This window comes from Podarcis melisellensis, assembly GCF_964234715.1.
Source record: "Podarcis melisellensis genome assembly, chromosome: 3".
Classification (NCBI taxonomy): Eukaryota; Metazoa; Chordata; class Lepidosauria; order Squamata; family Lacertidae; genus Podarcis; species Podarcis melisellensis.
Window position 1 is genome coordinate 92481053 of NC_138530.1, and position 125495 is coordinate 92606547.

The window sequence follows — 125495 nt, forward strand, 5'->3', positions numbered from 1 at the left end:
CACCGGTAAGGAAGTCCTGTGTGGAAAATACCACACCGACTGGAAATGTGATACACCCATTGCAAGAGAACTGCGAGGTTTTAACATCAATAATGCACCACTTCAAGAGACTTGAAGAGCAGGCGAGGGACAACTGAAGGAAGAAAAAGAAGTCTACACATTCTTCTGGAAAGGTCTATCTGAACAAGAACATCAAATACATGGGGTAGGCTTCGCTATCGAAAACGACCTTGTGAAGCAAGAATTGGCCTCCACAGTCACTTACGGACTCACTGTTAAAACCGTGTTTATGGAAGACTATCTTACTCGGCTACGAGTGATTGCCAAAGAAGAAGACACCCATTGAGAGCAACTTACAGAAATTTGGTGGGGAAATCATCTCTGGGGAAAAATATTGGGGCATTTCAGCCCCTTCCAATCCAGGATGGAGCCTGAAGGCTCAAAGCCCTGTTCCATAACATTCTGAATCAAATCTAATTCTGATCCACATGCCCTTTTGAGGTTTCTAGACACAAGGTTACCTGTTGCTTGAGCTCTAGAATGATGCTGTACTTCATGATACAAGCAACGCACAGTAACAACAACAACAACAATAATAGTAATAATAATTTATTATTTATACCCCACCCAGCATTCAGTATAATTTCAGGACAGCTTGGGAGTCATATTTATTCTGTCCTTGTTTTCCCCCCTCATCAATTTTGCTATACGAGAGTCTTCTACCATCTGATGCATGCCACCTCCTTATAACATCAGAACAAAACAAAACAAAAAATCAGTTGACCACAATTTCCTACATCACGAGACAACAGTTCATCATATTGCAAGGCAGTTGCCATGGCAAAAGCTTTGTGCTATTGCGAACCCCCTGATGGTGATAATAGGAAATGATGTCAGCAACATACCTACCTAGAGCTCTTTATCAACAAGTATGTGCAGCTTGAGCTCCTTCAGGGCATCTTTCAAGCTTGCTTTAAAATGAAGAGAAAGAGCCTGCCTTACAACAGGACTACGCATGTGAAATGTAAAGTGCTGAATCAATCTTGACAAATAAAGGAGAGGGAAATGCAAAGCTATAGAAAGTAGCTTCAAACATAGCTCCTTAATAATCCCTGCTTATTAATCTTTGCAGAGGTGTGGGGGAGTTTTATAAAGTCCTCTGAACTACAATATTTTTTAATCAACTTTTTTTTAAAAAAACTTCCTACATTAGAAGACTTTAAAGGTAAAGGGACCCCTGACAATTAAGTCCAGTCGCGAACGACTCTGGGGTTGTGGCGCTCATCTCGCTTTAAAGGCCGAGGGAGCCAGCGTTTGTCCGCAGACAGTTTTTTTGGGGTCATGTGGCCAGCATGACTAAGCCGCTTCTAGCAAAACCAGAGCAGCACATGGAAATGCTGTTTACCTTCCCACCAGGTAGGTATTTATCTACTTGCACTGTGTGCTTTCGAACTGCTAGGTTGGCAGGAGCTGGGACCGAACAACGGGAGCTCACCCCGTTGCGAGGATTCGACCCACCGACCTTTTGATCGGCAAGCCCAAGTGGCACAGTGGCTTAACCCACAGCGCCACCCGCGTCCTAGAAGACTATAGAGATGCAAATATTCATTCGTAGTTGTTAATCACCCAAGATCAGCTACTGGGTTTTGCTTCAAGGTGTGCTGTGCAGCTACATGAGTAAATCACCAAATTAAGATGGGCAGGGAACCCTTGTATTCCCATCCACAAAACTTCCACTTGTTTAAAACAAGATGAGTAAATAAGATGGGTAATTAAATATATCTGTTCAAAGCAACTCCAATCCAGTTAGGGGTAGGGGAGTTCTCACTGTGAAAATGTTTTTTGAAAGACAAACAAGTGAACATCTACATCCATGTCCCCATGACGCTGCATAAAATGTTGCATGTCATACTTCATAAAGCTGTCTATTACCTTTCTCCTCCTCATCATCATACCAAGTCAAACCTGTGCATCTTTACTCAGAAGATACAGGACATTTCCAGGTGACCTATTTATTGAGTAGTCATCCTGTTTCGTATTCTCAAAGTCTGGAGAGAGGTGAGGCAACTGTTTATTGAGCATCCATTCTGAAGTGTTTGCAAAGAGGTGGTACTTGATATCCCAGGCTTTCTAGAGCATTTTATTGAGACTTTCCATATCACGAAACGTCTGATTTTGGGGAAAGGAGGTGTACCTTGTGCACCAAATCAACTTTGTGTGACCTTAATTTGCCAGTATGTGGCTGTGTGACAGCTTCAAAGCCCCATTTCCCCCTCTAAGAATTCTGGTCACTGTAGTTTGTTAGCAGTTTATGGGAATTAGAGTAGTAAAGTACAGTGCCCAGAATACTTTGGAGGTGAGAATGTGCTTTGAAATGTACTTTAAAGAGTGTGTATACAATCTGAAAACAGCAGCTCTCTGGAAGCGCCCATAGATACCTATATATTTTCCCCCATGGGTGAAAGAAAGCTGGGAGGCAATTGTGACTGGAAACACAGCAAAAGGGGAAAGGTGAAGCAGCTGGGTCCCTGCCCCCCCATCAATGAAAATTTCTGCTTCAGATTCAAATAACTCTCTGTTATTTGATCTCTTGCAGACTTCCAGTCACCCTCCGGCAGCTTTGACTTTCAGACACCAAAAATTGCATTTGTTTCAAAGGGAATGGAAAAAAACCCAACAACCAGGTTTCAAAACTTTATGGAAAGCACATGAGGTTAGTGGAATAAATATTTGTTTCTGGATGGGTCTGAGCACTTTAAAGCAGAAAGGGCAACCCCATACATGTTTAGTCAGAAGCAACTCCCATTATGTTTGATGGACACGCTTCTCATAGGGAATGTATTTAAAATGGCAGCTGCCTGACGTTCCTCACTGCAACATGCACAGAGCCAGGTATTTCCTTTTCGGAAAAAAAAGTAACTAAATAAATATCAAACAATGGCAATTTGTTTGAAGCTCTTCTCATACTTTGTCCCAGCAACAACAATCTTGTGGAGCAGATTGGAATTACTCACTTATTGCAGATATGAGGGAGAGAACTCAGGCTGAGAGATCTTACCTAAGGACATTTTTGGCATCCATCTGTCTTGAGGGACAATGGAGTGCTCCTCCAGGGGTGAAGTCAAACCACTGCATTAGCAGTGCTCTCTTCCACCATGTGAATCTGACCAGAGAAGACATCTGGGCTAATCACTCCAAGCCCAGACTGTGTATTTAGAAGCACGACTAACCTTTTTTGCCTGTGTTTTCTTGCTGCTATATGAAAAAGCACATGAATGTGACCTTTGAAAGGTTTGAAAGTAAACCTTTTTTTTTTTTACTTACCAAACTCTGTACAGTTTTTTCTATACTAAAGTTGCTTTGAAAGAGACTTTAAAGAAGGTGGCTCAGTTGGTTAGAGCGTGGTGCTGATAATGTCAATGTCATGGGTTTGATCCCCATATGGGTCAGCTGCATAATTCTGCATTACAGGGGGTTGGACTAGATGACCCTCAAGGTCCCTTCCCAGTCTACGATTCTATGATTCTAAAAACTGGGTATTTTAAAGGTATTTGTTGTTTAGTCATTTAGTCGTGTCCAACTCTTTGTGACCCCATGGACCAGAGCACGCCAGGCACTCCTGTCTTCCACTGCCTCCTGCAGTTTGGTCAAACTCATATATTTCCACACTTTACTTTGCTGCATGTTTTTGTGATTTTAAACCTCTGCTTGAGTCCTCTTATTGGAGAGTGCATGCCCCACGTCTGGATCCAGGGAATTCTTCTTCAAACCAATCATAACCAACAATAGCTGAGTGAGATTCGAAGCAGAGATATTCTTCATACTCCTAGTCCCTACACTACACCAACTCTGTACCTAACAGTTCCTGTGAGGTGCAGAGGTTAAAGCAAGAGTTAAGTTCAAGTTCACCACTCCCCCCCCAGCCATGACTGGGTAACCCTGGGCAAGCTGGTACAATTTCTCAGCCTAACCTACCACACAGAGTTGTGAGGATAAAGCAAGGCATCGGCAGTGGGTTGGGGAGAGAGGATCAGTGTATGCTGCTGTGAGATTCTCGGAAGATGGATGGGATCAGATAAAGATGGACAAAAGGAATAAATTGGTGAGAAAGTTCTTTCCAAAAGTGTTACGTGACACACTGAATTCCTGTGCGGACTGCTCCACATGAGGATGTTCGACACAACTTTTGCCAAAGGAACTGGGCCAGTAATATGTGTCTCACCTGCGTTGCCTCTCGTCTCGCCTAACAAAGAAGCAGCCTGTCCTCTGAAACTCCTCTGTAAAGAAGGGGAGGATCAGGTAGCACTGGAAATGCACACAAAGGGCAACTGATAACCAGGACTCCATGCAACCTGCACCACTCTCCTGCTCAGACCCCCATTTTAATTCTACTTCTGGGAAATCCAGTCACTACAAATGGTAAAACGGGAATTAAACACACCGGGCCGCATTTGTGCATTTCGTGTTACTTAGACTACTTCTAAGAGCCAATTTTACAGGAAAGATAACTTCATCAAATTTGGATCTCCGTGCCAATTTTCTCATTAGCTGGACTTGCTTCTTGCCTCAAAGAGGATGTTTTGGTTCCAATCACAGAGTTCAAAAGGCTTGATTCAGGCTGCAAGCGGGCAACCTCTGTGGTCAGGATTGTAAAGCAGAATGGGTAGAAGGCAGTTCAGTCCACACTCACCCACCCGCCTGGACTCATTTTCTAATCTTTTCCACCCATGCCAGGGGCAGTTATTTCTGATCACCCAGCCTCACGGGGAGAAAAATGGCTGGCAAACATTGTTTCATGGGGGGAGAGCTCCACAGTGGCTAGTGTCTTTGGGACTGGTAGGGCGGAAAGGCAGGTAGACCAACAGTAGGCATGGGCCAGAGTGAATGACAGGTAGAGCCAATTCATTCAAGTTTTGTCTCAATCCTACCGCTTGCTAAGTTCTACTAGGATAACACAAACTGAGCTCTACTAGGAGAACACAAACCCTAAGGACACTCGCCAGCTCATCGCAGTTCCTCTTGCTTCATGGGAATCACAGATAGATTAAATTGTGGCCTGCCATGGCACGTAAACCTAGATATATTTAAAGTAGGAAACGCTTGTAGATCCTCACGCTTATAATCGGATGCTTCAAATACATCATCTAGTCATCACTTACATCCATGCCCCCAGACTGCCTGGTAAAAATAAGAGGCCCACTGTACTGTGGGTGCGAAAGCCCACATCTGATGTGTTCTAAGATTAGAAACTTGATTTGTTTGGCTTGACTATAAAAACCATGAAGCTCTGCGCCTCGGGTCTTAATTTTTGATCCACCACAGTACCATGAAATACTGAATCTGATTTTCACGGTGAAATCGTCTCCATCTATGTTTTTGTACGGTAGAAGCATCATGAAATGTTGGCTCCATGCTTTTTTTTTGCCTTGAATTTCATGGGTATGCATGTGAGTCGTGGGTAGACAGCAGATCTGTATTGTCTGATCACATTGCCTCTGGGAAGTCGGTGGAGATACTGCAAGGCCCAATACCAAATTTCTGTCTAGTGCTTCAGATGCACTTTTATACAGTACTTTTTATTTAAAAAAAAGAAAAAAAGGTTGCTACTGTAGTTGTTACTGTAAGTGCCACACTTTTAGCATGGGGGGGGGGAGGTGCCAGTACTGCACATCGTTGAGTACCTCCAGAAAAAGTGCTGCTTTTGTAGAATCATTGAATTGTAGAACTGTAGAATTGGAAAGGACCCTGAGAAACATCTAGTCCAGCCCCCAGCAATGCAGGAATATGCAGCTGTCCCATACAGAGATCAAACCTGCAACCTTGGCGCTTAGACAAATAATATGTTAGCAGTCTTGTGAGCTTTCAAGTTACACAGAAGCCTTTTAAAATTTCCTGTCTGGAGAAATTATTATTTGTAACTCTGTGGAATGTGACACCAGTGTTTGCACAGAATGCTTTCTCTGGTACAATTTTTAAAAAATTATTCTTAAAAAAGAATTCTATGCAACTTGCATTCTTAGAAATCAACCAGCATCTGAGATGAGGACGATAAAACACAGTATATCGTCCACAATGATCTGGAGAATTTCTTGTTCAAAGCCTGACTTCAGGCCAAGGCTATATATACAGTAAGTCTAAAAAAAGACAGAGAGTCCAGATTCTTCAAAGTCCATCAACTCCTCCTCCTGCCAATTTTAGCTTGAAGTGGTTGGCTTTGATTTAGGCCCAAACCAATGGCCCTGTTTCCTGCGTTTGGAGCATGACTAACCTTGTAGCTGAGGAAGCTGAAAGGAGGCTGTTGCACAAACACATTCAAAACTGTGTTAAAATACTATATTCTTCTTGGATTGTAGAAATGTAAAAGTCATAGGAAGGGCAACAGCAGGGGTCGACTTGTGTAATCTTTCGTAATATGGAATCCTGTGCGAGGCCAAAATTTTGCACCCCCAAATGGATCTTCACAGTTATGGATCTTCTCAATTTTGCACCTGTCAACTTGGTGACCTGTACAGGGTTATGCCAACCTAGCAGTTCAAAATCATACCAGCACGAGCAGATGAGTAGGTACCATTGCGGTGGGAAGGTAAATGGCATTCCCATGCGCTCTGGCACTCGTCACGGTCCTCCTTGCGCCAGTAGCCATTTAGTCATGCTGGTCACATGACCCGGAAAGCTGTCTGTGGACAAGGGCTGGCTCCCTCGACCTGAAAGCAAGATGAGTGCCACACCCCATAGTTGCCTTTGACTGGACTTAACAGTCCAGGGGTCCTTTACCATTTTACCTGTGTGGGGAACTGCCACACCGCCCTAAATATGGTGCTGGCAGCAGCTTGAATTATTACTAAGGAGGAGAAAGACAGGTGGTAGAATTGAGTAGGGTGGCTCCAGAAGGCACCCAACCAATTCTTTTGTTATTTGCCCCACAAACAGGATCATATATTTCCCCCCACAAAAACTATATAGGCTTTAAATTGGGGGAAGGAGGCAGACTTCTGTGCTGTTGTAGGCTGTGTATTATGTTAGTCAGAAAATGCAACACATGCAGCCCAGCTACCAGTCAAATTTCTGCCTCTTCTGCCATTATCCAGCTAAGTCCCCTTTTCTAAAGGTAAAGGTAAAGGGATCCCTGACTACTAGGTCCAGTCATGACCAACTCTGGGGTTGCGGCACTCATCTCACTTTATTGGCCGAGGGAACCGGTGTGCAGCTTCCGGGTCATGTGGCCAGCATGACGAAGCCGCTTCTGGCGAACCAGAGCAGTGCACAGAAACGCCGTTTACCTTCCTGCCGGAGCGGTACCTATTTATCTACTTGCACTTTGACATGCTTTTGAAGTGCTAGGTTGGCAGGAGCAGGGACTGAGCAACAGGAGCTCACCCCGTTGCAGGGATTTGAACCGCCGACCTTCTGATCAGCAAGCCTTAGGCTCTGTGGTTTAACCCACAGCGCCACCCCCATTCTTTCTCCTTTGTACAGTGGTACCTCAGGTTACATATGCTTCAGGTTACATACGCTTCAGGTTACAGACTCCACTAACCCAGAAATAGTACCTCGGGTTAAGAACTTTACTTCAGGATGAGAACAGAAATCGTGCTCCAGCCGCGCGGTGGCAGCAGGAGGCCCCATTAGCTAAAGTGGTGCTTCAGGTTAAGAACAGTTTCAGGTTAAGAACGGACCTCTGGAACAAATTAAGTACTTAACCCAAGGTAACACTGTAACTGTCCCTCTTACAAATAGTAGAATCCCAAGTAAGAAGTGATGTGTTGTTTTAATCATGTTGCCAGCTGGACACTACTTATCCCATAGCTGCCAACTTTCAGATAAGGGATCAGCAGCCTCGAAAATAAGGGATCAGTAGCCTCACCTGTCCCGGAAACAGTCTATGGGATATCTAACAATCCGGGATAGCAGGAAACGGCGCTGGAATAAGGGAATTTCCCACAAAAAAAGGGAAGGTTGACAGCTATGACTTACCCTGGTTGAACTTAAGGGCCCAGGAAATGACTGTTTCAAAGCACTCAGTGCCTTTCCTTATTTTATTGACAGCACTGTATTTAAAAGATTTCGACTGCCCTCCTTTACACAGCTCCCAGGGGTCTGCTGGCAGTAACAAAAGTAGGCTATAAATGAAGCATAAAGTGTGTTTATGTGGAAAAATATTATTAGCATTTCATTAATACATTAATTTAAACGTCTACACTGCTCCTTATACTGTACATTGATCCTCCCACTACTCTTGCACCGCATATGAAGGATCAGAATGTGAACGTGGACGTGAAGCTTTCCTCCCCCGCCCCCGCCCCGCCCCGCCTCGCCTACACTTCCCCTCCCCTTTGAAGATGGGCGGGGATGACGGCCCCATGTCTCCTGGCATGCCACGCTCGCCTTCGCCACCTCTCGCCTGACGTCATAATAGCGGTTGGCGAATGCCTTTGGCCCGGTCGCAGCCGAACGCGGCTGGTTTGAGCTGGTGCGTCGTCATGGCGACACCGCCGGGCCTATAAATACAGGCTCTGCGGGGCTGGCGAGGCTTTGTCAGTGAGGCGGCCACAGAAGCAGCAGCAGCAGCCGCTATCCTGCGCGGCGGGCGAGCGGGCTCCGGCTCCTTCTCTCCTCCACAGCGGCCGGTTCTTCCCCCAAGTCCCGCAGGGTGCGACTGGGTAGACTCGACCCGCCCGTCGTCGTCCCCCCGCCACCGGCTGCCGCGCAGGGTAGGAGAGGCTGCTGCTGCTGAAGGACAAGAAACCGCCGCCGCCGCAGTCTGAGGTAAGGCCGGCCTAAGCAGGCAAGCCGGCCACGTGGATGGTGGGGTGGGCGGAAGAGCAGCCGCCGAGCAGGCCGGGCCGCCCTGTGGATGGCGGAGGAAGGGGGGTCCGCGTGGGGCCGAATCGAGGGGTGAATGTGGAGGATTTCGGCGAGCCCTGCCAAACAACGTGGCGTAGCCCACCGCGTTTCCATAAATAGGGGCTTGGGTGATTATTATTATTAGTAATTATTATTATTAGTAGTAGTAGTATTCGTTAATACTTTCCCGTACGCACATTTAATTAAGAACGATTGTTTATGGTTCCCCCAATTCCGGTACATAATGGCCTTCCCCTAATTAACTTTATTAGCAGATTCGTCCCGTTGAGATTCTAAGTTGGCCTTAAAAGTATTTCTTTTCTCTCCCACCCCATATTTTTTCTAACTTGCCCCCTCCCCCGGTGAGTAGTAATGTATTGGAAGTTCCACTTTACCCCCCCCCCACCTTTTTGCGCGTCTCTCTCCCCCCTCCCCCAATCTCCCTAATATCCAATATCCTTGATTGTCGTTGCGGTAAAGAGGATGACTTACTGTTCCTGGTAGGGTAACTACCATTCCGAGGTTGGCCTTGTGGGGGGGAGACGGTGTGTATACGGAACTGCGGGCTTTTATTCCTTATTTGTACCGGGTAGGGAGGGAGAGAGAGAGGAAATACTGCAGTGCTTTTTCCTCTTCGGTCTCACTGCAGTAGATAGTTCAGCACTGGTACGAGGGGGTAGTGGGGATAATGAGGGGGTGGGGTGGGAGAAACCTTTGGAAATGGAAATATTAATGGGGGTAGGTTCTAGCCTGAGCAGCTGCTGTTCAGGTGGGGTCTGGGATAGAGGTTGAGAAGCCGGTTTTTTTTCATGTTTCTGTCCAGAAAGCTAGCATTAATGATGGCATGGTTTCAAGAAGTCAGTTTGAACTGGGTTACAGAGCCCCAGACTTGGGCCAACCCATTCTCATTCTATTTCTCTCTCTCTCCCCACCCCCCTGCAATATAAAGGGCGACTGCAGATGCGGCTCTATTCTTCTTGATCTCTCTGCTCCACCCCCTTCACATGTTGGAGCTGGTGTGTGCTTCACCCTGCCACAGTTATCTTATCAGTTAGGGGAGGAGGAGAGAGGTAGCACTTAGTCATTCTTGGCGGCCACATGTACAAAAGACAAAGCCTGACCTCCTTCGACAGAATTTGCTAGGAGATCTGGCAAAGTGGTGACAGCTGGACATATGTTTAAGGCAAGAGGGAGGAGGAGCTGCTTGGGTTGTAGGAATTGTCTGCCGGGTATACAGCTGAAGTTGAGTGCTGGAAAGGAGATGGCTTGTTATGTCTAGTGCTTAAGAGTAAACAGCATTTTTCAAATGTGAGCCAGTAAAGCTTATGGGCTGGCATTCCTCCTCTGTTCCAAAGAAGGGACTCTTTGCCATCTTGATGGTGGTAAATAGTGACTGCTACAATCCTAGGAACAGTTAGCGTTTAAACTAAAATGTGTATGCTGTTACTTAAAGCTGTTGAACAAGTATAAATGATACTATTGTGTGTGGGTTACTTGGAAGAATTCTCCATAAAATGATGTATGGATTTATTTGGAAAGTTTTATGCACAGGGTTTGCTTCTGTGGAATTTGAAGTGGCATGTGAGCATGTACTCCTGAATTTCTGTTGATTTATATTTCTTAAGCAGGATCTATAGCAAAAAGATACGTTCAGTTTACTATGGGTTTGCCCACCATAAGAATTTAAGAGTTCAAATTCTATTGTTATACAATTGGAAGGCCATTGGTATTAGTGAAATAGATTCCATTTATGCGCAAGGTTCAATGTTATTAGTGGAGCATAAGCATAAGGCTATAAAAGATACTGTATAATTGATGAAAGGGCATAGAAAGATTGAGTCAGTAGGGACATACTAAAAAAAAAATTGCTTACCTTGCTCCTTCAGTGAAATTACTGCTTTTCAGCATACTTGGTTGGTTGCTAAGATACACTTTCAAAATATGGGTCAAACATTGGAAAAGCACAGTGTATTTTCGAATCTTGTGTTCTAAAATCATTTGTGCAGGCTGTAATGTACCACATTAGTGACATCTCAGACATTTTCTCATCTGTTCTTTCCCTCCCAATCTTTTAATGGTGATTTCAGACATGGAAAGTAGACTGAACTGAATGCAAATTAGGAATTCAAACACAATTAGTCATTTTAATAGCATCCATCTTGTTGTTCCTTGATAATAAATTGAAATTTGAGTTAAATTTCAGGCCTGTACATTTTGCTTTGTTTAAATTATTTTTATGCTGTTTTTCAGAATTGCAGATCCTCCCTAAGCATCTTATAATGAAAGAATAAAAGATTAATTACATAATTAAAATCAATGCATATCAAATGCTTATTAAATATAAAAATTGATATCACCTTTATTTATATTTGTTAAGTCTCTAAAACTTTTACATCACTTTTCTCTGTTTCCTGTGGCTGTTTACAAAAGGCATGGTGGAATGTGCCAGTGAATTCAAGCACAAATTGTTTCTTGTCTGTCTTTGAAGCAAGTTGGACTGCAGAACTGCAGAGATTGTGCTAGCACAACAGCAGATTGTTTCTATGTTGCATTAGCTGCCTTGTCCCCAATTATGCCATTCATTCCCCTAGGATCTCTACATCTGCCAATTGTTTTACTGTTAAGGGCCTGGAGGTGGCAGGAATGTTTTGACATTATGCCCTGCAGGCATTCATGCAGGAGTCTGTCATCAAGCCAAACCAGAGTGGGTCAAGCTGTTTAATGCCATAATTCAGCTTTTTATTGCTTTTTATCACCAAGTTGTGTGAAAATGTGTGCTGTTATTCACTAGGAGTGACAGCAGAATTGCAGTATAGGCAGCATGTTCCCACTGTCTTTAATGGAACTTACTCCAAGGATTTCAGCCTTAAATCTGTAGTGATATTAGAGCAAAGAAACAGGCTGTTTTCTCTAATGTTATACAGATTTTGTGTACACAGCTGCTGGTTCTTGACCCTTAATCTGTAGCTACCAGCTACTGCAGAGTGCCTTCTCTCCATTTTTCTGCCAACCAGTTTCCCCCCCCTTGTCTGGGCTCCTGCCAGGAGTATATTTAAACTCCTTCTGAGTGACCAGCAGTTGTATTTGCAATTCCTCACAAACACTTTTTCCGTACTCTGGGCTCCTCCTTTTAGTTGAGCCAAAGCAATACTGCATGAAATTCTCAAGTATGACAACTCACTTGGATTTTTGTAGTAGCTTAATTAAACTCCATGGAGAACTTGAGTTTTCGGAAAGCTGTGGAAGAAAATGGACACTTAAATTGTAGCAACTACATGCACCTGTAGACAGACTTCTTCTTTTATGAGTAAAACAGAAACAAACACAGGAAGCTCTGTCTTCCTATTGTTTGCCTCTGCTAATCTCAATGTTCACTGCAAGAAAGTTTGTTTGTCTTTTGGTACTGGTTTACTCTGGAAGCTCCTAGGTCCAATTTCTTTAAAAGACACATTTTGGCATAAATGTTGATGCCTAAAAGCCTTTTATAATCCAGAACAGTTCATGTAACTCTCATATGAAAATTGCTTAGGGAGCATAAAGGTTACTTTCCTGTTTCAGGATCTTCCTTTCCTGGAGAGACTTCCTTGGAGCACAACTAAAAGTAGTTGCCTTCAAAATTGCACCTTGAACTGTGAGAGATGGCTTTTTAAGTTGCTGTACAGTGGTACCTCGGGTTACAGATGCTTCAGGTTAAGACTCCGCTAACCCAGAAATAGTACCTCGGGTTAAGAACCTTGCTTCAGGATAAGAACAGAAATTGCACGGTGACAGCGGGGAGCCCCACTCGCTAAAGTGGTATCTCAGGTTAAGAACAGTTTCAGGTTAAGAACGGACCTCCAGAATGAATTAAGTTCTTAACCCAACGTACCACTGTATTTTCCATTCCCCTTGTCTCACTGTGACGGGTGGGAGAACTAATAAAACTCTTTCTTATGTCTTTGCAGTTTTTCACTGAAAATCACTTTGATATAACAACATCAAGCAAGATGAATGACTTCAGTGGTGAGGAATTCAATTTTTCTTTCCTTGACGAAGGCTTTACTGCAAAGGATATCCTAGACCAAAAAATAAATGAAGTTTCTTCCTCGGTGAGTAGATTGAATATTTTTTTTAAATGTTTTATACTAAACGTAGGGTTGATGCTATTGTAATATACACTAGTAGGCAACTGCATATTGACAGATGAATGTTTTCTTCATTTCCAGGATGATAAAGATGCATTCTATGTTGCTGACCTTGGGGATGTTCTCAAAAAACATTTGCGGTGGTACAAGGCCCTCCCTAGGGTATCTCCTTTCTATGCCGTCAAATGTAATGATAGCATAGCTCTAGTGAAAACTCTGGCTGCTCTTGGGGCAGGATTTGATTGTGCCAGTAAAGTAAGTGACTGCTTTTAAATATTTTGATTAAATACTGTGTATTAGAAATTAAAATATTTCTGCCTTTGATTTAAATTGTCTTATTTCCAGAGAAACCATTTCTAGTAACTAATGTGCAAACTAAAAAAATGGATTTTTTTCCCAGACTGAAATACAGCTGGTCCAGAGTGTTGGTGTGCCTCCAGAGCGTATAATATATGCAAATCCATGCAAGCAAGTCTCTCAAATTAAGCATGCTGCAAACAATGGTGTGCAGATGATGACATTTGATAGTGAAGTTGAGCTGATGAAAGTTGCCAGAGCCCATCCAAAAGCAAAGTAAGAAACATTTACAATTTATTTTAGTACAATCTATATGTTCTCTCGAAGTAAATGTGAGGTCCCAGATAACAGATGTTGACCATTTAGGCAGATCTGTGCAAAAAACAGGTGGCATTGCTGTTTTTGACAGAATAAAGGTCACCCCCCCCCCAACTATTAAGCTACTTTTTCTCAGAGCAACTACAAATCTGTGTTCTGAAATACATGTGCATGTGCTTATATGTTCTAAAATGTTTTCTAGGCTGGTCTTGCGCATTGCAACAGATGATTCAAAGGCTGTTTGTCGCCTAAGTGTTAAGTTTGGAGCTACACTAAAAACCAGCAGGTTGCTGCTTGAACGAGCAAAAGAACTTGATATCGACATAATTGGAGTGAGGTGAGCAGCAGGGTTGTGTGGAAGAAATTGCACACTTGCTACTTACAAATTCTGCTTTTGTTAAGAAGGATGGGCAAAACTCCCACTAACTTAACCCATCTTTTCTAGTTTCCATGTTGGAAGTGGCTGTACAGATCCTGAGACGTTTGTGCAAGCTATTTCTGATGCCCGTTGTGTCTTTGATATGGGAGTAAGTACATTTTAAGAACATTTCCTATAGCACTAACTAGTCGTAGTACTGTGAGATTGCCAGAATGTGTCTGAAATACAAAATATTTAAAGTAAACTTGGGAAACCTGCATTTTTGTGCTGTTGGTCTAAGATGCTAATTCAGATTAGTTAAAATTCTTGTTTGCTTCATTAGTTCAGATGGTGAAACTGATCAATACTATCAATAAAAGCATGATTTGAATCACATTTCAATATTTCTGCCTTTTAGGTTGAGCTTGGTTTCAACATGTACCTGCTTGATATTGGTGGTGGTTTTCCTGGCTCCGAAGATGTGAAACTTAAGTTTGAAGAGGTACATAACCTTAAGTGCTTTGTTTGTGAAGAGCATTCTTCAGATTTTGCTCCCCAGATCTTATTAAACAACTCCCAGCATCTGCTTCCAATTGACATGGAGGGGGTTTCACTATTATAGGCAAAATATGTTTGTATAAGTTTCTTGAAGTACCAACAAGCACATGAGTCTATGGCGGCTGCAGGTTTCCTTCTCCCACTGAAGCGAGACTTGAAAGAGGCCTTTTGTTGTAGCCAATAGAACAGGTTGTAGCATGTGTGGTGCCCATGACAGCTTCTCCAGTTTGCAAATGTGCCTGTGAGTCAAAAAAAGGTTTGTCAGCCTAAATGTAAGAGTATTGCTTAGAGTGAAGCCACCAGTTCAATTATTTCTAATATATATATTTACTTCATTACTTATACTGCTTAATAGATGTAGCTTATAGGCAGTTTACAAGTATAAAACAACTTGTACTAAGTAATAGCTTTACCTACATGAATAACTTTTACCTTGCCTCTGTGGAAGAGAAATCTGCATCGTGATTTTCAAGTTCAAATACTTAGCTATACAGCAACATCAATTTCTGGGCTACACCGTGATACATTTTACAGCATAGTAGAAATTTACTTGCTATGTTGCATAGCCCCCATACTGCTAAAGTGGCAATACAGCCTGTGTTAAGCTTGAAAAAAATGCTTACAGGAACTCTTCCATATATGGCTGTTTCAGTTCTGCTGCAAAACATTGAACCTTCAGTCTTAAATTAGACAGCTAGTATAAGTGAATACACTCTAGAATGAGTTAACAGTAGCTGAAGTGGGCAGGGTGAATGGAGGGATGGGATAACAATGGAAGGAGATAGCCGCTGCCGCATCTCTCAACTCCATTGTTCACACTGAAGCGAGGGGGAGGCAAATTGCTATGCTAGCCTGGAGCTGATGCAGACAGTGGGGCTGACTGCCTGTCCATGCCACCAAAACACCCGATACTGGGGCACAGTACAAACCACTGTGAAAATAATGTGATTCTGGTGTCGCTCTGGGTAGAGGGGACATCTCTGTCCCATTCTCACCCCCCAACAGTGCAAAGGGAGTTTGGATTGCAGCCAAAGTCACTCCTTCACATTCTAGTTCATTTGAGCAATCCAGTTGTGCATAGCTGAAAGTTCACAAAAGCTTTCTGTTGGCTTTAAATCGAGTTGAGATTGCTTGGGAAATCATGAACTGATTTTCCAAGTCATAACTTTTCTTAGAGCACTGTTGAGAATGATTTATCAAATTCAAAGCAACCTCCTCTCCCTAGTGTGGAAGTTCTATGTTTCTATTCTAAATCATATCCAACTTCTTAGTAGATTATTCAGCAAAGAGCCAATAGTTTGTTGCTGGATTCCAACCCATCAGTCTCTTGCATTGAGAATGTAGTGCAAGCTAATTGTTTATTGGATATCCATGTTGCTTAACAACTCTATTAAACCCATTTCTCTCTCTCTCTCTCTCTCTCTCAAAAGATAACTAACGTAATCAATCCTGCCTTGGACAAGTATTTTCCTTCTGATTCTGGAGTGAGAATTATTGCAGAGCCTGGCAGATACTATGTTGCATCAGCTTTTACACTTGCTGTTAATATCATTGCAAAGAAAGTAGTAATAAAAGAACACACTGGATCAGATGGTATGTAATACTTCAGTCACATCCTGGACCTTACATGTTAACTGGCCAAATACTCACAATTGATTTTTTTTTCTTTTAATGTATTGATCTTTACAATTTTATCATCACCACAATCATTATTTCAAAAACAAAATACATTATAAATCCTCTGCTTCCCCCTCCCCCGTGACTTCCCTCAGCTTCCTTTTTTGATTCTTTTGGCATATTATCTCATCCTGCTTATTGGTTTACTCTTAATTATTCTTCACTCACCATTTTAACATCTTGTTGCTAGTTCTACATTTATTTTGTAAATTGCAGGTGTTTAATCAAACCCTGCAAGTGAATCAATTTCTTTACATTGATTCTGTATATATAACATAAATGGTTCCCAGTCCTCCTTAAAATCTCTATTGTCTATCTCAGAGTCTTTCTGTTAGTTTTGCAAATACTCTTAATTGATGGTGGGAACAGAGGAGAGGTCCTTAGAGGGGGCTGGACCACCCAGTGTTGGAGTGAAAGTTGGTCAGTGTTTTGTTAAGAATTTCAAAAGCAGGGGCTAGGCGGGCAATTTTTCCTGATGACAGTAACCATGCACAGCACTATCCCAGGTTTCTGTTCCTTGGTAATGGCAAAGCATGACAAAGTTGGGAACTGTCTTTTCAATATCTAGCCAATTGCTCTAATATTCTTTTTCCCCCTCTCCCCCAAATAGATGAAGAAGAACCAAATGACAAAACTCTTATGTACTATGTAAATGATGGTGTTTATGGCTCTTTTAACTGCATCCTGTATGATCATGCACATGTCAAACCAGTTTTGCAAAAGGTACTATGTGTATATTTTATATTCTATTATATAGTGTATTTCTGTATAAAAGTATACTGTTAAACTTAAGCCCATTTGTGCTGTAGGTAACTGTTACTTGTCATTTATCTATGCCAGATACTTGAAACAGGAAAAACAAAAGGGCACCAGTTCTTGCAGGACTGGTATAATGTAGATCTAACTCAGGGACTTTGACTCTCCACATCCCCCAGGACCTTTTGAAAATTACTATGGGTCTTGGTGGATCTCAGTTGTTGTTCTGCTTGTTGTAACAGCTGCAATTCCATAGAATTCAAAATGTGATGCAATAAGATACAATATAAGAAATAAAAGCAATAAAATACAATTTAAACATCAGTATGACTATTCAATGTGATGGATGTGCCTCCTCCCATCTTCAGCTAAAAATTCACAGATGACACAAACCACAATTTATTCTAATTCGTCTCAGCATTATGTAGTAATGGAGCACATTCTAAATGCCATATTATTTGCGATTGTCCTATTGTTGACGCTGTGGCAGTAAGTATGCAATAACTAATTAAATTTTAAATTCTTTCCAGAGACCTAAGCCAGATGAGAGGTACTATTCCTGCAGCATATGGGGACCAACCTGTGATGGCTTAGATCGCATTGTTGAGCGCTGTGGCTTGCCAGAGTTGCAGGTTGGGGACTGGATGTTGTTTGAAAACATGGGTGCCTACACAGTGGCAGCTGCTTCTACTTTCAATGGATTCCAGAGGCCAACAATACACTATGTAATGTCAAGACCAGCATGGTTAGTAGTTCTGCTTTTAATGAAAGTGCACTATTAAGTTTGACTTAAGTGTGAGTAAACTTGTTTGAAAAAGGTTATGTAGATTATTTATATTCTATCCTATCATAATAATCTACATAACCTTTTTCAAACAAGTTTACTCACACTTAAGTCAAACTTAAGACTGGGGCTTAATAATCCCACTCTGAGTGCACAGAACACATTGAGATTCTTTGGTTGACTTACTTAATAGCCTGCCTCACTAGCTAGTTGCCTGGTTTGCATGCAGTTTTAATCCTTAGTTCATTTTAACAGTCGTGACTGGGGAAACCCAGCCAGATGGGCAAGGTATTAAATTTTTTATTCTTATTCTTATTCTCCCCCCTCCCCCACTCTTGACTGCCTTGGGGAGGGAACAAGCCAGTTTGGTTTGTTACGAGTTGTGACTGTGGGCTTGTGTCTTTCAAACAGCATGAGGGGTAAGCTAAGAACAAACCTTGATTCCTGTTTGTAGAAGAAAATTAAACACAAGACAGGGTTCATATCTCACAATAGACAAGACAGGTTTGTTTCCTCCCACACATGGCAGTCAGGAGCATGCATGTTATACCATAGTTCAACGTTGTGAGAGATCTGGACAGCCAAATTTGCTGTCATGTTTTCTCTAGTTCAGGGGGGGCTGCTGTTTGGAAGGCTTGCTTTATCATTATGGCTTCGTCACAGTTCTATGAAAGTGCAGAAACTCTCGTTGAGTGCAGAATTCACCTGTTTGAGAATCTCAGCATAATCTTAAAAAAAATCCTCAAGGGTGCGAGTGCAGTGCTTGGCTAAAACTCAGAAGGCAGAGCATTTTCAAAATAAGGTTTGTGGTGCATAGTTTTCACTTTCCCATAGCTAGGAAGAGCAGTGATTTGTACTGTTCACAATCCTTTTTGGTGCAGAATCTAGCAAGAGATTAGTAGAGGGTACACACAATGGTTATCTAGGCCGTCTAGGTTACTTACTCGTATTTCTTTCTCTCCCCCTTATTAGGCAATTGATGCAGCAGATAAAGGAGCAAGGTTTTCAAGCTGAAGTGGAAGAGCAAGATGTCACTTTGCCACTCTCATGTGCCTGGGAAAGTGGGATTGAACACTATCCAGCAGCTTGTGCTTCAGCTAGCATTAATGTATAGATACAGTTTTGGCTAACATGCAAGTTTAGGAATGGATTTTTAGGGCTTTTGGGACCATTAACTTAATTCTTGCTAGAATTTTAAAATGTTTTTGAATGGCTAGGGTGGCGTAAATGTAACTTGAATAGACAACTAGGAGACGGGGAGGTCACATTTATCTGTGTTCCTATGGAAACTATTTGAATATTGTTTTATATGGATTTTTATTCACTTCTCAAGTATACTACTAAAACTGATCCTTTCTGCCTGTCAAGCATTGTAGCTTGCATATCTGGCAGAATGGTCTGGACGTAGTATTGTGACCTGACTGTTTTACAATAAAGTCTATTGAAATAACTGGGTAGCTGTTCCTTGTCTATATATGAACAAAAATCTGGGCTGAATAGATTTTAAGATCTTGCATTGTCACCAGCTCTGGGCTTGAACATTATTTTGATATTTCTACATAATTAGGCCTTCCCAGAAGACAACTAGGTGGTTCCCCTCAAGCTAGCTTTCACTGTGTGCTGCTTTTTGTTTTCTGCCTTTGATTTTTTTTAAAATCATACTTGATAAGACACACACAAAATGAAGGGAAGGGACTCTTGAGATAAGGCTTGCATGTTGTAATTATGTATATACCTGTAACATCCCATTTAAAGTATATGAAGTATCTTTTAGTTCTTGGCTACCTAAATTTTAATCCAATACAAGCCTGCTTCTCTCAAGTTACAGAAATGCCAGTCAACTATACTTTGCATACAGAACTTTTGTAAATTGTCCAGGCACATAAGCTTGTATGGTTTCTTTGGTTTATTCTGTTGAACAATAAAGATGTTCTCTGCAAAGCATTTGTGTGGGAAAATGGCCCGTATGTAGCATTTAGCTAATGAAAACACTTTAAGAATCTGCTGAACTGCTTTTTCAAGGCAGGTTTTTTTTAAAAAAAAAAGTTTAGTATGAATTTTAGCTCAGAATTGAATTCCACTATAAAACATAGGCTTGAAAGTAAATGCATCTTGTTTCAGTGGGACTGATTTCAAAGTAAGACTTGGAAGCACAACAGCATGTTTGCAGTCCTCGTGAGAATGAGTTTTGGGTTTGACCACTTAAGTGTAAATGAAATGCTGGTTTTGCCTTTGCCACAGTTTCTGTGGCATCAGAATCTGGCTTTTCTTGTATGTCTCACCCTTTCATAGTGGTGTTAGCACCACAAAACTGGGGGGAGGGGAGCTTTGCACAAGCATCATCTTGATCAGCAGGAACTTACAAATTAATACTTGATTCAGATTCTATGATTCCTGGTGTTCTGAATGGTGTATAATAGCTATAAAACAAAATTACTAAAGCATGTTTTATAAAAACCAGGATGTGAATTATAGCATGTAAATCAAACATTTTGAAAAGCAAGCTATTTGCAACACAATTTTTCCTTAATTTCAGCTATGAATGATGGGTTAAAGCCCAAAAGCACTTAGAAAACATACTTAGGACAGCTATTAAGCTGGTAGAGAAGTAGCTTTACCTGTAGTCCTGAGGATGAGCAGGCAGTATTGAGGAGCTGAGTGTCCTGCAGGGAAAGAGCTCACTAGAGCTGGCACTAGTATTCAATTTCTGATTTTCCTTGGATCTCTAGGGCAATGGAGTTCTGCGATAGTTAGACATGCATAGCTTTGCTGGTCAATTGAGTATAAATTATACGAGAAGAGGTTATTTAAGTTTTAAAATACAACAGAACAGGAAAAGCAGACAGATAACCTAAAACGAGATATTAAGGGTCAAAGTCACTACACCTTGATTAGTACTTTGAGCATAATAGCATATTGTCCCACATGGTGCATTCTGTTCCTTGGACTTACAAAGTGAGCTATGATTATCCAAAAACTATATCAAGCTGCCAAAAGCAGTTGCTTCCTACTTTATGCAGCACTGCAGTTACCCAAACATTTGAAGTTCTGCATTGGACAAGGTTAATTAAAAATGCATTCCATCTTCCATAGGTGTTATCTGCTATAGATATGCAGACATTAAAAATATCAATGGGTGCTCTCTCCCTTGCTCTATCTGCTACATTTGCACAATTACTGTTGTGGATGGAATGGGGCTATTTCCATACTTATTAAGAAAACCCAACTTCCATGCCAATGTTTTTTCTAAACCAGACCACTGCTATCATTTAATATCACTTATACCCTAAGCTTATATTATTACTAAGTCTGGACAGTTTTGAAGAACTTTATTAAAACTCTGTTGCCAGACTTATCCCATCCCAGTTAAGCCTCGTCAACACTATAACTGAAGACTTGGGTTAAAATCTGTTACAACCCCTACTGACCTATTGAAGCATAGGTCTCCTGCTATAATATCCTGAAATCTTGTTCTGGCTCTCCTACTAGACACCAGAGTCTTGTCGGGTAAACAGCCTCAAAACAAGTATGCTTGACTCTTAATTAGTGCATGAAGGGGTTAAAACCATAGAGCAAGCTGCCCTGTGAGGCTTAGCCTATGTCACTTCCCCTCACCTTGGGAGGAAATAGGTAATCAAGCCTTTTTTTATCTCACTCCAACATGTGAGGAGGTCTGAGGCAGCCAGCCTTAATTATTTTTCAACCAGCTTCTTTTGTTTCAGACAAGAGTGGTGCTTGAAACTAGTTTTTTTCCTATACCAATAGTTTAGAAACTTATCTTTTGTAACAAAGCAACATATTGCAGCTGTATGGAAAAACACATGGATTTGACCTTGGAAGAGTTTTGTAAGTAAACCATTTTATGGCTTACCAAGTGGGCGGTCTACCTCAGTACCAGGGCACATTTTAAAGGTTTTGCAGCCTATATTTCCACACTTTGTTCTTTGCTGCATGTTTTGCAAAGTTAAATATCTGTTGTGGTTCTCTCACCAAAGAGTTCTTGCCTCAAGCTTGGCTTTCAGGATCCTAACAAGCCTAGCCTTCAGTGTTGGGAGGCTGGTTCTCCCATTACAGTGGTACCTTGCAAGACGAATGCCTCGTAAGACGAAAAACTCGCAAGATGAAAGAGTTTCGTTTTTTGAGTTGCTTCGCAAGACAAATTTCCCTATGGGCTTGCTTCGCAAGACGAAAACGTCTTGCAAGTTTGTTTCCTTTTCCTTTTCCTTTTTCAATGCATTCCTATGGGAATCCGTGCTTCGCAAGACGAAAAATTCGCAAGACGAAAAAACTCACAGAACGAATTAATTTCGTCTTGCGAGGTACCACTGTATTTCTGAGACAAGCGATTTGTCTACCTTTGCAAGTCTTTGGCCACCAAGCCACTCTTGCTCCCTTTCAGGTCTGCATCCTCATTCCCCTTCCTCTGCTGCCGTCTACTTTTGGCTGCCCACTACAAACATCAAGCACCAACCAACACAGGCTGACCCCGGACTGAGTTGCTCCCAGGCTTTTATTATCTTCTTCTGGTTCTCATTGTCTACCCTCAGCCAATCACGCTGCCAAACTGAAAATTCTAAACCTGCCGTTGACCAACCAGAATGTGTCTTGCCTTCTGACCTTTTGCATACGGAGAGTTCTATCTCCAACGCCGCCTCAGTTGTCAGTTGAGGTGCCTCAGCGGCAGTTAAATCGAATTTTACTCGGCTTTCCCCATCAAACACATGACAATACAAATGACAGAATACATGGCAATGTCCATTAACCGTTTCAGCTAAACAGGGTTTCTTCACAAATACCACTATGTATGAAAATTGGGATGGACTGTAGTTAAAGCTCAATGGGGATAAAGAAAAGCGAGTGAGGCAAACAAATTAAATTAATAAATAAAATAAACAAAGGCCTGAGGGAAAGAAGTGCAGGCTGAGACAGGGGAGACTAGGAAAGGTGGGAAGATGGAGGGAGGAGGACCTAGGAAAGGAAGGGGAAGCAGTGGCGTAGCGTGGGTTGTCAGCACCCGGGGCAAGGCAAGTAATTTGCGCCCCCTAACCCGTGGATTTGCGCCCCCTAACCCCCAGATGTTGCGCCTGGTGCGTCCGGGCCCCCCTGCACCCCCCACGCTACGCCACTGAGGGGAAGATGGGGCAGTGGAAAGGGGGCAGAGGAAGGTTTCTGTGAACCGTCCTGAGAGCTCTGGGTATAGGGCGGTATATAAATTCAATAAATAATAATAATAAAGTAGGCGCCTGAGAGGAAGGGTGCAATAAAGCCAGTGGAGGAGAGATGGCGGAAGCACACTAACGGAAAAAATTGAGAAAGGATACTGGAGTGCTAAAGTGGGGGAGGGGAGAGTGGAGCAATTGTTATCCTCAGCAATTGTTTTGTTGTTGCATTAGCTGTTTTGTAATATTTGTATTTATAACCTTTTCTTTTTCTTTTTGCCAAACCTGTCATAGGAATGGTAACTGGCCATTTAAAGACTGGGTATACATTTCAGAAACAAAACCATAAACAATATCAGGCTCCAACATTAAATCCTTAATTTCAACTGTGTTGGTTTTATTACATGGCCAGAAACTTTAGATATGCTCAAAAGTCACATCTGGGTCTGAGGGTGAACACCAGGAAGAGTAGACTTAACATACAAAATTGGTCAGGGCAGGAAAATATTTGAATTTAAAATAAAACAACTTTATTTTATGCAGTTTTGATGTCATTTGCCAGTAGGTGGCAGCAGTGCTACATGCATTACTTATTTCTGTCTGCTTCTTGCTTAGCTATGGGCTACATTTTTGGAATCACAAACATGTTTTCCCACGGTTCATATCTTGAGCCAGATAAGCTCACCAATGATGGGAGATGAGAAGGCAAGAGCTTTAACATAGCTGAAGAAGTTCAGTTTTGGGTGATTCCAGATGAGTGTTTTTATCATAGAATTGTAGGGTTGGATGGGACACTATGGGATGCAGGTGGTGCTGTGGTCTAAACCACTGGGCCTCTTGGGCTTGCCGATCAGAAGGTCAGTGGTTTGAACCCCCGCGACGGGGTGAGCTCCTGTTGTTCTGTCCCAGCTCCTGCCAACCTCGCAGTTCAAAAGCACGCCAGTTCGAGTAGATAAATAGGTACCCTGTGGCAGGAAGGTAAATGGTGTTTCCATGTGCTCTGGCTTCCATCACAGTGTCCTGTTGCGCCAGAAGTGGTTTAGTCATGCTGGACACATGACCTGGAAACCTGTCTGTGGACAAACACTGGCTCTCTCTGCCTGAAAAGTGAGATGTGCATTGCAACCCCATAGTCGCCTTTGACTGGATTTAACTGTCCAAGGGTCCTTTATCTTTTACCTGTGGGTCGTCTAATCTAACTCCCTGAAAAGTCAGATGGCTTTATCTTACACATACAATTTTTTTTTGCAGCATCTACATGACACTGTTGTGATTAAAGTGCCACTTTGTATTTTCTCCTATTTTCTCCTTTCAGGATGTAAATCAATAATGATGCCTCCAGGCAACCTGTTTATTGAGTATTCATTCTGATTGGTTTGCAGGGAGATAAACTGACATTTCATTTTATTTCATTTCACTTTTAAATTGTATACCGCCTTTCTACATTACCATATGCAAGGTGGTTTATAAGCTGAAGAAACAAGTTCACACACGTAATAACAATCTGATCCATTACAAAAAAAGTCACAATAGCTTTAAAATAAACAATTTATTTATATTATTTTGTTTACTGAATTTATATACTGCCCTATACCCGGGGGTCTCAGGGCAGTTCACAGAATAAAACCAAGATATAAAACCACAAAATACATAATAAAAATAAAAACAACAACCCAATAGCCACCCCCACGAAAACACATTTTAAAAGGGCATAGTTTTAAATTTATATCAAATAAAGCAACATTCAATAATACATTAGAATATAATAGTAAACAGTAAAATTAAATATCGGCAAATAATTAAACAGTTTACACTTATCAATGACAATAAAGAATTACTAAACTATAATCAATAAAAATAACAGCAAGTCACAGTGCATAAAATAACACAAAGCATACAAAACCATGTAAATGGATCAAATTCAGAAACAAGGGCACACAACTTACAAAATTTTTATTTTTTTTGTCCCTGCACTCCTCTCTTCCCAGCTGTTTCTGCTGTTCTCAAAGTAATGGCATGAGAAAGGTTCCTAGGCCTGGAGGGTGGGGCAAGGCAGGTGGAAAAAGCCATTGCCTAATGAGCAGCAGAAAGTCTCTCTCCCCTCACAGTTCTTCTTCTGGAGCAGCTCCTTCATGGCTGGAGGGCAAGTGTTAGCCTACACTTTCCAGTGATTTTGAGGGGATGGGGCTACAAAGGAGGAGGAGGAGGAGGAGGAAGTAAAGTCTGTTGTGTAAGTGGAATGGCAACATTGGCTCTATGTTGGAAGTTTCATTGTGAGGCATTATCAGTATGCTAATGACACCTGCTTCTTTTTCTCTTTTGCATTAAATACAGATGAAGCTGTGGAAATTCTGAATTGTCTGTGATCAGCATGAAGACCAGAAAACAGAAGCTCAATCCACACTAGATAAGGTAGAGGTTTTAATTAATTTTTATAATGAAATATTTTTAGAATGTGTGATTATTTGACTGTTTGATTATTTGATTGCTGTTAGCCGCCCTGAGCCCGGCTTTGGCTGGGGAGGGCGGGATATAAATAAAATTTATTATTATTATTCTGTGGGTTGGTGGTTTATCTAGTATTCAACCTGTTTTTGGATGACTTTGCACACCGCCTGTTACCTTCAGCCTTATCTACAGAAACTAGTGGGTTTTTCTGCAGCATAAAATATCTTTAAGAGATCTGCATAGAACAGGTCCTTTTAGATAGAGATAGCCTAGTCCCAGTTATCTATGCCGTGGTAAATCTTGTTCAGATTATTACAATGTGTTGCACTTGGGACAACATGCTGTACTTAGGACTGTTGCTAAGGACCTTTTATTAACTACAATTTGTGCAAAACACAGTAGCAAGTGTACAGGGCATATCTCACCTGTTCTCAGGTCAGGGAGCTGCACTGGTTTCTGGTCCACTATTCAATAAGCAAAGTAACCTTATACAAAAAACTGTTGCCAGGTTAGTCCCAGAAAACTGCGAAGAGATAAAATAGCTAAGGTGACACCTTTCAAGGGACCAATTTTCTGCATCTGTAATGGCATATAAATTGAACTAGCGTTACATCAGTGAAAGCTGACCCACTGAAAGAGATGTGTAGTATTATCTGAATTTCTAGCTTGGCTCATCACCTCTACAAACCAGAATGGGAAAATACTCTGATTCCAAACAAATAAAATGAACAGAAGCCTAGGAATCTGTCCAATACGAAGTCAGACCACTTTTCTATCTAGTTCAGTATTGTCTGAACTGACTAGCAGCAGCCTTCCTTTATTTTAGGCAAAAGCCTTTTCCAGCCCACTCTAGAGATGCTTGGGATTGAACCTGTGATCTCTGGCATATAAAGCACCCTACCAGTGAACTATAGCTGCTCCCTAAACCTCTGTGAGAAACAAGACTGTAAAATGCTACTGTACTTTCCAGCTGGCCTTTCAGACCTAAAGCAAACACAAAACAAGACTGTCTTACAAAATGTCCCATACACTTCAGCATTTCAGAATGCAGGGGGTAGATTCAGAGGACCGCTTGAACTCTCATAACTCAGAGCTGCATAGAGGGAGAAAGAATAAAATGTATTGGCTCTCATCCTTAGGGCACCAGCATGCCTGTTCATAGCAGCCGTGTGTCCGTGTGTGTCGGACTTTTAGAAAACAATGCAAGATTATCAAAATCCCCAGATAATCTGTAGAATGAATGTGGAGTCCACAGTAGGATTTCTAGATGCACAGCTGAATCCTAATATTAAAGCAGAAATCCTTTCAGTCCTGGGTAAGAGCACCAGCTCCTACTAGAGTTCATTGGAAGCTGCTGTTTCAAATGCTGCTCACATCAGTCCCAGGCAGCATGTCCAATGATGAGGTGAGTTGTAGTCAGAGCTGTAGGAGGTACCTGGTGGGGAAAATTTCTTGTCACCTCCCCCCTCCATATAGGTTTTTGTTTTTTTGCCTGCAAAAATGGTTTTATGTTATTTCATATTTTCTTACGAAGGAATGTGGATTCTGGGCCTCTGATAATAATTAGGCAACTGTGGACAGATACTTAAATCTACAGGATGGATTGTGTTTTGGCTTGTGTTATTTTATTTATATTTATTGTTTATTTATTTAATTTTTTTAAAAAATAACCCCCCCCCTGCAAAGTGGTTTACCAAAAGAAAAAAACACCACAGCAGTAAAATCAAGAAAAATCAGCTACGTGTAGGGGGTGGGGTGAAGGCAAGGCCTCATCTACTCGGCCTAGTCTCATTTTCTTCACATAGGCAGACTTTCCAGGAACTGGGAAGCCCAGTGGAGGGTAGGGCAATAGGGTGGTTCATAAAAAACTTTTTTTTAAAATAAAAAAAAGCCTGCTCCAAAGGTCTTATCTTACTAAACTAGGGATTATATAGCTATATCTGAAATTAGTTAATATCTTAACCCTGCTCCACTGAATTGAAATTTCAGCCTTCACGTCATAGGAAAACGGCCAAGTAAACAGCTATTTTCGTGGAGGAGGGTCAAGATATTAACTGATATGCATGAAATTTCATATATAGCTATATAATCCCTAGTGTAGTAAGATAAGACCTTCGGAGCAGGCATTTTTTTAAAAAAAAGTTTTTTATGAACTGCCCTAGTAGGGCAGTAATTGTTCCTTGATAATTTGTCACCCCCCTCCATGATGGCACCTGGGGCAGACCCCCCCCCTTTCCTACGCCCCTGGTTGTAGTTCAGCAACATCTGGAAGGCACCATGTCAGCCAACCCTGTTGTAAACAGTAGCATAAAGTGCACCCATGAGAGATGACAATTAGGCTCTTAATCTTTTAAGATTCCAGCCTAAACCTAAGGCATTGAAAGTATGTTCATTAAACATTTCAAGTGATTCATATGTTGTTTACCAACTGCTTGTCTGGAGACTGTTCCACCCATCTGTAAAAGTGCGATTCTGTGAGAAAGAAAGAAAATTGCATTCATGCAGAAACACACGGGATGCAACAATCCCATTAATATGCAATGTATATACCACTCTGTGTTTGGTAAAGGTGAAAGCTGTTTGCTGTGGGTTTTTTTGAGGGGGTGGTTGCATATAAAAAATGCAGAAGTCAAATTGCGTGCTCCATTGTTCCACAATCTCACATGGAAGCCTTAGCTTTGTCCTAAGCAAAATACTGGAGAGCACATTCCATAGCTCTGCATCAGAGCTAATGGATAATATTCAGACGTCTTACTTTTTTTATGTGTGTGTTACGTTTTTATTGTGGTCCCCTCCAGATGTTGTCATCCCTGATGATTGGCCATACTGGCTATGACTGAGGAAAACAAGAACATCTGGAAAGCACCCTATTGGTTACCCCAGTATTAGAAGGTTTAAAATGAGGCATCTCACTCATATACCTAAACCTCTTTCTTGCCCTTTCTTGATGTACTAACAATCTTGCTAATCTGTCCAAGTGTACACTAAGCCAGGCAGAAAAATCTGTTCTTTTGTGGGGCCTTTCCGTCTGCCTCACTAACTCCACACATAAAGGGACCCCTGACCATTAGGTCCAGTCGTGACCGACTCTGGGGTTGCGGCACTCATCTCGCTTTATTGGCTGAGGGAGCCAGCGTACAGCTTCCGGGTCATGTGGCCAGCATGACTAAGCTGCTTCTGGCAAAACAGAGCAGTGCACGTAAACGCTGTTTACCTTCCCGCCGGAGTAGTACCTATTTATCTACTTGCACTTTGACATGCTTTTGAACTGCTAGGTTGGCAGGAGCAGGGACCGAGCAACGGGAGCTCACCCCGTCGTGGGGATTCGAACTGCCGACCTTGTGATCGGCAAGTCCTAGGCTCTGTGGTTTAACCCACAGCGCCACCCGCGTCCCAACTCCACACATATGAAGCAGGAAAAAGAATTTTTCGTGGGTACATCAAGGTGTTCGTATTTAGTATGTCAAAAAGAAGGCCAGCATTTTACTCCCTGGAATTTTTGAGATGGGGTTACACACATCATATATAAAAATGTTTTTACAGGAGTGAGCATTCAATCATAGGACCTCCCACCTGTGCTCTGAATGGTTATCGCTACCTTTGACAACCTGGTGGTTTGGACTACAACTCTCATCAGCCACAGCCTACGCAGCTGGAGCTGATGGGAGCTGTAGTTCAAAAGAGCTGAAGGCCACCAGGTAAGCAAAGAGTGGTACAATACAATCAAGAACACCATGTGCTATTTGTTCACATATGCAAAAAACAAAAAAAGGCCACTTCTTACTGAAAGCACTGTGAAGAGGTGGTTAAAGTTAGTGGTTTACTAAAGTGAAAGAGCAACAAGAAGAGCAGAGACCCAGTTGCAATGTTTGAATTGTTTGGCAGGGCTAGAAATGGTGTACATGTGTGCGTGCATACACAGGCCCCGAGTAAACGTAAAGCTCTGAGCAAGCACTATACAACCCACTGACCAGTGAAATGCAATCAGCACTGGAGCAAAAAGCATTCATTATTTAACCATGTATAATGACACTATGCTGCTACATAGCAATGAATTAAGTATGTATTCTGGAGTATTTGGCTAGGGTACCTGGAACAAGAGTATTTAAATATATGCATTTCAACCAGATAATATATATCTTACTATTATAAAAGGATGCTAGCTGGCACTATGTTAAGATGTGTATTTCAGGTTGAATAGCAGTCTGGTTCCACAATTTGTTACGGACTAGAAGGACCTTTGGTCTAATCCGGCAAGTGTCTTCTGTGTTCTTAGAACATGTAAATCTCTCCATTCCAGACCTATATTGGAGCCAGGATTATATGTGTCCTTTTCACTTCTATCTGGCCACAAATGTTGCTCCGCAGAAGAAGACCTATTGTAGCATGATGAGCAAAGGTGGCTACTGAATGAGCTTTTGGTTGGAAGAGTTCAGGAAAAAAACATCTAAATGATACATTATGCACTGTGTATTTTATAGATGCTTACAATGAATATTTTAAAATCCATAGTATCCAGGCATTTGGGCATGGATGAACACACACAGGGCTCCTGTGCTGAATCATTCATGGAGCTTTTTGCATCGTTGACCCATAAGTTCCATAGAGTTGCACCCACTGCACTAAAGGCACTTGTGTTTCTGGTCTTGAGGGACCACTCACAGTCCTCTCCCTAATTCAGGGATTGATCTGGGGCATACGAGTAAGGTGTTCCTTAAGGTATCCAGGGCTTAAGATATTCTGGACTAGTACAAAAACTTTGAACCTAGTCTGGTAGCAGATGGGAAGGTCTTTTAACACGGATGTAATGTGTTGGAGGCAATCTGTTACCATCACCGGTCTAGTTGCAGTGTTCTGCACTAGCTAAAGCTCTGGACCAGACCCAAGGACAGCCCAACAAAGAACACATTGCAGTAATCCAGTTGAGGTTATTGATGCATGGACAATGGTCAGGTTGTCCTTGTGTCCTACTTTATAGGGGATACTTCTCTATTTGAAAAGCTCCTCTGCTTGAAGAGCTGTCCAGGCCAAGTCTTAAAGATAAGGAACTATAAAAACAGTGAGGAATAGGGGCCTAGAAGTTGCACATCAACAGTTAGCACCTAAAAAGTAGATTTACAGATCAGCTGATCACTCTCTTGCCCAGTATGCAGTGAATTATATTTCTGTTTAATTAGAGTATTTCTCCTTCAATTTGCTGCTATGCACAAACATCAGCATATGCAAATCTGAATCCACCTTTGCCCTACTTTTATTTTTATTTTGTATTGTATTTCCCTTTTTTGGGTGATGTGTTAATCGTCACACTATTTTGGGCTCCTGGACTTGGCGACCTCAACCAGTCATCTTATTCTTAGTAATATCATGTACAAAACAAATATTCTATTAGTGAACCATGCAGCATAGCATAGGACAGATCTGCAGAGAGAAACTTGCCTGGTGGTCTATGGCAAATAAGTATTGCTGAGCTTGGAAGATTTTGTTAATTAAAGAGACTTTTTTTAATGTAAGGCCACCAATGCAGGGGCATTTCAAATTTCAGCGGCACCCTGTGCAAGGCCAAAATTCAGGGCCCCCTGCCTCTCGCCTTCTGTTCTGCATGTGCACTATGTCATAGTTGTGATGCTCTGCAGCGTGTCCTTTGGATTGGTGCCCAGCATGGGGGGAACCTGTTGTGTTGCCCTAAATCTACCTATGACCAAAGTTCATATATGATTCTAGTAGGTCTCCATTGGCAGTAAAACTAGATAACCTTTTAGTAAGCTGGTAACTTTTATAGGCCTATTTGCAATGTTAGCATTGGTAGATTTTGTATGATATGCACTTAATTTAATGGATTTCACAATATTGGCTATAATTTGACACTAGTTGATGTTGCAGAAGGTATGGGGTTGACTCTCCTTATGTCATGGGGTGGTGCCCAAAGTCTGCAGCCTTTAAAGAGACTGTGGATCCAGAGGTGCATGACAACTACCACTAAGTTGCAAATAACCCCTTAGAATCATAGGTTTGTAGAGTTGGAAGGGACCCCAAGGGTCATCTTCTTCAACCCCCTGCAATTCAGGAATCTCAACTAAAGCATCCTTGACAGATGGCCATCCAACCTCTGCTTAAAACCTCCAAGGAAAGAGATTCCACAGCCTCCCAAAAGAGACCATTCCATTGTCAAACAGCTCTTACTGTTAGAAAGCCTTTCCTGCTGTTTTGTTGGAATCTCATTTCTTTTAACTTTGAGTCCTACCCTCCAGAACAGGGGAAAACAAACTTATTCCCTCTTCCATAGGACAGCCCTTGAGATATGTGAAGATGGCTATCATATCTCCTCTCAGTCTCCTCTTTTCCAGGTTAAACATATCAAGCTCCTTCAATCATTCCTCATAAAGCTTGGTTTCTTGGAGGAAATGGATTATCTAGTCTCATTCCATTCTGGTTTCAGGCTTGGGTTTGTGACAGAAACAGGTCCTAACTGAGGACCTGATGTGGAAGAAAGACTGTGACTCTATTGATTTTCCTAGTTCTCTCCAAAGATTTAGATATGGTTGACCATGGTATCTTACTGGACAGACTCTGCAGGATGGGAGTTGGGAGCACAGCCTACCACTAGGATCTGTTCTAGAAAATGGCACAGCAAGTGATTAAATGCTGAAGCAAATGCATTAAAAATATAGCATCAGACTGTGGGCTGGCTTTGTTGGATGAGGCCAGAGGAAGCTACAAGCTTTTGCTATTTTAACTGGCAAAGCTTTGCTGCTAATTGTGCTGCTCCTTCTGTAATCAAGACCCTGTATGCTAAAAAGAACCGGGGCATTTATGGGCTAGCCTTCTCTTTGGGCAGACAGTCCTAATTACTTAGTATGTTCTGGTTGTTCCCAAACATCCTGTGCCTTCTGGGCCGTTATATGGCAATATTATCTGTTTATCTATGACTGTAGGCTGGTTCACGCTTGGTGACTCAGGAATGATGAATGTGTGACCCAGCTCAGTTGTAAAACATTGTTGTTGTTGTTGTTTAGTCGTTTAGTCGTGTCCGACTCTTCGTGACCCCATGGACCAGAGAACGCCAGGCACCTCTGTCCTCCACTGCCTCCCGCAGTTTGGTCAAACTCATGCTGGTAACCTCGAAAACACTATCCAGCCATCTCGTCCTCTGTCGCCCCCTTCTCCTTGTGCCCTCCATCTTTCCCAACATCAGGGTCTTCTCCAGGGAGTCTTCTCTTCTCATGAGGTGGCCAAAGTACTGGAGCCTCAGCTTCACAATCTGTCCTTCCAGTGAGCACTCAGGGTTGATTTCCTTCAGTATGGAGAGGTTTGATCTTCTTGCAGTCCATGGGACTCTCAAGAGTCTCCTCCAGCACCATAATTCAAAAGCATCAATTCTTCGGCGATCAGCCTTCTTTATAGTCCAGCTCTCACTTCCATACATCACTGCTGGGAAAACCATAGCTTTAACTATACGAACCTTTGTTGGCAAGGTGATGTCTCTACTTCTCAAGATGCTGTCTAGGCCTGTCATTGCCCTTCTCCCAAGAAGCAGGCGTCTTTTAATTTCGTGGCTGCTGTCACCATCTGCAGTGATCATTGAGCCCAAGAAAGTGAAATCTCTCGCTACCTCCATTTCTTCCCCTTCTATTTGCCAGGAGGTGATGGGACCAGTGGCCATGATCTTCGTTTTTTTGATGTTGAGCTTCAGACCATATTTTGCGCTCTCCTCTTTCACCCTCATTAAAAGGTTCTTTAATTCCTCCTCACTTTCTGCCATCAAGGTTGTGTCATCTGCATATCTGAGGTTGTTGATATTTCTTCCGGCAATCTTAATTCCGGCTAGGGATTCATCCAGCCCAGCCTTTCGCATGATGAATTCTGCATATAAGTTAAATAAGCAGGGAGACAAAATACATCCTTGTCGTACTCCTTTCCCAATTTTGAACCAATCAGTTGTTCCATATCCAGTTCTAACTGTAGCTTCTTGTCCCACATAGAGATTTCTCAGGAGACAGATGAGGTGATCTGGCACTCCCATTTCTTTAAGAACTTGCCATAGGTTGCCATGGTCGACACAGTCAAAGGCTTTTGCATAGTCAATGAAGCAGAAGTAGATGTCTTTCTGGAACTCTCTAGCTTTCTCCATAATCCAGTGCATGTTTGCAATTTGGTCTCTGGTTTCTCTGCCTCTTCTAAATCCAGCTTGCACTTCTGGGAGTTCTCGGTCCATATACTGCTTGAGCCTTCCTTGTAGAATTTTAAGCATAACCTTGCTAGCGTGTGAAATGAGTGCAATTGTGCGGTAGTTGGAGCATTCTTTGGCACTGCCCTTCTTTGGGATTGGGATGTAGACTGATCTTCTCCAATCTTCTGGCCACTGCTGAGTTTTCCAAACTTGCTGGCATATTGAGTGTAGCACCTTAACAGCATCATCTTTTAAAATTTTAAATAGTTCAGCTGGAATACCATCACTTCCACTGGCCTTGTTATTTGCAGTGCTTTCTAAGGCCCATTTGACTTCACTTTCCAGGATGTCTGGCTCAAGGTCAGCAACCACACTACCTGGGGTATACGGGACATCCATTTCTTTCTGGTATAATTCCTCTGTGTATTCTTGCCACCTCTTCTTGATGTCTTCTGCTTCTGTTAGGTCCTTTCCACTTTTGTCCTTTATTATGGAAATCTTTGTACGAAATGTTCCTTTCATATCTCCAATTTTCTTGAACAGATCTCTGGTTCTTCCCATTCTATTGCTTTCCTCTATTTCTTTGCATTGCTCGTTTAAGAAGGTCTTGTCTCTCCTTGCTATTCTTTGGAAATCTGCATTCAATTTCCTGTATCTTTCACTATCTCCCTCGCATTTTGCTTGCCTTCTCTCCCCCGCTATTTGTAAGGCCTCGTTGGACAGCCACTTTGCTTTCTTGCATTTGCTTTTCATTGGGATGGTTTTAGTTGCTGCTTCCTGTATAATGTTGCGAGCCTCCATCCATAGTTCTTCAGGCACTCTGTCCAGCAAATCTAAATCCTTAAACCTGTTCCTCACTTCCACTGTGTATTCATAAGGGATTTGACTTAGATTGTATCTTACCGGCCCAGTGGTTTTTCCTACTTTCTTCAGTTTAAGCTTGAATTTTGCTATAAGAAGCTGATGATCTGAGCCACAGTCAGCTCCAGGTCTTGTTTTTGCTGACTGTATAGAGCTTCTCCATCTTTGGCTGCAGAGAATATAATCAATCTGATTTCGATGCTGCCCATCTGGTGATGTCCATGTGTAGAGTCGTCTCTTGTGTTGTTGGAAAAGCGTGTTTGTGATGACCAGCTTGTTCTCTTGACAGAACTCTATTAGCCTTTGCCCTGCTTCGTTTTGATCTCCAAGACCAAACTTGCCAGTTGTTCCTTTTATCTCTTGACTCCCTACTTTAGCATTCCAATCCCCTATGATGAGAAGAACATCCTTCTTTGGTGTCACTTCTATAAGGTGTTGTAAGTCTTCATAGAATTGGTCAATTTCAGTTTCTTCAGCACCAGTAGTTGGTGCATAAACTTGGATTACTGTGATGTTAAAAGGTCTGCCTTGGATTCGTATCGAGATCATTCTATCATTTTTGAGATTGCATCCCAGTACAGCCTTTGCCACTCTTTTGTTGACTATGAGGGCCACTCCATTTCTTTTACGGGTTTCTTGCCCACAGTAGTAGATATGATGGTCATCCGAACTGAATTCACCCATTCCCGTCCATTTTAGTTCACTGATGCCCAGGATGTCAATATTTATTCTTGCCATCTCATTTTTTACCACCTCCAACTTACCCAGGTTCATGGTTCTTACATTCCAGGTTCCTATGCAATATTTTTCTTTACAGCATTGGACTTTCCTTTCGCTTCCAGGCATATCCGCAACTGAGCGTCCTTTCGGCTTTGGCCCAGCTGCTTCATCAGCTCTGGATCTACTTGTACTTGCCCTCCGCTCTTCCCCAGTAGCATGTTGGACGCCTTCCGACCTGAGGGGCTCATCTTCCAGCGTCATAACTTTTATATGCCTGTTGTCTTTGTCCATGGAGTTTTCTTGGCAGGGATACTGGAGTGGCTTGCCGGTTCCTCCTCCAGGTGGATCACGTTTGGTCAAAACTCTCCACTATGACCTGTTCATCTTGGGTGCCCTGCTCGGCATAGTTCATAGCTTCTCTGAGTTCTTCAAGCCCCTTCGCCACGGCAAGGCAGTGATCCATGAAGGGGGTAAAACATTGTACTTGAGGCAAAATGAAGATTCTTTCTGTTGCTTTTGTTCTAAGATGGCTGATTCATTCATTCTCTCTTTCACACACAAACACACACACATCACACCACACAATACTGCAGCCATCTGGACATGAATGAGTAAATCAGACTCTAAAGACCTGATTTGTAGTAGTTTATTCAGTGGTGCCCACCATTTTCCTAAAACAAGCTTACTTTCCTACATAGCCCACTATTTGGGGGAAACAGCAGGCTAAAACAGCATTTCCCAAACTTGGGTCTCCACCTGTTTTTGGACTGCAGTTCCCATCAACCCTGACCACTGATCCTGCTAGCTAGAACAGGACCCTGTGCTGGAATGGATAGCTCACAATTTGATAAATGCCTGGTGCGACGCTAGTAAGAATAGTCCTAGTGAAAAACCCTAACCCTGAACAAACTGTATGTCCACACATCTCATTAGTTTTCCATGGTATATAATGTTGGGACCATGGCCTATTTATGCTTCCTGGCCGAGCCATTTATCCAATTGTGTACGCTCAGAGTACAGCCAAGTGAGCAGTTTCATATAAATATACAGTATGCTGCATCTCCCATGTATTTCCAACATCTTTTCTTATGAACAATAGCTTTTATATCAACCAAAAACATTTGCCCGCAGGTGGTCCTCCTGTTCAGTGCCAATATTTGCACAGGGAGCACTATGTCAATTGTTCCATCTGCACAAGTTTTCAGCTTGCCAGATGGAACGAGCCCTCCTCTTCCCCCTGTTCTGGGAAGTCTCCCTACCCCCTGAGGAAATTGGGGTCGGGTACCGAATGGGAAGTCCCATTGCCCCAGCATAAGTCTTTGTGTGGGCTTCCACTAGCAGGACTAGCTAGCTGATTCCTGCCCTCAGCATCACTCCCAAGAATGGAGAGAATAGGTTGACCTTGGAATATGAAGTATGGAGGAGAGTACTACGAAGTTACCTACAAAATATTTCATCTCTTCTGCCTGTGGGAAATTGCAATGATTTATGCAGAGATTTTATTGTGGTGAGTTTTGTTCATACAACTTCAGTGGTTGCATCTCTTGGATTTCCAACTGCACTGTGTGGGAGATGAGTCAAAACAACAAATACATCTTCCTAGTTCTTCATAGTTCACTGGCATTACTAGCAGCTTTGTTTTTCCTTTTAACCCCTTTGCTGTTATTTGCACATTTGCAGCAACTCAGAGGCATGTTGTTAGATTTTTTCAACTAGACATTAGTGCCTGTTTAAAAATGTGTACCCTTTTTGCTCAAGCGGTCTCCGAACAGCTTACAACAGATTATAAACAAATACAAGGCAAACAGTGTTCGAAACTCCCATTGTTCTAGACACATTTTGTGACAGGGAATTTCATTGGCACGAGCCGTTTCTGAGCAGTTTCTGACTGTGCCTGCACATGGAAGCTGCTATATAGGCAAACCAGTTGTCTGCACTAAATGTGTCTGACAGCAGCTGAGAATGTCATTGCTGTTTCCATCTTTTGCATAATGTATGTACAGAGTTTTGTGTCAGCATCGCGTGGATAGGTTCTCTATTTATTTATTTTTGTTGGCTCTGTGGGAAATTGGGGAGCCCAGAACATGGTTGGGTGCAGCGAATTTTGTTTATGTGTGTAAGGGGGTGGGAGTTGTTGAGTCAAATTAACCATATCAATCTGTATACTGCCGGGGGAGTTATGCTATTGTATTGCTGGGATATGTTGTATATGTAATAAAAGGAAGCCACACCAGGGTGAAGGCATCCTTTTGTCCCTGTGCTAATTTCAGTTGATTGGTTAGCTTTTCTAGTATGGCTGTTTCCCATATAGTTTGGTACTAGTGGTCTATGTTCAGTCTTGACAGGTCCCTCCAATGTCTAGTTAGGACACTTCTAGCAGCTGAGAGTAGGTGGCTCATGAGTTCTTTATAGTGTGTGTGTGCATTGTTGTCTTGAAACACTGGTTTAGGCCAGAGTTTAGACCATTGGGTTTGTGGGGTCTTGGAGTAGTATTTTGTATATTGTTGATGCTAACCCCTTACTATGTCCCTCTGTTGTGTCAGAAGTTTTTCTAAGGTGGTTAGGGGTCTGGTGGCTGCTTCTTTTATTGCTGGATTATTTAAGAAGGCATATAGTTAGTGATGTATCAGCCAGAATATTTAGATGCCCCCTAGTTTGTCTTGTATTTCTTGTGTTGGCAAGGGTTTGTCATTTTTGTAGAAGTCTGTTAGGCGGTGTAAGCCTTTGGCTTGCCATGTTTTTATTTGGAAGCTCAGGCTTCATGATGGAATAATGGGTGGTGGGCTGAGGGGATTAGTGGGAATGGGTTTGGGGACATTTTCTCTTTTTCCGTCCATGGACTGTGTGGACCTGTTTAATGTTGTAGGAATTTTCCTTAGTTTGTTTTGGAGGAATGGGTGCACTTAGCTGGCGATGTAGTATAGTTCTATACTGGGAATTCCCCATCCTCCTTCTAAGGGAGCTTATTCATAGCTTTTTGTGTGAGAAGATAAATGTTTTTCCTGCCACCTAGAGTTGGGTTGGGAGAATCCAGACTGGAAGGGTTTGTTATAAGCAGGTCACTTTTGAGAAAATTATCATTTTGATCACGACTATCTTGTCTGAGAGGTTGGTTTTGTTCCATTTATTTAAGTCTTTGTTGATTTCCTGCCCTAGGGAGTGGTATAGTTTGACGAGGTTTCTGGTTATTTGTACCCCAAGGTATTGAATTAGGAGCAGCACAGTTTATCTTTCTGGTGTCAGTGAATTCTTTTGGGATATGCGGGTGAAGGGTGTTGAAACACATAGCCTCAGATTTTGCAAAATTCACTTGTAGGCCCAACAATGTTGTGAAGATGTTGAGTTCTTTGGTTAAGGTGGTTGCTGTGTTTATGGGGTCTGGTGTTGTGACCATCAGGTTTTGTCTTTTGTTCCCACTCCCTTGATGTCAGGGGCTGCTCAGAGTCAGAATGCTAAGGGTTCAAGGGTTAGGATGAATAGAAAGGGAGATTGTGTACATTCCTGTTTTGTGCCTCTTTGGATTGCTATGGTATTGGAGTCCATTCTGTTAATCCTGATTTTTGCTGAAGCTTTAGAGTAAAATTGTTTAGGGATTTGTAAGTTGGGGCCAAATTTCATATTGGTTAATACCTCTAATAGGTATTTCCATTCCAAACAAGCAAAGGCTTTAAGGAAGCCCAGGGACATGATCATCAGTGGGGATTTGGTTGTTTTGCTGTGTTCAAGCAAATCTACTAATTTCCTAATTTGCAACTAGGGACAAAGCCAGGCTGCCCTGGGGTTATTAAGTTTGTGTAGGAAGCATTTTAAATGGTTGGCCAGAATTGATGTGAATATTTTATAGTCTTGATTTATCAGTGAGATTGGGTAGTATGATTCTACTTTGAGACTATCTTTGAATGGCTTTGGGATAGAGACTGTTTTGGAGGACATGCAAGTTTTAGGGATGGGGGCCCCTTTATGATGTAGTTAAACATGCGGATCATGTAGAGCATCAGGATTTCTTTGAATTTCTTGTAGAATTCTGTTGTAAAGCCATCTGTGCCTGGGGATTTGTGTGGCTTTAGGTTTTTGAGGACCGTCTCAATTTCCTCTGTGGTATTAGGACTGTCCAATCATTCTTGTTTCTCTGCAGTTAGGGTTAGGATGGTCAGTCCTGTTAGGAAATTTTTCATTTCCTGTTTGGTCAGGTTGTGGGAGGTATATAGGTTAGAGTAGAATCTAGCAAAACCTGCTATTATTTCTTGGAGGAGAATGTTACATTGCATCACCAAAAAGGATGGTAATGTATTCATGCTTGGAGTGATTTGCCCCCCTGTACCTGTTTGCTAATAGTCTGGAGTTTCCCCCTCCATATTCGTAAAAGGGTTGTTTCAAGTAGGATGTTGATCATTGTTTTATTAATTTCTAATGAGTCAAATCTCCCTTCTTTTTTGTTCTATGAGGTTGGGTTTTTCCTCCTCCTGTTTGTTTGTAGCATGTTGAGAGGGCCGTGATACCCTGTTCTAGCTTGCTAATTACTCAGGAGGTTTGTTTGTTTTTTAAGGGATGCCTTTTCTTTTATACAAGCTCCTCTGGCAACTGCTTTCATTGCATCCCAGAGGGGGGTTGTTATGTTAGCTACACCATTGTTTTGGAGGGTCTTTGAGGCTCTCTCTTGTTACTTGATTTGTGGGCAGTATGGGGTTAAAGAACCATGATGGGGTGGTTTGTATTTCCTCCCCTATTTTGAGGGTAGCTTCTACTGTGGCATGGTCTGTGATTTTAACCTTAGTGATGTTTGTTGCTTCAACCAGGGGGATCAGACCTGGTGTGAGCAAAATGCTATTCAGTCTGGACATTGTGCTATGGTGCCCAGAATGGAATGTGTGGCTGGTGTTGCCTGGGTTCTTTGATCTCATATATCATATAGGTCTTCTATTTTTAAAAGCATTTTTAGTAGTCTATAGGGTTTTTCGATTTGGGCAGGGTTCTCAGAGGAATGTTGCCCATGGGGATGTGTAGTGGATGTCTCTCAGGGAGAAGCCTCTCCCATCTATCTGTTTTGAGTTTGGGGCATATACGGAACCAATTGTCAGTTTGTTTTTTTCCATCTAGTGATTCCTTGGCAAAAATGAATCTGCCTTTTTTTGTCTTTTAATATTGTGGCTTTGAAATGTAGGTCTCTGCCGAGCACTATGGCTATCCCCCACACTTTTCCTAAACTGGGAGAACGATATTTTAAACCAAGCATTTAGCTCCTCACAACTGGCCCTTTTATTGCTTTTCAGAGAAGCCTTGCCATGCACAATCCTGAAACATTGAAGTATGACACAAAGAGACAAGAAAATCAAGTCTTTATTTCAATTAACATTTCTTGGCATTAGGCAGATATTAAATAACACTGGAATGCACAAGACTATTAACAGAGATGGACCGCAACAAGGTAGGACGGCCATAGCAAGTGTGTGTCAAATCACCTCACTTCACTCAAATGCCATTTTAAAAACGCTGCAGCCACAGTAAAGTGGCACTTCACTGATAAACACAGAAGGAAAAATATTCCTTTTAAATTTCATTAACACAGTAAAACGCTTGAACAATCAACAGTAAAAATGAACAAAGTGTTGCAATTGGTAATTAAACAGTGTTATTATCCACAAACAGCTAGTCATGCAGTGCCTTAATGGCAACCTTGCTATGCATAAATATCACTTTAAAAAAAAAGATTTGAATAATCACAGACAACTAGAAGAAATGAAGCATGGATTCTACTTGATATATTAAATATGACCTAAATATTAAAAAAATTACTTCACCATATATATATATATATATATATATATATATATATACACACACACACACACACACACACATACACAGTGGTGCCACACAAGACGAAATTAATTCGTTCCGCGAGTTGTGTCGTCTTGCGGAGCGCGGATTCGCTGGGTATTAACGGCTTTAAGAAAAAGGAAGCAAACTCGCAAGACGTTTTTGTCTTGCGAAGCAAGTCCATAGGGAAAATCGTCTTGCGAAGCAACGCAAAAAACGAAAAACCCTTTCGTCTTGCGCGTTTTTCGTCTTGCGAGGCATTCGTCTTGCGAGGTACCACTGTAGTATGTATGTGTGTGTGTGTGTGTGTGTGTGTGTATATATATATATATATATATATATATATATATATATATATATATATTTGCTTTCGTAGATTTTCACGGGTACAGGAATGCAGGTTTTGGTGTCCTCGGGTGTCTTCCCGTGTAAAAGTTGGGGTGTCTAGGCGACGTGTCGACCTCGTCGAAACGTCGCCTAGACACCCCAACTTTTACACGGGAAGACACCCGAGGACACCAAAACCTGCATATATATATATATATATATATATAATCAATGGAAAGACCATTAAGTAAGTGCAAGCAACTTTCCTCATAGCAGGAAACTGGTATCATGCTCTTTAAGAAAATTCTACTCAATTTATTCCACATTTTATATCCGTTTTCTGGGAAGCAAATTAAAATGCCTGCCATTTGTGTTGGTCAAAAGGAACACATGGCATCTCTTTCTTAGGAGCTAACTAGAAAGTCATCTGTTCATATTAACCAAGTGATGTGCAATAAACCCCTCTTTAACCTGCCATTGTAAACATACCCTTCAATTATGTTAGATGTGTAGAGTGAATCATAAGGGGAAGAAACAAAGGACGGGATAGTGGAAGGAGGAATTTGCATCAATGTTGGTGAGAGGAGTGAGGCTCTTTTTCACTTGGTTACACAGACAATCTGGCAGTGGAATCTCATCCACTAGCCACTGAGGAATGGTTGAGAAGGCATCCATTTACGAGTAAAGCTTGAACAAGCCAGTAATTTTCTTTGCAAACTGTCCAGAGTTTAATTAGAACTGACTTGCACTGCTTGGATCACATTGTAACAACCGCACGATAGAGGGATCACTCTTGGCACCTTTAATAAACTCTTCGAGAGATAGTTTACCTTGAAGGGAAACAAGAGAAAGATACAAAATCAAATAATTTGGCAGCCAAAAGTAACTTACAAAAATAAACTTAGCCTCTCAATTATTGGCTTTTAATATACCTAATTAGTTGCCAATGAGTTTAAAGATGAATGTATAATCTTGAAAAAATGAGCCACGCAATTATTACGACAGATCTAACATTTCCCAGTTCAGGGTGCATTTAGATAGGATTGTGAACTTTGCACTCCAAATGATGGTACTAACAATACTTCTACGTCCTCCTAATAATCCTTATTCCAAAGATCCTAGCAGGCTGTTCTTGGGATGGGCTGTGTAAGGAAATCTTGATATGATGTAGACAAAAGAACAATAATCAAGAGTGTGAACCAGATAAGACTTTCACATCCGTTTGCATATCCCAAACACTCAAGACAAATGCAGATATTTTTAATGGAACTGACATGAAAAGCATATTTAATCTCAGTAGTGATTCACTGCTTCCTTGAACTGACACCTTGTAGAGGTGTGAACCTGAATAAATCCAGACAGCAGCTGAACCTCACTCAGACATATATGTTTTTGAAACAAATGTAGAACACCTCCCTTGCTCTTGGACTATGGCATACAAACCAGTGATGTTGATCTATTTGTAACTAAGTAGACATAAAAACCAACTACTCTAGTTTAGCTTATTTGCATGCTTGGCTATCTGCATCAGTGGAAATATTTGTGCTTCAATAAATGGCTTACATTAATTCCAAATTAGAGCAGAACTACACATTATGAGAAACACAGGGCAACCTCTGAAAGTGACACCCTTGCTGGCAGTCCCAGATTATTTGAATTCACTATGACTCATTGCCGTACTTTGGATTGTCCTGAATACCACCATTTGGTAGCCAAGCCCCAAACCCAAAGTCCTGTGGATGCATTTTGGCTTGCCTGCTGATGAAATTGTGTGGTTATTGATAATATCGTCATTTATCTGTTTTAGACCCCTAAGCAGTAGCAGTTGCCAGGACATTAGCTTGTTCGCCTCTGCATAGTTCCATCCTTATTTCAGACATTATGGTAGATTACAAAACCAGGTATCACCTAACCCTCACATGCATTGTGGTTCACGATATATTGCTAGGTCAAATATTATGAAGCTTATCATGATGTGAACTTCAAACTGGTTTTGGCGATATATCAATATATCTCACAGCCCTAGAAGTGATACAGTTATTTCTAGGATGATTTGGTTGAACACAGATATAACCTCCACAGACATCACATACTGTGGAGGCATCTGTGCTTGATCAAATCATCCTAGAATCCCAGGGATACAGCAGGACAGAAGTTACACAATCGAAGCATGCATCTATTTCTCTCTCTTTTATAGCCTTTCAGAAAATCACAATTAAAAGTAGCAGGATCTCTGCCTTAAAATTGTTATACTTGCCCTTCAATTAATTTCTCCCACAACTTGATACTACTAGAGAGAGACAGATGCATTGTGCTTACTCCAAAATGCACTGGTGCCTGAAGTGTTAATGAAATGCTTGTAAAACCTTGGGGAAGCTCTCCGAGCATTCAAAGAGTACAAATACATCCAACAACTGTTACCCCACCTCTCCTAGGATAAATGTTCTTCTAAGAGTACCAGCCAGCAGAGGACTTCAGTGAAAACTGGGGAGTCAGCAAATGAAAGGTATAGCATAACTGCCAGCCAGGAAATCATAGAGCTTGTAATTCCTCCCATGATTTCCTAGCAGGGAAAAGAAATGACATTCTAGGCATAATTACTACTCTCCTGATTTTGGTGAAGTCCTCCAATAACTGCTACCGTATTCTCCCCTTCCAATTGAAGTTGGGGGGGGGGTTGTCATTGGGGAACAGGGTAGGAGCTGAGAGGATTGGGATGAAGCAGAAAAGTTGGGGACACTGCTTGAGATAGGTTGTATCTGGTTTTAATTCTGCTCACAGTGATTTGAGCAGGGGTGGTCTCATAGTTGAGCGCTTCAGTTTAATATTCTCACCCTTCTCGAAATATGACTGTTTCTTAACAATGTCTACGTACTGCATAAGGTAGGGTTCTTCCTTTTCCAAAGCTGTTTGAACACTGTGTTTACTAATAGGTAGATTTTATTTTAAAAATTCATTGATGCACATTTGCATTTGGTGCCTCTGGAGACATTTTTTTTAAAAAAAAAACCCTACTAAGTAAAAACAACAACCCATTTTAAGGCAATTTTTATCCCAGTTTTGATTGTTCCTATTTTGAGAATAACTTCCATCACATTTATTTTGCCAGAGGGGAGGTTATTAATGTTGGAAGTCATGTAATACCTAGCATGAAAGGGGCTTTGTTCATGCCATTGTTATCAACTGAGATGTTAAATCTTTGCAAGGCTAGGACACTTCTACCCTTGTGGGATTTTACCCGCCCCCAACAAAATAATCACAGTTAGGTTTATGTTCTTCCTACCTTATAAATATTACTTCCTATTTTGATAACTACTATATTTTTATGCATTCTCTTATGCCATTGGAGTGGTAACATTTCATGGAATGAAAATCTTAGCTATTCTTAAGTCCTGCTGCAACAGTTATAATTCAGCGATTGCTGTATTAGCAACATGCTCATGTTATGAGCTGCACTGGTGATTTATATCCAAATAAGTCTTTCTTGATGGTCACAATCTCCCTGAAGGCACCATCAGTATTTGAGAATGGCTCCACAGTTTGGGATACGAGTCATGGGTTGGAGAAACCCCATTTGGGGATATGTCTGTAATTAAATACCAGCTCCAAATTCCCCCTGAGGTTAGGCTGGTCTCAAACTACGGTCTCAGAGCAGTCACACCCACACTATCAAATCTCAGTTCACTTCTTTATAGATGGGTAAGAGTCCAACTAAGTGGCAACTGTCAAATAACATCTTGGTCCTTCCCCCTTTTCTTCAGGTCATTAACAAAACACCTGGAAGAAGACTGTCCCACTTCTTAATAAGAATTGGAGACCTCCACCACAGCAGTTTTTAAAAGCGAAAAAAAGAGACACTTGGTGACGCAGTTGGGCTCTCCTGGGTAATGTATCGTTTGACTCGAAGTTACCGTATTTTTCGCACTATAGGACGCACCGGTCCATAGGACGCACCTAGATTTGGGGGGGGGGGGAATAAAGGGGAAAAATTTTATTTCCCCCCCAGGCGCGGGGAAGCCCGAGTTTCCCCTCCCCCAGAACGGGACCCAGAGCCATGCCGAAGCTGCGCGCAGCTTTGGCATCGCTCTGGGAGCTTGCAGGGCTGGGGGAGGAGGAAGCCCTCCGCCAGCCTCCAAACCATGTTGGGAGACAGCGGGACGGCGGCCTGCGCCTCTCCTGCTGTCCCCCGAGTTTGCGGGGCTGGCGACGGGGAGGAGCAGGCTTCTCCCCCCCAGCCTTCTAGCCAGGTCGGGGGACAGCGGGAAGGGCGTGCTGCGCCTCTGCCGCTGTCTCCCGAGTTTGCGGGGCTGGCGACGGGGAGGAGCAGGCTTCTCCCCCCCGCCAGCCTTCTAGCCAAGTTGGGAGACAGCGGGATGGCGCGCTGCGCCTCTCCTGCTGTCTCCCGAGTTTGCGGGGCTGGCGACGGGGAGGAGCAGGCTTCTCCCCCCCGCCAGTCTTCTAGCCAGGTCGGGGGAAGCGGGAAGGGCGTGCTGCGCCTCTGCCGCTGTCTCCCGAGTTTGCGGGGCTGGCGACGGGGAGCTCCCCCCTTCTAGCCAGGTCGGGGGACAGCGGGATGGCGGCGTTCCGCCTCCCCGCTGTCCCCCGAGCTTGTGGGGCTGCCGGTGGGGCTCTCCTGGAGAGCGAGAGGGGTCGGTGCGCACCGACCCCTCTCGCTCTCCAGGCTTCAGCGAAAGCCTGCATTCGCACCATAGGACGCACACACATTTCCCCTTCATTTTTGGAGGGGAAAAAGTGCGTCCTATAGTGCGAAAAATACGGTATTACTGAATTGTTACCCTTTTCATATGATGCAGCACACTGACAGTTTTAACTGTGCTGCACTGGGTAAAATGGATTTGACACAATATTTTAACCTGTACAAGTGTTGTGTTATGCAAAAGAGTAGCTAACTAAATATATGTTCTAAAATGCTCAAAATACTGCAGTGAGAATAAATTGTACAAATGAGGTTAAAAGTACTAAAGGTAAAGGGACCCCTGACCTTAGGTCCAGTTGTAGACGACTCTGCAGTTGTGGCGCTCATCTCGCTTTACTGGCCGAGGGAGCCGGCGTACAGCTTCCGGGTCAAGTGGCCAGCATGACTAAGCCGCTTCTGGCAAAACCAGAGCAGCGCACGGAAACACCATTTACCTTCCTGCCTTGCACTTTGACGTGCTTTCGAACTGCTAGGTTGGCACTTATGCCCTAAATTTATTTCAGTTGCAAAGCATTGCTTGGCAGGGACTGTGGTCCTGGAGGAGAAAAGTTAGGGCAAGGATAAAGGGTTAAAAATGCATGCCCAGGTGTCTGTCACTCCTCACAAATGCTGCTTTCAGCAGACTACTTTTTCTGCAGCCAAAGGGCTAGAACATGGTTTGGTTGTAAAAAATGGAAATGTAAGATTTTCAGGTTTTTTTCTTTTTCTTTTTCAAATGTATTTGTCGCAGATTGTGGCCATGTAGATCTCTAGACCCTAGAGATTAAGGAGTGATGAGCACATGCATACACACACCAGTGTTCCAATTTTGTTTGTTATAGTAACTTGCTGCAAAAAACATACCATCATTGTTTGTGTCCATCTGTCTGAATATTTTGTCTGTTCGTTTCTCTGGAGTTGATTCATCCTCTGGCATTTTCATTACCGAAGACACCATTTTGTAGATTGCCTACAGGAACAGCAAAATACAGGAAGTCAGTTTTGCATCCTTGAAGGAAGTAGTGGAAGCTTATTTTGCAAGTTTATGGGAAATAAGTGATAAACAAAAAGCAGAACATGTTGGTCATTGTTTATGTTGTTGCAAAAAAAAAATCAGGACACTCACTATGATATGTACATAATGTATTCTCCAGATACTGCATTTGCTTGTTTATATGCCAACTTAAACATTTTTAGGCATAACAAATACACAGCCCTTATGTTTTCCTAGAAAATGCCCATCATTTTGATAGACTGTGTGTGCGTTTTGTTTACTCATTGGGAGGAATGATGCGTGAATGCAGAGGGCTGCACATTTGGGTCTAAGATTTGTGTCTGTAAAATATATAATAATTACCTAAATATTTTCTGTTTAGTAGTCTGGTACAAGATGAGAATAATTTAATCTGGAATGTGCTCCAGGCATGTGGCACACTGATCAGGATTATGCACACCTTTAAGTGTTAAAATATGTAGTATGTATGTTTGTTAACAAAAGATACCATATATACTTGAGTATAAGCCGAGGCACCTAATTTTAGAACAAAAAACTGGGGAAACTTATTGACTCGAGTATAAGCCGGTTCACCACACCACAAACCTGGTGGTGGCGGCAGTGGCGGAGGAAGCCGGCTGCTTGTTCCTCCTCCTCCGCTGCTGACAGCGGCAAAGGCAGTGGAGGAGGAACAAGCAGCCCAAAAGGGCTCCTTTCGGGCTGCTCGTCCCTCTGCCACCGCCTCTGCCTCTTGTAAGAGCAGGCATAGGAGCTGTGATTGGGAGAGGCACAGTGCAGCGCCTTCTTCCAACCGCGGCTTCCTGTGCCTGCCCTTGCGAGAGGTGGGCGACAGCAGCGGGACCAGCAGCGAGAAAGGGCTCCTTTTGGGCCGCTCGTCCCGCCGCTGCCTCACTCGAGTATAAGCTGAGAGGGGCATTTTCAGCATTAAAAATGTGCTGAAAAAGTCTGCTTATACTCGAGTATATACAGTAAATGAATTATACTGTACTGGGTGAACTTCCTGTGCCCTTCCTGTATCGATTTACTTACCTGCACTATCTCAAGCATTTCTGCACGGCTGATGTAGCCATTGCCATCAAGGTCATACATGCTAAATGCCCATTTCAGCTTCTGCTCAAGTTTCCCCCGCGAAGTGACACTCAATGCGATTATAAATTCCCGAAAGTCAATCGTCCCATCGCCATTGGTATCAAAAGTGCGGAACACGTGCTCTGCAAATTTTGAGGCATCGCCGTAGGGAAAGAAGTTAGCATATATCTTTTTGAACTCTTCAACAGTCAAATGGCCAGTTGGGCAATCTTTTAGGAAGCCTTTGTACCACTCTTGCAGTTCATGGTCTGTGAATTCTGTGTTCTCTCGGAGGTCCTGGAGCACTTCAGGTCTCAGTTTACTGTTCTGTTTCCCCATTTTGTTCTTGGTTAATGCCTAAGAGCTGCAACAACAACAAAAATCCAGTCATTCTTAAAGCCCCTAGTGACATACAAAACACTGTATTTTAAACACAGATATTAAACATACGGGATGGCAGAAAAGGGTGATGCATATATACTGAATTTAAGAGAAAATGGATTATTTCATGCAAAGAGAGGGCACGTTTGATTAAAAAAAAAATTCAGAAGAACCAGCCACCTTTCCACTTTTGCCCAAGTTTATTTCTGCTGTCTGTATCTCCTTCATATTCCACAGTGGCACAATGTGGATCACTATGCAATAGTTTCTTTCTCTTCCATTTTGATTGCGGGTGGTGCTGTGGTCTAAACCACAGAGCCTAGGGCTTGCCAATAAGAAGGTCAGCAGTTCAAATCCCCGTGAAGGGGTGAGTTCCCGTTGCTTGGTCCCAGCTCCTGCCAATCTTGCAGTTCAAAAGCACGTCAAAGTGCAAGTAGATAAATAGGTACGGCATTTCCGTGCACTGCTCTGGTTTGCCAGAAGCGGCTTAGTCATGCTGGCCACATGACCCGGAAGCTGTCTGCGGATGCTGGCTCCCTCATCCTTTAAAGTGAGATGAGTGCTGCAACCCCAGAGTCGTCCACGTCTGGACTTAATGGTCAGGGGTCCCTTTACCTTTACTTGTACTGAACATAAAGAGTTCTGAGTCCACCCCTCCATTGTGAGTTGCTTCCATAAAAATAAAAGAATCTTCTTTTGATTTAGTGACTGCTCTTTTTTTGCTACTTTGATTTAGTGAGATTCTTTTTTGCTACTTTCCACACTCCCACACTTTTCTGGAAAGTTTCCTAAACTCTCTGGAGCAGGTTTTTTTTTTGGGGGGGGGGCTATGAGTATTTCTCCAGCTGTTGTTGGACTACAACTCCCATTATACCTGACCACTGGTACTGCTAGCTAGGGATGATGAGAGTTTTAGCCCCAAAACAGCTGGAGATTCAAGTTTGAGAAACACATGGCTAAATGAAGGAGGGGGAAATCAGCAAAAATCACCCTCCCACAACTTCCACTGGTGGAAGGCTTCAATGGGTCAAAAGTCTTTTCACAAACAGAAGAGCACAATTGGACATACAAACTTATTCTTTGTGTAACAAGTTACAAAAACCATTATAACAAACTATTCCTCAAGCATAGAATTTTGTTCTCCCAACACTTTGTGTACCCAATCATGATGATTGCAGTCCTACTGCTACTACTTCATTTGCCACCTCCTAAGAAGACCTATTATTCTTATTACTTTTAACACTCTTAGGACAATATTTCTAGACATACTTACTGCAGCTTCATCAGATCTGTTCTGAAATCATTTCTCATGTTTGTCATGATTATATTCAAGCCCAATTTCATATTTACATGTACATCTTTATCACCTCAGGTGTATGAACAAAGTGGCAATAATATACAGTATTTTACAGGAATTTCTAATACCCAAAGGTATCAACCAATACTGTCAATGTGGTGCTCATTTCTTCCTCCCATCATTTCTCCCTCCCATCATAAAAATATTGTATAATTTAGACATCAAACGTTGGGCTTTCTTTTCTCTCAAACTTCTGTTCTAGCTAAACAAGCATACACAGTTGGAAGGCCAAAGATTTTAGAAATGTTTTGAAAGTTGATTGAAGAATTCCAAAACAAATAAGCAGGATACAAGAAGAACAGAAGGAAATATGATAAATTCACTGGGAGGCCTGGGCTAACAGCCACCCCTATGTTTAATGGGATTACTCGAGAGGAGCACTTCTCTCACACTCACTATCACATTACACAGAAGTTCTCAAGGAAAATTCATTTGTGAGCATACAGAGTGATTAACCTGATTTAACATGTATTTAACAAGCCAGGATAATAAGCCCACGACCTGATCTATCCATCCTGCTTCAATGCGACCACTAAGCATTCTTTACAGTTTGAAAAGGAAACAGTAACTCTCTGTACTATCATTCATTGCAGGAGGACAGTGTCAATTTGCAAAGACCGTGCATCAAAACCCCTCTGAAAAGGAGAAACCAAACTCTGCCTGCTTCCAGGTTTTGGGGGGTGTTCATGGCAGTGGGCCAATCTGAAGAGTCATAACAACAGACTGAGAGTGCAAAATAAACTTTTAGTAGCTTGCTACACTGAACAATTTTTTTCCCCTAAGGGTTAACATGATTCATACATATCTACAAAAGGAAAAGGCCGCTCTCATTAAACAGGATTACACATAGATACAAACACCTCTTTCTCTCTTAGCTGTGAAATTTGCTATGTTCCTCTCATTCCCAAATCCAGTCCATTCAGCAACATCAAGGGGATTTGTGATTGGCAAAACGAATCATACACGAATCATTTGTTTAAAAACCCCAATAAATATAGATTGGAGTAGCACTGAGTACAGTACTCTTGAGCTACATTTGGAGAGGGGAAAATAAAGAGAGCTTTAATGCACACACTGGAATAATTGGAAACAATGATGGAATGGACTGTATGGACTCTGGTCATGAGTTGTCAAAGCAGCTAAATACTTTAGGATGTTAAGAGCAACTGTTCTTCCCAGTGTCACGAGAGCCACTGTATTTACAGTGTATGCAAGCAGAGATTTGAAAAAAGACATTACAAAAAGTTTGCATATACATTAGCAAGCAGCCACGGTAATATGCAAACTGAATGAAAAGAATGCAAACTCACTCTCACATACAGTTTAATGCAATTTAAAAGACTATTTTAGCACCTTTTCTAAAAAAAAATCCTACACAGCTTTTCATCATAAACACCACAGAAAACACAAGCTTAAATTACACTATTAAAAGTACCACAATTCTGTACACAACAGAACGCAATATGCAGCTTCAGCTTTAAAAAAGCTCTTCCACAGAGCTTCCAGGAACTGATGATTTCTCCACAATTTCCCACAAAATCTACTCTCCATTTAAACTTCAGAGCCCAAGCAGTCTACTGAAATATTTATTTGTAAACATTTATATGCCACTTTTTGTTGGGTTCAGAATCCAAGGACATTAGTAAAGAAACAGCAATTTGAATGCGCTAAAAACATGCAGCACCAGATGGCGCCAGAGAGCAGAAAATGTTAAAACACAATTTTCCATAGAGAATTTTTTCTTTTGTTATAACAATCTAATTTCTGACTTATTTATAGCTGTTTTTTCCATTGTCTAGATCAGGCAACCTAAGGTCCACGGGCCGGATGCGGCCCAATCGCCTTCTCAATCCAGCCTGTGGACGGTCTGGGAATCAGTGTGTTTTTACATAAGTAGAATGTGTCCTTTTATTTAAAAAGCATCTCTCGGTTATTTGTGGGGCCTGTCTGGTTTTTTACACGAGTAGAATGTGTGCTTTCATTTAAAATGCATCTCTGGGTTATTTGTGGGGCATAGGAATTCGTTCATTTCTTCTTTTCTTTCAAAATATTGTCCAGCCCACCGCATGGTCTGAAGGACAATAGAACGGCCCACGGCTGAAAAAGCTTGCTGACCCCTGGTCTAGATCCACCCTATGACAGTGTACAATAAAAACTAATAACACATAATTTATCCACAACAAATAAGAGAAAAGGCAGCAATTAAAACTGTTATGTAAGCTAAACCTTAGACCAGAGGCAGCTAATCTGTGGCTCTTTAGGTTTTAATGGACTACAACTCGCCTTATCCCCGACTACTGGCCATGCTAGCTAGGGATGATGGGAATCAGAATCCATCATCTGGAGGACCACTGGGTTAGTCGCTCCTGTCTTAAACAACATAACTGGGTAAATAAAGTCTTTTAACCTGGCAGCCAAAGGATTGTCTTGTGGGTGCCCGGCTAGCAAAGCCAGAGTATCGTCACTGCAAAACAACAACAACCCTCTTTTGTGGCTGGATAACATGGCAACCGGGTTTCCTGTAGAAGATCTTAAGACATGGCCAGGATGGTCTGGAAGAAGCACCTTTCTCATGTATTTGGTTCCCAGGCTGGCAAGCAGTCAGCCACTCTTCTGCTTGACTCTCGGCCATCTGAAGCTTGCACCTGTGTGCTCTTCTGCTGCCAACATTTCGAAGAAGCATTTTGGCAGTGCTACTGTGCTTCCACTGGGATTTGGGGCGGGCGGGGGGGGCAGAGAGAGAATGTTTTTAGATTACATACACATCACGTGAATTTGCTTGTACAGTTTGGGGCTCTCTACTATACAGAAACACATTTCTGGTTTTATTTCTGATTTCCTCACCACCTCCTGAGTTTCTCTTGACTAACGGAGGGATTGACAACAGACTATGGGCCTGACAATCTCACAAACACGGACAAAAGAAGCAACCCAAGACAGACGCGCATGTAGTTTCTCAGGCCAAGTTGCATATGAGCATCAAAAGTGGGGGCTGGGGGTGGGGCAGGACTGTTATCAAGAAATGGTGACATAACCAGAGTTCTCAGAAACGACACACTCTGGTATGCTATTAATACTCCATTTATTTTCTACCCAGCATTGGCGATACAAAATCTTTATCCTGCTCAGAAACAGAAAGAAGAAAAAGAAAAAGCAGCCAGCTGCTCATTAATAAAACACATCAGGTTTAAACAGAAACCTGTGTTTATATCATTAGCTACTTCTGCACTGAAGGGAAACCATAAACATCCCAGCCTCCTAGCTTTCTTTCTATTCACTGTTTGCTCTAATGGAGCCCTGCTTGCTTCCCAAATGTTGAAATGTTTAAACTAAGCTCCCAGCTGGTAGAGCCATAAGCCATGTAAAGAGCACAGAGGAACTCTCCAGCTAATTGCACACATTGACATCTAGGCAAATACCTGGCTCTCTAGCCTTATTTCAGAATGCTACATAAGATGTACTGCTTGCGCAAAAGGGTGGGGAGAAGAAAGAAAGAAGCCAAACCCTTTCCATTCTCGAGTATGCTAAAGGGCAGTTGTAATTACCAGCCTCACTATGGAAACAAGGACAAACTTTGCATGAATGGGACTATCAGAGAGGCTACTTTAAAAAGACAAATAATGGGCATCTTGTATTTCCACACACCTACCCCACACATCATTTACTTTCTGAAGAAAACTGCCATTTTTTTCTTTGTCCCTAATGCAGCATAAAACCCTGGATCAGCAAAGTCAACAGCAACGCCTCACAATAATGGCCTGCCAACAGGCTCTATTGCTACCAATGCCACTTACTTCCACACTTGGCTGGTCAGATTTGGCCCAGAGGCCGTCAGCTGCTCAGAGCAAAAATGCCCTATGTCAGAGGTGGGGAAGTTGGGGCTCTCCAGACATTGCTTGGCTATACTCCCATCATTTTTGAAGGGAAAGGTCTTTGTGGATACGATTCAATGGGATATGGATGTGGTTGTAAGGGACATGGCAGAGGCAAAGAGTGTGGGCCACATGAAGGGTCCAATGGAGGGCAAATTGGGGGTGAAACAATGGCAAAAGAGGCACTAGAACTCATGCTTGTTTTTCCACAAGTATGGTGGAACAAGCCATTTAAGACATGCCTCCAAACAAATCTTTAGATCCAAAGAGCAACACTCTGTGAAAGATGTCCACTGTGTGCATTAGCAACTTGTAAACCACATTGAAATTAATCCATCTATCTATGTATCTATATTACATGTCCAATGAAACTGAAATGGGAAAGGAAGAAGAAACTCACCCAGCTTAATGTTCTCTGAAGCAATGGAAACTGAAATGGGCAGCTGTCTATGAGAAAGACTTTTTCCGCTGCAGGATATCCCCTTTATTTTGTTCCAATTTTGCCTCACATTGTTAAAATGCATTGGTCTTATATTATCTACTTTTCCCACGCTCCCTTTTCCAACACAGGGGTTAGGCAAAATAACTTAGGATATTCCTCATAGGTCATACATACAAACATTTTCCAAGTTGGCTGTTGTAATCATTTTTAATCTCTTGCAATGGTTGTGGCACTGTGTGGCACACTCATGCAATTCCAACACCTGCACTAAGTATGCACAGTGTATGTGTGATGTTGCACACCTAACATCCCCCACTGCCCTATTTTAGTCACATGTTCAAGAAGGCAACTTCTAATGCTTCATTTTCAGAAACCTCACTACCTGGCAAAAATAATGTCAGTCCTTACATGGAAGTGTGTCTCTGCTAGATCGTTTCGATCAATTCACGAAATAGGTAAGAGCCACTACCTGAATATCAAAGGGCTGCTCCCCATTTTAAATATTGACTCAGCTGCAGTCACAAGTTCAGACACAGTTTGTGTTAATGGAAAAAAGAAGAATTCTGCATAGCTTGTTAAGAACATCTTCTTGCAACCTTACCTGAGCAGTATGCTTCCAATGACCTTACATAATATTTAAAGTGCTCCCTGTGTGCCTGATTGGTCACAGGAAGACTCTGTAATCTAAAGAAACAGGAGTAACATCCAGTATAGTTTTCATTGTTCAGCTCAGGGGCCTATAGCCATTTAGATATTGCTGGACTCCAGCTCCCATCATCCCTGTCTGTTTGCCACGCTGGCTGGGGCTGATGGGAACTGGAGCTCAACAACATCTGTTGCCATAGGTTCCCCATCCCTCGTGAGGAAAATGCCTAACAACTGAATTGATTCAGTTGTTAACTTTGTACTCAGTGTTTTGTTTAAAAAGCCCTGGTTCTTTCAGTGTGACGGGCTTTAGTATAAGCCTTCTGTTGTATAATCAATTTATTAAGAGAAATTAACCCATAACTGTTATTTAAATTAATTTATTAAGGCACATGTCATGCCCTTGAGCATAACTTGTGCTTCAGATAGTTCCTACGAAATTAAATGCCCCCAAATCTCATTAATTGTGACGAAGAAAAGAAGTCTTGCTGCTGGCATCCAAGTTAACATTTCCTTCAATAGCTCTAAAAGGCTTTTATCAAATCACTTCCCAGAGTCTCATTCTCTGACTTTGCCATAGCAACCCTTGGAAGAACACACCTATCCCTGCCCTGAAGTACAATTTATACAAATGTTCGGTGAACATACATGAAAATTGCAAAATACTTCAATTTTTCATGTACTGCATTTACTTAAAAACAAGGTTAAGGTTTTCTGTTTTATTTTGTGAGCTACACAGTTACCAAAAGGAAAGAAATGCATGTTAGCTGGGGGAGCAGGCTTACCACTGAGTATATTTTGAGGACAGAATCAAATACGCCAAAGATTTGCCCCAAGCTTTTGCACTTTTTATGTAAACATTTTTACTGTAAAGTGCCATTCAGAAATATATAATTTTGTTTGTAAGATTTCAAGAAAGTGACAAGTTCACAATATGAACTAGGCAGAAATATGTGATCCTCATATCGCTTTTTTGTTTGCCTTTGACGTTATTGAAAAGAGCATGAAAAGGAGCATTAGCTAAAAGTAAATGCACAATAAAAGAAAGTGAATCAAAATCAAAGTTCTGTTGTTTGCTTCTCAGATATTTTCAATACAAGTTACCTATTAGATCATGGCAGTGTTCATATTCTTTCCATGCCAGATGTCCTTTAACTGTCAGAACCAAAGCCTCTTTAGGGCTTAGCATTCTTGTGTACAGGGTCAGTGGAAGAGCTCTGCTCACTGTGTATGTTGTATCTATGAGTTGCCAGCAACACACATCAAAATACACTGTGCATTAGTAAGAGATTTTCTGTGCTGTGCCACACCATCTAGTACCATGGAGCATGAAGATATATAAAACGCATTAGTTCTCCTCCCTGCTTTGTTCTAAGAGGCACATTTCATATTTTATATTTAAAGACTTCCAAGTGTGTTCACTGTGATAAAATAACTACGACACATTCCTCCCCAGAACTACTTGCTACAAGTGTACACAGTCTTATCATCAGCCGTCAGTTACCATTTCCCCCTTACATTTTAAAATTCCTCTGTCTTAAAAGAGAGTCTTCCTAGCTCTCAGTTGCACATTGTTACATTTTTAGGGTTGTTTACAGTCATTTGTTTCATTGCATAAAGCAGGGGTAGTCAACCTTTTTATACCTACCGCCCACTAATGCATCTTTCTTGATGGTAAAATTTCCTTACTGCCCACCAGTGCTCAATGGAAGGAGGATTCAGCTTGTGCCGTAGAACCCCCTACTGCCCACCTAGAATCCTGAAAAGCCCACTAGTGGGCGGTAGGGACCAGGCTGACAACCCCTGGCATAAAGTCAAATAGGTGAATTCACCTTGAACACACCAGAGCATAGCTACGTTTGCACTATACCCTATGTATAACAATCAATAAAAACTTTGCAAAATCTTCAATTAGGATTGGAAACAGGCCAGAAGCCAGTGAAGGGAGCAAAGCATTGGCGTGATGTGCTTATATCACCCAGTCCCAGTTAACAGTCTTGCCACTGTATCCTAAACAGAAGTTTCTAGATCATTTTCAAAAACAGCCCCACCTACAACACATTGCATAATGTGACATCATCTTGAGAAGGGTTTAGGAAAAACATGACAAACCGAGTAGCAACCTCCAATGAGCTTTCCCCATGTCAAATGAGTATCACCTTCTCTACCAACTTCAGGCACAGAATAACTTTACTGTGTAGTCCAGGGGGGCAGAATATCTGGTTCATGGGCCAAACTTGGCCTGCTCAGGGTATCAATTGGCCCTTGAGGTCATTTCCCCAAAACCACAGCACTCAAAAGGCAACACAGGGCTGTTTGCAACTGCCTTGTCCTGTGCTTTGTGCTGTTTAGTCCCAGCTGGATGGCCCTGCTCACTTGTCAAACTTGGTCCATCAGAGGTTGGGCCAGGGGTTGAGCCTTCTGGCCAAAAAAGGTTCCCAAGAAATGTTCAAAATGACTAGTGGTGTGTCTGACTGTATCTCAACTCTTTAAGTTGCTAGTTATAAATAGAGAAATTAAATCCAGAGAAAATGGGGAAAATTGATGGCCCAAAGGTGGTTAGAATCAGAGGCAGATTAATCACACTTCATTCCTCAGGCTAGTTCAACACACAGGTCTAGAAGAGGGCAGAACTTGATCTAATTAGAACTTACACCATTTTGAAAATGGCAGGCTCTGCTGTCATTATCCAAATATGTAAAAAGCAAATTCAGTAGAAAATAATGAGGGCAATCAAGTGAATACTTGAGACATTTTATGATAATGCATATGTACATGTTTTCAGAGGGTTTCATGCATATTTGTGTTCACATGTAGCCAGATATTCCACAGGTCTTTATACTAATTTTTAGCAGTGCAAGTAGAATGAAAAAGTGAATTGGACATTTTAGATCAAATGCTAAGAGATCTTGTCTTGTGTATAAGACCTGACATTCTAGTTAACAAGACTCCTATAAGTCAAGTTGCAATGAGTCCATTTGCAATGGGGGAAAAGTCCTCTTTTGTTATTATTTCCTTTTAAAATGAAAATACCAGCAAATCATAGCACCCATTGCCTTCTCAAGGAGATTAAGTAATGAGATATATTCTTGCTACATATTGCTGACAAAAATACTAACTTGTAGCTATCCCTATGGTTCCCAAAAAAAATTCCACAAGAAGCTCCAAAAAGGCAGCCTAAATACCAGCCTGAAACCATTACTGGTTATCACAATATATGAGTTCAATGGCCTGGTGGTTGATGTTGGTGATTGTTGTTGTTATCATCATCATCATTATTATTATTATAGAAAACATGCAAAGAAAACAAAGAACCAGAAATAGAGACTCCGCGGAAGCTGAACATTTCCCTTCAAGAATGGCAGCACTCCAATGAACACAAAGTAATGTAGGGAAATTCCAAACGAGTGGCAGCTCCTTAATTTCAAAAGGGAAGAAAGAAGCAAGAGAATCGGGGTGGAAATTACACAGTTGTTCAAAATAGCTAAGCCCAATGCTCCAATAGGCATTATAAAACATTTTGCTTTAGACAAGAGAAGATATAAATCTTAGGACAAACTATGTACCCATTGGAGCTTCTGTAGAGACTGGGATTGGAAAAGTTCCAAGCAGGGTTGGAGGAGGCAGGGAAAATGGGGGGGGGGGAATCAATGGAATTTGGGCAGAAAAACCTGCTGGAAGGAAATAGTTCATACTTCCCTTGTTACTTGAATGGAATAAAGAATTTTAAATAAGTCTCTATCTTCAGTGCTTTATGCCGCCATGTCCTTCTATTGCTTTGCCTTGAAAAATATGTGATATACAGGTACTTTCTGACGAGTTGCGGGGAGAATAAGCTTCTCACAATTTCTACTTTGTGCAGGGAAAACAGTAATACACCACACATAATCAAGGGCTTTTGAGCTCTTCTATCTTTCCTTTTCCTGCACTCTATTCACAATTAACAGAGCAAACACACACAACGCCCAGAGTTTCTCACTGAGAACGAAGTCATGATTTTATTATGCCAGAAGCATACAAAGGAATTTGAAGAAACAAATATGATCTACAACAGGCATAGGCAAACTTGGCCCTCCAGATGTGGCCCCTACAAGTCCCATCATCCCTGACCACTGATCCTGTTAGCTAGGGATGATGGGAGTTGTAGTCCCAAAACATCTGGAGGGCCGAGTTTGCCTATGCCTGATCTACAAGGTCATGGATGGTGAATGATACCCATTACACCACATCACCCTCCGACTATATATAACGTCTGGTGACTACTGTTTCAGTGTACATTAGTACCTTGGGTTACAGACCCTTCAGGTTACAGACTCCGCTAACCCAGAAATAGTACCTTGGGTTAAGAACTTTGCTTCAGGATGAGAACAGAAATCGCGCAGCGGCAGTGGGAGGCCCCATTAGCTAAAGTGATACCTCAGGTTAAGAACAGTTTCAGGTTAAGAACGGTCTGCCAGAACGAATTAAGTTCTTAACCTGAGATACCACTGTATATGAAGAAGTGTCCATGCACACGAAAGCTTATACCCAGAACTAACTTAGCTGGTCTCTAAGGTGCTACTGGACAATTTTTTTAATTTATTTCAATCCATTACACCTGTAAGTAATACTATAAGATGAAAAGAGCCAATTAAAAACACATCTTTGGTTTTGTTTCATTGTAAATATCTACATTATGTACCCTCCTTCCTCACTAATTGTAACAAACATAAGCCATGCGGTTTCATCTTGAGTTACTCATATGCATCCAAGAACAAACGAATGTGCATTTCTTTACCTCCCTTTAGGTTGTTTTGCCTAAATGTAGGTCACCTGGAATAGGCCAGGCACACGTTTGCTGCAAAATATGTCATCCTCCAATATTAATATTGGTTTTTTCCCAATATTCTAAGCATTTTTTCCAACACATGCATAAAACTACCATCCCTTGGTACTGAAATGAGTATGCTGAAGGGAATAAAAAAAAGCTGTATATGCATTACAATAAAGTCATTGTTAATTAGCCATCGCCTCTTTTATCTGTATAAATCAAAACTTAAATAGTTTTCTACAATGATTTACAACCCAGTTCCACAGAGAGTGTTTCAAAGCAAGCAATATAAAGCAAAACTAAGAAATCATTTACTGTATATCTGACAATTAGCATAAAATCCTGCGCAATTTACTAATAGGAGCTGTATACAACCTAGTGCACAAAGTTGTCCTGAAGAGCAGATGAGGATATGCAGTCACAGTGAGTTGCCATTCATGTTTATGTACCGACAGTGAAATCATTCTGCTGTCTTGCTGAAGAGGGGGCGAAACTGACAAAGAAGAGAATATTTTCCAATAGTAATGACCTCAAGATTAAATTAAGCTAAAATATAAAAGAGACCATCTGGCAGCCAGCTTTCTAAAAGGAAGCTAATTTCTAAAAAGCCTGCTGAAGGCAAATAAAGATTACTAAGAGCATCACTGGAAAAGACTTGCAGCGAGAGAACACTTAAAATGGCGTGGAAAAGCACAATAGACACTGTGCCTTGTTTGGGTGACGATGAGAGAGATGGTGTTATGAAAGGGAGGCACACTTGGATGTATCTAGAGGGCATGGGTATTTCTTTACATATCTCCATGCTCAGTCATCTGTGATCTTGTCAATACAGGGAGATCCAGCTGATCTGCTGACAGATCCTTTGGCTCAGATGACATAGGACATCTTTTATTAGGCAACTTCCTGAGGTTACACTGACCTGGAATACAGCACAGCCTCCAAGACAAATGTTCTCAATCTCACAATGATTGTTTTTAAACAAATAGAGAGAATGGCGGGGGAGAAGTCAGGGGGGTAGAAAAAAAGAGAATTCCTTTTAACAGATATAAAAGTTTACAGTTGGGATATAGAAAAAATGCTAACAGGTTGAGAGGGCTATGCCTTACAATTAGTATGTTCAACACACTTCAGCCTAACTGCTCTCTTGGAAAAGAACAGCCATTTAACATCTTTGGGTAGACCTGTATACAGTGGTACCTCTGGTTACATACTTAATTCGTTCGTTCTTCCTAAATGGAAGTGAAGGTGCAAGGAACATGTTCCTAGAAATAATTAATGTATTTTTACCTTGAACTGAAATGTGTTTGATTGTCCATACATGTTTCCCAATACAGTGGTACCTCGGGTTAAGAACTTAATTCGTTCTGGAGGTCTGTTCTTAACCTGAAACTGTTCTTAACCTGAAGCACCACTTTAGCTAATGGGGCCTCCTGCTGCTGCCGCGCCTCCGAAGCATGATTTCTGTTCTCATCCTGAGCAAAGTTCTTAACTCGAGGTACTATTTCTGGGTTAGCGGAGTCTGTAACCTGAAGCCTCTGTAACCTGAGGTACCGCTGTACAGGTATTTGACAAATACATGTTTGTAAGCTTGTGTTTGCAAAGGTAACAGTAACGGAATAGGAAATGCCTGCAGGTGAGAATCAGGCAGGAAAGAGAGATACTCAACCCTTTCCCTCCACCACAACTTCTCTCCTGGAGCAGTTTCTCCCCCTTGTGCTCTATATGGCCCAAGCTCTCTTTTGGTTTTGGAGCGCCGATGGCGGAAAAGAAAGTCTGATCATGGCCAGGAGGGGCATTTGCAGAACGGAATTGACAGGCAGTAGGGGAAGCACCTCTCCTGACTTGCCAGTCCTCCCCTGCAAGCCCCCCGCCCCAACCATCATTCTCCACTGTTGTTTTTAATGTCTAGTTCTGCTCTGGAAACAAATTTATTACAAAAATGTACACGCGTGCCACTTGTCAAACACCGCAACACTAATGCAACCATGCTGGGCTCGCCTCAATTTGTTTCCCAGGGGATGGAACCAAGCATTGGCTGGTTGGGCCCGCCCTCTGGGGAATCCCCGGACCCAGGCCTGCTGCCATAGGCCAATCTGCAAGCAGGCCTGCAGCCCTCCCCAGCCAGCTGCTGGATCATTGACCAGGCCGCAATGCTGCCTGACCGTAAGTAAATTTATACAACACTCAATAGTCTTCAAAGACCTGAATTATTTTTTGAGGCATTCAGAACAACCACCAATACTTGATTTCAGCTTAAGCCAGGCAGATATGAGATCCAACAAAATATTTAAAGGTAAACATTCCATTTAAAAAGCAACAAGATCTCCCCCCCCCCCAACCCAATCTTGATTGAAATTTTCTAAATTACCTCTGGCAAATATGCACCAGATGCACCAACAACAGTACTTGTTACCACAAATAAATATATATAAAATTAAAGAAGAGCAGAGATAAGAAAGCACATTTGATTTGAACATCTTTGTTTATGCTACAAAAGAATTACACTGAAACATCCTTTTATATTGCAATGCAGATCACTTTATCAGAAGACATTAGTATTAGTTTAAAAAAGGTGGATAAATTTACTATTTACTTTTTAAAAAAAGCTTTTCTGGACTTTCATGTGGAAAAAAAATGTTTCAAAGCATGAAAATTAATTGTTCTGGCAAGGTTTGATTTAATACTTAGCCAGGCCAAATCCACAAGATGTTCCTGAGACATCGCAGACCTTAAATAATTCTTAATTAGCTTAAGTTTGCTAAATGACCTCTCCAGAAGCTACTGTTGCTGGAATTGTTAACAGTATTCTTAAGCTAACACAAACATTTGGAAACAGGTCGGCAAGTTCTGTACTCTGTTAACAAGTTCAACAGATCCAATGGCTTTAACTGTGCATTTACAAATGTGTGTTATGTGCTGTGGGTAAAATGCTTCATTTTCTTTCCAAAATCATCTCCATTAAGGTCAGCAGGATATTGCTGTGATAGAGCTTTTCTCTCCAAATCATTTACAGACATTGTGAGACATTTCTACAAGAAATCAATTTTTTCGGTCAACTGCTTAACAGCATTGAAATGAATGGTTAATCCTGCTATAACATGATCTATCAAAATGTCAAACACACGCTTTCGGAAGCAGGCCTCTTCTGGAGTATCATCTGTGCCATTCCTTTCTTTCAAGTGAGCATCAGGTGTGCTGTAATATATGGTAGAGTTTTATTTCTTGTTTCCAAGAGCTCTGTGAGAAGAGCTTCTATGTTTGCTACTTCAACGTCCAATGTGGCATATCTAGCTTGAATGACCTTGTTGCATTTATGCCAGCTATTTTTTTTTGGGGGGGGGGGGTTGTGTGTTTTGTTATGCCAGCTAATATTTTGTACCACACGGCTGACATTAACACACAGGCAAAAGATGTCACATATAATAAAACTCCATGGACTTCATTTATTGTTTTGTCCATCAAATTTAGTTCTAGGGGGTATTCCAGTGCCAATTTCATGCCAAGCAAGTGAGTTGCAAAAGGTTTTACACATTCAACACAATCTGGCCAACATGTTTCAGACATACAATGAAAAGAACTGAACAATTTGAATTGTTCCAAAAAACATTTGCTTCATGTATGTCTTCAGCATCAGCATTTCCAGATAAGTTTAATGTGAGACAACTGCAAGGTTAAAAAAAATGCTGTTGAGCATTGTTCTTGTATCCTTGCTTGTGCTCTGTTGTATTTTCTGGCCATATTTGCCCCATTATTGTAGGTTTGAGCTCTACAATCACTGAGAGGAACGACATGTTCTTCCAATGAATCAGTTATCAACTGAGCAATTTCTTCCCTGTGTTTGTTGCCACAATCTGCAAACTTGAGAAATTTTTCTTCAATCTCACACTGTGTTGATTTTAAAAGTATATATCTGAAAAGAAATGTTGTTTGTTCAATATGGATGGAATCTGGTGTGTGGAATATACTATTACTGCAAAGTACTTTGCTGATTGCCTCTCAAGCAAAATGTGTTGTTTCACAAGATTCAAGCATTCTGCAATAAATTCATTTTGTGAGCCAGGGGACAGATAATGAACTTCAAGCCGCTCAATCCTTTTCTGTGACTCTTCTACACTTAGCAAGTTTTCTTGAAGGATGGGTGCCACCTAGAAAGCAGTTTAATGAGTCTAAAAATTTGCTATTTTTTGAATCTCCAATTCTAGGGGATGAAACCAGTAAATGCTAGACCACGTTCTCTCAAGAATAGAACATTGATGATGCACTTTAAAAGTTTCTACCATTTCAGTTTTGATTGCTGCTTCTAAGATGATGTAAACTCCTGTCTCAGACAGCAGGCACCTTTCTAGCACTCATTAAGCTAGGTAACATTCTCTGTGACTTGCCTTTTTCATGTTTTTGGATCCTGTAGGGAAGTTTCTGCCACTTCCCACTAGAATCCCAGCCTTCAGCAGATACCAGTACAGACTTAGACACAGAGGTCCTAATCCTGACTGTCTAAAACTGCCCTTTACCTCATGCTATAACTGATCTCCCTCTGTTCCAGCTTTTAAAATGTTCTCCAGTCTTCACCATTCTTTCAGTCAGTTTCAGATTTGGAAGCAATATTATAAATATAAGTAAAAATTGCAGCTCCTGTGTTCGTTTGATCAAAATGACAACAATGCAGCAAGAGCTCCCCTGAAAACTTTGAAATAACTTGAGTTGTGCTCAGCTGTAAAAGAGACTTTACATTTCCTTGTGTATTATATCTGAGCAACACTGTTTCTTAATTTAACCAATAATTCCAAATTAACTACTCCTTTTGTCAGAGAAAGTCCAAATTAAAATACACAGATATGAATAATTCCAGTCATCTATTCATAGTATTAATGAAGCAGAGAACTATGAAATATCCTGGGTGGGTTTCTTTTCTTTTCTTGAGTGGCTCCCCACCCCCTTTTATTATACCTTAACTAATATAACTTGAATCAATGCAAATATAATAATAATAATTTATTATTTATACCCCGCCCATCTCCTGATTTTAATTTAATCTCCGGATTCTTAGGACAGTTGTCTGCAAAAGATAATTCTACTGATGTAGTCAGTTCTTCACCTGTTTATGATGATAATGGTGGCAATGAGCTGCTTTGCCCTCCTCTACTTGAAGGTGGGCCACTGTCGGAGCCAACACCTGCTGCCCTTCACTGGCAGATGGCAGTCCCCTCCGTAGGTGGGGCGTGAGAGACAAGGCAAGCCCACCTTCTTCTCTTGCTCACTCGCTTTCTCTTTCCCTGGGATTTCACTGCCGCCTCTCTGAATTGCCTGGGAGAAAAAAGCGGCGGCACATTGGCAGAAGAGGAAGGTGATGGGGGAATAAGGGTCATGACTCTTTATGTAAAAGGTAAAGGTAAAGGGATCCCTGACCATTAGGTCTAGTCGCAGACAACTCTGGGGTTGCGGCGCTCATCTCACTTTATTGGCTGAGGGAGCCGGTGTACAGCTTCCAGGTCATGTGGCCAGCATGACTAAGCTGCTTCTGGCGAACCAGAGCAGCGCACGGAAACACTGTTTACCTTCCCGCCGGAGCGGTACCTATTTATCTACTTGCACTTTGAGGTGCTTTCGAACTGCTAGGTTGGCAGGAGCTGGGATTGAGCAACGGGAGATCACCCCGTCATGGGGATTCAAACCGCTGACCTTCTGTACATCCCCTGTCTCTTTATGTAATCTCACACAAAATGCAAATGCTAGTCTTCACACAATATATGCAAATGTTTTCTGAGGTCCCAGAAAACTTCTGGCTCCCCCCCCCTTCAGCTCTCTGGTCACCTTTCGACCCCAGGCAGCGGTATGGTGTACCCCCTGCACACACCTATGCTGGGCCCTGTCCTTAAGTGCATAACTTCATTCTCATAAAACAGTATTTTAATTACACCCTCACAGACAAGAGTACTGATTCAACAACAATGAAATAAAGAGATCAAGTGCAAAATGTCTCTGGCTGATGCAATGCATGGCTTAAGTCGCTTATGCAACTAAGAAGCTGTAGGGTGAAAGGGCAGGAGAACCACCACAGTACATATCTGAACAACAGCTGAAGTGTGAGCTGCGAAAAGCTCATAAAGAGCTTTTACTGGAAACCAGAGGAGTCTTGCAAAAATAAGACTGAAAGTGAAGCCATGCTCACAGTCTCTGGTGGTGAGGACCTTGCTGTAATTATCATGTGCGGCAGCGAGATAAGGTTACTGGCAAATGTACAAATAGTACATTAATGCCTTAAAATAACAGAGCATCAAAAACTGGCTTTGGCTTATCTTTTCACACATGAAACTATTAGGAACCGCCAGCATATAGTGTTGTTGCGTACTTTCAAATGCTCAGCGTGCACTCATGCTTGCTGTATATTCATTCTATGTGTTACATAGGAGAGGCTTTTCTGTTTGTTCTGTGCTTTGCTGTTATGGATTTTACTCATTATTTTAAGTCCAACGTCCTCCACACAAAAAATGATCAAGTATTTGTAGTAGGACCTCATGAATGCAGTGTCAACATAGTCATAGGTCCAGTGTACATATAAATTCATAACTGCTGCCTCCCGAGTTGTTTTTGCTGCATTTGTAGCACCAAAGTGACCTCACCAGGGCGCAAGCCAAGACAGTGTGTTTGGAGGTCCTGGGCTGCCCAGACAACAGCACACCCACACACCCGCCTCACTGGAGTCCTTCTTTCCTGCAGACGGTCTCAGCTTCAGCCTTATACAATTTCAGCCCTGGTGAGGAAATTTCTTATTTCTTGGACAGTCACCACCTGCTGCCACTATAACTGACCCAGACCCTGCACTTGTCTCCTGAGGCCCTTCTCTTTGTCCCCCATCCGGGAAAGGTTTGGAGGGTGGCAACAAGAGAACGGGGCTTTTCTGTGTGTGGTGGCTCCTGACTGTGGAATGCTCTCCCCAGAGAGGTTCGTCTGGTACCATCATTACATGTCTTTAGGTGCCAGGCAAAAACATTCTTCTTTACCCATGCCTATGGCTATTAAATCATCTATGGCCTGTGAAGGTTTGGGGGGAAAGGACTGCTATTATGATGACTATTTTATTATTAGGCTGTCTGTCAGTATGCTTTTTATTATGTTGTTATTATGTTTTTATCTTTCATGTTCTGCAATGTGTTTTTGATGTTGTACACCGCCCCGGGTTCTTCTGAGAAAGGGTGGTATATAAATTGAAACAACAACAATAACAGTTCAGCACTAGCCCTGTCATAGATTCTTCCTCTGGCTGCTTCATTTTAGCTCCTGCAATGCTGTGTCTGCCTTTTTATTCTCTTCAGCCAGTCTTTCCACCAAAGGTTATGCTCGGATAATGGAGTATCTCATTGGTTTTTAAATAAGAACCAATTATTTCAAATGGAATGTGCACTGAAGGATCTATCGCAGCCTGATCTTCCTGATTCCACTAACCCAGATTAAGACAATGGTCTGTGATGCCTAACAATATAACAAAAAACCCAGAAACAAAGCTACCTCTTAACATCTGCATCAGTACTTTTATTTCTTGGCAGACTGCTAAGTGAAGACACACAGGTACCATTATCCAGTTAGAAATAAATCAGCTAAAGAGATGTGGCCACGTTTGGGAGGCTGTTCCTTGGCTTGGCTCATACGACACAAGGCCTGCTTGCATCTTGACTTGTAAGATACAATTGTCCAAGCAAGGCTATTCATTGAGCACTATGGCATTGGGTAGGAACTCTTAAGGCACAAATGCCATTTAACTTCACAATCCCCTTCATAATCCCCTATGGTGGATTATAGCCTTGAAACAACAGGTTTCCATCCTGTCTGCTTCCTGAAGATGATGAAGTACCAAAACCTGGATAAAGTAAAAGCAGTTCAACCCTTTTCAGATCTTTGCTTTGTGTGTCCATGATTCATTAAAATTTGAGCCAACGTCCATGATTCATTCAAGCTGGAGCCACTAAGTATACCACCACACCCATGTTTTCAGGGAAATTTTGAGTCTGAACAGTTACGGTAACCTGATTTATTTATTTATGAAAGGTTCCCTTCCAGTTCGGCTTTAACTGAGATTTCACATAAAGATTCTGTTTAGGGGAAGGAGGGAAGAAAATATAGATTCAGTCCTCTTTCATTTAGGCCGTTTAACAACTTGTCTTAAATTTTACTCTGTCAGGTTAATTATGCACACGACACATATTACACAGAGCCCATCTGGCTTAGGGAGGCCAGCTGCCAAATTCAGCAGCAACAGCAGCAGCAGTGACACATAGAGCAAACTACAGTGCTAAATCAGTCACTGCAAACAGAAGGGAAGTGGTTACTGTCCTTCACAGACTACAGTATTTGACAGATTTTCTTGTGGATACCCTATTATTATACCACTTTGCTTATTTGCATGGGTACAGAGATCAAGCTAGTGTTTAAACTTCAAATGGAGAATCAGAAGCAGGCTAGAAGTTTCATTTTTAAAGTATCTTTCCTGGCCACCTTGGAAAATGGGTAGGTCATGGCTGAGCCTCAAGCATGAAATGCAGAATTCTATCCTAAACACACATATCAGGTAAACTGCAGTTGGACATTGACGTTAACTGGAGTCATATTACAAACATATTACAAAACAGAAACATTACCTCAGCATTCATATCTTGCTCAGTCAACACACAGCAGAACAGGGTATCTAGCTTGCAATAACACCCAAAGTAAAAAATTCAAACTGACCCTATCCTTTGTCTTCATTTTGTACTTTTTATTGTACTATTAGTAAGACAAGCAGGGCCAGCATGCCTTAGCATGAGTGGTTTGTGGCTCTCAGCCACTTTAGTCCATTGATTCCCAAACTTTTAAACTTATGGACCACTGGAAAATTACTGAGGGTCTGGGTGGACAGACCACTTATTGATGTTTTTGCCTGTTGTAGCAATTGTTATGTGCTGTTGTGATTCACGGATGACAGTTTGGGAACCCTTGCTTTAATCTAAAAGGACATAATTCTTAAAGCACCAAATTTCACAAGCTGTGCACTCTGCTTGTGCTGGGCAATGACAAAACATTTTGTGGGTATCATCTGAATGTCCATATCTATCCCACCTCAACAGATTATCATTATGGCTAGCAGTTTCACACTATCTCTAACAATGTGAGAGCGACTTTCCTGTACTGAGATCTAGTGCCACAGTGGTGAACAGCTGGATACAGCAACCAAAGGGGAGTGGCTGATTACAGAAGTCTGTCCCACCAGATCAGTCCTGCCCAAGAGGTTCCTGTATTCAAGTCTCCCATTACAGGAGTAGAAGAAAACATGGAGAAGCAGTGCCCACTTCACTTGCATCATCATTCTGGCTCAATGGGCCTTATCAAGATTAGTCTTGAATATGACAGGTGGTTAGGGGGTGCCCACCTTTGCGCAGCCTTGCAAGCCACCTCTTGCTCCCTCTTTAAGCTCTTGGTATTCAATGTTTAAAAGGGGAGCACAGGGAGACTTGCAAAAGTTTTAAGACAGCCCCCATGTTACTTGTTGTTGTTGTTTAGTTGTTTAGTCGTGTCCGACTCTTCGTGACCCCATGGACCAGAGCACGCTAGGCACTTCTGTCTTCCACTGCCTCCCGCAGTTTGGTCAGACTCATGTTTGTAGCTTCGAGAACACTGTCCAACCATCTCATCCTCTGTCGTCCCCTTCCCCTTGCACCCTCCATCTTTCCCAACATCAGGGTCTTTTCCAGGAGTCTTCTCTTCTCATGAGGTGGCCAAAGTATTGGAGCCTCAGCTTTACGATCTGTCCTTCCAGTGAGCACTCAGGGATGATTTCCTTAAGAATGGATACGTCTGATCTTCTTGCAGTCCATGGGACTCTCAGACTCTCATACATTCCAGTAGTGATGTATGGAAGTGAAAGCTGGACCATAAAGAAGGCTGATCGCCTAAGAATTGATGCTTTTGAATTATGGTGCTGGAGGAGACTCTTGAGAGTCCCCATGCTACTATTTGACTCCAATTGTTTTATTGAATTCTCATAGAGGTAGCCAATGTGGTGTTTTCCAGATGCTGGTGCACTACAACTCCCATCAGCCCCAAGCAGGATGGCCAATAGATGATGGGTGGGTGTTGTAGTCCAACAACATCTGGAGGGCACCAGGTTGGCTATCCCCAGATTAATATATTTTCTTTACATCTTCTATAGTCTTCTTCACTCAAATGAGTAGGAAGCCAGTGTCAGTAAGCCAACTAATAATAAAAGTTGGTGAATCAGCCCTGTGAATCACAATTATTAGCTGGAAAGTAAAGATTACTGAACTGCTTATCAAGATTACTGAACTTGCCTTCTCACTCTCTCCTGAAAGAGACTAATAACATGGGAACTACTGAGCAATCAGTTTCCAAAGATGAGTCACCTGGCTACTTTATAGTAAAAGTACTTGTTTACAAAACTTAATACCCTACCTTTTTTTCAAAAGTGAACTCAACAAGGTTTATAGCATAAACATAACTACATAAAGCCATACCCCAGAAACATTACAAAAAACCCCAAACGAAACATGAATTATGGAGGAACAAAACTAGAACAACAAAGCCAAGAGAATAAACTAAAAGCCTTCTGGTACAGACATGTTTGGGCAAGATATGCAAAACAATTAGGAGGGCATTCCACTAAAGTGAGGGCTACTACCCAAACCATCCTACTTATGGTGGGTACCCACTGTATCTTGTTAAGTTGTGGAACCTGGAGTAAGACTTCAGATGCTGAACACATTATGCAGGGAGAAATGTATGTTTCTCCTTTGAATACACAGCTCTCAACCATTCAGGACCTAACACTTAAAGCCAGCACCTTGAATTGAGCCTGGACACAAATTATCAGCCAGTGTGGAGTGAGCAAAATGGTGCAATATGTTCTGGATACCTAGCCCCAAGTCAGCAACCTGGCTGAATTTTTTTGTGTATTTTGAGAAACCAGCAGCTGCAAAATCCACATTAAACTCTGCTTTAGATGAGTCCTCTGCCAGGAAAGGTCATTGCTAGTTTACTAGGAAAAAGCATGCAGTTAAGGATGAGAAGGGCAGTTCTTGTGACCTCTCATACCTGAGCCATTTGCCCTTTTAACTACAGAATGAACTGCCAGGAAGTCTTTTTAGATCTACAGAAAGAAACTTAAATAGGTAAAAGGTAAAAGAACATAGGATAGATATGCAGAAGAAATAAAACAATGCAATAGGAGCTTGCAGGGCTTCAGGTTCACATTTCTCTCTCTCTCTCATGTGTATGTGTGAGTGTGTAGAACAGTGTTCAATGAAAGAAAGAAACAGCTTCCTCAGGAAGCTCCATGTTTGGCTGTAACAGATTATTTTGTAACATATCTACTGTCATGCAGGGCTGCAAGTAGATACTTCGCTCCTCATACCAATACCGCCAGGAAACATAATCTTTAATTACAGTATGTGTTGTGTAACTCAATTCTATATTTTTATCTGTCCTGAATCCAGTGCCAAACAATTTTATGGGATAACTCTTAGTTTCTAGCTTTATAAGGAGGAGATTTTTTTTAATATAAAAAACTATCCTTTTAATAATTTTATCAAACTCCATCATGTCTCCCAAAGCTTTAACCTTTTCTCACAAGGGAAGATGTTCCAACCAAGGGATTGTTTTCTGTTCTTTACTGTAGCCCTTTTATCCTTTTGGATATGAGGTGACCGGAATTGTACACAGTATTCCAAATGTGTCTGTGCTCTAAGTAATAGAAAGAGGATTATGATACTGGAAATTTTATTATCAATCCTTTCCCTAATAACTTCTGACATGCAGTTTGCCTTTTTCATTGCCACTGGTTATTAACATTTACGCGAGTGAGCTGTCCACCACAACCCCAGGAACTTTTTCTTGGGTGACTGACAGATTGATTCTTATGCCCTCCCGGAACGACATCATAGGCGTAATTCTGAAATGGAGGGGATCTAGATTTTTCAGATGTCAATTAGTGACAACTTTATGCGGCAATCTGACAGAGAAGCATGGATTATGGAACTTTCCCTGAATACAAGATGGAAAAAGATAGTGAGATGTGTTCTCCTAGGTAAACAACTAAGGTGCATGCCACTCTTTAATATTTTGAAACTGGATGAACTGATGTCTTGTCTTTGAAAGACCCTCTACTCTACCTTAAGATATTATAAAGCAAGGAGAAGGGATGGAAGCAGTTCACCAACTAAACAGGGTGTGTCTATTATTTGGCAAAGCTGGTTTCTCAAGAATGTTCATAAAGTGCTGCTGCTATGATGGTGGGGTCATTGCCACAATGGGATATTTAAAAAGTCTAACAGACATATTGGGCTTCACTGTGCTGTGTGATTCTGTATTTTTAAACTTTGCCGGGGGCTTCTCTCTGGGTGAAGAGCATGTTTAGTCACTGGAAGGACAGATCCTGAAGCTGAGACTCCCATATTTTGGCCACCTCATGAGAAGAGAAGACTCCCTGGAAAAGACCCTGATGTTGGGAAAGATAGAGGGCACAAGGAGAAGGGGGGCGACTGAGGATGAGATGGTTGGACAGTGTTCTCGAAGCTACGAGCATGTGTTTGACCAAACTGCGGGAGGCAGTGGAAGACAGAAGTGCCTGGCGTGCTCTGGTCCATGGGGTCACGAAGAGTTGGACACGACTAAACGAATAAACAACAACAACAACTAGAATCTAGGGATCCAGTCAGTTCTTTTATTGTCCCACATGGGCGATATATTATCTATTCCTGCCCCCATCCCACAACTAGGACCTCCTGGTGTTCAGAAACCCTGGCCTGGGAAGGGGAGCCTGTGGCTCTTAAAAGGTTGCTGTGCTGCAGTTCCCACTGGTCATGCTGGTTGCAATTGACTGGAGTTGTAGTCCAACAATATCTAGAATGACACTAGACAATATCTAGACACTGTGTTAGAAGCAGAAATAAAATGCAAGGGATATTGCCAGCCAGAAATATTTTAAGATATGAAGCTAGAGTTGGTTTTGACCACAAGCAAGGTAGGAGGGAGATAGATCGGCATATGTGGCTATTTAGGCTAAGTGGCAGTTACAGATAGGTAGCCGTGTTGGTCTGCCATAGTCAAAACAAAAAAAATTCCTTCCAGTAGCACCTTAAAGACCAACTAAGTTAGTTCTTGGCATGAGCTTTCGTGTGCATGCAGATATCTGAAGAAGTGTGCATGCACACGAAAGCTCAAACCAAGAACTAACTTAGTTGGTCTTTAAGGTGCTACTGGAAGGAATTTTTTTTGTTTAGGCTAAGTGGGTGTGGGAAGAAGCTTCCAGACTCCAGCACCATTCACTTTATACCAAATTGTATGCATGAACTAATTGGGTTTCTGTATGTGTCCTATCCTATCTTTTATATAAAAAGTGAAATACGTAACACTATCATAGCAGTAAACTTTATATGAGCTAATACAGTTCTTCAAAGAAGTAATGCTATTTAACTTTTATATTTATAGCCAGTTAAGAACACCTTTACCCAGGAGGCAAACCCTGTAAGAGGACATGATCCAGTGTTAATATTGAGCATGGCAAGCACCATAAAATGCCCTTCAGCAAGAACAGTTGGCTCCCAACGTATTTCCACACAACTCTCTGGCATTTTTGTAGTGAAAAAACCATGTAAACAAATTATATAAGTAGAAATGCTTCCAAATATTTAGACATGGCAAATACAGTGGTGCCTCAGGTTACATATGCTTCAGGTTACAGACTCTGCTAACCCAGAAATAGTACCCCGGGTTAAGAACTTTGCTTCAGGATGAGAACAGAAATCGTGCTCCAGTGGCGCGGCGGCAGCAGGAGGCCCCATTAGCTAAAGTGGAGCTTCAGGTTAAGAACAGTTTCAGGTTAAGAACGGACCTCCGGGAATGAATTAAGTACTTAACCCAATGTACCACTGTACACCAGTATAGCAACTCACTTAACACCTTGATCCTAATTATTTTGCCCTGGGAATATATCCCACTGGGGATGCATCCATACATGGCTGATTTAGCCACACCCACTCATCATTCTGCTTTAAGCTGAATGGAACAGCAACTCTATTTTCAGACTACCAGCTCTTTGTTGCCAAGTGGATAGTCTCCCTTTCTTCAGCCCCAAATGTTGGAGGAGGGCAATGGGTGGGGGAAAGCATTAAACAGTCCCTCTCCCCACCACCGACTACACTCCCAGTTTTGACTGCTGGGTGCAAACAAATTTAGAGTGACTGGTTTTCTGATCAGTATATTTACGACTGCAATCCTAACTATACTCGGTTTTATCTAAACAGAAGCAGCACCCAGGCCAGTCCAAAGGCTTCCTACCTCTCCTCCCCCAATGTGTGCCCTGTGCCATTTCCAAATCAGATCCCAAGGTTTGGGGGAATCCCCAGAACAGATTTAGGGGGCATGTGTGGGAGGACAATAAAAAAAGATCTGTTGTGCAAGGCGAAATCCTTGCCCTGACAGAATCTTGGCTGTAGCGCTATGTTACATACAACCCAGTGTTCAAAATAAAAGCAATGCCTTCACAACCAAATTGTTCTCCCTTCAATTTCGGTCATGCTGCCCCCCCTAAAAAAACACTGGAAATTATTATTCCCATGTACAGATGAGGAATTGACACTGACACAGCGACTTGCCCCAGGCAACATGTATGGAGCCAGTCTGGTGTAGTGGTTAAGAGCGGTGGACTCGTGATCTGGTGAACCGGGTTCGCGTCTCCTCTCCTCCACATGCAACTGCTGGGTGACCTTGGGCCAGTCACACTTCTCTGAAGTCTCTCAGCCCCACTCACCTCACAGAGTGTTTGTTGTGGGGGAGGAAGGGAAAGGAGAATGTTAGCCGCTTTGAGACTCCTTAAAAAGCGAGTGAAAGGTGGGATATCAAATCCAAACTCTTCTTCTTCCTCTTCATGTAGCAAGTCAATGTCAGAAAAAAACTTTTTCACTACTTCCAATATTATTTAACCAAGCTAAGAAAAGGCAGAACTCTACATCCATCAAAACTCAAAAGTGGGTTTAAACTGTCAATTCCTGGGAAGTAATTCACAACGAAAATCACAAAATTTGGAGAAACTAACACGTCTGTTCTGACTGGGTCTTCCTCACATTCAGCCCCAATGGAATAGACTGCTACTCTTCCACCCCCGCCCATGGAGAAGCTTTATGGAAGACTCCATAAAACTTTAGAACTTTGACTAGGCATGCCCACCAGTAGTACAAAGTCTCTTCATGAAGCGGAACACTCTGGATAATTCAGCAAATGTTTGAGAAGGTTGTCATAAGAAAATCTCCCTCCCCCTTTCATCACAATGAAGTAACATGAAGGGAAAGAAAGAAGTTCCCGCCATTCAATCACAGCAGTAATTTCCTCAAGTTTCCAGCAGTGTTTCAAAAGTAAGAAGAAAACTATTGTTTGCAGAGATGTCTACAAACTTAAAATCTGCAAGGAGGCCCTTTAGGCAGAAAGCAATTTATAGAAAGTGTCTCTTCTCTCAGCCGCTCCTGCTATGCTATTGACCCAAAAGTGAACTCCTTAGGAAGAAGATAATTGCTGCCACAGATGGCAATATACAGTTGAATTTTTTTAAAAAAGAAAGGGCATGACTTTCAGAATTGAGATTACAAGAATGAGGAAATGGACATACTATCTGCATGCTGCAGATTCTGTGGAAGCAGGAAGTTTACACACATCTTGCTTCTACGTTGAACTATGTGTGTGTTGGTGGGGAGACTGCTAAACACTGGCATTCAGAAAGGTTTCCTTTTGGTCTCTATATCCTCTTTTGATAAAACTTGCACTATATTTACATCACTACTACCATATTTATTGTAGCTTATTATAGCTGAAGCAGATGATCCATCTGCTGCATCATTTGGGTGCTTTGCGTGGACAGGCGGAGTCCCCAGATCCTGCGCGGTCCCCCCGTCATGTGGAATAACGACTCAAGACAACGTGCTATGGGATTAAATTGGCCACAACTTTATTAAATTTCAAATGTGGGTAGACCTTGGCAGCATTGGGCGTTCTCCCTCCCCAGTCCCCAGCCGGGGGCCTAGGGAGCATCAGGGTTATCCAGTGTGTGTGGGGGGGGGGGGGCCGGCTCTGGAAAACATATGTTCAAGCAGAGATAGCCGCCCCCGTAACGCCGCCGCCGCAGGGGAGAGCAATGACGACTTTCCGGCGTACGGTCAAAGCCTCCCTTCAGAAACCCCTTTAATGGGGAACCCTGGTATCGCCGCCGCAAAGAGGAAGATGGACAAAAGGATTCCGCCCAAGGCCTGATACCGCCAAAGTTGTGACATTTTCTACGGGAAAGGTGAAACCTGCCAATGCAGGGAAATTCCTTTCCGGCCCTTTAACAGCGACCTTAACGTAGCAGCGCCCGCATACCTGTGAGGAAAAGTTAACCTGCAAAACCTGTGAGGAAAATTGACCTGCCACATAAGACATTGACTGAGGGTGGGTAGGGTGGGAGAAGCTCTGGAGCCAAGTGAGAATTCCCAGGTAAGATCCTCCCTCTATTGTGTGGGCAGGTAATCCCTCCCCTACCTGGCCTGGTCTCCTTGGCAACGCTTCCCCCAGGTGGGATTGGACAACTGACTGAGGTAGGCGGAGACCTCCAGGTATCCCACCTGAGGGAAGGCAAAGCCTAGCCTATGCTGTTGGAGCCGCTCCAGGTCTAGGGGCTGCACGCGTCCACGCAAAGGGCACCCCCCGTTTTAAGTGGGGAGCGGTCATTGCTGTACTACCTTCGTGACAGCAGTGGAAGAGGAGGCGTTTGGAAGATGGTCCAGATAAGTGAACCTCAGGCCTGGGTGTCAATTTTTTTTGCCCTAGGGATCCTCTCTAGGTCACAGTCATTCCTGGCCCTGCTTTGCAACCTCCTTGCATGTTTTGTTGCCTGGCTGGAATGTTTCTTTGCTTGTCTGGATAAAGGGTACCGAAGGGGGTGTGAGTGTGCATGGAAACTGGCCTATCACGCATAGGTAAAATCCACTGCGGGCATGTGGAGCTCACAATGTTGCACAAAAGGGAATGCATCCCTTGGGCTGCAAGAGGACCCCCCCCCCCAGTTAGCCCCACTGCAGCTCCATGGACATGCACAACCTATGAGAGATGCTGGCTCCCCATACTTCATATCAACATATCAAAGAGAAGGACAAAGGACTTGTCTCTTAACATCTGTTTTCAATGATCATTTCTAGGGTTTTTCCATTTAGGGATATGATGGTTTCCTTGTCCGTAAGTCTGCTGTGTGAGTATGGACTCTTGTGCGATACAGTCGTACCTTGGATCCCAAATGCTTTGCGAGTCAAATGTTTTGGCTCCCGAATGCCGCAAACCCGGAAGTGAGTGTTTCGGTTTGCGAACGTTCTTTGGAACCCGAACGTCTGATGCAACTTCTATGGCTTCCGATTGGCTGCAGGAGCTTCCTGCAGCCAATCGGAAGCCGTACCTTGGTTTCTGAACGTTTTGGAAGTCGAGTGGACTTCTGAAATGGATTCCATTCGACTTCTGAGGTACCACTGCATTTCAGAGAAAGCTGCCATCAAAATATCAGTCTTAAAAATATTAAAGTGGAATGTTACTAGGCTTCGTAGGTAGGGAGGCATGTGTGTTGGAATTATTTGCATATTCTTTATCAAACCTCAGAAGCGAGAGGTTATCTGGGAAGGCTTGCTGAGTTCAGCTGGTGTGGCTACTGTTCTATCAATTCTTATTGGCTCCTTCCATTTATAGCTTCTCCCTGAATTTTAATTATACTAGCTCTTCCATATATACTCTATGTTCTTTGAAAATCCATACAAAATATTATGTTTTCTGCTTTAAAATGCAAAGCACACATTTATGAAGTTCAAAATTAGTAAGAACAATTGGTTCCCCCCATTTTTTTTTTGCAGAGTACATCCGCTACCTTCATTATAGTTCACAAATCACGTTAGAGGTAGCCAAAACCCAGACTTGTTAAAAGGACAAGACTCCAAATGCCCTAGGCCGCGTAGGTGTATATAAGGGGAAGCTGTGTGTCTGAAATACTCTTAAAACCAGGGCTAAAAATAGACCCATCTGAACTGAAGTTTTATACACATTGTATTAAAGACGCTTCAGACATAATAGGATTTGCTGGGTAGCCCAAACCAGTTACAGCAGATTTCAGGTTGGCCTCTGTTCAAGGAAGGAAACAAGGCAGGAGAATGCCACACCATTTACACGCCACTTCAGCACAGCAGCACTTTCCTGACTGATAATAAAATTATCTGTATTGTACACTAAAAGAAATCGTGCTCCAGGAAGGCCAATGAGTCATATCGCCCATCAAAACAAGTATTTTTTTATAAATAAGACAAAGAGGTACAGGAATTAAGTAGTCTTTCAGCTGGGGACTATTAAGAGACACAAGAATCTCAATGTTTATCTTAAAAAGTATTTATATACTGTCATGTCATAAAATATCAAGGTGGTGCACAACAATGTGAATTCAACAAAACATAAAACACCCTTAAAAAACAGTACAGTAAAGGATAGCATGATGGTGAGAAGCCTCACCTCGATTCCAGCCTGCTGCAAGGAAGCAATAAGGTTCTCTGCTCTTGCACATAAAAGGAGGAACAGAAAATCTTGAGCCTTATTGCTTTCTTGGAACCTCTTTCCCCTATGGGCTAATAGGATCCAATATTTGTTTCTTATTAAGCATACTTTTCTTCAGGACTTGAGACAACAAAACAATCTAACCAGTGTCCCTTGGACCTTGCATGCTAGGAACATTTATATTACTCATACAGTTTCACATAAAGAGAAATACAGACGCTTCAGGTTACAGACTCCGCTAACCCAGAAATAATACCTCGGGTTAAGAACTTTGCTTCAGAATGAGAACAGAAATCACGGTGGCGGTGTGGCGGCAGCAGGAGGCCCCATTAGCTAAAGTGGTACCTCATGTTAAGAACAGTTTCAGGTTAAGAACGGACCTCCAGAACGAATTAAGTTCTTAACCCGAGGTACCACTGTAGGGGAAAACTTGAGCAAAATATGGACTGAAGCTATGGCCTAAACAATGAAGTGTAATTAAAAAAACAATTTTATTAATAAATTGAGAATTATATAGTGCTTTAGAAAGTTCAAAGCACTCCCTCCCAGGCATTATCATAGTAATCCAAAGAACTCTGAAGTAAGTCAACATCATTATCATCACCATATTGCAGGTGGTTAGCTGCAGCTTTTTAAGGCCATCGAGTGAATTTATGCTAGAGACAAAATCCTTGCAAAACTGGAGTACTACATCAACTCTTTATTCCTCTAATTTCCACTCACTCAACATTACAGTGTCAAATCGATAGCCAACTCTGGGCTGGGAATATTTCTTGCAGGACTAGATATTCAGCAGCAGGGAATATCGAAGGACTGGAGGTAAACCTGTGATCACATTTCCCCCTTCCCAATTAACTGTTCTCTGCTTTGTTGCATTTTATAGAGATTGCAAGCCAACTCAAGAACTCTAGTTCAGGGGTCGGCAACCTAAGGCCCATAGGCCATAAGTGGCCCACGGGGGTTGTTTTACCAGCCTATGGGCCACCCCTGAACCGAGCCGCCCGTTCAGTGAGTCCCTGCGCGCTGCGCTAAACCAGTGCAGTGCAGCACAGCACAGCACAGGGACTTGTTTTTGCGACACCAGAAATTGCGCCTGCGCAAATGCAGACGCTGGAAATTGCAGGTGTGCACGCTCACACACGCCCACAATCCGGTCCACAGAGGGGGCTCTGTGGCAGTGAATTGGCCCAGGCAAGGTAAGCCTTGCCAACCTCTGCTCTAGTTAGTAGGTGTGGTATAAATACTCCAAGACAAACCAAAAGGGCAAGATAAAATCAGCACCCTACAGAGAACATTAGTGATAACATATCCATTAAATATTAAATGAATTGTGGTTGGAGAATTAAGGCTGCTTCATGCACTGTGGTAGTAGTATATACATTACAACACACACACACACACTTCTGCATGGCAACGCCTCCAACCAAGGTGTCATGACATACAGGCAACGACCAATTAACGCACGTCTGAAAGACAATTGATGACGCACGTGTGAATGGCACTAAACTCGGAAGTGACCAAAAAGTCACTCAACACATCACAAAAATGGTGCAATGGGGGCGTAACAGGGCAGGGCAGACTTACATGTGTTCCGCTGATGCACGCAGGGGCCAGGAACAGAACTCCCATATGAAATGGTCGTTGGCTGTATATTAAGAGGCTAACCAGTTGAATGGCACTACTGCAGAGAAATTCTACACCACACCACCTTCCTGGGACTATTGTGGGGGCTTTTTTCAGTGGTAATCCCTTCACATGGGTTTAAAAGTTTTATTTGCAGACATGCTCTGTCTACTATGATGACTGATCGCCTCTTTGAAAGACATGCAACCTCTGTCACTAGAGCTATACATGGCTGTATGTTAGCCAATTATTTTCTAAAACAAACTACAGTAACTGGAACAGAATACCAGCTGGAAGAGAATACAATTCAGACAATTAAGCATGTTGCATACATGCTTTTATTGTAGTACTGCAAAGACGTTCCCTGCCCTGTCCTTTTCAGCTCTGTAGCCTGGTAAGGTTCTTTATGAAGAACATCACAATACTTTTAGCAAAGTTTGGTCTTCAGTGAATGGCTCTGTGAATGAATTATATAGATCCAACAGAATATTTCCTTTAATGAAAAGATTATCTCTATTCATAATTAGCTGGCGTACCAATATGCTAAATCCACACACTGCAGGTTTAAGCATCTTTGGCATGGTTACTGCAAAGCATATTTAACTCAACAGGGTTCTTTCGTTTTTAAACACATCCATGTGTGCTTAGGAGCTATTTTGCTTCTAAACAAAAAGAAACATATGAGTGAACAAGCTGCAATTCAACATAATTCAAGCTAATTAGCTATACAGAAAACCAGACTCCCATCTGTCAATTCTGTAGGGCTGGAAAAAAACACTTCATCAAATCCCTTCCACTGAAGCGCAATTCCCATTCACTCAAGGAAACCAAGTTTATCCTTTCTCTCTCATTTAATTAAACTTTATTAAAAAATAATATATATACAACAATATATATATATATATATATATATATATATGCAGGTTTTGGTGTCCTCGGGTGTCTTCCCGTGTAAAAGTTGGGGTGTCTAGGCGACGTTTCGACGAGGTCTCACTCGTCATCTTCAGGCTGGTGCTTTCGGCTTCTTGTTACTGGAACAGAGCAGGATCTGTGTTTGAGTTCCTATAAATACTGTTGAGGGGGTGTGGTGTATAGCCTCCAATGTTCTGGGCAGAGAGGAAGTTCCCAGGCTAGTGTGCCTTTTCTTCTTTTGTTCCTTAATTACTTGAGGGATATCTTGAGTGATTTCTTGAGTGATATCCTGAGTACCACTTAGGTGGGTCATTAGGTGTGGATTAGTTGCTAAAGTCTTTGTGTCTTGACCTCTTGAACTTTGTGAAGAGTTTTTCTGAGAAGATGGCTGTACTGCACTTAGTTGTGCTCTGGCTTGGCTTTTCCAACACATGAAAGAAACAGGACACGAAATTAATTTTGCAGATTCCAAATTGCTCTTTAACATGGAACATCACCACAAGAGAATAATCATGGAAGCCATCGAGATAGAGAAACACCCTCACAACATGAACAAGCGTGACGACACATCCCGCTTGCCAGACATCTGGAAATTAGCCCTCCCCACAAAAACTGACACCAGATCCAGAGGCACACAGAACGCCATCACCAATCAACCACACCAGACCCAAACCCAGACCCTCTCCACAGATAAATTACAGACACCATCCAGTAGCCAAACCATGGTGGCACCTCCGGATGCTGCACCCCCCTGCAATCCCTACACAGATCTGGCTGACACAGGCCACAAAACCACAGCTCGCCCCTATACACGAAGCCAAGCCAGAGCACAACTAAGTGCAGTACAGCCATCTTCTCAGAAAAACTCTTCACAAAGTTCAAGAGGTCAAGACACAAAGACTTTAGCAACTAATCCACACCTAATGACCCACCTAAGTGGTACTCAGGATATCACTCAAGAAATCACTCAAGATATCCCTCAAGTAATTAAGGAACAAAAGAAGAAAAGGCACACTAGCCTGGGAACTTCCTCTCTGCCCAGAACATTGGAGGCTATACACCACACCCCCTCAACAGTATTTATAGGAACTCAAACACAGATCCTGCTCTGTTCCAGTAACAAGAAGCCGAAAGCACCAGCCTGAAGATGACGAGTGAGACCTCGTCGAAACGTCGCCTAGACACCCCAACTTTTACACGGGAAGACACCCGAGGACACCAAAACCTGCATTCCTGTACCCGTGAAAATCTACGAAAGCATATATATATATATATATACACACACACACACACACACACACACACACAACGAGGAAAATTTTTTTTATAATATAACAAGTTACTCTCAAACACATCTCAAATGCTAACATTTTATTTGTATTTTCCTACCCTTGCCTTGCTCTCTATATTTTTTATAATATCAAGTAGTCCACTCCACCACTGGAAATACCCAATTCTCTTTTTACATTTAATTCTTCTTGCTAATTAACTGCGTAATTTAACATTGCTGACAATTTAATCAAGCTCAGCTGCTCCCAGATATTTTTGATGATATTCTGCTTTGTTGGTTGTATGCCATGCTTTGGCATATAACAGCCTTGCAACAGTCAAAACATGTAGACTCTGGATCTTATATAAATATTGGGACTGTCTCTTTACAAAATTTTATAAGCAGACTAGGGGACTTAACAGGAGATCAATTTGCAAGTTTTTTCTTATAATTTCAGCTACTGTACACAGTTCTAAAACACTTTGCTGTAATTCACCCATACCATAAATGGAAGAACTCTCTTTGTAATCTCTACAGATTATTTTTTCCACTGTTGTTATTTTGTAGAGTCTTCAGCGAAAGCCTGCATTCGCCCCATAGGACGCACACACATTTCCCCTTCATTTTTGGAGGGGGAAAAGTGTGTCCTATGGGGCGAAAAATACGGTAATTTATGGAGACTTATTGCACACAACTGGAAAGTTGACTGAACTAGCAATCGTAAATGTTATAAAGTAACTATTTAATGGTTGTGTATTAACTTATTTCTTTGGCTGAGAAGAAAGGTAAACAAATTAGTATTGTTTTATTTGCGGCATTAAGCCATATATTACAAACATATGTGACATTTGTTTTTAATTTGTTTTTAATGCATCAAGTACACCTAACAATGGAACAGTTGGGTCTTGGAACCTGAAATTGACACACACGTGAACATCCCTCAGCACCTTGGCAACTGCACACTTGCAGATGGGCATGTGAACTGGTTCCCTTGTGCTTGATCCAGAAGCTGCAGTTAGTGCAGAATTCTGCAGTACAACTGCTGACAGGAGTGAGACCTGGTCAACATATAACACCTGTGCTCAGATATCTGAATTGGTGGCCGATTTGCTGCTGGGCGAAGTTCAAGATGTTACTATTAGCATGTAAAGCCCTTGACAATTTGGGACCAGTTCACCTATAAGACTGCTTTATCCAGGCCCATGCAGAGTTTGCCTGAAGCCTGAGGCAGGAGTCTTGACCAGGCCACACTGAGAAGGTCTGGCAGTCACCTGGTGCTCTCCCCAGCCAGCTTAGCCCTCCGAGGCTCAAGGATTGTGGCTATCCACCCTGCATGGGTCCACTCAACCACTTTGATCAGCGGAATTGGCACTACTACAGGTGCCACATAATAATACCCATTCCGCACTCGTAAAAATTTGATTGTTTTACTGTGGCAGCACTTCGGAATTCCCCAACCGCTGAAATCAAGCAGGCACCTTCACTGTACTCTTTTTGGCGCCTGCTTAAGCACTCTTGTTCAGACAAGTTTACCCAGGTGCTTACAAAGTTGAAGTAATTTTAATTTGTTTTGGCATTTTAACTTTCGCATGTTTTAAGGTAAGGTTGTGAATTTTTCTGTGTTTTGTTGTTTTACCTTTCTGTAAAGCGCTTTGATGCATTTATTATATTTTTTTACAATAAAGCAGTGTATAAATTTTATAAAATAAATAAATGAAGTGCTTGAGGAATTCCCAGGAGGCTCTGAAAGCTCTGAGTGCTGTGTTTGATCTGAAAGCTCACTCACAAACGAGTCACTGCTCAACGTCAAATTGAGCTATGGATATAGTATGGGGAAACTGACCCTAAGATGTCTTTAGATGCATATGAAATAAAAATAAATAAAAACAAAATTGTCCAGTAGCACCTTAGAGACCAATTAAGTTTGTTCTTGGTATAAGCTTGGTATGTGAAGAAGTGTGCATGCACATGAAAGTGGTGTCTGAATGGTGCATGCTTGTAAACATGACATGAAGGCTGGATGCCTTCATCTGCCCCAGCTCAACAAAACATGTCACTCCTGTATCAGTCTCTACAGCCACAGCAGGATCTGTAAGTCTCCGGTGGTTTGACTTCACCCCCAAAGATAGATTCCTCCATTGTCTCCCAAGGCAGATGGATGCCAACAACAGGATATTACAGCCACACACAAAAACCTTCCCTTTTTCAAGTTTTCTTCATCCATGCTATCAGGACCATCAACAAACATCCAAGTTATTTTCACTGAAGATTTCTAGAAGCCAACGTGGTGGGGTTGTTTCCAGGCAAAATGAATAAGGCAACGGAAGAATCTAGAACAAGGTCCTCAAAAGAACAGGATATTTACAGTAAAGGAGATTGATGACTATTCTTTTTCAGATCATGCCTCAACCATCCTCCAAGATGTGCTAAAATTAAATTCTAGTTCAACACAAAAGATCAACCATCTGTTGAAACATACCTGTCACAACTTTGCTGTGTGATAATTGTGCATCAGTTACTCATTCATCAAGGAGGGGATGATTGAAACATCCTTCCCTAAAAATATTCCTGCTGTGGCAACATCATATTCCCCCAGTACCCAAACCACAATATTTTGTTTGAGGGAAGATTACTTTTGAGTGCTATGTAGAATGCGGCTGCATGAATGTCACAGGCACCTCCCACTGAATGCCTGTAACATGACTGACGATGCTTTGATCCCTTCTAAATATTTTTCAGAATGAGCATTCTTCAGTGTATCACCTCCCCCTACTAGTTTTTTGGGGCAAGGGTGGACCAGAGTTGTTGCGCTTTTTGGGGGGAAGATGGACAAAAAAAATGGATTGGTTGGACATGCCTGATATACTGCATCCATGGCAATTTGAAATTGTGCTACTAGTGCTGGATGTGTGGCAATGCCAATATGAATAGAAAACAGTGTAGGTTTTGGTTGTTTGAATGATTTTCATTCTACAATGGTTGAGAGCTAATAGAACTCTGGCACATCATCAGACTGAGTGTCTTTTCCATGGCCGTGTTCATTCTGCCCTGTTGTACCGCACAAGCATGTGTTTTATTTTGGGCTGACAATCTAGCATATAAAACACACTATCTCTGCCCCACATCACTGCACAGACAAAGGTTTAAAAATGTATGGGAACCAGAGCAAAGTTTAAGCAGAACTTCTTCAGATTGTGAGACGGAAATCAGGACTTAATACAGTATTCTCCCTTTTTAAGTAGTACAGTACATTACATTCTCTCATCTCTTTCCAAGTAAGATAGTCTTGGGAACATTTTTTGGAGGACAGAGAAGAGAATATCAATGCAAAAAAGAAAGAAAGAGGAATGTTGTAAGATATATTATTACTGTCTTCATCATCCTGGGGTTTCAGGATGCAACCAAATCTTATCTTAGACTTTATGAATTTGATCAGCCTATCTACAAGACTTTGAAACACGCTCAAGGTCCCAGCCACAAAACTTCAAACACTTCAAAGCGAACTCCCACAAGAGTTGTAGGTCCAATAGCTCCAACTCCTGCGAAATTCAGGAGTCCTGGAGGACTGAGTCTATTGAGCTAAGAAAGAGAACTTTTTATTTAAAAAAATAATATTTAGTATTTCTTCTTGACCAGCAGATCAAGAGTATCACCCCAAGTTGTCTACATGAGCAACGCTTGCATGATCCAAATGCATGTTGTGAAATGGGTGCTGAGTGGCAGGAGGAAGTTCCCATAGCTGGATTACTTGTATTCCAGCATAACTTGCACATGGGACATTCCTTATTGACTTGTGAGATAGTTGGCATATAACTGGGATGAATCCTGTCATGTGTTCATTCAAGTGCTGCAATACTGATGTACTTTTCCATTTATCACTTGGAGAGAGGAGAAAGAACCACTGATAAAAATCATTATCAGAAGCATTACACTATCTTCAATATAACCTACTCTAAAATCTCTATGAGATAGTTGTGGAGGCTGAAGATCCCTGCCTTCCCAGAGTTGCCTAAATCTCCTTCTCAAGCAATCTGAGACTATGCCAACGTGTCGATCTCTGCTACTCTCTCTTCATACATCTCCTGGTCCTGGGAGACCAGGGTGGAGGGGAGCTTGTCACGACAAGAGGGGAAGACACCCTCACCAGCCTGACTCATATCTGCCTCTTGGCTCCTCTCCTCTCCTGCTTCTGCTTCTCATTCTGGACTTCTGTTCCATAGACTCTCCCTCCTCACTAAACCCTGTTACCTCTTCAGCTTCTGCCACCTCCTCCTCCGAGGCTTCTTTTCCTCCTTCTCCCTCAGACTACTGAGCATTGTCCCACCACTCTGGGCCTTCTTCCTTTGTAGGTTGCCCAGCTGATGCCTCCCACCATTCCTCTGTGCCCAGCTAGTCCATGACACTCAACAATGCCCCTTCTCTAATCCATATTCCCTGTCTATTACCTAGCAAAATGAAGCATGAATCTCAGCTGGCATATTATGGTAGGACATCCAAGATGGATTGCAGACATACTACCACCCACTCCTAAGCCGTTGTTGTGCATGAAAGCATTGTGCATAGGAACACAGGAAGCAGTCTTTATAGAGTGAAGTTATTGGTTCATCTAGCTCAGGATTGTCTACACTGAATGGTAATGACTTGCTAGGGTTTCAGATGGAGTTTTCCCCAGCCCTACCTGGATATATACGGGATGAGTCAGAGACATTCTGCGTGCAAAGCAGATGTTCTAATGAGCTATGGGCCCTTCTCAGGTATATTATCAAAAAAACTATTCCCTGGTTTTACCAAGTGTGCATTTCATTTCTTAAATGCTGTTAAAGAACAATGGAACCCAAACACTTGCAAGGTGACTGGCTGAAAGCAACTCAGTTCTCATTAGAATTCTCGAAGCCGAGTTTCCTTTGTGAATTAACTATTCCACCACACTTAAAATATGGGGGAGGGGGGAATAAACTGGCCAAAGCAGCATTTTTACTTAATATACAAATATAAAGCAATCTTAACTGGGGTGGTTGAACAGCATTAAGAGACAAAATGAATAAATTATGAGAGCAACTTAAAATCCAGTTGGCACTGTTGTTCCCGCTATCATACACCAGATGAGCAGTGAGCACCCCATGAACCGGCAGGTGCAAAGGCAGACAACTTGGCAGAGCATAGCTCAGTATAACTAGCAACAAATGTGCAAGCATCCTTTGAATTGTTAATGAAATACTGCTTCCACTTAAGCTGGAAGAGACTTTTTAAAATATGCATCAAGTTGTTGAAATCTCTCTAGCATGGATCAACTCAGGTCCAGGACCCTTTCATTAGTACCATGGGAGAAAGGCAGCATTGTTATATTTATGCCTTCCTTAAGGGTAGACATTTACTTACTGACAGAATTCGTACCCCTGTCTTCAGCCAAAAGGGGTCTCAGAGCAGCTCACATTAGATAAAAACAAGCCACTCCTTACCCACAGGCTTACAATCTAAAAACCACAACACACAAGGGAAAAGGAACGAGGAAAGAGGACAAACAAAATCAAAACTCAAGACACCAATTTGTAGACAGTTTCTGTTCCAGAAAATACCTCTTCACCGTAGCCTGATGAGTGATGCTATGTCATCAAGCTTCAGTTATTGTGAATGATAAAGGTTTTGGGCAAGAATTCAGTGGAAATTTTAGTGTAGGACTGGGGGCAGCCAGACATCAGATTCCATTCCATTTTAGGACACCTGGATAAAATTGTTAAATCCATTCTGACTTGGATACTGTGCTTATTAACAATAGCTTGCTTCTTCTTTGTTCTTATTATATTTTCATTATAAAAATTAAGCAGCATCAAACTGGATGTCAATGGCATCATTCTATTAGAACTGCTTGAGTTTCAATTGCTGCACCTTGTCCATCCACAATCTTTGTTTTAGGCCCTTGTACAAACCTTTCAATTATAACAAGCCAGGGAAGGCTCAGTGAAGGGGTGGGTTCCACAGTTAAGGAAGCTTAGTTTGAATTTTTCATAATTTGTATCATTTGTATTTGATTGTGTGTGTTTATCCTTTGTGAACTGCCTTGGGGGTCTCTTTGGTGGAAAGGCGGCTTATAAATAAACAGCAGCGGAGGCAGACAAAAAATCCAGTTTGAAGAAACCCCCCTTGGATTTTCTATAAGATCCTGGAAATTAAATGCTAGGCTCAAAACATTTCATTCACTAGCAACTGCAATTTCTCTTGGGTGAAATGGATTATTTAGATCCATTTCAATCTTGGGTACATACAATTTAAACTTTAATACACCGAAAAAGATATCCATGTAGGAAAGTCCTTGGAGTCTTATAACCAGAGGGTTTACATTATCCTTTTTTCTTGCTCAGAGTTCATTTAAGCAAGAAATAAAGACTGATGGAACATTTAACACAATGCAAACCTATACTTAAAGGATACAGTTCAAGAGGTCAGTTAAGGCTGTCATGCTGCAAAGACATGCACAGTACTTACCTCTCTTTACTTAACGCAAATAAATGAATACTTGCAATGGATGTTAAGCAGTTTTGCACTGCCTAAAAATCATGCATTTATATCTATGCAATGGTAAGAAAATGTTCATTTTCATGAATTTCAAAAATTAAATACACTTGTTTGGGTATCTTAAGGAGTTTTCACTTCCAGTAGGAGGAAATGTTGCACCACAATTTCATAAAGGGATCCAGCGGTTCTCAAGCTGTGGGTCCCCAGATGTTGTTGGACTACAACTCCCATCATCCCTGAGCTCTGACCTTGCTAGCTAGGGGTGGTGGGAGTTGTAATTCAACAACATCTGGGGACCCACAGCTTGAGAAAGGCTGGATTAGACCATGGGTAGGCAAACTAAGGCCTGGGGGCCGGATCCGGCCCAATTGTCTTTTCAATCTGGCTAGTGGACGGTCCGGGAATCAGCGTGTTTTGACATGAGTAGAATGTGTGCCCTTTTGTTTAAAATGCATCTCTGGGTTATTTGTGGGGCATAGGAATTTGTTCATCCCCCCCCAAAAAAAATCTAGTCCAGCCTCCCACAAGTTCCGAGGGAGAGTGGATCGGCCCCCTGCTGAAAAAGTTTGCTGACTCCTGGATTAGACTGTTCTGAGACCGTCCACCAGCGTTTTAATTGTAAAGAAAAATCAAAGAATGCAACTTCTCACCAATAGAAAGAAACTGAAAGCCCTAAATTCATGCCTATAATCTTTTCAGTTCTTGGTAGTGGCTGGATTTATTCAGCCATGTTCACTTTTATAAAAATAGCAAATCGCATTACCACTACACTGCAAGACCAAAGATGCCCAGCGATACCTTAATACAGATTAAATAAAAATAGTGCCACCTGAGTCAATCTGAAGATGATAATACTGTGTAATCCCATGCTATTAAAGGATGAGCATTGTAATAGCAGTGAAACAGCAGCACAGGCCTGTAGGAGGACAGAGTTCATCCTTTTCTTCCTTCTCATACGCTCAATTTTGAAAATGTTCAGTATATGGCAAAAGGCAATCCCATATATTTGGTTTTAGCCAAACTTAGAGCATTTATAACAAGAGTGAACAACCAGAAGTTTATGTTCTAAACAGCCTTCATTTTTATTTTAAACTATTCCCAGGAGGAGCAATGGGAACAGCTTTCAAGTAGACAAGTTTAGGATAATGGTACCAAGATAGAAACCTTCAATATACACAAATATGTTGATTAAAAGATTCCAAAGCCTTAGTTGTCACCTTTGCTTGTAAACGTCTCCTGAAAAACACCAGTGTCCAAGAGATGTAAAATTTCCTCAGAAATGTTCAAGCCATACGAAATAGTGTCTTTGGGTCGGGGGGGGGAGGGATTTGGAGAGAAATTAGAGAACCCAAAATACATTGTAAGCACAATAAATGCTCTGTTTAGTATATTTATAAACCTTGTAATGACAATGATCCTGAGAATCCCGCAAGTATTTCTGTGCCCACAAGGGAACTTTGGGCTACATTCTGAAACAGTAGCTCCCCCTCTCACATGGAAAACTGCTTTTTGAAACTCGGAGACTTTCCAAAGCAATTTGTGATATATTTATTGCACAATTAACTTTAGAGACCAGAAAAAGTCAATAAAATTATGGAATACAATAAAGCAATCTGGGTAAGTACAAAATTGCCTATAAAAAGATGCAACATTTAAACACACACGAAAAAGCAAGCTGGGTAAATACAAAACTACCAATATAAAAGATGCTGCAATTAAAACATGTACAAATTGCTCTATTTATCCACTATATTACTTTATTTTGAAACCTCAGAGGGGCTGAAAAATCACATTGGAACTGGCTGTAACTGTTCGTTCCAGGAAGTTTGAATATAATAAATGCAATGGAGCATCAGATACTCTTTATTGTATGGTATGCATGAGATCCATAAAGACTAAGGCTGCTGCGGAAAGTGCAAGTTTTGCTCTGCATAGACCCTGAATAGCTCAGAACCTGTAGGACTTAAGAAACTGCTATCTACTCTAAGGCTTGCTGCCATGTCCATAATGTGCCAGGAGCCCCTTCTTAATATCCATGTTCCTAAACTTGCAGCTATGGAACTGCTTCTACCTGGGAAAAGACCAGACATGCATTTCTAGCAAGTGGAATGGTCCAATGTTTTCTTTTGCAGCTAACTTTGAGTAACTGAGGTTAAGTGGAAAGGAGACTCTCTCAAGTCTTCAGAGGTCTATATTCAGTTGCTATATCAGCCCTATTTTAAGAAGTACTGTTAGCAGTGTTCACTAATAATAAACCAGGAAAATGCTCTACAGGCATAAACCCACCACTGAAACTGGTGCATAAATGATACACAGACAGGTAGAGCAGCAAACAAGAATTGCGACCAGAGAGTTTTGTAAAAAGCAAACTTTGCTGCAGTGAGTCACCTTAAATACTCCAGCAGGAAGTGTTATGGGGGAGGCACGAAATGTAATTTTTACAAATTTCTTCAGGGAGGAGGGGGATCTTAAAAAGTAAGTTTTTGGGTGTGAAAAATTCAGATCTGCTATTATTTTTTTGACAAGATTTATTTTGGTAAGTCTATGTCTGATGAAGAAGCACATAAACTCCTTTTGGAAAAGCGAAGAATTTTAATTTTTCCTTTTTGAAAATGCCAGGTAATTCTAAATAATAAAAAGTGCACATAAAAGAAAATAATAAAAAGTGCACATAAAAGAAAAGTGCCCTAACTGCCAATTCCTGCATAGCAGGGGTTAAATGAGATGACCCTCAGGGTCCCTTTCAACTTTGCAATTCTATGATTCTATGCCACTATTCCTAATGCAGCAATGTGATGAAACAGCCATTATGCATGCACTTGAGGACCCCAAACATATATATATGTATAAAAGCTAAAATTAAAGCTAGAAATCATCCTGTAGAATAGCAATCAAAGACACATCATCACGGTCTTTCCTCACCATACTTCCTTGTTACAACATAAGCCCTTGTGGGACAAACATCCCTCACTGAAGATGGGTGCTGGCCAATATTTTGGGTGTGTGAATAGATAAAACTTCCCTTGTATTCAAAAGCAGAGTTCATTTAACTGTTTGTGGTAGCATTTATGACCTCACAGCAGAAATATTCTAAACTTCTGTGAAGGATGCCCAGCATCCACTCCCCAGTCAGAGGTTCAAAATATGAGAAGGCACTTCTGGAACAGAACTGTATATTTATTTAATTACGTTTGATGGTTTCGTAAGTAAGGCTCAAAACTTTGTTAAAAACGGGTAAGTTTTTAAACAGTGCACTTTATCAAACCAAGTCTCAGGTAGACTTTTCTCACGGGTTATCTGTGTTCTAACCAGCAACACCCAGCCAGCCCCTTCTAGGATTTAACCTCTCCACTGGGAATCAAAACCTGGTTGCCCTGCCTAGCTAACCCCACTCAGGTAATCAGAACTTGGCCTGCCCACAGGCAATCCTTATCTGTAACAGAGCCAATTCACTTTCTGATCCCACAAACAACCCCTGCCTGCACTGCCTCAAGACAGGAAGTCCATATTTGATTGCACTCAGATAGTCTGCCCACCCAGACAAAGTTCCTATCCCACTGTGAAACCGTCAGCAACTAACTTAAATTCCACACCCTCTCCCCTGTTTGGTTGATGGTCTCACCAGATCTCATGAGTTGCTGGATCACCAGGAGAGACTGTCCGTCACATCCTGTTCTTTACAATGCGTAAGTAAAGGTAAAGGGACCCCTGACCATTAGGTCCAGTCATGACGGACTCTGGGGTTGCGGCGCTCATCTCGCTTTATTGGCCGAGGGAGCCGGCGTACAGCTTCAGGGTCATGTGGCCAGCATGACAAAGCCACTTCTGACGAACCAGACCTTCTGATCGGCAAGTCCTAGGCTCTGTGGTTTAACCCACAGCGCCACCCCGTCCCTACAATGTGTAAGTACTCAGTCATAAATATACTTGTGAATGCTAATATAATGCTAGAAAAATAAAATTAAAAAAGTGATGGAGAATTAGTGGTAATGTCCCCAACTCCTCTCCAAGCATCTACACACACACACACACACACACACACAACCCTACAACTTTGCAGGGTTCACAAAGATTAAGAATGGAGTGGACTGGTTTTTAAAACCTATTTATATTTCCTATTTTTTGCATTCATGTTCCTGAAACCTCTGGTTTAATATCCAGGTCTCTTTAAAACTATCCATCGTTAGAACCACCATCTAAATTCCCTAAGTTCAAGTTCAGATACAACAGGGAACTATTATTAATGCAAAGTGGAATTTACATGGAATATGCATGGAAGAAAGTGTGGGAAGAACACTCAAAGTTCAGGTCTCATTCTTGTATAAAAATCTAGTAAAATTACCTAAAATCCTGTAACCTCCAAGGAGTCATTAAATGACAGTGCAATGGTTTGTCATACTTTACACCCCCTTTTCCATTGCTATATAAAATTCTATAGGAAGTTTAGGCAATGTGAAGTCACAACTAGCTCAAGATACAAGGTTCCAAGGCAGCAGAGATCTTACCTGTGCAGCATTCCCCACACCCAATGCCTTACTTAAGTTGGGCTCTATAATGTTCACAGACATGGTGCCCACCTAAGCACTTTATCTCTGACATACTAAACTATCTACACCCAGAAGAAGTCACCTGGTTCAAAACAGAATCTTGTTTTGATGCACAGGATCTCACACCGTTCAGATTATTACACGCTCTATCTCACATTTAAACAACAGGCCTTGGGTTTCTTCAGACATTTGTTACTTGTAAGACACTGATACTCATTATAATGACTTTCTCTTTCTACAACCCGGCCAGTCCAATTTCCCATGTATGGAAATTATTCAGGGTTTTTGAAAAAAACAAAACAAACTCTCTTCTCTTTTCCAAGCCTTCAACTTCGTTCACATACCCCAAGTTTCCAAGTTATTTCTTTTATTTCTAATACTTACTTTAGTTTTTGCTTGTCAGCCTCCTCATCTACCCTGTTAGCAGTAGTCTCAAATGCAAACTATTTCAAGAGCCAAGCGTAAACCTGCAGAGCAGCTTAAAATCCATCTTGATACTTATTTCTCATCACAGTGACAACTGAAATGTTGTAGACTTTTTAAAAAACCCTTGTCAGTTTTTATCATTACCTTATGCTGCTTGTTCTGGTCCCCTCAAATTCCCCTCTCTCCAATCTACTCATACCATTTCACATTACTTGCTTATTGCAATGGCTGAACATTATTATGTGCTACCTGAATGAATGACACTACAAAGTGCTTCCCTGAAACACATTACAAATACCCAAAGGGCACACACTAATTGCACGTCTTGTTTGCAGCCAGCTACACAAAGAAAATCCGCAAAGAAAACTATGTAGGGAAGAAATCTCTTAGCCACAAAAGCTTCATTATGTATTATTTTAAAATGCAATAATCTAGGACACTACAAAACAATTTGTCAGGCATGACTGTGTAAACATGAATAGTATAAACAAAACAAATAGGTTTGCTAAAAACTCTGTAAGGCTGTTAAATTCCTATAACCTAATAATTAACAAGCCATATTCATGTCACATTACAACAGTGCACCTGTCAGTTTCACTGACCCCCACCCCCAATTATTATTAATTGCATTTAGTGATTGCTTTCTACATAACACGCCTCAACGCAACACAAATATATAAAATATCACACAACGTGCCAACCATTTAAAATCGAATACACAGAATAAATACAACAGAACATTAACAACCTTCACAGAAAAGTGTGTCCTATTAACACACTTCACTGCTGGGGAATTAAATAAATTCTGGTATTTTTAACCCACCTCCATGGACATAGACATCAATAGGGACACGGGTGGCACTGTGGTGTAAACTAAGGTAACTGTCCCTGGGAAATGAGGATGTCTGGTAACCTAGTCTAAACCACTCAGCCTCTTGGGCTTGCCGATCGGAAGGTTGGCAGTTCGAATCCACGTGTGACAGGGTGTGCTCCCGTTGCTCTGTCCCAGCCTAGCAGTTTGAAAGCATACCAGTTCAAGTAGATAAAAACATACTACTGTGGTGGGAAGGTAAACCTTTTACTTTAGATATCAATATCAATGAATTAAGTATATAGTTCTTGAAATCAGGGGGATATGAAGGCACAACACACACATCTCTTGTGTACAAGCGAAATACAATTTTAACCAATTCATCAAGGGGCACATAAAATCAAGAAAACACAGTCTTCCCAACAGCAACAAATAATGCAAGTGATATAATTTGTTGCTTTAAAATGATTAGTTAACATCAGATGATGGTACCAATTTGCATGGGATTGAAACAGCTTGTTATTTCTCCAGAGCAGATGCCATAGAAAAACAAAACTTCTTGAAAAGGGTAGTGTTAGTATTTCACTGACTTCCAGTAAGATAAACCAGCTATTAAGGCTTGGGTACAGAGTCTACCATGGCACCATTGGAATATACAATATTCCCATAACAAAAGAGTAATTTTTCTGTAGTTTTTGGCAGTTGTGTAGAAGAGGAAATCTAAAAGGCATCAGCCATGTGACTACTTTATGTTTCTCTCTGTGTGTGCACATGCTTAAAGAAAGACAGACAACAGTATGATTCACACAGTATTTCAGCAACACCAAATCTTGTTATTAAATATCCCATCTAATATACCTCATTTCAAGTCTGTTTGCTCTTCGAAAGCAAAAGTACAGTGTTAATGAATTTTAAACCAAAGCTTCTGATAATGATTCATGAACTGTCTCCAGGCTGCAGAGGCTCTAAGAAAATATCAAAAGCTAGTCATACTACACAGAAAGTTTAATAATTAGACTAAGACCCTTCCTGCAAAAATGTTCCCTCCAGCAGAAGTGAGGACACAAGAGGGGGCTCCTTGGATGTGGAAAGTTTTTCCCAAAGAGGCCTGCCTGGCCCCATCTTTGCCACCATCTCAGAACCAGCATCAATATCTTCTCTCGGGTATTTAATTGTTGATTTTATTGCTGCAACTTTGAGGCCATTTGCTAGCACTGTTATTTTTATGGTGATCACGCTGAGATTGTGGAGCTTAACTGCATGGCCATTTGCAATTTTATTTTGCCTCTAGCTTTCGATTTTTGCTAATAAGACATTGTGGTGTCTTATTAGCTAACAATAATAAAATACTGCAAATCAATGGTCAATCAAACATTGATAAAAAATAAACAATCCTTGGCTTTCAATTGTACCGTCTAAATACTGCTATAAAAACACAGAACCTCCCCCATCTTTGATAAGTTCATATAACATGCAGCTACAAGGAAAAGATAGATGGTTTCAAAGAGAAGTACCAGCAACATTTCTGCTTGGTCAGGCTCAAATTTAAGTGTGTTGAAGCAAAGCAGTGGAGGCCCTATTGATGCTTATCCACATTTAGCTTCATGAACTTGGGCAGGAAGCCCTTCAAGTTAGAAGGGGAGGATTGCTTCTTTAAGCTACTGTAAGATAACTTGAGTCAACACTACTAACAGATGCTTTAAGAAGAAGAAAGGGTTAGCACATAACCGCCCTTTTATGCTCAATGTGTTACAGCCACCCAGGGAAAAGATTTCTTGTACAGGGCATTTAGCCCTCAATCTAAAATTAACACTACATACTTAGGAAAAACCATCCATTTTTAAATAGGCACGTTATTAAAATGTTTACCAATTACAAAAATCCTGTGGCAAACATTTATTTGGAAGTATGGCCCAAGGATTTATTGGAGCTGTCTTTGAAGAGTGCGTTCATAAGATTACACAGCTTTATGGAACTACTCCCATAAGAAACAGCAACAAATCCTTTAAGACAGACATGTGGATTTAGGCAAGCTTTATTCACTGCATAACTCATGACTGTTGAATTGTATAATCAGACATTCCACAGCAGCATTTTAAATAGACATGCTCTGACATCAGATACAGTTTTCTTATGCTTCAGAAGGGTAGGCTGACTTGTTGTTTACTATGGAACTGATCTTACCCCACAAGAGGAGGAGGGGAACCTGATGCATTCTAGGTGTTGCTTGGCTGCATCAGCACCCCTGACCACTGGTCATGCTAGCAAGCGCTGATGGGAATTTGAAGGCCATGGGTTCCTCAACCTTGCATTACGTAATAAAATTCTGTGCCACTCAATCCATCATCACAGCAAGATGAAATATTCAGGAGGTTCAGGATGAAGCAACTCTGTCAACCTCTCCCGCTTCCTTCAAATTCCTCCTCAAAACCAAACCACATTTTTTGTGTGGCTTTTGGATTAGCTTTCGGGACATGTTTCAATTACATGTAACTGAATTTGCTGACATTTTCCTGCCCCTGTCCTTGTCTATCTCTTCCTCCCAACCCCTCTTGTTTTCCTATTGTTTAGAATGTAAACTCCTTGGGAATGAGGAGCCCTCCACATAACATGAACTTGCATATACATTAACTGGCATGGTTCTAACATTGTGCAATACCACCATGGTTAGCAAACTCAGCCAATGGAATGCATTACATAGATATCATAGTCTTCAAACATGTTCATTGGGGAAACAGGTGCTTGGACCTCTTTCTGCTCTTCTTGGGCGCTTAGCTCAATGATGTAGAGCACAAGCATTGCATATATAAATGCAGGTACCATCCCTAGCATCTCTGGGAACAGTGCAGGGGAAGATCTCTCTGAATGAGACCTCAGAGAGCTGCTGTCAGAGTAGATAGCACTGAGGCTTGCTGAACCAATTGTCTGACTTGGAGTAAGCCCACTTCATATATTCATATGTCAAGCAGAGCGACAGAAGGAGTAGACCTATGCTAATATTACCACTAACAACTACCAGCTTTTCTCGTTGGTCTCTAAATATTTAGCAGTAACTACCAAGAACCTTTCTGTGCCTGTTTTACTATGTGAAAACTGATTCAATATATTTTATGGTAACCCTCCACTTTTGCATTTAACAATCTTTCTATACCCCTTAATCACCAAAACTTCTTAGAGGTTTACATGAAATAAATGTATAAGCCACTTACTACACCGAGTAGAATATACTGAACTTGATACTTCCCTCAAACCACTTTCTTCAGAAGCAGTTCATGTAAAATGTTGTAATGTTGCGTTACATCTCATTTAGTCACATCCTTCAGCTTTTGAAGATCACACATGAGATTTATTATTTTCCTTCTTTCTCTACTAAGGCTACAATATATTTGTTAGTTGGCAGTTGGCAGCATACTGTAGTTCCTTGCGAACCATTCAGACGTTTTATTTAAGCAATATTCAAATTCTGTTACATAAATAGATCAACTACCAAGGAAGAAAGGGGGCCGATGGGGGAGAGTAAATAGGCAGCATACAATAGAACTGTGCCCATTAATTTGATTTTCCATTTTTTAATGTTAAAGCGTTTCCAATAAGGTTAACACAATTATATCTATGCACATTAATTACTCAGGAAGTTTATCATTTCCCAATCAACTGCAATTCCAGTTGCCCAGGAACCTAACTGCCACAGTTATTTCTTCAGCAGATAAAATGTAATAACAGCTTTGTGGGGAGGAAGAAATTGAGGGAAAGTAGGAAATTAATCGGCTACCATAAAATTTTCCAAGTAGAATCTCAATTAAATAACATTTGAAAATTAGATTGAAAGGTCTAAATGAATTTCTGTTAACATGAATAGGAAAGTCATAAAAAACCAGCCATTTCATAGTTTGGAACATCTGGAAAGCGACAGATTTAAAAATAACCAGAGAGAACATTACAGATGAGAACTGCTGAACAGAAGAAGATTTTAGAAAATGTTTGTAGCATGTTATTCACCTGCAGTATAATAGTACAGTATGCATGCATTTATAAACATATATTAAAGTACTCCACAGTGCTAACCGTAATGATTTTGCAATTAATGGTGCTGTACTCTACAATCTTGATTTTATCACAGAATTCTCTTAAAATTTGTGCGGCTGTAAGACAGTAGCGTCCAACTCTGTAGAAATGCAGGTGCAGTTCGGCTTATTTCAAGTGTATCAACTATTTCTGTGAACTCTTGTTCTCTCTGAACCTTGAACCTGCAGAGATGGGTGAGAATAATCTCAGCAGCTGCATGACAATGAATGTTACGAATGTGATATTGTTGACAAAAATGAGAGGCGAAAACATTACCTGTAGGTGAAGCCTGGATGTTACTTTGTTATGTAGCCTGCTAATGATCAGTTGCTACAGTTATAAGGAAAGTGTTGCAGGCCTTACTGGTTTATAGTCCAACCTATCAGCTTATATTCTAGACAGGAAATTTCCAAAGGTCAAGTGCTGATAGGCCACTTAATGGAGACTCCCTTGGCTCATAGCTATAGGCCAGCGATCTGGAAACTACAGACATGGAGGTCACTGGTCAGAGGGTCCTGGTTGAAATTGCAGAAAAGACAATTTGGTGTCAGCATGGTCTGTGTGATTAGTGGGGGCATTTTGTGGAAGGAAGAGACTGAGGAAGCAGCAGCAGAATGCTATCACACAATATTTATAACTGATGGTGTACTAAGGAGACACAGTATTACTAAAGGTTTTATGGCGTCAAGTGAAAATTTTAGGGAGGAAAGTGTATTTGTAATATATTTGAGGATTTGTAAACCAGGTCTTCCACAATTAGGTGGATCCTCTACTGCAGCGTTTTCCAAACTTGGGTCTCCGGCTGTTTTTGGACTACAACTTCCAACATCCCTAGTTAGCAGGACCAGTGGTCAGGAATGATGGGAACTGTAGTCCAGAAACAGCCAGAGACCCAAGTTTGGGAAACAATGCTCTACTGTCTAGGGAGGGTTTGTGTATGGTACAAATGGCCAACTCTGCCTCTACTGCTATTTTCCTCTCCAAAGCAGAAAATGTTTCAGAGAATTGTTTGGGCACCAGTTCATAAAGGCACCCCAAATCTTCCACTGTGAGAATTCTTTCTCTCAACTCCTTCCGACAATTAGTTGGAACATGCATTTCATGTACACAACTGAACTTCTAAGACTGCTGTGGAAACCAAAAGCCGACAGGGGTGACGACGGGAGGTCTGAAAAGCCAAGAAATGGATAAAATTATTACACTGGGGGGTGGTGTGTGTGTGTGTGTGTGTGTGTGTGTGTGTGTGTGTGAAGACGTCGTCAGGATTGCTCAGTGAAGAGCAGACTGCATGCCCCATCATACTCTGTGGAAGGTTCAGCAGCTGCTATGGGCACATCTTTTTTTTTAAAAAAAAACCAAAGAAAGGAGAAAGGAGCTAGAAACAGCGAGTTCTGTTAGAGGAAGTTCCCACAGCTTCTGCCTATATAAGACTTGACCTTTCTGTAGCACTCTCATTCTGCATTTGTAATATCACATTGCACCAGCCTTCTGGGCAAACCTGAGTGCATAGGAGCCAAAACCCTTTGTGCTACACCCTTCAGGCCAGTTTATTTGGCTGAACAGCTTTATTTGGCTCTATTAAATCCAACCACATTGGGGCTGATCCAAGCAGTGAGTTATTTGTTTTGAGAAGCTCATCATAATAAGCCTTTAAGGTATAATCTACAGCTGTCCTCCCCCCCCCTCTCTTTGCCCTTTGGGAAAGAATTTAGGGTGCCTTTTGTTTTATATATAAGTTATGCTTACTATCCTCCCTTCGCCAAATGGTCCGAGGGCAGGGTTACAGAAAACAGCACAATTTAAAACAATATATAATTCATTATGCTTCCCAGGGGTCCTAACATTTGGGATGCTGCTTCAGCAGCAGCATTCTAGGACATAGTGGAGGCTCTGGGTCAGCCCTCCTTATTGTGAGACTCTGCTGTCCTCAGTGCCATGGTTGTTTTAAGGGAAAGGAAAGAGCGGTACAGCCCCTCTGAAGAAGCACGGGGTTGATGGGGCCGCGTCCTTTCATCAAACAGGCCTTGCTATCAATCAGGAGAAACAAGACCATGAAATTCCAAAGAGGCTCTGAAATAATAGGTCTTCATTTTAAAATACTCAAGCCAATTCCAAAAACTGATATTTCTGACGGCGGATGGTACTTGTCCATCACTGAAGAAAAGCAGGTTGAAAGAGAAAGATAAATGGAAGATGAAATGGGATGGGGCCAGAGAAGAGAAAGAAGCAAACCCAAACATACTGTTAACAAGGCATGCAGCAAAACAGCTTTCAATCAGAGTGCAATAGCTGGTCAGTACTAGCATTGCAAAAGCCACTTCCCATACAAAATCTACACTGCAGAACACATGCAGGCTTTCCATACATAGATTATACCTTTTACCCAAGCTGGGAATAATATATGAAGCCAGGGACGCGGACTTATAAAAAATATTGGGGGGGGCCCGGGAAAGCTCATGAATAATAAATAAGCTCATGAATATGCAAATAAAGTGGCGCCGCCTCCTCGTGAGCGAATAGGGGAGAGCGTGCTGCGCCTATTAATCAGCTCCAAAGGAAATTGGGTGGAGCTTTTGCTCGGGAGGGAGGGCAGGAGGCATGCAGCCCGCCCCTCCCTGTGCATTTTGGGCTGGGGGAGGGGTGGCGATGGCGCTCTGCTGGAGGGGTGCCGGAGATTATTGGGGGGGCGGAGCCCCCCCAAACGAATTTTTGAGGGGGCTCGGGCCCCCTCAAGCCCCATGGAGTCGGCGCCTATGTATGAAGCATGGCAAGAGGCACGGGAAGAGGTAGAAGCACATTGCTTAGGGTTGCCATGTCAAAAAACTTCAGAAATGGAGTCCTCTCTTCTCTGTATGTGCAGTAAATCCCAAACAAGGGAACAAGGAGGGGAAAGGGATTGCTGGGACTGCATCTGTCCCAGAAAGTCTCCACAGAGTTCTATGGAAGGGATGGGGAAACCTGCGGCCTCACAGGTGCTCCAGCTCCCATCAGCCCCAGACAACATGGCTGATGGTCAGGGATGATGGCGGGGAGCAGGCCACAAGCACTTGTGAGGGCACAGGTTAGCCATACCTGTTCTATTGCAACCGAATGTGCTGAGCTGGAATAAGGTGAATAAGCAGGTCATGGATGTCCAGGGTGTGTTTTTTAATCTCTGAGGAAAAACAATTTTTTTCTCCAAGGCCAGGGAAGGAGGAATTAATTAGTTCCTAATTTAAAGCATAAATACATTTCATTACCTTCTGGTACCACAATTTTCCTATTAATGGCAATAAAAAAAGGTTTACTCTTCCTCCTTGAGGTCTGACTTAATTCACTATTACTTGGCAATACAGTAGTAGCATTTGTACTGTCTTCAAAGTCAGATTACAATAAATGAATATTGACACCCCAAACAAAGATTCTGGCTTTCTTCTGACTCTGCCTTTTTTCTTTTGGGAAAACATTCCCACACACCTTTCCATCCACGTTTTCTTTTCTGGCTTCTGCACTAAAAATGCTTTCATCCCAAGCAACAACTATTAATTAGGAGCAAATCCCGTTTTACATGGCGCTTGCTTCTAAGAGGCAGAGGATCGACGGCAACAGCCTGCCAATTCCAAGAACTTTTCTGAAACAGCCATTAACTGGGTCAGGAGTAGCCTTCCAACTTTTCACATACTGAAATATTTACACGTCACTTAACTCAGCTGCTGTAAAATGTTCCAGGCCACTGGGACAGTTTCTGCTCCAGGATGCCAAGTAGCATGACCCTTAAGGTTGCGGCTGAAACTAACTTTAAAACAAGAAAGACTAAATATTTCAACAGCTTCCATTGCTATGTTTTCAGCTTAACCAGTAAGCACAACCCTATCCTTCGCCGCCTATCCAAAATTCAGGTTGCCCTATGAAATTGACGGTTTCAAATTTAGTTTGAACAGACATGTCTGATGCCATTCTGAAATAAGGAACAGACCTAAAAATAAGGAGAAGTGCTTGAAATAATCATCATATTGTAGTTCTAGGCAGAACACTGCATAGCACAAGGGGTGAAAATGAATCTGATACTGAACCATGGAGCCATTTTACACACGACAATAAAATTTATATGCTGTGGAAACACATGGGCCTATCAGCCACATTTCCCTCCAACAATATTAGGAACATAGGAAGCTTTCCCTTAAGCCAAGTCAGACCAGTAGTCTTTGTAGCTTAGTATTGCTTACAGTGACTGGAAGCTCTCTCCGGGATTTCAGAGAAAGGTCTTTCCCAACCCTACCCAGAGAGGCCAGTGACTGAATGCAATACCTTTTGCATGCAAACCACACTGAGATTTGTCCCTTCCCCCTAGGGAAGTTGCAATGTGAGTTGCAATTCCCTGAACTGCCTAGAACAGTGATGGCCAAACTTGGCCCTCCAGCTGTTTTGGAACTACAACTCCCACCATCCCTAGCTAACAGGACCAGTGGTCAGGGATGATGGGAACTGTAGTCCCAAAACAGCTGGAGGGCCAAGTTTGGCCATCACTGGCCTAGAAGGATGCACCCCTCGCGATTACATGCAAGTACATCTTGCATGTTAAAAAGGAAGGAGCTACAAATACACCTACCAGTTACCACACCCAGACCACATTTTACCAGCTTCTCTGCAAGAATATCATGTGGAAGACAGCCAAGCAGTTAGCTCTTGGCTACAGTGCTCAGAAAATACTGTTTCAACAAGTAAATCATCTAGTGTATACATTTATAAGATTTTACATGCCTACACATTTAGGAGGTAGTAGCAAAGAGAGCCCATATCATTATAATGAGTGTTTTGTTCAACATCGTGGGTATGTGGGGGAGGCCATTATGTTGAAGTCACAGCATACCAAGTCCAGAGTTCTCAATCCACTCATTTTCAGCAGTTCAACATGGACTGTTTTGCAAGGCAGTTGATTTTTGTGCTCTTTCCATTCACACTCTTTAACAGCTTTAACACCATCAGAGAAGGGGGTGCCAGAAAGGGGTGCTATTGCTTAATTATCTTCATTACATACAAACCCAGATACTGTGTACACTAGAAATAATTTGTGGCTATTAGGAAAACATATGCTCGTGTTCCATTGTCTCCTTTTTTTGAAAATGCACACACAAGCTCCAACTGCAGAAAATTAGAACAGGAGAGGTGAAAATGGTGAATGTCATATTTTGTTTCCTATTTATCTATCAGGGCCATAATCCTATTCACGTATATCTGTAAGTAAGCTCTACTATACCCAGGAAGACTTGCTTATGAGTAAATATCATGGGATTGCAGGGCCAGCAGTGTTCTAGGAGGTTGCTCCTATCAATTTCCCATCCGTCTTTCACTTCTCTTTCTATTCTGTGCTGTCTGTGTCACGGCAAGGTTTTGTAACGCTATGGAATCCTCAGTGGGGAAAGTGGGTGTGCATTCATAGATTTAACGTATTACAATTTTTTTTAATATTAATTCACTGGTCTTCAACTGGTAGGTCAGGATACACTGCTAAGCCATGGCCTGATCTAAGGTGGGTTGCAAGAGGAGTGCTGCAACAATGCAAATATACTGTATGGGAAAAGATTCAGAAAGCCCCCCTCCCCCACGCATGTCTAGGTTAAAACCAAACAGTTTTGGGTTAAAACTGGGTGGTCCTGGGTATAAAAAGGTTGAAGACTGCTCTACTATACACTCTCACATTCCAAATCATTCTGTAACCTACGGTGAATTCAGCGCATATCTTAAGAGCCCTGGGAGGCATGGAAAGCTGTAATGAGAAAGGCTTCGGGTAGACTAAACTGATCAGCTGGATGGGATAGGCTGCCATGATGTAGCTACAGAAGGCCAGAGAAGATGCAACGAACAAGAGGGTGAAATGGTGGGCATCCCTCACACATACACAAGACAGTGAACTGAACCTCCAAAGGAGACCAAGCGGAAACAGCTGCTTTTTACCGTGCAGAGATATAAAATGCAAGGCCAACAACAACATGCAGAAGCAAATTCTAATAATACACTATTACAGAAAGGTTACTTAAAAGAACAAAATAACAACAACAACATAGCCAGCTGAGTAAAGTTAAGACTGATTGCAGATATTATAGCAGCTGGAAACCAACCGGGGTTCTCTCACACATGCAAACAGTTAGCAAAGGAATAATATTTAACACACTTATGTAAAACTGAAATAAAGGGAGTAAAGCAGAATGAATGCTCATACCCAAAATGAACTTAAAAATCATGGAAATCCAGGCTGACTTTGCTTTCCCCCCACCCACACACCTGATTTGTGGCTCAAGATGATGCTCTCCTCCCTGCCTCTGCCCATATTCCCAACCCAAAACTCCAAATGAAGTTTATACAATATACATGCCCAAAATGAATGACCTCGGCAAAATGCATTTCCTTATCCTGGCCATTCCCTAGATCTCTGACTAAAAAAAAAAAGGAAAATAGTATCTGTTATTTTGACAGAAATCTAGCTGCCAAGCTTGCTCACAGTAAAGGGTTTTTTTTGTTTCGTTTCATAGAAGAGATTAAACATTACAGCTCATTTGCAGAGAGTTCAGCAGGACCTGACATGCAGATCTGATGCAACTCACACATGCCATCTCCCTGTCTATATAGCAGCCCAGAAAAACTGTCAGGGCAGTATGGGTGGCACACCCCAAACAGGTGGTGGTTGTGCAACGCTCGTCCCATGTACTCCTTCCTGTTCACAGGCATTGCTTCCCATTGCTCAAGTTTAACACTGAAGCAGTATATTGAAACTGCAAGAGCCTCCTCTGGTCGTATGTCCCATTATATTCAATTCAATACAAATGCAGGAGCACCACCGTCGAGATGAAAACTCTTGTAATGTGTGCTAAATTTAATCAGGGACAGCATGCACGTCGTTCTCCTCTATTGTCAGCTGCCTCACTCTACCCAATAGTAGGGCTGGCCCCGTGTATCATACAGGTAATCTCTCTCCCACCCCTCCCAGCAAGATTTCCCTTTCTCTTTGTTCCCATGCTGTTGTCTACACATTGGACTCAGTGCAAGAGCCTTCCTGGTGTGTTATTTGAGTGAACGGGCAACACAGATTATAAGGGGCAATAAATCTGGACATTTAGTTCTGCCCCTGAGGTTGCACAGTTACTCAATATCCCCTTCCAGGGGTGAAGGATAGCTTCTGAAGTAAGAAGCTTTTTCTATCAGTGAAATATTTAGAATCCTCAAACAGGGCCCTAAACCACACAGCGAGCCTACAGGAATAGAAAATGCTCCTCAGTTCAGAAATTACTCAACATGTAATGGGTAAGAGGGAGATGAGCCACATGGCCTCACAGCTCTGAGTAATGTGTGAAGAGAATCTGATTCAGGTCTGCTCATAATACAGCTCCCCACCCCCACCCCTTTTAAAGGATGTGCTTGCAACAGTGTGTGCACTGATATACAGAACTACTAGAAAATATGACTGACTGCTGCTAAAGTCTGAGGCATTTTGTGTTCCATGTGGTTTGGTTCGTTCACTGTTGGTGTGGCGTGGACTATTACTTAGGAGTCTGCTGTGCATTTTTGACCATTAGATACAGAAGTATCCCATTTTTTCAACTTTTCTACTGAATCTCAGATTATTCTTTGCACACAACATTTCAACTTACTGTTAAAATTCCTATCAGTCACTCTCAGAAGTCTTCACACACACATTGAATATCTAAACATATTGGTATTATACTGCCATCTTGATGACAAATCCAATTCATGTTCTGGCCTGCTTGCTGTATATTTACAAGGAAGACTGAAGTTCAAGGCTAACCAGGCCCCAGATGTTCTACAGATAGGATACGCCATTAAAAGTGCCTCTACCCAAACTTTCTTGGTTTATTGGTTCTAATTTTTTTCAACTCACAAAGTACACTACAGTGTGTTGCTCTGGCAACTAAGGATGTTGCACTTGGTACACAACGCATTTGGCTTTAATTTGAATTCTTTATCAGCAAACAATTGCAGCATGCACTTATACTACTTTAAAATATTTATATTGATTATGAAATCACTTTAAAGCCACAGTGGAAGATTTCCTCCCTCTTACGAAATACAGTGGTGTGCCTTCCTGCCCATTAGAGTGGCGGCACCTTCTTCTACCTAATCTCCTATCTAATTTGTCTAAATAAGATGTAACTTGTTGTGATTAGGAAGACTGTCAAACAACTTATTGTGGATGGATAGACTCCAATTAGGATGCAAGACCACAACGATTAAAGAAGCCCCTATAATCTCATTTTATCTTAAGCACAGAGGTATGCACAGCTCCTGCTTTGGTCAATATTGTTGCTTTTTTTTACACCCATCAGATGAATGTACTTCCAAACCTCTTAAGTTTGAAAAGCAAAGGCAAATCCCTGATCTTTTTATCGTGAGCCAAGGAAGAATGTTGCAAACTTGTGTATTTGTCTGCCTTATTTTCCAGCCTTTGATGTCTAAAATAGGACAGTGTGAAACTGCAGGAATGTGTGTGTATGTATGTGTGTGTTTCAAACTTTGAGCTATGCTTTAATTTGTGTCCTGGTTTTCTGAAATAAATATTTCCCCCCAGTATTTATTTATTTTTTAATTTGGCCCAGAGTTATTCAGAACTCAGATTCCTGCAAAGTCTTCTGTTGCTTGTATACATTTGCCTTTTGAGCTACCGTATTTTTCGCTCTATAGGACGCACCAGACCATAAGACCATAGTTTTTGGAAGAGGAAAACAAGAAAAAAAAACATATTCGGAATCTCAGAAGCCAGGACAGCAAGCAGGATCACTGAGCAGCGATCCCGCTTGCTGCCCTGGCTTATGGGATAGCTGTGCGCAGCCTCTCCCGGGCAGGGGATGAAGGCTCCCCCTGCCCGGGAGAGGCTGCGTGCGGCTAAGGCTCCCCCAAGAACTGCGCTCCCTTTAAAGCCCTTTTCCCTCCTCAGGGAAAAGCCCCAAAGAGCCCCACACACGCTCCATGTGGCTCTTTAAAGGGAGCACTGAGCAGAGCCTCCTGCCTGCATTTGCTCCATAAGACGCACACACATTTCCCCTTACTTTTTAGGAGGGGGAAGTGTGTCTTATAGAGCAAAAAATACGGTACTTATGTATTATTTCCAACATGACAGAGAAAAAGGGTCGCAGCTCAAGTCGTTTGGAAAGCCATGTAGAATAACTGAGGAACATGTGCATAGAACCCTAGCGTTAGTTCTTAAAGCTACTTTAATTAAAATAAAGTATATTATAACTGGAGTGAAGCAGTTAGAACTGAGTGGTCAAGTAAATTTGGTTAGTCATACTCTTGTGGTTTTAAAGTCACTTGATAGTGGTTCTATGACTGAAGAGTCTGTTGGTCAACTAGAATGGTCCCCAACACCATCATAGTCATTTGAAGTTACAACGTGGGGGAGAATGTGTTTTCCTCAGTACAATTCATTAGTAAGGAAGTTTCAAATGTTCCAACTCCCATTAGCCCCCGGCCAGGATGGTCAATGGTCAGTGATGGATGGAGTTTTAATCCAGCAAAATCTGAATAACCACAGGTTTCCTACCCTGCCTCTATTGACCAGGAAGGTGCCCGTTTTTGTCTAGACAACAAAGTATTCTGTTTGTTAGACATCAGAGATCACAGAATTGTAGAGTTGGAAGGGACCACAAGGGCCATCTAGCAGCCCAACCCCCTGTGATGCAGGAATCTTTTGCCCAACATGGGGCTTGGACACAAGACCCTGAGATTAAGAGTCTTCTGCTCTAACGACTGAACTATCCCACGTTTTGGTAGGCTTCCTGTAAGACTGATAGGCCTCATTATTCCAATTATGAGTAATACGTAATATTTTAGCTGGAACTACCTGCCCTAGATAGTGCACTCTGGGGGAATTAATGCACTTCCCCTATGAAAAAACTACTTAGTTTTCAGACATGAATGCCGCAGCACTAATGAATTCAGAGATCACAAAGAAGAACGTTCAGCCAAAATTAGTAGGCACCTGAAGGTTCCATGTCCCATGTGTAGAAATCAATCAATAGTTCTCCCTCCCTTTACTTTTTAGAGTTTGCTTTTTTCTTTACTCTTGGAAGGAGGGGAGGAAAGCATTCCACCCCATTAATATTCTTTCACAATTTTTTTCTTTCGCTTTTTCTCTGTAGTATGGAAGATGACAACTGGAGGAAGACTTTGGACTACATCAATCAAAGCAAGCAAGCACATGTAAAATCAATACGCCAACAGAGATTTGCAATTAGCAATAAGCTGCTAGAGTGAAGATCATTTGTTGTCCTGCACATTTGTTCGATTGCAAACAGGCAGAATACTGAAAAATCCAGAATTAACTTAAAACATGCAATACTCATTGAAGTTTAATTGATGGGTTCTGCATGCACAAGCCTTTTTGCATTGGTAAAGAATTTATAGCTCAGCCACCAGGGGTAGCCAACATTACCTTACTAATACGGTCAACCTGAGCAAGAGATAAATGACATCTTGCCAGCAGAAATTAACTCTACTGAGGGTTAAGCTCCCTCGCTTCTCATTGCCTCATATGCCCTAAAGGTATATATATTTTTGACTCAAGATGAAGTATTATTAAATATCAGAAACTTAAAAGCTTGCTGAATAACAACAAAATAATTGATCTTTCAATCCAGTAACGAAAAACAATTCCAATTACTACAAATTAACACCCATAATACATCACAACTTCCCAGAACATTCAAAATCTTCTTTCTTAAAGCATTAATATTTTCCGCAAGCTAGTTTTCAGATGGAATTCTATAGTTATATACCAGAAACCCAAACTGGTTTCAGTGGGAGTAAGTGAACAGAGCAGAATGCATGGCTTTTATTTATAGCCTTTGCAAAATTAAGCAAGATCATAGGGATATTAAAAACACATTAAGCAGACACTAACTCTACTTACCTGGGAGTAAATTGAATTGAATTCAATGCAACTTGCTCCCGAGCACACATGCTTACAAATGCACATTCACCTGGGAGTAAGCCTCATTGAACTTATTTGGTCTTATTCCTGAGTGGACATGCATAGGACGGCACTATTACAAAGAGTTTTTCAAAGTATTCCAAAATTAGAAAATTACAACAGGATTTAATGGGGGTGGGGGGAAGGATGGGCAATGTAACTACTGATTCTCTCCCAAAATAGGTACTTTCCAGATTTGTTGGGCTATAATCAGCAAGCGTTTCCCTTGCTGGAAAGAACTGATGCTAAACTATTTTCTCCTTTAACTGACTTTGCTTTGGGATAAATCATCTTATTTCAGCAAGTAAATTACAAATCCATAAGCAATGCTCTGAGATCTTCTGTCACATTAAACTCAAATGGTTACTTTCTTGCAGTTAAAAACAATTTTCAAAGTACTGGAAATGCTCACCAGCATCACATTAATAGGGGTCAAATACTTCTAACTAGCATTTCTGCCTCTGCCAGAAAAGAAATGTGACGCAAACTAATTTCTTTCTTATAGCTCAGGTCTACTTCTCTGGAACATTCCCTTTCCCCTGAATCATGTACCCCTTGATAGAAGAGGACTCCGCCATTCTTAAATTTGCTTGTATGAGATGCACAGAAACACCACAACCACTAAGTGCAAAAGGCAACTGACATACTGAATTATCAACACACTAAAATTGAGAATCTCAGGGTCCTCTTCATGTCTCTCCTGCAAAAGAATTGTTTAGTGCCAGTTATACTATACAAAACTCACACGTGACAGGGACCCTTCCCCGGAAGACTTCACAATCTACATCAAGACTGGAACCAGACCAAGATCTGAGAATTTATGAGGGACAGGCGCCATGAGGAGGGACATCCAGACAACTGAGGGGCAGGTGGGACAAACCTAGGCTGGATTTTCCCTGATAAAAGGAGGATGTTGACTACTCAGTCAGTTAAAGCCTTTTTTAGATTGGATTGCACCCAGACAGTCTGGAGGTTGCAAAAGCACATATATGTGTGTGTGCAACAGGCATGGGTCAGTCATACAAGCCAGAAAGCGGTTCTCAAAGACCAATAGGCAGGGCACTTCAAAGTCATAGCAGATTAACTGTTGTCACGGCTTTTCTTTTTTAGTGGCAGCAGGAAGCACTGACGGGACATTGGCAAGAACCCATGCAAGGCAAGCTTTATCACAATAATGGTTTACAGGACATTCCCTGTGCTCCCAACACTATAGCAGCTTAATTTCAAACACTGGAAGGTTCGAGCTCAAGATGGCGCCTTAACTTGCAGAATGTGTTGCTAATGTAAGGACTGGACTAGTGCCTTTCATTGCAAGAAGCATTTGCACTGCCTGACATGCCCAATGGAAGCTTTTCTGTTGCTGCTGCCAATATTTCATGAACACATATTATGGATAACAATGCTATAAACACAGACTTGCCAGCAGGCTCCACTGACCTGAGCAGGACTAAATACTGAGTAAAATTACTCAATTACTGATGGGTTGTTTTCTTTTTTTTAATGATGTAAAGCGCTGTGGCACTTTTTTGTGTGTGTAAATAAAAAGCTGCATAGAAATCATTTAAAACAAACAAACAAACAAGTCTTGATGGCTGTGATCCCAAGTACAGATATGTTAAAATAGTTTCCACTGAAATTAGTGCTACTTATAAGAAGCAGATGAGTTTAAGCTAGAGATATATCCTCAAGAGAGATGCAAAGTCATCTAGCTGTTATGCGAACTCACGAGGAGAGGAGAGTGTTATTTCAGATGCTGACAGGTTACATTTTGCTGCTTATTCTGTCGTTAAATCTGTTTGTATGGAAAGTTGTTTGAAAAGGACAAGTGGATTATTTTACACGTCATTCCCTAAGAAACTCCAAATGTCAAAGATCTTTTCAGAAGCTCAAGTATGTTGTCTCCATAAACTATCTAGCCAATTCAACCAGAAACAGTTTACAAGGGTTCATTGAAATTTCCTTCACAAACCCTAGATTTATAACTGTCTCTCTTATCAATATACACATCTGGAAGAAGTCAAGATCTGTGTTTTAAGAAGAAGGGGGGGGGACAAGAGGTTTTGACAAGACAGTTTGGAGAACAGCAGCTAGGAGTCTTTGTTTTGAAGTTAGTAGCAGCTTAATATTTATGCATTTGTACATCGACCAGTCAAATATTAACTACCCTTAACACAAGCCTTGTGGGTACTGAATAACTTTAACACTAGTATTCTTTTGCGGCAAGGGACAGCTTGCATGCTCACAGTCACAAAAATACCACACATTTCTATTTCCTACAGCCCAAAGCGAAGGACTGTCACCTTTCAGAAAGCAGGGGATGGGGGAGGGGTAGAGAAAGTACCCCAAGCACTGGCGTCTATAAGGGAAAGGGGTGGGGAACCTATATGCCTCTCCAACTCGCTCCAGCCAGCACGTTCAAGGGTCAGGAGTGATGGGAGTTGTAGTCCCAATTACATCGAGAGGGCCACAGGTTTCCCCCACCACCCCGGGTGCAGGACGAAGTTGGAAGAGCCGTTCATCTCCCTAGTGAACCAAGTCTCTCTCAGGAAAGAGAGAAATGTAGGAGTTTGCCTCAACAACCACGAATCACAAAGCGGCAGCCAAAAACACCACAGCGTTGTTGCAAAATGAATTGAAACCAAGCACACACCGGGGTGGGGGTGGAATAAAAGCTGCTGCCAGGAATCCTGGAAGGCAGCCTGAGAAGGGTGTAAAGCTCTTTTCTCCCCGAACTGGTCACATTAATTCAAGTTGGCCCAGAGGCTTGTGAGAACACACCTCGCTCCATAGCGGTCAACCCCGCCTCGTCTTACACGAGTCTGGGCATCTCTCTTTTTTTGCGCGAGGATACCTGCAAAAATGCAATGCCTCCGGTTCGAGTCCCGTGACATGGCTGCAAAACCAAGGAAAGTTCCCCATTCGGTTCAAAGAGTCGCCTTGGCGAGGGAGAGGCTGCTCCAGAAAAGAACCGAGCCGAGAGAGGACGGAGACCCCGCCAGCCCGCTCCCAAGCCCCCTTACCGGACTCGCGGCTGCTGCGCGCTCTTCTTCCTCGCTCTTCGCAGGGCGCGGCGGGGCCCCGAGACCGACCGGGAAGGTGGGAGTTGCTTGCGACGGGCGAGTCCGCCTTTCGCTGGCTGGCTGGCTTCTGCTCCCTCGCAGCTGCAGCCGCGCCTCGGCGTCGGCGAGGAAGGGAGCCGAGCGAGGGAGAGCGGGAAGGGCGAGGAGGCAGATGCAGCCTGAAAGGAAACGAGCGGCCCAAGTGAAGGGAGGGGAGGAGGAAGCGGAGGAAGATAGAGAGAAAGAAAAGTGCGTCTGAGAGACACAAGTTGCCAGGCGCGTAAAAAGGGCCGTGCGCCCAGCAGCGCTCACTTCCCCATAGCGCGCACAGCCAAGCACTACCGCGCGCCGAGCCCTCGGGAGCCGCTCGCAGCCTCCGCGCCGGTTTACGCCCGACGGGGAAAAGCAGCCGCGCTCATATTGGATTAGGGGGCGGACCACGCGCGCCCCGGGAGGGGTAGCGGCTTAGCAAGGCGGCTCTCGGCTCCCGCGCGCCCGCTCCGCGTCGCCTTCTCCTCACCTGCCCTCCGTGTCTCCTCCGCCGCGGGAGGGCTCGCCTGCAGGGACGGGGCAGCGCGGCTCTGCCAAGCGGCCGGGCTGGGGCTCGGAGCGAGTTGGCGCCTCCCGCTGCTGCGCCGCGCTTGGTATCGCCCTCCACGCCCCGCAGATACCACGCTGCCCAGCCCGACGGCGGGGAGGAAGTTGCGAGGAAGTCCCGAGAAAAACAAAAGTGACTCGCTGCCGCCGCTCGAGTGGAAGGGCGGAGGGGAGCTGGTGCGCCGCCGCTGCCCGCGTGGGAAAACAAATGTGCAAGGAAGCGGCCGGGCAGGGGCGGAGGGGGCGGCAGCGTGAGCTCGGCTCGCGCCCAGGAAGAAGCCCGGCTGCTTTCGACTCCGTGCAGAGGCAGCTGCGTTGCCTCGGAGTCCCAGCGCAAACGGCTGTAGCTTCCTCGCTCGTTAAGGTTGCCAGCTGGATAGCTCAGTTGGTTAGAGCACAGCACAGTGCTGATAGCGCCGAGGTTGCAGGTTTGATCTCGTATTATGGGATAGCCGCTTACTCCTGCATTGCAGGGGTTCGACTGGATGATCCTTTGGGTTCCCTTCCACTGTTCTATGATTCTATGTCAGTCCATGCCCTGTTACCCCTGAATCCTTATTAACGATGCTTCTTTATTGAGCAGTGCCCGTTCTGTGGAAGGACGACGGTTTCAAGTTAACATTCTGCAAGGCAAATTAAAACAGAAACGCTTCTGCAGTGCAGCGGTTAGCCTTTCTATATTGCAGCTCACGTGCAACATCACACCCTCAGTTGTTGATAAGGATGGGAAATCTGTTGCCGTCATTCCTTCTCTCCATGTTTTTAACTCTCCACTCGCATCACATCCAGCTACCATGGCCAGAGGTCAAGAATGATGGGAGCTGTAGTAGTCTAACACAGTGTTTCCCAACCTTTTTTGGGCAAAGGCACACTTGTTTCATGAAAAAAATCTCGAGGCACACCACCATTAGAAAATTAACTCTGTGCCTATATTGACTATATATAAAGTAACTCTCTTTAATAGGCATCAAATAAACACAAAGAAGTACCGTATTTTTCGCCCCATAGGACGCACTTTTTCCCCTCCAAAAATAAGGGGGAAATGTGTGTGCGTCCTATGAGGTGAATGCAGGCTTTCGCTGAAGCCTGGAGAGCAAGAGGCATCGGTGCGCACCGACCCCTCTCGCTCTCCAGGCTTCAGGAAGCTGTCCGCAAGCCTTGCGCGCCCGGCAGGAGCTCCCGCCAGGCGCGCGAGGCTTGGGGGGGCATCTGTTGCCCGAAGCACACGGAGCCCTCCGGAGGGTGCCCCGTGCTTCGGGCGAGTGTCTGCAACCCTGCGCGCCCGGCAGGAGCTCCTGCCAGGCGCGCAAGGCTTGAGGCGGCAGCCTGTTGCCCGAAGCACAGGGAGCCCTCCGGAGGGCTCCCCGTGCTTCGGGCGAGTGTCTGCAAGCCTTGCGCGCCCGGCAGGAGCTCCTGCCAGGCGCGCAAGGCTTGGGGCGGCAGCCTGTTGCCCGAAGCACGGGGAGCCCTCCGGAGGGCTCCCCGTGCTTCGGGCGAGTGTCTGCAAGCCTTGCGCGCCCGGCAGGAGCTCCTGCCAGGCGCGCAAGGCTTGGGGCGGCAGCCTGTTGCCCGAAGCACAGGGAGCCCTCCGGAGGGCTCCCCGTGCTTCGGGCGAGTGTCTGCAAGCCTTGCGCGCCCGGCAGGAGCTCCTGCCGGGCGCGCAAGGCTTGGGGCGGCAGCCTGTTGCCCGAAGCACGTGGAGCCCTCCGGAGGGCTCCCCGTGCTTCGGCGAGTGTCTGCAAGCCTTGCGCGCCCGGCAGGAGCTCCCGCTGGGCGCGCGAGGCTTGGGGCGGCAGCCTGTTGCCCGAAGCACGCGGAGCCCTCCGAAGGGCGCCCCGTGCTCCGCGCTGCCAGCTGCCGCCTGCAAGCCTTGCGCTCCCGGGGGGAGATCCCCCGGTGCGCAAGGCTTGCCGACACCAGCGCGGAGAACGGGGCGGCCGGCCGAAGCGAGCGGCGATGGGATTTGGGAGGGAGCTCGCTCACCGCCCCGCGTGTGCTCACCGCCGCCGCCCCGCCTCTCGCCGCCGGACTCGCCGCCTCCCTCCCACGGCACACCAGGCAACCTCTCGCGGCACACTAGTGTGCCGCGGAACACTGGTTGGGAAACACTGGTCTAACACCATCTGCAGGGCACCAGGTTGAGGAAGGTACCACAGGCAATGACACATATCGTGGATGAGGATTGTTCCCCATCCCTGGTTTACATGTTTACTTCCCACTCCACCGTGTTTCACCTTCCTTTTTTGAAAAAAAGAAGCAGCCAAACAACAAAAGGGAAATGATAAGATATGGGAGGGCAGCATGTCCTGTTTTGCTACTTGAAGAAAATCAGGAAAAGTGCCATGCCTTGCTCTCCCCCCGCCCAAGCCTCCGTTACCTGGGTTGCACAGTGGTGGCAACAGGTTCTGGTGAGATCCTGTGGAGTGCATAAGATCTCACGAAATTTCAGGAAGATCTTGCAAGATCTCACACTGAAAGCCGCTGGTGCCACTGTCGCTTCTCTGCCAGCAACAGGGCAGATTGCGTGCCACCTCTTGCGGTTTCGCTGCCTGAAGCAGCTGCCCCCATCCACTTCATGGGCGAGTTGGCCCTGAAATCATTAAGTGGAAACACATCAGGAAACACAAGACTAGCATGGTGGGTAGTCTTGGAACGCTGGGGTTTACAGGGTGTTTATTGTGGGGTGTGGGTTCTTCCTGCATACACATTTTATTTTATATATTTTTGCAGAATCGTAGAATTGGAAGGGACCTTGAGGGTCATCCAGTCCAATACTCTGCGATACAGGGATCGTGTCCACAGCCATCTCTGGGTGGACTCCAACCACTGGTTAACAGTCAGATGCACTGACCTATTTTGCCACTGTAGCAGTATTTCTGCCCACCCAGCTTAATCCCTAGACGTACAACTTTCCTGGGGGAAATCTCATAAATTAAAAAAAAACCCAAACCTGTTGCCAACCACTTGCCTGTGGTATCCAGACTTCCCTTAAAATATTAAGCTCCTGTCCAAAAGTTCTCTTAAGTTTAGCTGAGGATCAGAACTCAGATCTCCCTAGTTGTTAAGCAATATCCTATGTGGCTTCCAGAAGGGGGCTTAATATTGTAAAGGGTTGGTCAGCTATTTAAAATGGGTGGTTGGCAACAGGTCTTTTTCTCAACTTAGGGTGCTTCCAGACTGTCACTCGTTTTGAGTGGGATTTGATAATATACTGGCAGAGTCAGGTTCTGCAGTTGTAGCTGATTGGGAGGTCTCGCACAACGAACTCGCTTTCTCAACAGATCAGACTTGTTATAACTGCACTAGAAAGTGTGAGGTAATACCTGCTTTGACACATTATCCTGCAAACGAATCAGAAGGAATTAAATAGCCACAGCATTGAAGCTCCCTGCAAACAAATCAGAATGAATAAACAGGTTACCTGGAAGCACCCCTAACTGTATTTTTCCTGGAAAGGGTAAATCTGGATTAAATTATGGGGGCAGGCAGGCTGGCAATTTGATGCTAAGAACACTGAATCAAAGAATAGATACCTTACCGTCTGACTGCATAAATCAGAGATCTGCACTAGCTGATAGTTTGTTACAGGACCAAATTTAAGGTGTTACTATTAGTATATAAAAGCTCTCAACAGCTTCGAACTAGTTTACTTGAAGGATCACCTTACTGTATAGATAAATATATAGATGATATAGATATAGATGATACAGATATAGATATAGATCTGCTTGACCAGTTCAGTCACTGGAGCCAGCATATCTTTAGGCACCAGGCAAAAATGTTTCTCTTATCACCCTGAGCAACCCCACATTGAAGGTGCCGTGAGGCTGCAGAGCACCCCCCAAGCATCACCCTTTGTAAATGTCCATCCAGTTATGACTGCAACCTCCACAAAGCGGTGCCAACACCAGAAGGACACTTCAGGCAATTGTATCAAAAGCTGCTGAGAGGTCGAGAATTAACAGCGACACATTTCCTCTGTCTTCTGCTCACATACTAGCAGACACAGGTGGTGCTGTGGGTTAAACCACTGAGCCTCTTGGGCTTGCCAACTGGAAGGTTCGTGGTTCGAATCCTGGCAACAGAGTGAGCTCCCATTTCTGTCCCAGCTTCTGCCAACCTAGCAGTTCAATGGCATGTCAGTTCAAGTAGATAAATAAGTACCGCTGCAGCAGGAAGGTAAACAGTGTTTCTGTGCGCTCTGGTTTCCATCACGGCGTTCCATTGCACCAGAAGCGGTTTAGTCATGCTGGCCACATGACCTGGAAAGCTGTCTGTGGACAAACGCCGGCTCCCTTGGCCTGAAAGTGAGATAAGCGGCACAACCTCATAGTCGCCTTTGAATGGACTGAACCATCCAGGGTCATTTACCTTTTAGCTTTACCTACTAGCAAATCCACATTGCTTAATTAAAGTGGATTTGGTGCGCCGGTATAACAGACCCACTTCCCTCCCTCCCTGTCAAAATCAGACTTTTTGCAGTAAGGAAAGTGACGGGAAAGTGTGGGGTAACAATTGCTTGATACAATGTCCTATAGCTCCCCTACAAACAAATCAGAATAAATGTTCACTAAACAGGTAATATTGTCTAACCTTCCCACAAACTTGTGCAAATGATGAATGCTCAATAAACAGGTTGTCTACAAGCTAACTCAGCCTCATATACGCAGGCTTGTTGTGAAGGCCTGCATACCTCCTTGCCACACAGCCCTCAGTTGTGCTTTGGAATTGCAATAATCCTGTAAGGCAGGTCAGTAGCAGTCCTCTCTATACTTATCTAGGAAGCAGCACTCAGAAAGAAATATGGTATGATTTGTGCCCCTTCGCCCTGCACACATTGCTGGCTTTCCTCTCTGGCAGCACAACCTACAATTTTTTATAGCTGTTGTATGGACAGAAAGATAACTTGAGGAGACTTTGCACAGGTCTGTGGGGCTTCGGGTACACCTTGAAATATAAGGCATGAAATCATCTAATGAAACTTCTGTCAGAAACAAATTTTATATAAAACCTGACATTTGTTAAGACCACTTCTCGGAAGGGGATGTTTGCTTTCAGTTCTTTATATGCACCCCAATAATCCCAGTCTCAGAAAATTATCTTGTGCAAAAACGTTTTGTACAAATCCTATACTAGTGGCACTCAGAGTAGACCCAACAAAGTTAATAGGCACAACTAAGGTTAATGCAATTCTTAAAAAAATAGCTGAATGCAACCCTTAATTGAAAAGTGTCTTCTTGCAAATTACGGTAATGCCCTCTTGCAAAATAATTTAGCATGTGGAGCATACATACGACTATCAAAGAATCACTGGAGAGAATAATTTTCAAACTACACAAGCCAAACATCTGCACTATCCCTCATTTTCTAAAATTAGAGCAATCTAAACTGTTGTATATAATCAAGAGCACTCAGTACTAATATTGTGATTATTTGGCAGAAGTAGCTATAGCTAAGAGCTGATCCTAGGAATTATGCCAAGACTAATCTTGAAAAGGAGAACTGTTTGGCTGTATACCATCAAGAGCCAGGGCAGAGGAAGGGGGAAAATGGAGGTTATGGAGCCTGGTTTGATTTTAATGAATTTCTAGGTTCTTTATTGTGTAACCATCAGAATTATTTTTTGAAAGTGTAGAAAAGAGAGATACCAGAAATGAAGCCTAATGCTATGGAGTAAGCTCCACTGACCCCATTAGTGCTTATTTTAAAATAAGTATACACCAAATCGGAGGAAAGTCATGTATTTAAAAGGGAAGATCATTATATAACCTTATTGTAGTAGCTACAGAGAAAAAGAAACTGGCCACCTTCTCTAAGTTTTGTTCCAATACCTTCTTGTTATATTTCTTCTAGAGTTGTGAGTTGAAGCTGTTGGCAAGCCAGGATAAGATCGGACAGATTAGCCAGCAGGGACCTCTCCATGAATGGCTGTTTGCCCGTGTGCTTCCCAACAATGGTAATATTAATAGAATTTTGTTGTATGAACAAATGAGGTTGGATTTAGTCACTAGAAGAGCATGCTTTTCGGTTAAAGGCTCTTGGATCTATTGCTTGTTCTTCTTGTTATTAGTAATGTAAAATGAATGTCTTTTGGCTTTTCCTTCTTGTTTGTTTGATCCTGCATGTCCTTTTCTGAATTCTTACAGAACACACATACTGTACTGGCTAGTTGATGTGTGCAAAGAAAAGGGATTTCTTCTTGAATCCATAGATGGTGATCCATCACACCCACATGCTGCATGCATTGACCATGTGTCAACCACTGTTTCCATGGTAAACACTAAAGTATGAAGTGGAAGTGTATGTGTTCATGGGGGCGACACATGGCATGAACCACAGATATAGAAGAGTTACACACAATTCAGTTTCTGTTTAAGCATTGCTATACAGATTGCAGGAAATAATGTTTTGGGGAGTCCCTCTAATTCCAGATCTCTATAGCGCCCTGCCCCTTTTACAGTGGTACCTTGGGTTACTTAATTCGTTCCGGAGGTACGTTCTTAACCTGAAACTGCTCTTAACCTGAAGCACCACTTTAGCTAATGGGGCCTCCTGCTGCCACCGCGTTGCCAGAGCACGATTTCTGTTCTCATCCTGAAGCAAAGTTCTTAACCCGAGGTACTATTTCTGGGTTAGCAGAGTCTGTAGCCTGAAGCGTACGTAACCTGAAGCGTATGTAACCCGAGGTACCACTGTATTTGACTAACCAGCTAATTCAGTTGCAAACTGAAGGAGTCACTATGGTTTAACTGAGCCAGCCACCTCTTCGTGTGCACTGGTCCATTGACTCCACGCATGTGAACCAACTGGTCCTCCTATATTCACCAAAATAATTACAGTGCAGCAGTCATCCTAGGCAGGCTTCATTTAAATGAGAGAGCCAAGTTGCTTTTTAAGAAATGTGCAGTATACGTAAAAACATACATGTATTTTCAAGCACGTGTATTGTACATTATTTGGCAACTGGTGTAGATTGTGGTTTCCTGCCAAATGTACAGTTAGCAGAAGACCTGGGTTTTGACCTCAAAAAGAATGAAATGGGGTTTTTTTTGGGGGGGGGGTTGCCACTTTTTAATCACATCTTCACTACTACCGTCTGATCAAATTCTGCAATGATCATTCTTCCTACTTTCAGATTGCTCATGCAAAATTCTTAAAGGAAGATACTCTGGGGGATTTCAAATGCATGCCAAGCAGCATCACCAGCTGAGGTAATCAACCCACTTTTAGTGCAATGAAGTCAAAAGCATTCATCTTTAATGGTGGTGTTTGGGGAAATCTCAAGGAAGTCTGTCCTAAAAGCACCATTTTCTTCTGCAGGACAATATTTTCCTGGAATAATAGAACTAGATGAGCATTCAGTGTAAATTAACAAAATGCCTGACATTTGTTGCTGGCAGATGCTGATACTTGAACCTTTGCCCATTTCAGTTCGGCTCTTCAGCACTTCCTGATCCCTCCAGATTGCTAACCTGGGCTTAGAGTGTACATAAATAGGTCTTTGAGATGCTAGTTTCATATGTGGATTTTTTGATCAGACAGCAAAGGTTAGTTTAGTGCAAGAAGAATTGGTGTCTAGCTGTAGTTTATCAGTTAAGCTAAAGGCAGGCGGGATTTCTGAATAGTTATTTGTTTGACAGCAGATGAGAAACAGCTAATGGTATTTTCATTTTTATTTCACTTCAGCTCAAAATTTCCGTCTGCAAGCAGAGACAAGCATGTTGTTTGGATGTAAATTCCACTGAAATGAATGGGGCTTGCTTACAACTGAATATGTTTAAGATCTGGTTACAGGAGCAGATGTGTTGTGTTTATTTCTCCTCCGCCAGAAAACCAGCTGCTTCTCACGGCAAGTTAAATATGCATGATAGTGAATTAGTTAACGGTAGAGTCTCAATGGGTCTTATTATCGTATCATACCTGAAGCACCTCTACAAACTCCCAAAGATTCTGTGAGGATTCACCAAATGTTAACAGATCCATGTTAAGCTGTAATGTTTTTAGTTAACTCCACATTATCCACAATGTAAAAGATTGTCAGTCAGAAAATACAGTGTTCGTGGTAATGCTTTATAGTGCACAGTTGCCTTCCTGAGAATGTCTGCCTGCCTCATTTCCCTCCCCAAGTTCTCAGAATAGCCACCGTTGTGTATTTTTTCATGCACCCAGCATGACACACGTGAGATACAGACTTGCACAGCTAGACAAAGAAAATAGGTTGCATTTCAGTCCCGACTTTTGTGTGAAAGTGCTCCGGGGGACACTGTCATGCGGAAGTATGAATATATGATAAGACCAAGCCATAAAGTTGCTCACAAAAAAGAAAAAGAAAAATGCTTTTCAGTTCAGTGATAAGAAATTGTGACAGTATTGAAAATAGAAAGTATGCCCATCCCTAAGGGCTTTCGTAAGATAACACAACAAACACATTCTGATAAAAACCATCAGTGCTGAGTAATGCTTGACGTTGCCATTCCAATTCACTCATAAACTGGTCTGGAAACAAAATAGCATGGCTGGGCTCCATTCTCCAATTTGTAGGTATAAACTTGTGTAGGCTTAGGCCCTTTACTTTGCCAGAGAATTGCTTACCCGCGTCCCCAGGACCGAGAAGAGAATAAAAAAATTCCAGGAAAGTTTCTTCTTTGGAGAAAAGAGTTTTATTGCAAATCTGTGCACAGAGACAGCCAGCAGAATATAGTTTCTGAAATCTGACTGTAAAGCAATACGCATTTGCAAGCCTTCTTATACTTTGAGAGTATTTACCCACCTCCCAGACCTCCCCCAAACCTTCCCCAATCAGCTGGCAAGTTTTCAACTCATTCCCTTTTAGGGCATATCAATATTTGCTGGCTAAGGCTGCTAGCTAAGCACTTCCTCTGCTGGTTAAGCATTTTCTCTGCTCAGTAAGCACCCCCTCCCACCTCCTTGTACACGTGTCTTCTTTTGCTAGCTAAGCATTCCCTTGTATCTCTTCTTATCTTGCATTACTTAAAGCAGAAGCAAAGCAGGAAACATCTTGCTAGTGGTTTTTAGTTGACAGCAGTTTCTGGCTAGGCAGGAAACGACCTTCTGACCTGTAGCTAACATCAGCAGTTTCAGATAGCTGGTTAGACAGGAAACGGCCTCCTGACCTGTCTGATTTAGACTTTGCAAATAACTGCATTTTTGAGTTTGAGCTTGTGTAGCCATCCTAGCAGAGTGCTGGAATTTACTATGTGTAGATAATATTAATGATTAACCGTTCCCTTCTCCCTTCACTCCCTCCTCTTCTTCTGAACAACCTAATACTTAGGTTCGTTCTGGGGTATGGGCCTATACTCCCTCATCACAGCGATGACTGTGGGTCCTAGCTTCCGTGACAGGAGTCTTTGCATCATTTGCTGCAAGCATTGCAATAAGCAGGGGATACAGAGGCAAAGAAGCAAAAGGATTAATAGCGGTCCTGCTAATAATACTATAACATTCCTGAGCCAACTGCCATCAGGGAGCCAGGAATACATCCAACCCCATGCATCACTCCCTGTGGCTTTCAGCGGGTTTTCAGCTATCATTGTTTCCATGTGGTTGATGGTGGCTGAAATATTTGCTGACTGGTCTGAAATGTACATGCAGCAATGGGAATGAATTAAGGCACAAACTCCGCCCTTAGAGGCAAGGACTACATCCAAAGCGTAACGATTTTGAAGGACTACCTCCCTTATCTCTGACATTTCCTTATTAATTGCTTTTAAGGCCGAGATGGTGGAGTTAAACAAAGCCTCGGTCCAGTTTGCCAATCTATGCAGATCCTGGTAATTCATGGCTACACCCAAAGGGGGTAGAAGGGACCTAGAGATGGCTGTGCCGGTATACTGGTTAATAGGTGATTTCGCGTCCCTTTTGTTACGCAGACGGACTGTTGGGAGCTTATCCATCTTATACACCAGGGGTACGACTACTCCTAAAGTACAGGTTCCAGAAAAGGCAGAGGGGATTTCTTTGTAGGCTCTTGTGCCGCAGAGCAACCACAAATCAGACTGGAGCAGGCAGTTAGATCTGCTGCGCGCCGTCATCCAGGTAAACCAAGTATAAAAATCGACACACATAGCATCATAAATGGAAGTACCTTTTTGGAAGCAGGAAGATCCATTAATATACTCATAAGTCCAATTGCAATATGGATAGTGACCTAAAAAATTGCTGCTGTTATGATTGAAACGGAGACAACGAGGTGCCTGTTCCATGAGTGACAGAAACACTGGGGGTGAATAGGTGCGACCATCTGACATAAGATTACTAATTCTAAATGACTCATTTATTGGAATACTATGCAGTAGTATGCCAGGCTTCTTAAATTGAGGAGGGATATGCATACAAACCCAACATTCAGAAAGATTAAGCATAGAAGAGAAACGATCTATATCTCTAACATAGGTATTATTACTCCAAATCTGATGATAGGGCTCTGACCGGTCGGTTTTCCGTATATGTGAGTCATCTCCCAGACCCAACCCAAGTAGGGCGAGTACCAGAAGGGTCAAGGGGATGGGGGCTGGTTGTTCCCTCCCACAAAATCGGTGACGCTCATGCCAGCAAAAGAAAACACACATCCATATGACAAGAGCGGTTGAGATAACCCCTATCCACCAACCCCAATCCTTCCATGGTTCCTCCCACCAATATTCAGGGGGTGTGCTCATTGTTGAAGAGCTCACTGATATTTGTGCCTAACTACCTGTTGAGCCTCAAGGATGAGAGTCCACTGGTGAGCTGATGCTCCTACTACGTGGGTCAACTTTTCTGCTAACCCTGATGGGTGGATTGAACCACTTGTTTAGCAATTTCAATGCACACCTGGTTAAGGCTCCCACCCCTGCAATACTTGCATTAAGATAGGTTCCGTCCCATCTATCGCCTGCATTAAGAGTAGGACCTGGTCTATCAAATGAGGTTGGTACAGTGCTCTACCTCCCATATAACAGTTGACTACCCTCCCACAGCAGCAAGAGCGGTCTAGAACTCGATAGATTTCGACCGTCTCTGCAACTTCCCGTATGAGCACTATCCACGCGTGCTGGGCAGTGGTGTGGGAGAGGAGCCACAACGGGGCAGTGGGGTGTTTTAAAACGGCAATCTCATCAAATCCCAGTTTCCAATAGCCATAGAGCACACCATCTCTTACCACCGGCAAGACGAACCAGTCGTAGCAGAGGCCATCAGGCCAATAAATGCGGTATGGCTCAGTGAGGTCAGGGCTGTGGGACATAGAGCAGATAACAAAAAGAAAAGAGAAAGTCCCTACGGAAATATTAAATGTCCTGGTGAACTTCCTGGGTTAGTCCCGGCACGGAGTTGGGGACGCTGCCCGCGGGCGCCCCTCCCATCCAATTCTTCAGCTGTGCGTTGAGATATCAGCTTCCGGTGTGATATCAGCAGAGCGGTCGTCTGCCAGGCGTCTGGAGATGGTCAGCCGAAGGGAGTTCTCTGGATCTGGTGTTACTGTCCAATCTGAGATGGCTTTCTTCACTCGAGTATGGTGGACCCACGGGGTGATGCCGGCAACCTTCACAGCAGTAGGTGTAGAGAGTAGCACAGTATAGGGTCCCCTCCAGCAGGGCTGTAGGGGGGCTCGCTGCCAGTCTTTCACCCACACTTCGTCACCTGGCTCGAACTGATGGAACGGTTCAGTCAACACACATGGGGTGCGAGCCTGGGTCCACCTGTTGAGATAAGAGAAAACTTGGGAGAGTGACTGTACATAATTATTCAATTGCACATCTTGGCTAGCATATGGAGTCAACATTCTAACATATGGAACTGGTCTTCCAAACAGAATTTCAAAAGGTGACAGGTGGGTTCGCTTTGACGGGAGACTGCGGACCCTGAGTAATGCCAAGGGCAACATGGTCACCCAATTAGACCCGGTTTCCTGAGTCAGCTTGGACAGCTGATTCTTTAGAGTTCTGTTCATTCTCTCTACTTTTCCAGAACTCTGGGGTCTATAAGCAGTATGCAGCTTCCAGTTGATCTGGAGCGCTTTTGCCAGCCCCTGTAGGACTGCATGAACAAATGCTGGTCCATTATCAGATCCTATGGACCTTGGCAATCCATAGCGAGGGATGATTTCCCTAAGCAGGCACCTGGTTACTTCAAATGCCTTTTCAGTCTTTGTGGGCCATGCTTCGACCCATCCGGTGTAGGTGCACACTGCCACCAGCAGATAGTGGTGTAGTCCACAACGGGGTAATTCAGTAAAGTCCACGACAAGATCTTCCATAGGTGCCGTTCCACTGTGCTGAATCCCTGGGGGAGCCAGTGGTCCGGTTCTGGGATTATTCTTTTGACACAGCAGGCATTTCCTGGAGATCTGGGCTGCCAGTTGGTAGAGGTGGGCTATGTAGAAGCACTTTTCCAGCTGCTTGGTTGTAGCATCTGGTCCTATGTGGGTTGAATCATGGTATCTCTGAGTAACCTGCCGAGAAAGGGACTCTGGAATCCATATCCTGTCATCAGGGGTAAGGTACCATCCCTCTTTGGACAATGTCAGCTCCTGAGCATCTGCAGTGTCCCTTTCCTGCTTCGTATAAGCTGGCTTGTCAGTGGTGCTTAAAATCTCTTCTGGGACCAGGGCTCCGATA

General features: G+C 42.5%; 2 protein-coding genes and 3 long non-coding RNA genes across 12 annotated transcripts; 3 read left to right on the top strand and 2 right to left on the bottom strand.

Annotated features, from left to right (window-relative positions):
* The first annotated feature begins 8476 nt into the window (after positions 1–8476).
* ODC1 (ornithine decarboxylase 1) lies at positions 8477–19166 on the top strand. Its single transcript, XM_081906391.1, has 11 exons — positions 8477–8766; positions 12789–12932; positions 13050–13223; positions 13369–13541; positions 13786–13920; positions 14029–14110; positions 14360–14443; positions 15930–16092; positions 16787–16899; positions 17463–17677; positions 18689–19166. Exons 2-11 carry the CDS (start codon positions 12831–12833, stop codon positions 18828–18830), a joined length of 1383 nt encoding a protein of 460 aa, XP_081762517.1. The 5' UTR covers positions 8477–8766; positions 12789–12830; the 3' UTR covers positions 18831–19166.
* On the bottom strand, positions 14535–22205 carry LOC309367290. 5 transcript variants are annotated; one of them, XR_014166988.1, is made up of 3 exons: positions 22188–22205; positions 20335–20441; positions 14535–14738 (listed from the first exon to the last, which is right to left on the bottom strand). It is a non-coding gene; the product is annotated as an uncharacterized lncRNA (long non-coding RNA). The 5 variants fall into 5 exon arrangements; XR_014166989.1 differs by lacking the exon at positions 22188–22205 and adding an exon at positions 22072–22179 and having other exon boundaries at positions 20335–20457; XR_014166990.1 differs by lacking the exon at positions 22188–22205 and adding an exon at positions 22072–22176.
* LOC309367284 lies at positions 20335–58208 on the top strand. Of its 4 annotated transcripts, XR_014166978.1 has the most exons (5): positions 20335–20465; positions 22081–22573; positions 25210–25287; positions 44977–45099; positions 50326–50500. It is a non-coding gene; the product is annotated as an uncharacterized lncRNA (long non-coding RNA). The 4 variants fall into 4 exon arrangements; XR_014166979.1 differs by lacking the exons at positions 20335–20465; positions 50326–50500 and adding an exon at positions 57982–58208 and having other exon boundaries at positions 22429–22573; XR_014166981.1 differs by lacking the exons at positions 20335–20465; positions 50326–50500 and adding an exon at positions 52830–52930 and having other exon boundaries at positions 22429–22573.
* Positions 41471–112614, bottom strand: HPCAL1 (hippocalcin like 1). Its single transcript, XM_081906633.1, has 4 exons — positions 112240–112614; positions 47956–48358; positions 46776–46881; positions 41471–42045 (listed from the first exon to the last, which is right to left on the bottom strand). The coding sequence occupies exons 2-4, from the start codon at positions 48331–48333 to the stop codon at positions 41948–41950; spliced, it is 582 nt and encodes a 193-aa protein (XP_081762759.1). The 5' UTR covers positions 48334–48358; positions 112240–112614; the 3' UTR covers positions 41471–41947.
* A 197-nt stretch (positions 112615–112811) lies between these two features.
* LOC309367291 lies at positions 112812–120671 on the top strand. Its single transcript, XR_014166993.1, has 4 exons — positions 112812–113052; positions 118729–118831; positions 120011–120086; positions 120562–120671. It is a non-coding gene; the product is annotated as an uncharacterized lncRNA (long non-coding RNA).
* Positions 120672–125495: the final 4824 nt, after the last annotated feature.

Excerpts from the sequence above, each read along its gene's own strand:
- HPCAL1 (XM_081906633.1), bottom strand. The coding sequence starts at position 48,333 with ATGGGGAAACAGAACAGTAAACTGAGACCTGAAGTGCTCCAGGACCTC. Across the intron at positions 46,882-47,955 it reads AAATGCTTGAGATAGTGCAG|GCAATCTACAAAATGGTGTC; the intron begins GTAAGTAAATCG and ends CTGTTCCTGTAG. Across the intron at positions 42,046-46,775 it reads GATGGACACAAACAATGATG|GTAAACTATCTCTCGAAGAG; the intron begins GTATGTTTTTTG and ends TTTCCCTTCAAG.
- ODC1 (XM_081906391.1), top strand. The coding sequence starts at position 12,831 with ATGAATGACTTCAGTGGTGAGGAATTCAATTTTTCTTTCCTTGACGAA. Across the intron at positions 13,224-13,368 it reads GATTTGATTGTGCCAGTAAA|ACTGAAATACAGCTGGTCCA; the intron begins GTAAGTGACTGC and ends TTTTTTTCCCAG. Across the intron at positions 13,921-14,028 it reads ATCGACATAATTGGAGTGAG|TTTCCATGTTGGAAGTGGCT; the intron begins GTGAGCAGCAGG and ends CATCTTTTCTAG.